At 35.2% G+C, this 101,478-nt stretch overlaps 3 protein-coding genes across 10 annotated transcripts; 1 reads left to right on the forward strand and 2 right to left on the reverse strand.

The window, feature by feature from the left end:
• Positions 1 to 29,696: 29,696 nt before the first annotated feature.
• LOC147401382 (E3 ubiquitin-protein ligase At3g02290-like) lies at positions 29,697 to 39,526 on the forward strand. 2 transcript variants are annotated; one of them, XM_086442668.1, is made up of 5 exons: positions 29,697 to 29,853; positions 30,573 to 30,985; positions 31,956 to 32,382; positions 32,627 to 32,736; positions 38,209 to 39,526. In XM_086442668.1, exons 2-5 carry the CDS (start codon positions 30,866 to 30,868, stop codon positions 38,233 to 38,235), a joined length of 684 nt encoding a protein of 227 aa, XP_086298794.1. In that variant the 5' UTR covers positions 29,697 to 29,853; positions 30,573 to 30,865; the 3' UTR covers positions 38,236 to 39,526. The 2 variants fall into 2 exon arrangements, with proteins under 2 accessions (XP_086298794.1, XP_086298795.1); XM_086442669.1 differs by lacking the exon at positions 29,697 to 29,853 and adding an exon at positions 29,901 to 29,959.
• On the reverse strand, positions 39,215 to 43,613 carry LOC147401383 (Thioredoxin superfamily protein). Its single transcript, XM_086442667.1, has 8 exons — positions 43,458 to 43,613; positions 42,268 to 42,424; positions 42,064 to 42,183; positions 41,923 to 41,966; positions 41,598 to 41,723; positions 39,756 to 39,840; positions 39,612 to 39,668; positions 39,215 to 39,525 (listed from the first exon to the last, which is right to left on the reverse strand). The coding sequence occupies exons 1-8, from the start codon at positions 43,493 to 43,495 to the stop codon at positions 39,439 to 39,441; spliced, it is 714 nt and encodes a 237-aa protein (XP_086298793.1). The 5' UTR covers positions 43,496 to 43,613; the 3' UTR covers positions 39,215 to 39,438.
• A 3,555-nt stretch (positions 43,614 to 47,168) lies between these two features.
• LOC147401384 (agamous-like MADS-box protein AP1) lies at positions 47,169 to 93,061 on the reverse strand. Of its 7 annotated transcripts, XM_086442676.1 has the most exons (9): positions 91,084 to 91,946; positions 90,860 to 90,942; positions 88,068 to 88,289; positions 52,289 to 52,367; positions 51,856 to 52,089; positions 51,085 to 51,126; positions 50,047 to 50,088; positions 48,474 to 48,586; positions 47,169 to 47,473 (listed from the first exon to the last, which is right to left on the reverse strand). In XM_086442676.1, exons 4-9 carry the CDS (start codon positions 52,364 to 52,366, stop codon positions 47,371 to 47,373), a joined length of 612 nt encoding a protein of 203 aa, XP_086298802.1. In that variant the 5' UTR covers position 52,367; positions 88,068 to 88,289; positions 90,860 to 90,942; positions 91,084 to 91,946; the 3' UTR covers positions 47,169 to 47,370. The 7 variants fall into 7 exon arrangements, with proteins under 7 accessions (XP_086298802.1, XP_086298797.1, XP_086298803.1 ...); XM_086442671.1 differs by lacking the exons at positions 88,068 to 88,289; positions 90,860 to 90,942; positions 91,084 to 91,946 and adding an exon at positions 92,814 to 93,058 and having other exon boundaries at positions 51,856 to 51,955; positions 52,025 to 52,089; XM_086442677.1 differs by lacking the exon at positions 88,068 to 88,289.
• Positions 93,062 to 101,478: the final 8,417 nt, after the last annotated feature.

Consider the following 101,478-nt stretch of genomic DNA (forward strand, 5'->3'; position numbering starts at 1 on the left):
TAACCCACTTCATTTCATTTTGTCAATTTCAATTTTACCTTTGCATGTATTTGTTGAAATATTGAGGACAATATAATGTTTAAGTTTGGGGGTGTATGGGTTGGATTTCCACTTATTATTTTCTTCTTTTATACAAAAAAAATTGAAAAATATTTGGTTGGCAACTTTGTTGTATTTTTCTCAAAGTCTTAGCTTGTATCTTTTAAGCACTTAGTGAAAATATTTAATCAGTCTTTCATTGGAAGCTATGATCTGGAGTCCCCATTTATGTTTCTCTTAGGCAAAAATTAGAGCAAAGTTATCTTTTGGTTTATAGTCACTTCTAATAAGGTTACCAAGAGTCTAGATTGTATTAAAAGAGCTTGTTACCTTCTTTCTACCTAGAGTTTAAGGAAAAACTAGGTTTGATGAACTTTGACTTCCTTGTTCAATTGGTTGGTTGATTAGAAGAAAAACAGAACTGGATTGTATACACCTTGTACAGCAACCATTGAATTAGACTGGGTACCTTGAAAAGGGCTGCCTACTTTTCTTAGAAAAATAGTGAAGAAGTAATATAAAAAAAAAAAAAAAAAAAAAAAAAAGAAAAAGTCAAAGATCCAAAAGTTTATGTAAAGTTTTAGTAGGGTGAAAGCCATCAAGTGTAAAAATGTGAGTATACTGGAATATCACAGATAAAGCCCCTTAGAGGTATTAAAGTGAATATCCACACTTCTCACTACCCCAGACAGGATGCTAAGTTTAGAATTAAACCCTAAGTTACTCCAGTTATTCTTGAGTAGTTAGAAGGTTGAAACTCATTTTGGGAAATCGAATCTCTTAAATTTCTAAGTTAGAATCACTATCGCTCAAAGGTCAATTTAAGTCTAAGTTTTGTCGTAGAGAAATAAGGGTTGGGACTCTATACCAAGCAGTACTTCTAATTGATTGACAAAAAAAAAAAAAAGACTTGTGCTTTTCAATATAAGTTTTGATTTTGACTATTTTTACTTCAAAGTTGTTTTCAAATTTTGTGGGTATATTTTCTGCAAACCCTCACGAGTCAAACTCGTCCACTAGGGGTAACCTAGCGGTTCAAGGGCTTGCTGCATTCGCTAAATGCAGTCGAGGTGCCTGCGAAAGTGGCAGTTTTATTTTCTAGGGACTAGAAAAAGGTAAGTTTGGGGGTGTGATGAGTGTCTCCAAACACTCAATTATACGCACATTTTCGGATATTTATCTTGATTTTTGTACCTATTTCTCTATATTAAGATAATAATCATGATAAGCCTCAAACCACCACGTTGCATGTTAATTAGGCTTAATTATATATAAATAAATTCATTTACTAGATAAATCTAATTACGTGTGTTTCTTGTGCAGAAAATCAACAATTTGGAATCAAAATCTCAAGGCAAAAGCATTTGGGCCCACTTTGGAATGCCCTAACACTTTGGAATGCCCTAATCCTTAACTCATATTCTCCTCTTTTGTCTTTTTGTGCAAAGAAAAGTGGAGGCTACTTTTAGACTCTTCTACACACATTTTTCTCTATAAATAGAGCCTTCATTTCTAGAGAAAGGGTCCCATCTTGGTTCTCTTATCCAAGACTCCTTTAATCTAAGGCTCTTTGCCTATTCTCTTATTTTTTGTATTTTCATTTTCTAGTTATTTTCTTTTGGTTAACTAGTCTTGTAAGAAGTAGAAGAAGAAGAAGTTGTAATTTTCTCCATGAAATGAAGAAAAGTTCTTTCATCTCTTATCTTCCCTCTCTTGCAATGACATTAGGCTAAGTTCCCCTCCATTGGAGAGTGGAAAAGCCTAGAGCAAGTTCTTGTGTTATTTCTAATTTTATGCCTTTCTTTTATTTAAAATGCTTATGAATTCTCTTTAAGTTTCTTGCACATTTTATTCTTAATATAGATACTTTATGCTTAGATTAGATCAAGATAAAGTATGCTTAAATTAGATAATTTGTAGTAAGAAGTTCTCAAGAAATTCTACTTTGTTTTTGTTCCTTTATTTCATTTTAATTGCAAAACTTTCCGATCTAAGGAGCTAACACCAAGCCCTTATGATTGAGTTATAAAAAGGCTAGAGACTAGAAATTGCTCATTAACATGTTTTAGGTAGATCCACCTCCAATGGTGTTTTAATTCATAAGTTTACTTGCTTTTAATTTCATTTACTTTAGTTTATTTTCTAGCAATTTTACATCTTCTTATAAGTTCAAAAATACAAAGAAAAACAGTTTTAATTCCTTTTAGTTAATTTGAATTTTATCTTCTTAGCTTAGCTCTATTCCTCCTTTCTCTTGGGTTCGATCCCCTACTTGCCCCACAAGTAAGGTAAAACTAAGATTATTATTAACTCCGGTGAGAAGAACAACGATAGTCTCATCAGAATTTTGGCGCCGCTGCCGGGGAAAGGTAAAGGTAGTAGTGGTAAGTTTTGATTTAAAATTTATTTTTTTTTCATTTTTTTTTATTTTATTTTTTTTTTTCTTTTGGTTTCTTTCTATAAGTTCAAGTGTTCTTGAGATTTTAAGAGAGAAGAAAGAAGAAAAAAAAACATTGAAAAAAAAAAAAAGTCATTCTCGTTTTCTTTTTCACCCTTGACAGCAGAACTTAAACTGACTGTAACTTTCTACTCCGATCTCCGATTATCTATTAGTGTATATCGATTTGGGGTAGAACGAAATTTTCTATAAAATGTGACAAAGTCAGCAAGATAGCGGTAAGTCAGATTCTGTTTTTGAGTCCATTTACTATCATTTCTGCTAACATTTCTGTTTTGCTTCTTGTAGGTGAACATTTTTTTTTTTCTTCTTTTCTTTCAATTTCCTTTAATCTTTAGTTAGGTTTATTTTTCTGTTTTAGAAACTCTTGTATAGGATTTCTTGTAATTTTTATTAATTATCCAAGAAGGCTTGGATTGTAATAGACTAAGGAAGGACGACGGGTGGACAATACCGTCACGGCTCCTTAGGTTCGCACACCAAAATTGGAGTTGGTGGCCTAAGTCGACTCAAACCGTCTTCACCCCGTCTAGCACGGGAGGTAATCCCGAAACACCCACGCCTCTCTTTGCTAGTGGGTTACTCCTTGCCTTTGTATGTTATTTTTCCAATTTGCACACACTTGGAATAGTTAATTAGGTAGTAAAGAGCACCCCTCTCCTAGGGATGGCATGATAAGATAAGGATTGGAAGTCATTACCAATTCCTTGCTCTAATTAGGATAATCAATTCACTAGTCATCCAATCAAATTAATTAAAATCAATTAGACTTGACTATAGGGCCCACGAGCTCAATAGGAGAAATTCCGCTTCAAGTTGTGCCAATTGCGCTTCTTGGTCATTTTTGTATCTAGTAAGATCTTGCCCTTTGAGGGGATAGACTCAGTCTATTCAAGAAAGGAAGGTATTTAAGCGTGCTCTTGCTTATGCATTATGCGCCTCCTCCGATCTGGAGATCCGAATGATTCAAACTTGACTTCATAGAACCGAGTTGGAAGGCTAGTTGCGCTATTTCTACCCAGTTAGGAGCTGTCTAGCTTTAGGCAACCTATCTAGGTCCAGTCTTTTCTTTTCGTGATTGTTTGATCGACTGTGTGATTTGTATGCTTGGTAGACGTTCACAAAATAACGTGTTAGAACCATTTGATCCTGAGATCGAACGTACCATCAGTAGGATACGCAAGACACCATCAGTAGTTATGATGGGTGATCGAGAGCGAACTCTCAATGAGCTCTTCGCTCCAGCTTCCGCATCTCCTCCCACATGCATTGTTTTACCATTGAACAATGCACCTCAGTTTGAAATTAGGGCTGCCACCATCAATATGCTCCCTAAGTTCCACGGTTTAGAGCGTGAACAACCTTACACCCATCTTAATCGATTCTTGACTATATGTCAAACTTTTAGAAATCAGAATCTAGATGAGGAGAGTATCAAGCTTATTCTGTTCCCGTTATCCTTGGAAGACCACGCAGCTGCGTGGTTGAACTCCCTAACACCCAATTCCATATCTACCTGGGATGTTCTATCCAAAAATTTATGGCCAAATTCTACCCCGTGGCCAAAACTGAGAAAATGAAGGACTCTATTAGAAATTTTAGAGCCCGTCCTGATGATGAATTTTCCCAAACTTGGGAAAGATTCAATGATTTATTGGTCAAATGCCCACACCATGGCATTGACAAAGCACAGTTGGTGCAAAGTTTTTATAGAGGATTAACAATGAATCAACGTACCTTAGTCGAGTCAATGCATAAGGGTCAGTTCATGAACCAGACTCCCAACCAAGCGTACGATTTCCTCGTAGAGTTAGCTGAGAGTGCTCAAAATTGGAGTACTAACCAAGAAGAATTTGATAGAGACGATCCGGTTAGGAAGACAGGCATGTATGAGATGAAGGCAGACCCTGATCTCAAAAATGTCATGTGTAGTCTAGTGAGTGGGATGAATAATCTCACGAAGAAGTTAGATGCCTTTACCATCTCAGCATCCAAACCTCACCTAGACCCTCGTACAATTTCGCAAGTGACTGTCGAACCGAGTTCTTTGTGTGTCATATGCGACGGCAACGACCATTTGGTCGATGTTGTCCCACCTTGCCTCAAATCAAAGCTGAACAAGCAAATGCGATTAATGGCTATAGTGCTTTTAGGAAGCCAACTCCAAACTCTTTTAGCCAAACGTATCACCCAGATAATAGGTTTCCATCCTAATTTCTCATACAGACAGAACGAACCTATTCAATCTAGTGGTCCGTCAGGTTACAATAGGAGTTTTCCTAGGCAATCTGGTTCTTCCACAAACCAAGCTATTGTTCCTCAAGTCCCTTATCAACCCCAACAATCTACCGATTGCAGAGCCATCATACCAGATCCCATGACCAATTACCAGCAGCCTGCCCAACAACAGTCGTCTTTAGAATCTATGATTGCCGAGTTGATGAGGCAGCAACAGCAGTTCATCCAAACTCAACAGCAAACCCATCAAAATCAAACTCAGATTAACCAGGTCACTGCGCAATCCATAGCTAAGATGGAAGTTCAGTTGGGGCAGTTAGCTCTTTCCTTGAGTGGGAGAGAGAAAGGTCAATTTCCTAGTCAGACTATCCCTAACCCTAGAGGTCAACCTTTGATTCCAAACGGATCAAAAGGTCAATACGAAGTAGGAAGCCATTCTGGAGCTCCACAAGACTCAGTCCAGGCTATCCACACCTTGCGTTCGGGAAAGAAGGTGGACAACAAGGTCCAACCTATTGACACGGGAGAAAAGGTCTTAGAAAAGGACAAAGTTCAAAAAGAAGCCATAGAGTCTCCAACAGAGAAGAAGAAAGATTTGGAAAATCCTCCTATCATTTTGCCAATTCCAAAAGCTCCATTTCCCCATCGCCTTAGAGATTCTAAAAAAGGTAAGCAGTTTGAGGGTGTCTTAGAAGTCTTCCAAAATGTGCATATCAATATCCCATTCCTAGATGCCATTAAGCAGATACCTTCTTATGCGAAATTCTTAAAGGATTTGACCACAGCTAAAAGGAAAACACCATTTCCTCGGGAAGCTATTATGGCAGCCCAAGCTTCGTCACTCATCCAACAAACGATTGCACCAAAATTTAAGGATCCTGGATGTCCGACAATTTCTATTCATATTGGAAATCAAGTGGTCGAAAAATGTCTCTTAGACTTAGGGGCCAGTGTGAACCTTTTACCATATTCGGTTTATAAACAATTAGGTTTGGGGGTTTTGAAACCCACAGATATCACGTTGAGTCTAGCCGATAGGTCCATAAAAATTCCAAAGGGTATAGTTGAGGACGTGATAGTTAAAGTCAAAGATTTCTATTTTCCTGTTGACTTTGTTGTCTTAGACACAGAGCCAGTCATCAATTCGAACAGTCATATTCCTATCATCTTAGGACGTCCATTCTTAGCCACGTCTGACGCAGTCATTCGTTGTAGAAACGGAATTATGACTTTAGCATTTGGGGATATGAAAGTGAAACTGAACGTCTTCCACAATTTCCAAGGAATTGATGTAGATGATGGTATGGAGGAAGTGAACATGATAGATACGCTAGTCAATCAAACGTATCAAGAATTAGGGTACTCTGATCCCCTAACGAAATGTTTGGCTCACTTTGGCCTTGACTTGGACGTAGAAGAGTCTATAAGCGAAGTCAATGCTTTGCTTGAATCCGTTCCACTCTTAGATTCTGTGCGGTGGCACGCAAAAGCTGAAAGTCTTCCTGTGCGCACATCCAATCTTGTTCCTTCTCATGTCGAGCCTCCAAAATTGGAACTCAAGTCTCTTCCAGAGACCTTGAGATATGCATTTCTTGGCAAGAATCAAACCTTGCCTGTGATCATTTCCTCTCACCTCAATGAAGTCCAAGAGGGAAAGTTGTTAGGAGTATTAAGGGAACATCAAGAAGCTATTGGTTGGAGCATAGCTGACATCAAGGGAATTAGTCCATCTGTGGTGATGCACCACATTCGTTTAGAGGATTTTGCTAAACCTTCCTTAGAACCTCAGAGACGACTAAATCCTGTCATGAAAGACGTGGTTCGGATGGAAGTGATGAAATTGCTAGATGCGGGTATTATCTATCCTATCTCTGACAGTCGTTGGGTGAGTCCTATACAAGTAGTTCCTAAGAAATCTGGTATCACTGTGGTAGTGAACCAAGACAACGAATTAATCCCCACTCGAGTCCAAAATGGATGGAGAGTGTGTATCGATTATAGGAAACTCAACTCGATGACTCCTAAGGATCATTTCCCTTACCTTTCATTGATCAAATGTTAGAGCGTCTAGCAGGACATTCTTACTATTGCTTCTTAGATGGTTATTCCGGGTACAACCAGATACCTGTTGCTCCAATCGATCAAGAGAAAACAACGTTCACCTGTCCCTTTGGAACTTTCGCGTATCGTCGTATGCCTTTTGGATTATGCAATGCACCCGCTACTTTTCAACGGTGCATGATGAGTATATTTTCCGACATGCTAGAAAGATATCTCGAAGTGTTCATGGACGATTTTTCAATTTTCGGACCAAGTTTTGAGGAATGTCTCCATCACTTGACTTTGGTCCTTCAACGTTGCAAAGAGGTCAATCTAGTCCTCAATTGGGAAAAATGCCATTTCATGGTAACATCGGGGATTGTGCTAGGGCACATTGTTTCTGCTAAAGGGATTGAGGTAGATAAGGCGAAGGTAAGTCAAATCGAAAAATTACCACCTCCTAAAACGGTTAAAGAAATTAGGTCATTCCTAGGCCATGCGGGTTTCTATCATAAATTCATTAAAGATTTCGAGAAAATCTCGAAGTCTTTATGTGAGCTATTGGGAAAGGATGTTCCTTTCGACTTTTCAGAGTCATGTCTCTCTGTGTTCAACAAGCTCAAATCCGAGTTAACCTCGGCACCTATTATTCAACCTCCAAACTGGAGCATTCCATTCGAAGTTATGTGAGACGCTTCGGATTATGCAATAGGCACTGTTTTGGGTCAGCCAATCGGAAAACAACCTCATGTTATCCAATATGCTAGTAAAAACTTTAACGATGCTCAGCTTAACTACTCTACAACAGAGAAGGAAATGCTAGCAGTGGTCTATGCCGTTGAAAAATTCCGCCCCTACCTATAGGATCTAAAGTGTGATCTACACAGACCACGCAGCATTGAAGTACCTTCTATCAAAGAAAGATGCTAAAGCAAGGTTAATCCGTTGGATTCTACTTCTACAAGAGTTTGATCTCGAGATCCGAGATAAAAAAGGGGCAGAAAATGTCGTAGCTGATCACTTGTCTAGGATAGTTAACAAGCCATCCGAGGAATCCTTACCCATCTCTGAATCCTTTCCCGATGAGCAACTTATGCAAATCTCTCAAGCCAATGCTCCATGGTATGCGGAAATTGTCAACTACCTAGTTACAGGTCAATTCCCAATCGAAATGACTAGCCAAGAAAAACTTCGTCTTTTATTGAAAATAAAATGGTATTTCTGGGATGAGCCATACTTATTTAAGTATTGTCCCGATCAAATCACTAGACGTTGTATTCCAACCTGTGAGCAAGTCAATATCCTAGAATTTTGTCATAATCATACCTGCGGAGGGCACTTCAGTGATAAAAAGACCGCTATGAAAATCTTACAATGCGGTTTTTTCTGGCCTAGTATTTTTCATGATGCCCTCGAGTTTAGCAAATCTTGTGATAGATGTCAGAGATTAGGAAAAATCTCCAAGAGAAATGAAATGCCTCAAAATCCTATACTGATCATCGAAATTTTTGACATGTGGGGTATAGACTTCATAGGACCATTTCCTATCTCCCAGGATTACCAATACATCCTAGTTGCCGTTGACTATGTGTCAAAATGGGTCGAAGCTGTAACATGTAGAACTAATGATCACAAGATTGTAATACAATTCATCAAGGAGACGATTTTTTCAAGATTCGGTACTCCGCGAGCTATCATAAGTGATGGTGGCTTGCATTTTTGCAACAAGATTTTTGCTGCATTGATGAAGAAATACCTCATAACGTATAAGGTTGCCACACCTTACCACCCACAAATAAGTGGGCAAGTGGAGATTTCTAACAGGGAAATAAATATTATCTTAAAAAAAACAGTCAATCCTTCAAGGAAAGATTGGTTTTTGAGATTGAGTGATTCACTCTGGGCCTATATGACTGCATTCAAGACACCCATAGGGATGTCTCCCTACCGGTTAGTTTTTGGCAAGGCCTGCCATCTCCCTGTAGAACTAGAACATCGTGCATATTGGGCGATCAAACGCCTCAACTTTGATTTTGATAAAGCCGGTGAGAAGCGAAAGTTACAACTAGACGAGTTAGAAGAGATTAGAAATGACTCGTATGATTGTGCCAAAAGGTACAAAGAGCGTACCAAATTCTTTCACGATAGGCACATTCTTAGGAGGAATTTCATTCCTAATCAAAAAGTTTTGTTGTATGATAATAGACTCCACCTTTTTCCTGGAAAACTTAAGTCTCGATGGACTGGCCCATATATTATCCAAACAGTTTACCCCCATGGTGCTGTTGAAGTCCTTAATCCTAAGGACGGATCCACTTTCAAAGTGAATGGCCAACGTCTCAAACCGTTTCTCGAGTATGTTCCGCAGGAGGAAGTTCTTTTTCTCGATGATCCCGTCTATCAAAATTAACTATGTTTTCGTCTAGCTAAAGACGTTAAACTTAGCGCTTCTGGGAGGCAATCCATGCACTTCAAGGGACATTGTGTTAAATATCAACAGGACTATAAGGTCTTTCTCAGGTGCTATCTAACCCACTTCATTTCATTTTGTCAATTTCAATTTTACCTTTGCATGTATATGTTGAAATATTGAGGACAATATAATGTTTAAGTTTGGGGGTGTATGGGTTGGATTTCCACTTATTATTTTCTTCTTTTATACAAAAAAAATTGAAAAATATTTGGTTGGCAACTTTGTTGTATTTTTCTCAAAGTCTTAGCTTGTATCTTTTAAGCACTTAGTGAAAATATTTAATCAGTCTTTCATTGGAAGCTATGATCTGGAGTCCCCATTTATGTTTCTCTTAGGCAAAAATTAGAGCAAAGTTATCTTTTGGTTTATAGTCACTTCTAATAAGGTTACCAAGAGTCTAGATTGTATTAAAAGAGCTTGTTACCTTCTTTCTACCTAGAGTTTAAGGAAAAACTAGGTTTGATGAACTTTGACTTCCTTGTTCAATTGGTTGGTTGATTAGAAGAAAAACAGAACTGGATTGTATACACCTTGTACAGCAACCATTGAATTAGACTGGGTACCTTGAAAAGGGCTGCCTACTTTTCTTAGAAAAATAGTGAAGAAGTAAATAAAAAAAAAAAAAAAGAGAAAAAGTCAAAGATCCAAAAGTTTATGTAAAGTTTTAGTAGGGTGAAAGCCATCAAGTGTAAAAATGTGAGTATACTGGAATATCACAGATAAAGCCCCTTAGAGGTATTAAAGTGAATATCCACACTTCTCACTACCCCAGACAGGATGCTAAGTTTAGAATTAAACCCTAAGTTACTCCAGTTATTCTTGAGTAGTTAGAAGGTTGAAACTCATTTTGGGAAATCGAATCTCTTAAATTTCTGAGTTAGAATCACTATCGCTTAAAGGTCAATTTAAGTCTAAGTTTTGTCGTAGAGAAATAAGGGTTGGGACTCTATACCAAGCAGTACTTCTAATTGATTGACAAAAAAAAAAAAAAAGACTTGTGCTTTTCAATATAAGTTTTGATTTTGACTATTTTTACTTCAAAGTTGTCTTCAAATTTTGTGGGTATATTTTCTGCAAACCCTCACGAGTCAAACTCGTCCACTAGGGGTAACCTAGCGGTTCAAGGGCTTGCTGCATTCGCTAAATGCAGTCGAGGTGCCTGCGAAAGTGGCAGTTTTATTTTCTAGGGACTAGAAAAAGGTAAGTTTGGGGGTGTGATGAGTGTCTCCAAACACTCAATTATACGCACATTTTCCGGATATTTATCTTGATTTTTGTACCTATTTCTCTATATTAAGATAATAATCATGATAAGCCTCAAACCACCACGTTGCATGTTAATTAGGCTTAATTATATATAAATAAATTCATTTACTAGATAAATCTAATTACGTGTGTTTCTTGTGCAGAAAATCAACAATTTGGAATCAAAATCTCAAGGCAAAAGCATTTGGGCCCACTTTGGAATGCCCTAACACTTTGGAATGCCCTAATCCTTTGGAATGCCCTAATCCTTAACTCATATTCTCCTCTTTTGTCTTTTTGTGCAAAGAAAAGTGGAGGCTACTTTTAGACTCTTCTACACACATTTTTCTCTATAAATAGAGCCTTCATTTCTAGAGAAAGGGTCCCATCTTGGTTCTCTTATCCAAGACTCCTTTAATCTAAGGCTCTTTGCCTATTCTCTTATTTTTTGTATTTTCATTTTCTAGTTATTTTCTTTTGGTTAACTAGTCTTGTAAGAAGTAGAAGAAGAAGAAGTTGTAATTTTCTCCATGAAATGAAGAAAAGTTCTTTCATCTCTTATCTTCCCTCTCTTGCAATGACATTAGGCTAAGTTCCCCTCCATTGGAGAGTGGAAAAGCCTAGAGCAAGTTCTTGTGTTATTTCTAATTTTATGCCTTTCTTTTATTTAAAATGCTTATGAATTCTCTTTAAGTTTCTTGCACATTTTATTCTTAATATAGATACTTTATGCTTAGATTAGATCAAGATAAAGTATGCTTAAATTAGATAATTTGTAGTAAGAAGTTCTCAAGAAATTCTACTTTGTTTTTGTTCCTTTATTTCATTTTAATTGCAAAACTTTCCGATCTAAGGAGCTAACACCAAGCCCTTATGATTGAGTTATAAAAAGGCTAGAGACTAGAAATTGCTCATTAACATGTTTTAGGTAGATCCACCTCCAATGGTATTTTAATTCATAAGTTTACTTGCTTTTAATTTCATTTACTTTAGTTTATTTTCTAGCAATTTTACATCTTCTTATAAGTTCAAAAATACAAAGAAAAACAGTTTTAATTCCTTTTAGTTAATTTGAATTTTATCTTCTTAGTTTAGCTCTATTCCTCCTTTCTCTTGGGTTCGATACTCTACTTGCCCCACAAGTAAGGTAAAACTAAGATTATTATTAACTCCGGTGAGAAGAACAACGATAGTCTCATCAGTGGGCGTAGTCGCTGGAAGTTCTGAAGCCACACCCTCGGATCTGTCTGAGTCTAGGGTGGGGAAGTCCTCGTGGCTCTCAGCGGCACCACCGGTGGTCGTGGCTCTTGAGGTGGAATAGGGTCAGCTTCCTGTGAAGAAGCCTGGCGCTCCCTCAACTCAGCCACTTCCTCGACTAGTTTAGCCTGCGACTCAAGCATTTCCTCCCTAAACATGTTCTGGGACTCAGCTAGCTGGCCCATAAACGACATTAGCTGTGCTATCGGATCGGGGGTCGGATCCGATGCCTGTCCCATCTCTACTGTAGTTCGGCCTCTCCCTCGGCCTCTACCTATGCCCCATCCGCTCATTTCGCTTCTGTTTATCAATAGCAAGGCATTTATCAACATCAGGCTAAACTCATTTTTATGAAAGAATTAATGAACATCTTGAATAGGAATTTAGCAATGAACACCACTTTTATTACTAGCGGAACGAACCTAGAATCCTATCTTAGTCTTACTAGGCTCTATGGACTCTAGACACGGAAGAGCTTGAAGTCCCAATACGGAACTACTAATGGGCTCTGATACCATCTGTAGCGTCCCGCCAAACGCTAACACAAATCCCAATACTGCCTCGAGGCACTAGGTGGCGCCTCAAAATTTCGGCATGGTCTCCTCTGTTTATGTTAGCGTTTCACGGAACTCAAACCTGATAAACAATACCAAACAATCCTGTATAAAGCAACGAATCCACAATGACTAATGAACGAAAGACAATAGATTTTATGAACAACAAAATAAGCAAGATCAGAGTTGCGCAAAAAGGTATAAAGTTATACAGGATTACAAAGTCTATCCTCACTCTAACATAGACCTAGCACTCGGTCCCAAAATACTATGTACACTTCCTAGGATGAACAGACTCCTAGTAGAAGTAGTCGTGTTGCTCAGCGGGCAACAGACTCTGGTCGTCGATCTGACCGACCAGGCGTTCCTCGGCTAATAGCTCAGCACCCGCTGCGCCAACTGAAGGCTCTGCAACTAAAAAAAAATGGAAAGAAAGGGTGAGTAACAATGGTTACCCAGTAGGTCCACAAACAATTCCTACTAATAACATCACCTAACGTGATCGAATAATCATACTGCGTTATTTCAAAACATGCAAGTTTTATAATAGAAACTACGATTTAACTGGTACATATAGCCAGGGATGAGCAACTAAACAATTTAAGAGTAACACATAGCATCAATCATCCATACTCATTATACAAATTTCATTTTATGCAAATACAGTTGACAACATTTAAAATGATAAACATGCTTTTCAATTTATAGTTCAAAGTATAACAGTAGATACATAATACAAGTGGTGGAGTAATGGAATTTGAGCGTTGGGATTCACGACTGGATCGCTCCCAGTCGGGACATGATGTTACAACATAAATCTGGCTTTTAGTTCCTGATTTTGTGGCCGGTCGCTGCACTTACCACATGGGTGACCATTTATCCCGCTCAGGCTGGCCGTTTGACGTGATCGTAAGCAATGGGTCTCTTTTCGATGTGTCAGAACGTTCGACTACTACTAGATTGTTAGTGATCACTGACCAATCATCTTCGTCTATGCCTATCAGACGTGCATGTGATTCCTAAATGACACTCCACTCGTATACGACCACCTTTATAATACACGTTCACTGGTAAAGATAAGTAAGGAATGAACCCGGATTCCAGTTGTGATTCCACTCTCATACGCGTCTCATACCACGTATGAGTTTGGTGGTCCCTACCGTACATCCCAGGATAGTGCACCCCTCCGGATGATGTGACACACTATCCCTTCAGGCATTCACAAACCCTTTAACAGCTCACAAAATAGTTACGCATATATATAGTTTTTCATTTAAAACAAAAGAGAAATTAACAGAACAGGGTTGAGAATGGATATCCAGTTCCTACCATGCAACTGTGGCCACCCGGCCTAAAATAAACAACAGTACTCAGCGCACGCGCTAACATAATCAGAAATAAACATGCAACCCTTTCATTAATAACCTGGATATCCTTTCACCAACCTACACACAACATACAATGTAAAATGTAGACATCACCCCTCGGGTGTGATTCTGACATTTTACCGTTCATTCCCTTTTCCCATTCTCTCGACATTCTCACTTTTCATCTTTTCACATCGACCATCCATTTTCAATATTTCAAAGTCATTCTTTTGGTCTTTCCATTAAAAACCATCAAAGTTTATAAAAATAATGTCCCAGCGATGCTCAGGACCAAGGCTGTTAAAAAAATAGAGAAAGCTGGTGAAAATTTGGCTAAGTGTCAGAAACTCAATTTTCCAAAGTTTTCGAAATTGAAAACGGGTTTTTCGAAATGAAAGTCTCGATCATGAGATTCGACACCATATAGTTTTTGTAATCTAATTCAAAGAAACGCGAAAGTTATTTCATTTTGAAAACTTGCCGAAAACGTCGAAAATTACGTTTTGTTCTTTAAACCAAAATTCGGATTTTGATCCTTTGAGATTTGGATCTTAAAACCATTCTCATTGTTCCGAAATGGGGGGTAAAACCTTAATTTCATTAAAGAACTTAAAGTAAATGGAAAATATTTTTAATGAAATAAAGGGTGAGAAATAGTGTATAAGGTGTGAGGAGGTCAAGCCAAGAGTCAGAACACTGTTCTGATCAAAACTGTGTCTATCGGTGGCTGTCGGTGGCAGAATCAATATGCTGTCGGTGGAACCGACAGAATACACATCGGCAGGTGTCGGTGGGACCGACGGTCCTGCCGACAGAACAAAGTTTTCGACGGTTTCTTGATTTCATCGGTGGCAGAAGCAACATTCTGTCGGTGGAACCGACAGAATGCCTTCGGTAGGTGCCGGTGGCACCGACCTTTCCTACCTACAGCCTGAACCTTACTCGAACCTTCGAGTTTTTGATCCATGTTTCGGATTCTTCTTCTGTTATTCGAATCATTCAACCCACCCACGATTTTGTTATCAAAATTCGATAAAACATAAATAAAACACCTACTTCTACCATGAATTTGGAATCAAACACCAATTTCTACGATTTAAATGCAAACATTAATTTTTTTTTCAAAACCCTAAATGCACATTGAGAAATCTAGAGTTACCAATAGGAATTGAAAGTCCCCTACTTGTTTGTGGACGCCGAAAGCAATGAACTCGTATAAGGATCAAAGTTGGTGGTGAAGAAGTTGGTGTTGGGTTGAGTTTGATGCAAAGTGAGCTAGGGTTTGCAATCCCCTTTGACGACGGCACTCCTTTGCTTCTACAATGAATGGGGGCCTAACTCTTACTCGATGGAACCCTCGATGAGGATGTGTTAGGATTCACTCGAACCACACGGCTGGGTTTTGATGGAGGATGGGGAAAACAAATGAGAATGGGTTAACAAGGAGGGTGAGGTTGTAGCTATCGTTGTAGCCGACAACTTTGTCTTCTTCGTTGAAGTTCAACGGTCATTCATTCTTAACGGATCTTGAGGAGAAGAGAGGAGAACCCTAGGTTTTTGGGAAAATCTGAGCTTTGGATGCTTTGGAGAAGAAAGAAAGTGATTTAAAAGAAAATAAATTTTCTTTTATAACAAGGGCGAGGGCATACTTGTAATTTCCTTATTATTTCTAGTTTCGACCGTAACTTGACTATCCAGACTCGAAAAATGACAAACGAGTATTCCATTTTGAATAATTTTTCGCTACGAATCTAATGGAAATGTCGAATTTTCCTGATTTTCCCTCTAACGAAAATTTTTCTGTATGGGTCCCACTCGATGCGAAATTCGAGGATTTGTTAACTTTTTCACCCGAACTTGATTTCAAACTTGCTTATAGGCTAAGGTATATATTTCGATCGTTTTGAAATTAATGGCGAAGTTGATCTTCAATAAAAATGAACATAGCATAATCCGGGTACTTGACTCTAAGTTTCCTTCTAACATATTCTTCAAATAAATACTATTTGATTTCCTCGAGATACGAGTTAAAAATATAGGTGTTACACAAGCCCAATTTAATTAAAATCTGACTAGACTCGACCAAAGGTCCCATTGAATTTAATAGGTAAAGCTAGCTAGAGTTGCACCACTTACACTTCTTGATTGAAGTCAGTGCATAATTGTAATCCTACCCCATATACCCTACCGTACTAGAGGGATAGACTACGTCTATTCTAGATGAAGAGGTGATTTAAGAAAGCATTTGCTTAGCATCGTTCACCACCACTCATTTAGGGATTAAACTAGTTGATTTTGATTTCAAAAAATTGAGTTGGAGGCTCAAGTTATCCATTTGAAACAGTTAGGAGTTGTTTAGTCTAATAGGAACCTATAAAACACGTGTGAATTCCTCCCTACTTTCTGTGTTAGTCCATATTGTATATTAAAGTAAATACAAAACCTTAAGTAGATTTACATCATCATGGAGTTCAGGAGAGAATCGTGGATCTAGTACGTTCGATGTAATAATTATGGTCATTCTATCGAGTATTGTTCAAGTCTGCCCATGGTTCGTAATTCTCAAAATTCTTATTGGATACTGACACCTAGTTCATTCAACCAACCATAGTAGACAATTGATTTCTCTCAGATACCATACCTAGTCATAACAAGTTCACTTAGGTAACTATGGGGATTTTTATATGCATAATACCTCGATGATGAATCCAACCATAATTTCCCAACAATCTTATGATTCTCAACTACTCTTCAATTATATAGCTACAAAGTCTGAGTCATTATCCACTCACTCATATTTGTCTTCTCCTCGATCTTCGTCATTAGAGTCTATGATGACTGAGTTCTTAATTCAACAACAACAGTTCTTAAATCAACAACAATAATTCAGCCAACAACTACAATAGTTCATTGATCGATTCATAATCAATCAATAGAGAAATGATCAACTGATCTCGAAAATTTCACCATTCTTTCAAAATAACCTTAGTGACCAGTTCCATTCTTTTGAAGATTTCAATGATTGTCCATCAATAATTGATAATCTCGTCTCAATGGAAGTTCGAACACAAACCAATGAGGTTATAGTTCCAATAGAAACAATGATAAAAGTCCAACTAGGTCTATTTAATGTGCCCTTAGAAGAAAGAAAGAATGATCAAATTTTAAATAAGATAGTCCCCGAGGGTCAAGTTGTGTTTCAAATTCTCAATGAACAAGTTTATTATACAAATTTGATTAAGGAAATTGATCCACCGTCATAGGAAACTATTGTTTAGGAAGAATTAATGATGAACTCTAATTTATTAGTCACACCAATTCCAACCATTATTGATCCAACCTAGTATCTCATCCAACTTATCATTTTGCAAGATTGTAAAGACCCTCCCTATCTTATAACTTCCATTCTCTTTGGGAATATGATGGATGAAAACTATTTCGAAAAGGTGATGGCACTCAAAACTGAGGACAAACGAGGAATGTTGATCATTTAAAAAAAATCATTTTCGTGTCCTAACAATGATCAAAATATGTCTGCCTATCATTTGGGGTGAAAAGTCAATCATCGTATCCGTCAAATTAGATGTTAGGAAAATTCCTAGAAATTAGACCTTTTAATAGGTCTGGTTGTAAACGTTAAACTTAGCGTTGCTTGGGAGGCAACCCATGTATTTTTATTTTTGAATAGTGTAGTTACGATTTTTTTTAATTTTAGAGTTCCACGTAAGACCTTAGTCTCCTTTCTTTCTCTCAAGTTGAACTCACCAAAAAGTAGTATAAGGGTTGAAAACTTCAAAAGATTTTCCAAGGAAAAAAAATTATTTTCCTGAAAAATTCTATTTAAAAATCGATAAACCCTAATTTCTTTCTCATTCTTTTTTTCAAGCCAACTCTTAATCAAACTAATCAATCAACGCTACTAGGACTGCAGACTGGTCAAGAATTGTTGATTGAGTAGTAGAGATAGATAATGGCCTACATTGAGAAAAGAAAACACGTGCAAATGCACGGGCTGCCGAGAGTTTATTTTCAAATTAGGATATCTTTCTTAGATTATGATTTTTTTTTTTCTTAAATTAGAATGTTTTTAATTTTTTATTTAGGTTATTTTTCTATTTTAGGTAGGATTTTTTTTATGGAAAAATTGCTTCGAAAATTATCATTATTATAACTCACTCTTTTCATATTAGCTGTAACAAGACTTTGCACATTAATGTCCAATCCGTTTCAGGTGTGATTTAACATTTTTGTATTTCCTTATTACTTGCATATTGAGTACAATATGTTATTTAAGTTTGGGGGTATTAGGTTAGCTCACAATTGCATTGCATTTCATTGCTAGTTTAATTTCAGCTCACAATTGCATTATATTTCATTGCTAGTTTAGTTTAGTTTCATGTTTTTAGAAAAAATTTGAAAAAATCAAAAATATTTAACACTTGCAAAATATTTTCTTCAAACTCTTTCTATGTACTGTTTACATATGAATTTCAAATTTCAGGCTCATGTCCTAATTTTTTGTCATAAGTTCTTTTTAGTTATTCCTCATCAAGAAAATCAAAAGAATACTTTGAAAATTCACGACACTTCTGATTGAGTAAAAATAAGATTTTATGAAACATGTGCTGACCCTCTTCTCTCTCTAGAGTGTTAGGGGACACCAAATCTAGTGAACTATGACTTCTTTGTCTTTTGTTGACAGGTTAGAAGAAAAATAAAATTGGAGTTAGTATGACTTGAATAATAACCATTGGATTAGATTGGGTACCTTGAAAAATGCTATCTATTTCTTGTAAAAAGAACACACAAAAAATGGTGATACGTGCAAAAGTCGAAAAATAAAATAAAATAATGGTGAAATGTGAAAAGTTGATAAAAGAAAAGACAGAAATATGTGAAAAATATCAAATCAAAGTAAAAATGCTTGAGCTGAAAAAGTGCAAAAAGAAAATAGTCCAATGAAACCAAATAGTTTAATAGGGTGAAAGTTATCAATGGTAAACATGTGAGTAAGTTAGAATATCACAGATAAATCCCCTTAGAGGTATTAAAGTGGACATTCATACCTCTCACAATCTCAGATAAGATGCTTAGTTTCAAGTTAGAACTAAGGAAGAACCAACTATTCTTAATAATTAGGAGGTGAAATCTTATTCCTAAAAAGATATTATTTTTAAAAAGAAAAATCAGAAAAATTGCACAAGCACTCAAGTTACTCTTGAAATTTTCTAAACTAAGGAGTGGAAATTAGAATTTTGTTTAAACATATGGAGCTTTGACTAATTTGTGAAATATCATTATGTTTACCTTACATCTATTGAGTTTGATTTTTATATTTTTGTAAAGTGTTTGAATTTTGTAGGTATATTCACTACAAATCCTCACAAGTCAAACTCGTTCACTAGGGGTAACCTAGGGATATAAGGGCTTGCTGCATCCGTTAAATGCAATCGTGTAACCTACGAAAGTGATTTGTACTTTAGTTTTATTTTATTTTTTTGCTCGGGACTAGCAAAATCTAGGTTTAGGGGTGTGATCAGGATCTAGAAAGTCGTTTCTAGAGCCCTAATTATATAGAATTTATCAGTAAATTATACATTAAACCTTCTAATTGCATATAATTCATTATTAGTCTACAATAATTCTTGTTTTCAATTTAGTTATGTAATTCGGAACTAATTATTGTTATTTACGTGTAACATGAATTATTTACAAAGTTTTAAGGCGAATCAAGAAAATCCGAAGTTACCACTGTGATGTAGGATCCAAAATAAAATCGTAAACTAAAATTCAAGTCCATTGAACAAAATTATACCGCAATGTCATCGTCAACGGTGACGTCACGGTCAATGAAGAAAGTCAAGCCTCAAAATTCGTACTGAAGCTGGCGGCTGATAAACATTCGTATTAAAATAGGGCTTTGGTATTTTTGTAATCACAGAATATTTTTGAAACCCTAATTATCCAAGAAAACCTAATCTGGTCTTTTTATAAATAGGAGACCAGACTGAAGAGCATCCTATCCGCAAGATTATCTCCTCCTAGAGGGATCTCCCATCTCTCATCTCCTTGGAGATCAATTTCTCTTTTTTCTATTCTTTTAGTTTTAGATTTTTATTTTCTGTTTCTTAGTTTTACAAAAATTGTAAGGAGACTCTGTCAGTTTCAAATCAAAAAGCATTAAAGATATTTATTTATTTTATTATTTTCTCTTTTACATGATATCTATTTTATTTTACTTTATTATTCTTGCGATGACTGTTGCCTTAAGGAAATCAGAGTAAGACTTTGTTAGTGTTTTGATTGTTCTCATAATTACTTTATAGTTTTATTGTGATAGTGTTAGATTTTTATTATTAGATTAACCATTGAATGTTTCTCAAAGTTTTGATGGTTTCTTTCTTTGATAAGTTCAAGAAGAATCATGCTTTACAGATAATACTTAATGTTTATCTAATCATCTCGGCCTAATTTATTATATGCTTTTAATCTCGTTTCTATTATAACTGTTTGATTTTTCGATCTACGAATATTAGTTTTATTTAGTGGATCGAGATAAATAGATAACCAGAATTCACTGATAAAGCTTACGAAAGTGGATCCAATTGATCTACACTTCTTTGTCATATTCTTAAGATTTTATTTTAGTAGTTTATTTTAGATAAATATCTCTTTAAACTTATTTTTAATCAGTTACGTAAACTCGAATTGGATTGAAAGTAAAAATATTTTGGATTAATATTGTCTTTGTGGTTCGACTCTTACTTGTCTTTGTTCTTATTTTATCATAATCTACAGCTTGAACACTTGGTTAGTTGACTGCTCCCTGATCCTTGATCATAATGCATGCTTCAATTTTTTCTGAATTATTCTTGAAAATTTATGATATTTCCTGTTACACCAAATTAAATGCAATTAATTCTAAAATACATTATTTAATGGAAATCTATGAGAAATATGGACCAACAATTCATTATGTTTAATAAAAGGATTTAGTATGCAATTTATTCATAAATTCCATGCAATAAGGGCTCTAGAGCCTTTAATGTGTTTTTGGAGCACATGTAAGATTTGGTATGGTTTAACAAAAGATCCTTACTTCTTCAATTTACAATTGAATATAACGCAGCAACGCTACATCTTTTCACCAAGAACTACAAATCGTACAATAATAAGCAATTCATTCTTCGTGGATGAAGGAGATACTAGAGAGATTCCAATAAAGAACATTCGAGGGAAACCCATTGTTGTTGTTGCTTCTTGTAATGGGTTATGTTAGACTAAACCCTATGATCCGAAGTATAAATCAAACAAGAACACAAGAATCTCACACGACACAAAATATACGTGGTTCGGTCAAAGAATCGACCTACGTCCACGGGCGAAAACGGCAATTTCACTATATTATCCAAAGAAGAACACGGTTACAATTTCTCTCTGTCTCTCGTATGTTTCTTTCTCCCTTTAGGGTTTCGTCTCTTACCCTTTATATACTTAGGGTTACAAAGAGGTTAAACGGGTCGTTAACGGATCTCAAAAGATCCGGGTTGAATCCATGACAACCCTCCACATACAATAATAGAAGACATAACCAACAGGTTACTATGCATGGTTTCATCTAGCAAGTTCAACATGAATTTCATATATAATCCGATTACTAGAGAATCCTTGAAATTACCTAGATCAAAAATTAAGCATAATAATAAGCATTGTGATATTGGTTTTGGGTTTGATCCCAAGAACAAGAAGTATAAAGTGGTACGATTTTGTAATCTTCTTGTTGATCCTACTTCTAAATACAACACTATGGGTGAGATCATTATGTTGGCCGAAAACTCATGGAGAGCATTAGACGTCCCTTACGGAGTACGTTTTGATTATGGAACCAAGCTTTTCAACGATGGGTTAGGGCCAGTTTTCTTGAATGGGGCCTTCCATTGGATCGTAAATAGAAATACTCAAAGCTCTAGCCATGATCACATCCTTGCATTGGAAGAGACATTTCAAACTTTGAGGTTCCCTCCCTATATCCAAATACCTAATAAACGGTATCCAATTAATCATCTTGTGAACCTAGGGGGATCTGTGGCCGTAGTTGAGTACTATGACCAATGGCAAATGCATATATCGAAATTGTTGGCTGGCAAGGCCAAGAGTTATTGGTTAGGTCGATACAAATATAACATGATTGGTAGGCCTTCATTTATGAAAAATTTTGCTGCAGACTTTAAGCTTGGTTGTATGGTAAACAATGATTGTTTCGTGTTGGTGCGTGATCATCATTATATGGATGAACCAAGATGGCATGTCATTCACTATTTTCCAGCAAAGAATAGGTACTCCATCGATTTTTAGTCTAGGATTCCGAGGTTCTTCAATGTAATTTCTTTCCAACCAAGCCTTGTCTCCATCAGTGCTGCCATTAATAGCAGGATGATGCAATAAGGAAATTAATTAGATAGTGTGTTTTGTATGGGGATACTTGTTTTGATTATTTTTCCTTTTAGTTGAGTACTTGTTCGATCTCATCATTGGATAAACATATAATTTCTAGTCCATGAAGTAAATCCTTACTTTCATGACAGTCTGAATGTACTTTCAATATATATGGATTGTAGCTTTGCTGGCATTTGTCATCATGCGAATTCGTAAAGAAATAAAGTTGTGTTTATGGAAGAAAATTGAAGAGGGAAGAGATGAAAAAGAGGGGGATGATCACCTTTTCTTTGTTGAGGGGTCAACCTCCTCAAGGTATTGTATTTTGTATTTTACAAAGCTATTGTATTTTGTATTTTACAAAAAAATGGCAAATTCACAAAAGAATCGATAATGGAATTTACATTGATTTCAGATAACAGCAGAAAAATCCACCATAAACCTCAAATCTTGTGGCGATCGTTTTGTGAACCTAGCTAAATTTATAGCATGTAGATGATGTTGTAGAATTACATAATAGGGATGATGTGGCCTTGCCATATATGTTGTATCAAGTGGGTTTTGTTTAGTTCCTCACATGCGTGGGCGTGCCAATGGATGCATGGGAGCACATTGATACATTTTAACCCTCTCAAGTTAGACATCTTGGAATTGAGGATGAGTGACTTCTCAATGTAGAAATTCAAAACAAACTATGGATTATATTTTGAAATATTTTCAGGCTGAAAATAGGATATTTAGTGTATTGGGTATTTTGATAATTTTTTTAAAGGGGAAGATTTTTTATAAAATATTTGTTTAATTTGATCAAAACTCACTATTTTCTTGTTGAGGATTGGTAGAGGCATGGAATTGGCTTTAGGAGTACCAATTAACAAGAGCTCAAAGAAGCATTATTCATTATTGATAATAAATTATAATAAAGTGGCAAGTTTACAAGTCAGGCAAGTACAAAATAGGGTGCTTAGAGTTTGTGGTCTCTTGTTAATTGGGTGCCGACCCTAAGTAATTGAAACGACTTACTACTTACTAAAGTTAGAAATCTTCTACAACTTCAATTGAATGGTTATCTGCAAAGGATGGGTAGTTTAATACCTCTTTTCTATAGTTTCGTGGAGAGTTAATGCTCTTTCACAATCTTCTCAGAGTCTTGTAGAGTTTTATGAAAGTTAATGCCTGTTCAATGCACCATTTATTAGGATCTCCTTGTCATGTACACTCGCCAAACACTTAGAGGTTTAGTGGGAAGTTCGTGCCCAATTAGTGGCTTCTCATGCTCATGATATTTGCCGATAACTAATGTTTTTTCACCATATGCTCATGGAAACAATAAAGAGTACTCTTTCAACGACAGAGCAATCGCGATACTAATTAAAAGTAACATAAGGACACCAAATCCTTCATAAAAGACGCGTTTGTGATTTTGGTAATATATAGAATCAAATAGTGAGTCAATTACTACTAATGAGGATGATGACATCAACAAAAATCTATAAAATACAAATACAAATGGATGGATGAAAAACAAACATGGAGGTGTCTTCCTTACAGCATCAAAAGCCTAGATGAAGGACACCATTAAATATGTCAAATTAACCAAACCCGCCATGGACTTTGTTTCAGATCATAATTAAATATTTTTACACAGTATACATAAAATGAAGCCTATAGGAATCCTCATAAACAAGAGGTTGATCCATGGATATTTCACATAAAAAGGTACACTAAAGAAATATATTTTTGACATTTATCATCTAAGTGATCCACCTGTTAAAAAATGAGAGAAAAAGAACCAAACATGTGGTCCTCAATTTGAAACTTGGCTAAAGTTGTTGTCAAAGTCCACACCATTCAATTGCATGTTGCCTTTTGCCACAAGGCAAGCATTCACTACATGAAAACTGGAAAATTTTACAGAAAAAATTGACGGGCCAAGGCCCACGAATTTTAGAAACTGAATTTTGATGGTCTAGGATGGTTGAAATTCTTGATGTTCCTAGATTTGACAGCTTAGACTGTCGAATTTCTCTCATCCTTCATTAATTTGACAGATTTGGCCCGTCGAAAAAAAAATTGACAATGAAAAATTCGACGCCAATTCAACCTTTTAGTTGGGCCGTCAAATTTGGGCTTTTTCACATTGTGATTATAGTGTTAAACTGCCTATATGACAACAACTTAATTTGAAAAATCCAGTTAATGCCCACAACATTCATGTCATCAATGTGAGGAATGGGTGCTTGTGTGGCTGATACAAACGGCAACCCACCAATGTGGTATTTTAGTTGTTGATTTAAAAATATGATCCAAATTGCATCAAAATAACAAAGAATTAATATTTTGTGGGAACATGGAAACAAGGATGCCAAGTATCATAGACAAGATAACAGGTGTTGGATTGAATTAGTATAGGGATGAGTGTTCCAGCATTAAATGGCATTGTTTAAAGTAGTGAATCAGTGGTGATGTTCCTACTAAGGAGTATATATGAAAAAAGTCTACGATTAGTAATGATGAGCAAATATGTGCCATCTAATTAAAGTAGGCATAGTGGAAGAAATTAGCTCTTCTATGGTTGAATCTGATCCAATGTTCTATGTTGATGAAGGAGATCATGATCCAACTTGTTCCTCGGGGATTGAGCAAGGATGCATGTGTGGGGAAGTGGTATTCATGCATGATATGATTCACCATTGCGAATGTATGACGTTGAGATACACTTATCATGTGCAACAGCATTGAATAGTGCTCTGATATCATATATAAACAAATTAATAAAGAAAAAGAACAAGGAGGAAGAAGTTTGAAGATAACACAAATGGAGAAGAGAGGACATCCTTGGCTAGGTTGAGGGTTCAGAACTTCAACCTCTTCAAGGTATTATATATATATATGTATGTTGCATCATAATTATTTGTAAACTTTATTTTTTTAACAAAAAGTAACAAAATTCTAAAAGAATTAATTGTGAAAAATTTACTCTTTTCTATTCTCTAATTTTAAACTTCTCATAGATTATAACTCCATAGTTACTCTATAGAGAACATTTTCTTCTTAATTATTATAAATTCTAGTCAATTTCCCATCTAGGAGAATTTTTTCCATCCACCAATATATTATGTTTTTATTGTAAGAATCTAGCTAGATTTATAGCATGTAGAAATGATGTGGCAAGAAGACTTAATAAGATGATGTATATACGGTACTGAAATACATTTGTGTACATGTGAGAAAATTTTAGTCTTCAATATGAAAATAGATTTGACCATTAAATGGTTTTAATCTAATTTGAAAGCCATAAAAAAAATTGCGTTTATAATTATATTGCCTAAAGAAAGATTTGAAGGAAACCTTGGAACACGAAGGACTATAGTTTTGGTTCATGAAGAAACAGTAACAACTGAACTATAGCAGTGAATCATTCAAGCAGCGATAACTATGCTTCATTCATGTATTTGGATCCATGATCCACCACATCATTGCCACCAAAGCCTTATCCAAAAACTTTGGGGTTGGTTGGACAGACAATCTCCATGTGCTATTCAACAACATGGAAAGATCGCACAATGGGAATATAATATCTTGGTGGAGGCAATAATTTTCTTATTTTAGAAAGTGGATTTAATTTCCAAAACACATTCATTCACTATGTGAAAAAAAGGAGTAAATTCGACGTCAAGGTCTGAGATGCAACAACACCAATCACAAGAACCATTGAGAGAGTGAGAGCTGCACTATCCCGGCCCAATCCTTACACAATGACCAAAGTGATGGGATAAAACTGGAACAACTAAGTGGGAGGGGGGCGGCAACTCCTTATATATAAAGTTAGACCCTAGAGATCCTTCCCATCATGGAAACTCACTCACCTAATGAGAAGCCACAACCCATATTAATAATTTCATCATAAATATATAAACTATAGTGGTGTCGTAGATAGAATTGTTGTGCTTTGCATTTGTGGCCAATGATGTATTCACAATTATAACATAATCCCTTTTCGCCCAGTCCACTCATTTCAGTTATAGTAAGTCGCTTAGCTGTGTATGACCATTAGGGTATGGGCGAATGGGAAGGTGAAAAATGAGAGACAATTTGACTTATGTGTGCCTTGTGAGGGATAATTTTTTCTCATAGAAGCCAGAAGGGTGTTGATCTCAACTAGTGTGATGGGCCGTCAGCTTTTGACATCTAAAAGAATTTCATCCTTTAGTCCACTATTAAAACAACTGACCAAATGGTTATAAGAGATTCCCAATGAATGTATGTTTGAACATGGTTCGATAATCAGGGAGCGATATGGTCTGTCCAAGTTTGGTGAGATCGTAACCAAAGTAATTTTCAAAAATGTGGACCGAAGCAGGATAGGAGGGCTTATCTAATAGTCGCCCAAGGCATGACCTCAAAGATCTTCTGAGACCATTGGTAGCATTGCATAGCTTCATTTTCAAGGTGAAAAAAAGTCATATAGACATGTTGATCAAGATGAACATCATAAAACTAGAGGAAAAGGGGGGAGGGGGAAGATAAATTCATTTTCATTTTCCTAGGCAAAGAGAAAACATGCAACAAACATCCATTTTATAGAGAACATCTATTGCCAAACCAACTTTTACTAATAGGACACCAGTCTATATGTAAATAAACTTTCAATTGGATTGTGTGTGTTGTAAGTAAAAGTTGGTGTCCGAATAGAATTTTTCTTGTTATATCATTTGCGAAACGAACTTGAGGCCAACTCCTAGATTAAGGACATGCCCAAGGTGGCCTGAAATCCTTTGCATGGGTCCAAAACGTACACAGTCTGAATTCAAGAGAAAGCCCAAGATCGTTAAATGAGGCCCATGTCTAGACCACAACAAGATCTTAGACCCATTTCCTTGGTAATGAGCCCGAACCATGATTTAGAGCTCGTTTGGAAAATAATTTTCTTTTGCTCTTTAAAAAGTTAAGATTTTTCCTTTTTTAAAATGAATCCAAACAAGATTTTTAACTTTTAAAATTAAAAAAAATTACTCTTTTATGTGTATCCAAACGGACTCTTAATCTCCACTCTAGAATGCTCGATCAAAGTAAATAAATCCTAGTTTGTTTCTTTTTAACACCAAATCTTGAGGAAATGGGGTGAAAATTGGCAACTCACAGAAGTTAATTACTAGATTTGTACGTGCTTGGAATGCCTAACTTCATAAAGTTTAACCCTAACTCTCCGTAACTATCATTTTTTAAGGAGTTAAATTCTCTTCATGTGAGGTGAGGTGTTATAATAACTTCTTATTAAGCGAGAGTTGATAACTCACTTTATACTCCGATATAGGATAATAAATCATGATGATTATTATAGTCATCCCACCATATTAGGATGTATTGATAAAAATCCAAATTTCATTTCTACCAAAAAATTGTTATTTGCCAAATAATAAATTGATAAATCATACTAGTGGCCTCTATATGGGTATGCACCTCTCGATCTAGATGGGTCATGAAGCCTACCGAAGAATCTACACTATCTAGTCTGTGTACATTCGATATTTTGACGAAGTATTGGATTTGCAATTTCATGGTGAACTCTTAGAAGTTGAACTTCAAAAACCCAACTCTCAAAAGTACAAACTATGAACCAAACTGACCCTTAGTTCTATTATTTGATTTTTAGTTATAATCTAATTCTGGAATTTGATGTACATTTGGTTTTAATAATAAAAGTGATTCTTCCATAATCAAAAATATAATTAGATAAAATCATAAAGAAAGCATGATTCTTTTCTTGGATTTCTGAAAATGCGTTTCTTGTGTTCTTGCACTAAAGTGAAAATTTTGTGTTTAGGTATATATAATATTGAGAAAATTACTTGATGAGTCCTAATGGAGGGATTTCTTTAAAAGCACCCCCTAATTTTTCCAGCGTAACTTGATAGTCAATTTATAATAAATTTTTTCATTTCTTCATACCCCCTCACCCCCTTTCACTTAGTCGATGATTCAAATTATCAAGATTAAAAATTCAAATCATTGAGATTAACCTTTCTTCCAATCATCGTAATTAACTTTCATAACTGTCAATATCAATGATTGTAAGTCATTGATCTTGACATTTGAACATGAGTCATCGAAATCAATGATACAAATTGTCAAGATTGACAATTCCCATGGTTGATCTTGATGATTTGAGTTTTCCATTTTATTGAGGTGAGGTGGCATTAAGAAAGAAAGATTTTATTAACTGGGTTGCAAAGATACCACCCAAAACTCAAGGTGCGTTTAGTAAAATGGCCTTACCACTGGGTCTATTAAGTAATTTTTCCTATAATATTTCTTATCACAATTAGATAGTAGTATCCTTTTCAACAAGAACAAGAACTAGTGTAGCCAACACAAAATTCTTAAATCTAGAAATCAATTTCCATAATTCTAATTCTAATATTCCCAAATTAGAATCTAACAATTTAAATCAAATTACCTTTAATATTAATAATGGGGGAAAAGAATCATACGTTAGGAATCGGACGGGACGGGATGATGTGATCGTCCATTTCTTAAGCTAATCAATCCTTCATTTTCCATATCTGGGCACGTATCTAGGTTCATTAGGTATCCCTGTAGACAAGGACAGATCCCTTATCTGGGCTTTTGCCTATAGACCATGGTCTTGTCCAAGGACTAGTCTCGGGGCATGTGCAACACCTGAACATCACATGCACCTTGCCCTCGCGGGTGGCCCTGATAAGTGAGAATGTGCCCTCGTGGGTGGCTTTGAGGAATTATTGCTCATACTAGGTATCGAACACAACTTACGAAATTTCACCACTTATTAGTTTGAAATTACGATTGAGCCATCCCCTTGGCGTTGAAAAAGTAACATAATTATATTCCTCTTAATTATGATCTCCATGTATTGAACTTGGAGTCAAATGCAAACCATTACTAGCCTTATCATAAAAGAAAGCATTACAAAGAGTAGTGAGCCTCAAGAATAGTGACATCCAATTTCAAAAGAAAAAGAAACATGACCCACCTCCCCAATCTCCCAACGTTCATTGTCCATCAAATTGACTCGTTCAAAGTACATGATGAGTCGATCCATATTTTTTAAGATATTAACTGAGTTAATTAAGAGCTGGGTCAACTGGGGTTATTGATCTGTATAAGACACTTATTTTTTTTTTCTAGTGATTTTTAAATGTTTATTATTATTAAAAAAAAAAAAAAAGATTTTGTGACTGAGCATCAACTAAACAACTTTATAAATTATGATCATTTAAATATATATGTTTTGATTTTCTGAGACATGAAACTCGGACGATTCAACTCGGTATTCGAGGACGAGACGTGATACCTGGTTTCAAAAACGTTTATCGATCCAGAAAATCTCGCTTGTTAAAATAGATTAGATTTTTCTTACCTCAAAGAATCTTAAGGATTCCCACGAAACTCTTAGGATTCCCACGAAACTCTAGAGAATCTTTTATAGAAAACTTTTGTTTATTCCTCTTATCTCAACCGTTCGTTTGATGGAGAGAGTCAAACAACATCTGTGGCAAGAGTTTTTCTAAATATTTTATTTGAAAAGTTGAGTTGTTCATAAATACGAATTATAATTTCTACCCACCAAGAGAGAGAGAGAGAGAGAGACGCTTTAATTTCGGGCTTTATTTAGCTTTTCTCGGCGAAAAATCCAATGCCGAAGAAAGATCGAAAGTCTCATAATCGACAATTTTCAGTTTCAATTGATCTCTCTCTAGAGAGGTACATCTCTTTCTTTCTCTTTCTCTTTCTCTGTATTTTTATTTTTTATTTTGATGCTTTCTTTGCTGGTAGAAATTCTTGATAATCTTTGAACCTGAAAATCTGGGTCTGTTTCATTTTATCCATTTAAGGGTTTTTCTTTTCTGGATTTTTTTTTTTAAAATTAAATCTATTTTGTTCTTAGATAAAAAAAAATATTTTGTGAATTTCCTTTTATTAATCTATATATTTCATTGTATGTAAAAAAACTGTGTTTATGTTATTCCTTAGATTTCAATTTGTTTGTTGGTGTATTTTTCTCTGATTTTAGAGAAAAAGCCATTCTAAAATTAAATTCTTCTCTGAAAATTTGCATAATGGTTTTTTCCGACGTTGGGTATCTTTCTTTCTTCTTCCTTTTTTTCCCTAAAGGTTGTTATCTTTATTTTATGGGTTTTTGATAGTTCATGTTTTTTTTTCATTGTTCATGATATTGCAGAAGTTCTGTTTTCTTTTAAAATATAATTTTTTGAAGAATAAAAAGTGTATAATCCCGTTTTTGGTAGTATTTAATGTTCACATTATTTTTTTTGGATCTATTGTGGAACATAATTGAGTATTTTTAATCACTTGTTACAATTAAGTTAGCTCATGGAGCTCTATTGCTCTTAAATTTATATTGAGGAAGACTCAATCTTCTACTTCTGATATTCTTTTGGAAAATTTCTCTTATTTGACAGGTCAGGGTAGATTCTGAATTTTCTTCTCCCCTTGTGACTACAAACAATTGCTGTTTCCGGAGAGGATTATATTAATATTTGTTAAGGAGAGAGGGTACTGGTTTGCGCAGAAATTGTAATTTCTGCGAGCTAAGCGTCCTCTCTCACATCATATGTTTACTTCTCCTTTGTCTTCTTGTTGCCAAAAGGAAGCTTTTGTCAATGGGTATGCTTTATATCTATAGTATTTTTGTGATTGAGATTGGAGTGTTAAGTTCGAGGCTTTAAGTTAAACAAGAAATCGAAGCTGCATTATGGGTGCTGTTTGTTGCTGTTTCCGTGTTGAGGGTTTTGAAGAATATGCGAATCCAAATAATTCTATTTATAGAAACTGCATCGGTCTCAGATGCTTCATTCAGAATTGCATAAATGTGGTATGTTTTTCAAAGTTTTTCAGTTCCCTCTATGCTTAAATGGTGTCTACCAAGAATTTTAGTAACATATTCTTATATCGTGGTTCGGTATATATGCTCTTTACTGATATTTTATTTACTGAATTCCAATGCACTGTTTGGGAGCCATCCGAATTTATTGTCAAGCTTTTATTTTGTATTATAATTCAGTGATAAAAACACAAATGAATTATAGCTAATGAGGCCATGGCATTTACACATCCCTCATCATTTTATTTCCTCTTAACTATCTTGGGTATATAGAACGTCTATATTCAACTTAAGTATCCATGTATCAGTGACAAATTGGTAGGATTGTCCAGTTGGCTATCCTAGTTGGTTTTATAGGGAAGTTTCAGATTGCTCACTTTTGAATTCATGGTTTTCATCGAAGAGAGCCTCACTAGATGATATGGTGTGGGAGGAGAGAAAGGGAGAGGGTTATGTGTGCAGAAAAGGGTTACGAAGGGTAACATAGGTTTTGCTAGGGTTTTGGCATTTTGTTAGTGCAAAGGTTTGGAGCTTACTGCATTTAGCGTTTTGATTAGCTTAACATTTCCTTTATATTTCTTTTTAAATTATAAAGGATATTAGACCAAGAATGATGGAGAGCCCATTGTGGGGACATTTTCGTTGGCTGAATACTTGACCTATAAACACTGTAAGCCTGGGTTTGAATCACTTATCCCATTGAAATAGATAAATTGCATACCCTCTTGAAGTACGCAATCTCAGATTCTTATAAATTTGAATATAAGGAACCTGATTAGTGATATGCTACATTTTAGGATCTTTCTCCAACTCTTGATATGTATTAAATATTAGTTTGAAGATTTTTAAGTTTGTTTTATGGGAGGGAAACTTAATTTATGCATTTGGAAATATGATATTTCGATTTCAGTTATTCAAAATCATCTCCTGAAGTTCTGTTTTTATTTCCATTCTCTCTTAGTATACATTATTATTTCAAAGAAGTGAAGTGCGTGCCATCACTTCACCTGATCAAGGGAATGCATCTTCGACATCTGCAGCATCTCATGACAATACTCTATCTGACATGTACCGCTCTCCTCCAAGGCCTTTGCCCTACGATGCCGATCCAAGATGTTTTCGTTTACAACGGGAAGGGCTTGTCTCAAGACGTGAGAAGGGCTCAAGTCATTCGCATGAGGAATCTGAACCACTTAGAAGAAGAGATACTGATGAGGATGTCGAATCTTTAGATGCTGGAGACAAATGGATTGGATCTGACAGAGGTGGATCAAAAGAATGCCTTTCTGGGTCCTCAGTGAAACAATCATTGGCAAAGGTTGCAAGTGGAGTTGGGTATTTTTATTCATCATCAGAAGATGAAGATGTATGCCCAACTTGTCTCGAAGGTATGATTTTTGTATCTTCTTGCTTATTTCTATGTTGTATAGCCATGTGGAACACATGGGTATGTCTACTCAGCTAAAAAATATTGGTTAGTAATTCTGGAATTTATTGAACTTGGATGGTACTTAAAGGGTTATGATGCTGGTATGGTATCGTGTCTCTGACACTCTTATAGCTGAGAATCAGGTTCTAGAAGTAAAAACTTTTCAAATCATATTGAATCATTACTTTTGTTTTTTCTTGCAGAATATACTCCAGAAAATCCCAAAATTATGACACAGTGCTCTCACCATTTCCACCTTGGGTGTATATATGAGTGGAAGGAAAGAAGTGAAAGCTGTCCAGTTTGTGGCAAGGTAACTTCTCATTTCTGCATAACTGTTCCATATTATTCCTCATACAAACTTGGCCTAGTTTTTTCGTGCTGTAAAGCATATATGTATAACCATCAAGATACAAGTCCAGCGCATAAAGGCTGGCTTGGTATAGGTAGGTTTGTGTTAGCTTGAGCTAAATCGAGTATGGTGATTCAGAAGAACAAAAAATTGCAATGACTCCACTGAGTTGTACCATATCACAGGCATCCTCTTTGGGGTTGGTGAGGTAAAAGTGGACAATAATAAAGTTGGAGGGGCATTATTAAAAAATCTTTGGAGTGAAAGGGTTAAAAGAGGAAAAATAATTATGTTGGAGAGATATTATTAAGAAAGGGGGAGAAGAGGAAAGAGAGTGAGGTTGGAGGGGTAATATCCTTTGTCTCAATCTTTATACCCACTAAATAGCAGCTACAATTGTGTGGGGTAGGCACGGGTATCCTCTTTGGGGTTAAAGAGGAAAGATAGTAAAGTTAGAGGGGTATTATTGAAAAAGAGGGGGCGGGAGGAGAGGAAAGACAATAAAATTGAAGGGGGGAGAAGTGGAAAGGCAATAAAGTGGGGTTATGTGAACCCCACTCCTTTCTCTCAATGTTTATACCCCACAAAAACTGTAGACCGCTGTGTTTTATTATATTGATATAATGGATGACATCACTTTATCTGGTTATAGTCAGATACATATGTAGTATTATGTTGTTCATATACTAGCTTGTATATGGAGGCTTTTAGAAGTCTAACTTGAGATAAATGTGAATTTAGGTCTGCACAGTTCAAAATGAAAAAGGGAAGGAATATTTTTTGTGCAGAGTACACTTGATATGACTAAATGGGTGTTGAGAAGGGGCTGATTATTGTTTGAGTAATCGGTTACTTCTTGAATGCTGTTGTCCTTTATCATTGTAGGAAAAGATGGTGTAACCATCTAATTTACAAGAACATTCAAGTATTTGACTTGATTTTCATACAATTTGAATGTTTTATAAATCAGTATCTTGTTTTGGGAGGGAACCCTAGAATTCCACAACTAAACCTAGATGTAGAAAGGAATGGAAATGAGTTCTTTAGTTGTGTTAGACCCTTGATGAAGCGAAAAAAATAGCTCTTGAATGTTGGGTTCTATGGTTCTTTAAGTTGCACTACATCAGGAAATGATCTTCACTTCTTTTATGATGTAAAAAATGATAGGTCTTTTAATCATGACACATTTTCCTAATTGGATGTCATTTGGGCACATAACAAGTAAGGTACACCAAAATTTGGTATACTTGATTAGAAGGTGAAGGAGAGTTTTGACCTAAATCTCCAACTTAGCAAGTTGGCACCTTCTGGTATAGTTGATATGCAAAATAGCATGTATTAGTAAAATCATGATTCAAAATTCCGTGCTGTTTTGGAATGCTGGGTTCAACATTCGGTTTTGGGTGAAGTCGGAATGAAACATTGATCCCAAAACATTGAATTTTTTGAGAATGTCTTAGAATGTTTTGGTCAAGACTGTTTCGGTTTTTCTCCCAACCCCTATTGGCTGATCCGTTTCTGACCATGCATAAAGGGGGGCAGTGCTCCTCACCTTGACAATGTCGTTGTAGAAGGTGGAAGATCATCTTAAATTTCTTGATGATCACAAGGAATTATTAGATCTGCCTTTCAAAAAGGTGGGGAAGAAACAATCTTTCTCTACAATTCTCTTCTAAAGTTGGCAAACACTCTCTTGCATCATAAGTAGCCTTTTTATCAACCCCTAAACTATAGCCTATGCTGCCTATCTTGGCCATCAATCTTATTGAATTATTCAATTCTTCAATTATTACAAAAGTATTGCTACCATTTTATTACTATTTACCCAATAATACAATTATACATCTAAATTATAGCCCAAATTCCTAAGGTTCTTGTCTTCTACTTAATGGTCTTGTTTCTGCTTAATCTTGCATAGGTCCAATCTTCTTTATTTCCAAATTTTGGAACCTTTAAGTCATGTCTTAACATATTTTCACTTTATCTTGCTTATTTAAAAACTTTGATCTCTATCCCATGGTAATTAATGCAACTTTGCACATTTGCCTTGTTCGTTTAAGTTGGTATTATGTATTTCTCTTCCATTCAACTAATTTTTTCATAGTATCCAAAATCTTGTTCAACAACTTAGTTAACCAACTAAATCCAGTTTCTTCCATGCACTTTCTGTTGAGACACCATATTTTCCTAAAGTCCTTACCATCTTCACTAAGCCCAAGTTTTTTTCCTTCTATAATCTTAATCCTATAAGATGTAAAAAGTATATTATGGTTCTTCTAGGATTAGCATTTTTTTATAGTGCTAGGCTCCATATGTGATCTTTATTGAATAAATTTTGAAAATAGTCTCTTCATCCTCAATCTCTGTCTTTGACCAAGACTCCCTATTTTTGACTTTTGATACTCTAACTTGATCTAGGTATCTATTTTTTTTTCTCATTTTTTAAAATCTTTAACACCATCTCTTTTACCTAAACTATCGTGTAAAACTGTTAGAAATTACATGCCTCATGTTTGGCCTTGCTACTTTATTTTTGCTTCCTTTTTACCACTTCTATATTTTTCAAATTATCCATCCTTTGTAGGTTGTCACCAAGTTTGTAGATAATACCATACATGTTAAAGTTTGAGACATAGGGAATATGGATCCCGTGGAATCAATTAAGTCAAATTGGACCATCGATATGGCTAATCAAGGGATTTATAATATAAAAAAATCTGATTAATCAAGGGATTTTAAAAATGGTGGGACTAATCCAAAATATTTTGGGATTAGGCTTTGTGTAGAAGCTCACTTTCAGTACATTTCTCAATAGTTTTTAAACTGTTAATTAAAAACCTTTCATTAAGAAAAGGACATCAAGAAATAATATCTTTATGATGAAAGAAGTATTTGAAAGAGTGTGATCTCGTACATGGACATGTATGTGCAGTTGCGCCTCTTTTTATTTTTTGTATTAGCAAGTGGGTTAGTGGTCGAAGGCGGGTTTTCAAACCCAGGTCGTGTTATCAACATTCACAAACCTTACGAACTTAGCAAGCTGGCATTTGTTTGTGCCTCTTTGAAATGGCTTTTGGTCATGTAAGACCTATTGGATATTTATATTCATGGCATTCTCCTTTTGGCATAAATCACATAGGCATGAAAAGAAATGAATGAAATTATAGGTTTTTGCTCGTGTGGCATCTCTCCAAGAGATGAGTATAGAGATTTTCAAGTCTCTTTATTTTCAGAATGCAAGCTACAAAAGACAAAACTAGGAATAGCAAAGGTTTTAATGATCGTTTTTATAGAAAAGGGGTGTTTTACAAGCAACTAGCACTTGTTCTCAACCAATCATTGTAACTCTCAACTTTCGTCATGGAAAACCACCCAAGTTTACCTTTCCTTTTGTCAGAATTCAACTTTATCCAAAGGTCTTTAAGTTGTTTTAGAGTTTCTATCTCTATTTCAAGAGTACTGCTATTTCCAAATCTCAAGAGTATCCCAAGAAAAATGCCGTGTGACAAACTCTGATTGAGGGCTAATGAGAGCCGAGAGGAATACTTTCTTTGTATTTGTGATTGTGACATGCTGATTCCTGGTTGATCACCTTTTAGGACCAAGTAGTTCCTTAAGATTGATGCATGTCGCTTCCCAATTAATCCTTTTAAAATAAACTTTTGGGAAACTATGCGTTGACACCTGCATGAGGTCTTGTTTATCAAAGCTAGGAGTGGCTTGTGTCACCCTCTCATTGGTCCCAATATTTGGGCGTACTCCACCTCATGGAGGGAATTTTGAAGGGTGCTTCACTGGCTGACATCATCATACGGGCTGGTGAGCCCATGTGATGACATAAACCTAAGGATTACTTGGGTTCCTCTTCTTTCTTTGGTTTACCAATGTCCCATTTTATTTTGAGTCCCATGCAATTTGGTCTTCCAATAGTAACCATGAGTTTGTTCTCTATTAGCTTTCTCAATTTCACGACTCCACCAATGATTTTTATTTGTTGTTTGTTCACTGTTTTTTATTCTCTGCTTTTAGCATTTTTATGTTTTTGGTCTTTTGTGAGTTTTTCATTTTAGAATCCACAAGAACTTCTTTGTCATGATTTTGTTACAACAGGTCATGTCATCTCACGCCATAGTAGTTTCTACCTTTAAAAGGAAAATTTTATAAGACAGCAATAAGAGCAGCTAGAATTTATGGAACTGAATTTTGGGCAGTCAAGAATCATCATGTTAGTAAATTAGCGTAGCATAGATAATGTTGAGATGGATGAGTGGAAAAACAAGGATAGATAAAATTAGAAATGAGAACATTTGGAAAATGTAGGAGAGTAGCTCCAATAGGAGATAAACTAAGAGAAAGTCGAGTGAGATGGTTGGGGATAGTGAAAGCAGCTATGAACTCTTTCAATAACAGAAGGTATGACTCTAGATAAAGTGGAATAGAGGACCATGACTCGTTTTCTCCTTTTATATTTCACCACCCAAATTTAGGGCACTTCGTTATTTCAATCATTCTTTTCCACCTCTTAGCACAAACATCCATAAACTCCCCTCAAATAACATTACAGTCTTCGCATTTTGAGTCATTCCTATTTGGAATAAAAAAGTGAATCTGGTTTTTACTCAATCCACTCTTAAAAATCTCTATACGTTTAAATACGTGAATTGAATTGTTTAATTTTTAGTTGTACTCTTCTACTATATTACATGAGGATGAGAGTGCTTGGGGTACGCTTATTGTTATAGCACCATGAATTAGTGGCAATAAGCAGTAAATGTTTGTTGGATCTCCCACTATTGGGTCTCTAATTTAACATCTGATGTTGGTTTTCAGCATTTGTAAGAAACCTCACTTTGTTTCAAAGTCTTACCATATGTACAGCTTCGCTGCATTTCATTCTCATCATAGATAAAAATTCAAAGGGTGGACAAAGTATAAAATCTTCAACGGCACCATATGATTGCAAATAAATTTCTTTACTCGGTTCTTTGCAATACAGCTCGAGTGAGTCCTTGTGATCTTAGAACAACCGGACTTAGGGTTTATTTTGATAGTGTGGATTAAGCGATGGATGCTACAAGTATAGGTTCAGTTTGGCTTTGATGACACATGCACATTTGGCTTTTATGTGTCATATGTTGCTAGTTATTGGGGTCATTTGAATCTAGAACAATTCAGGTGAGTCGCACTGATTTGGGATCTATACCTTGGATATGAGCTTTCATTCATGGTAATCTAGCAAGAATTTCACTCTTATGTTCCTTGAATTGCAAGGTTACTCACTGCCTTTTCTCTTGAACAAGTTACACTTGAACGATTTATTACAATCTAATGAAAGAAAGATATTTTGCAATTTTTGACTATTTTCTGATTTAACTATCCATTAATTGAATGTGCTTAATTCTGAAGTTGCTCTCATTTGGTTGGCTTTTCAAGGTTTTGGTATTCGATGAAACGAATTGATCTCACTGTAGAGCGTCTTCACTTCATCGACGTTGCTGAAAAACCAACAGGAAAATAAATAAAAAGGAAGCAAAAAAAAAAAAAAAAAAAAACTGTACAGTTATTTTTGTATATCCCAGGAAAAGAAATCTTCATCAATTAGGCAGATGTGAAGGGGAAGTTGTGCACACATTGCAGGAAATATTGTTTGTTCGACAGATCTGTGTCGAATATTTTTGGCTTGTTTGGGTATGGTTTCTTTATATTAAATTTATTTACAAAAAATGAAAGATATGTGGAAGGATTGAAGAAACACCCAAAAACAGTCCAGAGGGTATCTGCTTATTTTCCTACATTTTTTTTTTTTTTTTACACTTTCAGATTTCAGAATTTCTGAAAAACCCATTACAATCTACATCAGCAATGCTCTGCAAGAACTGGGTCTTTTTGACTTAAGTGTTGGGGATTTCATGAGAATCATTCTATAAAGAAATGGCTGTGTCACTGCAGTATCACTTTGGGAGTTTTATTACCTTTGAAAGTTGAAAATGAAGCATCTTCAGAAATATCACTTTATACCAAATTATAAGTTGATTTGATCTTTGCGGGAGCAAGTATTGGTTGTGGCTTTGCCACATTGTGAACGCAATTTGGATGTGGTTCTTTCAGTCGAGCACAGCAACTTGAATTTACATACTTTATCTTGTCTATAACCATCTATCCTTCCTAAATATTTCCAAAAGCAATGTCAAACCCATTTCATCATCTCAACTCACCCAACTCTCTTTCAATAATCAAGGTTGAATTCTACTTTCACTTTAAAGAGTCATGCAATTAAGTTCACCAAAAAATTTATCTTGATGGGAAGCCAGAAAATTCAAAGTTAGAAAAAGAACTTTTGAAACCCTTTGGAAGGAAAAACCTCGTGGAATTGGAATTATTGAATCATAAAAAATAAAAAATAAATGAAAGACTTCAAAATGCTGCTACCAAGCCAAAAAAAAGAAAAAAATGAACCTTAATCCCATCAATTATTGTTATTGGTATATTTCTATTTGAAGGGAGAAAAAAGCTCCTTATTAGTAGTGATTTACGCACATAAATCAATTTATTGACCAAGACCCACAGAAACTTTCAACATATCCGAAGACAAAATACATAGTAAAATACCTAGAAATATGTCACACAACAGTACATAATAAGTACTAGAACAAGTATTAGGGGTTAGTTATTGTCATTTGCAGCCACTTGAAAAGCTCTCTGGAAGACCTCAGGTGGTTGGCCACCACTCAGCTTGTGTTTTCCATTTATCTGTCAAAAGAAAATCCTCTCGGTAAAGGAACCAATATGGGTAACTTAACCGATATTTTTTTTTTACTTGATAAATATAATCCTACCACGAAATACGGGACTCCTGTAATGTGTGCCGAGTACTTCCCACATTCCTCATAAACCTTCAGACGATCAATCACCAACAACAAATTCAGTTTGAATAAGCAAACCAAACAGAAAATGAAAAGATGTATAAGCTGGAGAAATACCTCATCGACTCCCTTATTAGTGTCTTCAAGAAACTCTGCTGCTCCCTCTAGTCCAACCTTTTGAGCTGCTTCTATAAGGAATTTCCTGCATCCAAACTCCAAATATTTAGACGGCTAACATCTAGATTATAGAGCACTGCATCTGAAACTTGGTTATAAAATGTAAAAGTTGAAGAGAGAGAGAGAGAGAGATGTCAAGCATTGCCAAATGATGTCAAGGCATTCTTGTCTAAATGTCGGGGAAACTTAGATGTGGCATCTAAGGAACAATCTATGGATCATTTCATGATTTAGGCTGGTGAGCTCTTTGTTGAAATAAAAAATGGGATTTAAATTAGAATGTGGATTGCTCTATGCCATGTAGATCAATATGTTGTGTTTTAGACAGCAGATGCCCTCACTCCATTGAAAACGAGGATGTCAATGGGTTATGCCCTCACTCCATCGAAGACGAGGATGTAAATGGGTTATGAAGAATATGTCTCCAGGATACAACCTAACACAGTTTGCCCATAGCAGTATTTTCTCTTTAGATTTGCAGTAACAATGAAGTAATATATCATACAAAGTTTTCTAACACACAATGACAAGAAACATGAATTAAGAAAGATTAATAGACTGGAACAAAAAAGATAAAAGAGTTTTTTTTTTATAACATCATAACTTTAATAGCCATTAGGGGCTCTCAAGAGAGATTTGGTATGGGAAATGAGAAGTAATGGAGCTTTATTTATAGAATCCATTCACCTCAAATAACCAAGTCTAGAACTCCATGTGAAAAGCTATGCATCAATGAGAATACATCCCAGAAAAAAAGGAAAAACTTTCCACATCAACAATTGAAAATAATGTAATCAATATGGAAACTTCTTTCCACATGACCAGTCCATGCGACAAGTAAGGCAACCAAACTACTTTCTCTTTTATACATTAGCACACTAGATTTCACTAATAATGAAGAAACATATCATACAAAGTTTTCTAATACCCAATGACTCTTAATCACAAATTAAGAAAGATAGATAGACTGGTACGAAAGAGATAAAAGTTTTTTTTTTTCTTACTCTAATTCAATGGAGATACCGTTAAAGAGGATTTTTTTTATGCATTATTCAGGCTTCAAAGCCATTGGGAGGTGCCCTTTGGGGTCTTAACCCAGCCATTTCAAACATCGTCACTCTTTAGTTGCCTATCTTTTGTACATACATTTAATAGCCATTAGGGACTCTCAAGAGAGATTTGGTATGAGAAATGAGAAGTGATGGAACTTTATATATAGAATTCATTCACCTCAAATAACCAAGCCTAGAACTCCATGTGAAAAGCTATGAATTGATGAGAAAACGTCACAGAAAAAAGGAAAAGCTTTCCACATCATCAATCCAATTTAAAATAAAGCAATCAATATGAAAACTTATTTCCACATCATTATATAATATCATTTGATACATCATACAATACTAGAAAACAGTATTCTACATGTTCATCATTATATAATATCATATGATACTAATTTAATTTGAAACAACATATATCTTACACACATCTTACACTGGGAGCAGGACACAACCTCAACAGTATGACACAAAGCCATGTCCACTTGAACGATGTGCTCAACCGTGTCACGCCCTTGTACAAGACATTAGGTGTTGGACACAACAGCATAGAGAACACAGTGTTCTTCAAAAAAGACATTATCTCATACTAGTGATCTTAGCACTTGCATGAAGCTTAACGGTATGTACAATATTATGTCACAACATTCTAAGCGTAGAGATTAATACAACAAAATTAAATAACGAGCCTACAACTACTACTACCAGATATAAAAAGTGTACTCACCGATCTCCTATGTACTTGCCCTGTGTGAAATAACCAAGACCCAACTCCTCCACAAGAGCGTGCTGCTTATCGAGTCCCTGCTGCCCGGCAAATGTTATGAGCCTATGACTGTCCAAAGTATTTCCCCTGCATATTAATGCATTTGGTTAGAAATATCTCGGCAAAAGCCTCATAGCCCTATGTAGTGGCTGGGCTTAGATCCATAGCGCAGTTGGTTGACAGATTCCAAAACAATTTTGAGGTCGTGGGTATAAGTCCAGCTTACCCAGCAAGAAAAAAAAAAACCTATATAGTGGCTAGTACTTCAACTATGAGCCAGACTTACGTGAGACCGGACATGTCATACTGAAGCCCATGACCCCGAAATACCTGCAAAATTAAAAAGCCTTCATATATGTTTCTTTAAATGAGTCAGATCAATAAAGACGATACTATCCATAAGAAATTTAAGGAATGAGAGGAAAACCTCTGTCATCCGAGCTTCAATTTGTTTAGATTGAGATCCAAACTTTTCCTTGTAATATTCTTTCTTAATAACACCCTCTTTTGGGGCAGAAGGATTGAGGAAATAGGGGTGCCATCTAACCTGCAAAAGTAGACCAACTGTGAAGTGAACACAGAAGAAGGAAATATGAGTGACAAAGGAAAAGTAACAAAGAGAAACGGAGACCTCAAAATCAAATTGATCCTTTGATGTAGTCATAGCTTTATCTAGATTTCTTTTTCCTATAAAACACCAAGGACATACGGTGTCTGAACTGATATCAATTTGTATAAGCTTCTTCCCCATGTTGTTACTAACTGATTGAGCCATTAACTTTGGGTATCTGCAATTTTTGGGAGAAATCATCACTATAGATTAGCCAGTGCATTACCCCAATAAATTAAATGGTCTTTCTTCTTCAAAATTTATGTACAATCAATGAGATGAAGTGCTTTGGTGCAAGTAAAAGGCTCTAACAAGGTCAGAGGAAGACCAACATTGACATGGATTGAGGTAAAATGAAAAATATCAAACTCATGACTATTGAGGATACTTCTAAATTGACTTGAATAGAAAAAATAGGATTCATGTTGCTGACCCAATATCCGGGATAACGTATAGATGATCAATTCATCAGGATCATCATTGTCATGAAAGCCTTATCCCAAAAATCAGGGGTTCGGCTAAATGAATCATACTCCTCCACTCAGTGGTCAGCTCTATATAAAGTCATTTAGATTTTTCTTTCTTTTTTCGATAAATAAAACCAATTTACTGATGGGAGGACAAGATGGCCTCACAAGGGAACAATACAAGGACTAACGTTTTCTTTTACAAATCAAATCCCACCTAAAGAGAAGGTCCTCAAAGAAGACACCTCTAAACTCTCCAAAAAAAAACATACACCAATAGAACAAAAAACCCAAAATACATATCTAATTTAATCTTTGATTTTGCCTGTTAAATAAAAATTACATAAATTTAACAAATCCTCTAGATGGGAATATTATACAACTCAGTTTTTTAGCAATCAAAATCCCAATTCAAACAATCAAAAGCTCACCCAATATCAGATTCCGCAAAATTCATCGACCCTTTCTCCAAAATCAAATTTTTTTTAATGATTGAAAGGATATAACCACATATTAAACCAACAAGGGCATGTCTGTTTCTTGAATTTCTGCATTAAGCAACATTTTCTAAAATGGGTTTCTTTAATCTTATTGATCTCATATCAAATACAATCAAAACTTGAGAAAATTTCACAATTGGATACTAAAAACCTTAGAAATTCAAAGAAAATTGGAATTAAAAATGAAAAAAATAATAAATAAACAAGCAAAATTAAGATTTGGGTGAGAAATGAGAAGAGGTACCTCGGAACAGCGACGTTGCTGAGAGACAGAAAACGCATTAACAACTGACGGACACGAAGACCATTTCAGTAGCTATATATAAATCTTTCGAAAATCACATTGAAATCTCTAGGAAATCTCTTCCCATCTCAACCGTTCGTTTGACCCTAGAATAGCTGTATCTTCCAATCAATTCGTAACACGTGACATTTGATGCTAGAATACGAGAATTTCAGACTTTCAGATGTGAAAAAGCATCTACGGTTATGTGTGCGCCACCACATCATTTTTGTCCACCTTTGTGTCTCTGTTTGTGTCATTCCAGCATTTTTCAAAAGTAATCTATTGAACGGGTGCAGAAGTCAATTAACGTGTGATGCAGAAGTCAACGTTTAACCTACCCCATCAACCACGGCAGAAGATCTCGACCGTTGATTAGTTCCAACTTTTATGTACAACCCACCAATCCCTTTGAAATCGAGCGGTTGTTTACACTTTACATATGGATTGGTATGTCATAAGTAAAATTTGGTGTGCTACTAGTAGCTCTCTAAAGAAAAGGTGATTTAAACATGCCACTCCATGTTTTTTCAAACAGGTGACATGCCACCTTAACCACGGTCTAGCGTGGAAGGCTAACTTAAAATGACTTAAATGCACTCACCTTCAATCTTTATGGTAAATTATTTTTAACCCTTCAAAGTCACCTTCAATCCAGGTTGAAGATGATTGATTTTGAATTTAAAAAATAAGAAATTTTTTTTATTATTAATATTTAAAAATGAAGCCAAAGGGCATTTAGATCATTTTTTTTTTCTTTAATCCCTTAGAGAAGATTGAGTTCAAAGGGCATGTCATTAGTTTGAAAACTTGAATATCATAAATATTCAAGAAAACCTCTAATCAGCTTCTCATCTCGAAAATCAACCACGCAACAGCTCCTCTTTTAACTTTGTTACCAATTTGAATAAAACCATAGAAGGAAGATTAAATGAAAAGAGAAAGAAGAAGAAAGAAAAGAAAATCTAGAGGAAATCAAAGGACCTTCTAAAAATAACAACTGATCGTACCCTTATAATTTCCCAAATTAGATAAAAGAACATGCAACCATATAATTCAAAACATGTGTGTATTCCAAGAAATATTTTCACTTGTACCCTCGAACATAAATATATGCCACCATTATAATTGATTATCTCTTCCAATTTTTTTTAAGTTTGTTTTTTGTTTAACAAATACTCTTCCAAATTATCTTATATATAATGTCCATTTTCATAGATTTGTTATTTTCCCTAGAAAAAGATGTACTATGCTTCATTTACAAATATATGCTTTGTGTCTTTCATTCATGAAGCGAACTATGAAAATATTAGAGTTTTTCTTCGAATAAGACCCCTCAATATACAAAGCAAAATAGAAAGAAAAATGGTGATGAAGATAAAAGGGCATTTTGCCAAATTGTGTATCTCATTAAGACCTTCCCAAATGGTTTCTTATATACATGAAAATCATGAGTATTTCTTGATCTTCATAAAATATTGATTTTAAGTATGATACTAAACATATGTACATGTGTGTGCATGATGGTCCATTTTTTATATTTCTTGTTGTCCACGCTTTACGCTCAGGCACTTTATCATGAAATATGTTTATTTATTTAATATGGAACTTGATGATACAATATGAAAACACTTGCTAATAGGAATGATTACATAAATCTAACCTAACTCGATTTTTTCCCGATTGTTTTTTCAATGTTTCTCGATTTTACAAAAATTTTCCCTTTTCAACTTATTCCTGAATCCCAACTTGGTGATTGTGTGCATGTGTGTGTGTGTGTGTGTGTGCGCGCGCGTTATATTTAGACATTACTTCCCGTTTTGGGGAATATTTGATTTGAGATGACTTCGTATTTTCAAACTGATGATAATGTCCCTTTGACCTCAGTTTTCACTATATGACTAATGAAAAACTATCCCATCATCAACTTCTAATCCGGAAACCCTTTATTTTTCATCTTAAAACTAGTTATATCTAAGTTTTCCTTGACCCTCAACCCTAAGCTTCAATTATGGTATCTAACATATTCATACCGAACAATTTTTCACAAAGTGATGACTAAACATATAACTTGTACAAATCTTTCAATTTTTCAATTTGAACCAATCCATTCATTTGTAGAGTTGTCACAAACATTTCTAGAACATCTCTAATAGACGGATAAATAGTCAATTTTGAAAGAATTTATTGTCAACAACCCTCAAGAACAAGATAAGATTTTTATAATAGATTTTGGTGTACAATTTGGGTAAAAAAATCAAGGGTTTTTTACAATGGGTAATGGTGAGATTGGAAACAATTGAGATGAGGTTGAAGATGTATAAATTAATTTGTTAAGAAATTTCAAGTTAAAGGTTGAAGGTGTATTAGTTTAGGTCATACGAGAAGACCAAGGGGCATATCATCGGTTTGAAAACATAGGAGTATCTCAAATATTCATCAAAACCTCGAGGGGTGCATTAAAATTACCCCCAAAAATATACATCAATCCCAAAAAAAATTACTTGATTTAAAAGAAGATAAATTGGTAGACTATGGAGTAGTATGGTTTTTTACATCCAAATGGTTGTGTACATTGAGTCTAACGCATGGTTTTTAAACTCGGTATCGCGTCTCGTCTCGTTTAGCTTCGATACCGAGTCATCTCGGACGAGTTTTCCGATACGTTTGAGACATCTCGTGAGATAACTCAAAATATTACATTGTGAGACATAAAACTCAGTCAAAAAATGACTATGAGTTGGTCTCGTTCAGCTCTGATACCGAGTTAACTCAGGCAATACGTCTCGGTCTCAGACGAGTTTAAAAACCATGGTCTAACGTTCAAGTCAACAATGTATATATATATATATTAAAATTAATAAAATTAGTGCTGTAATGTTACCACACTATTATGTTTTGAATAAACACCGTAAGTGATTTTATTGTTAAAAAAGAAAAAAAAATATGATAAAATCACTTATGATATATATTTATATCATAATGGAATTGTAATATCATTTCCCTAAAATTATTTATCTTTTTGTTTTCCTAATAAATGTTATCTACACTCAAATAACTCAATCAAGTTATTGACTCAACTCAGTGCTTTTTCAAGCTGATTTGGCTGAAAATTTGATGAGTTGTTGAATGATTTACCAAGTTAAAGTAGCAAATTGGATCCATCGAGTTCATGGGTCAGGTCATATCGAAGTCAAGTTAACTTAACCAAGTTTTGAGTCGACCTTCGAAACTGTGATATTGATAGGTGTTAAACTAACTGAATTGCATAGTTGAGCAAGTCAACTATCTTGTTTGAATTTTGGATATTGCAGCACTTTGTAAATGAGAAAATCACTCTCATGAGTTGTCACTAAAGAATATCTCTCACATATGGTTTTCATGAGTTGCAAGAGAGAATCTCTCCCACTCAGAGTTGTAATTTAGATTATAAATTAAAGGAAATCAATCCAAAATAATTGAGGGAAATTCATCAAAAATTATATCCTTATTTCATTATATATTGCATCAGAGCCATACCCTTTCCCTTCTTGAAACTCATGTCTCCTCATAAAAAAGTATGGGAGAGATTCTCTCATGAGAGTGATTTATTTTCTCACATTTACAAAGGTAAGACAATATTCAAAATTCAAACATAATAGTTCACCTGATCAACATAGGTAATTGGGTGAGTTTAACAATAGGGTCCAAATCCCTCCACTCATCTGCTTTATCAAAAATTAATTCCTCCTCAGTTCACACTCAGAAGAGGAATATTTTGAAACACATATTCTACATTAATACAACCTGAATTGACCTTGCTTAATTAGGTTGGTGAGTATCTTAATAATGTAAAAGATATTTCATTTACAACTTATATCGTCTCCTCCCTATATTAGTTGACATGGCCAAGCATCCAAGGTGGCAAGACTGTGTTGGGTTGAGTATGAGATTGCACTCGTTCCTCCTCTTCGCCTGATCTAGCCTGATAAGGGCCACTGTATCACAAGTACCCCAAAAAAAAAAAAACCTAGCTTAGTACTCCTAATACCTTGAGAGATCTCTCTCACAAGTCACAGCACAGCTGATTTTATATAATGCGCAATTCATTAAAGGGCCATCAACTCATGTTTTGCTTACTATCTCTGAACTGGGACCAACCCAAGTAGTAGGGCTGTCAATAGATCGGATTGGTAGTAAATTGAATCTGATCCGATAAGGAATTTATTAGTCCTGGACCCTATCGATTTGTTATTTTAAGATCCTGACCTGATATAATATAACATGTATGCGTTGTTCTTGTAACAATCTGAAATATCAATATTTTTTGCTTTGGTCATGATAATTCAACTCAATACAATTGGATGATGAAGGGTCAGGTTCCAGTAACTCATAAAAAAAAAACATATGATCCCTACGTGCGGACAGGAAATCCAATGGTTGGGATTTACGCTCAGGATATAAGTACACTCAGAGCACACATAAATCCTGATCATTGGATCTTGGAATCATGTATCTTTACATGAGTAACTGGCATCAAACCCATCATAAAATATAGGATATCTAAATAAATATATCATCTATATAGATTTAAACATGGGTAAGTACATGGCATGGTTTTAAAATTCGTCTTGACGTCTCGTCCATGAAAGAGACAGAGTTGTCTCGGATGAGTTTTCCCATTCAATAATGAGAAAACTGAACCATGGTTTTAAATCTCGTCCGATACATTTGACTTGTCTATCCATCTCGTTGGAGGACGATACCGAGACGTATCGGACGAGATTTAAAACAATGATACATGGTTGATCCATAACCAATCAGATAAGGTACAAAATTGGATCCTTATCAAAATCAGCCTTCTTGATCTGTACCTAGATTAATTGGAACAGATCAAGTTTCAGGTCTGAACTGATCCATTAACCCCAAATTGTTTATGCGAAACAAAGAGTATCAGAGGCTGGACCCCATTTAGAGAGAGAGAGAGGAGATGGGTACCCAATGTTTAGGGACACAAGTGTCTGTGATTGTAAGAAGGCTGGTGAGTTTTGGCCTTGATTTGGCTGCTCCCAATTCACCTGCTGGGTCAGGGTCTTCTCTTTCTCCTTGATCTATTTCAAATATTATTGTAAATAAGAATCAGGATCAAGTAAAAGGCAAGGTGCCATGTAGACACAGTATGTTGTTATAAGAATGGGACACCGCTGGATTGCAACTCAATAAGAATCAAGATCAAGTAAGGTGTCATGTTCCCATTCTATAGGAACAATGAATGTCTATGTGACACATTTTGGTAGCCGTTTAGAACACATCGTGCTCCTAACCAAGTCATTTTCCACATGGCATGCAGCCCAATGTGTTTGGTCTGCAACCAAAAGGTGTCAATAGACACCGTATGTTATAGTAATGGGACACTGCTCACTATGCATTGCTTGCTATAAAAAATATGTAAAACAATCACCCCACTTGCAATTTAATTTTTTCAGCATGAAAAATGCAAAAGAGTTGAAGATTGAAAGTGTTCTAAGTGTATGTTTTCCTCCACTCTCAGGTGAGTCAAACCCCAATTATGCTCCGTGACCCTCTTATATTTATAGTTCTCCCCATCTCCATCAGATCGATCTTTTGGAGTAGTTGACAGTTTAACATGGTATCAGAGTGCTTAGTATAGGTCATCTTTCCACTCTTGTGAGTTGAGGGGGAGTGTTGAGTGTATATTTTCCTCCACTCTCGAGTGAGTCATACCCCAATTAAGCCCCGTGACCCTCTTATATTCATAGCTCTCCCCTTCTCCATCAGATCGATCTTTTGGAGTAGTTTGTTGGGTAATAGAAAGCTAACCCATTTTTTCTTTTTGCATGGGATTTTTCTAATCTTAAACGAGGTTTACGGACTAAGATAATAGATATTTTCTAGAGATCAATAATAATTTCCAAGAGATTAATAGACTTTCTGACAATAGATTTTTTTTTTCTTCTTTCTTTTTTTTTTTTGGGGGGGGGGGGGGGTGGTGGGATTTCTAGTACTCTCCCTCCTCAATCATTGGTTTGATAGGAAGCCTCAAAGTTCCAAATTGCTAAGAGCATCTCTAATGACAATGCTATATTTGTCTCTAAATGTCTTATTTTTTTTAAACAGTAAAGTGAAAAAATGCTATATTTAGTATGGAACTATATAATGCTTTGTCCATAAAAAGAAATATCATTACTATGCTTTGGATGGCAATTTGGTAAAAAAATAAATCAAAATACACTTTATCTAACCCAAAACACATTTTCCCATATTTTGAAATATTCTAAATTCAATGCCCATTTTTGCATATGATACGTTATTTTTAAATTTCAAACAACTTTTAGCACATACATTTGCATTGGAGCATGGTTTTTTTGGTGGTCATGCCAAAATTTGGCATTTCTACATTCAAATAGCATGCCATTGGAGATGCTCTAAGTTTGCTAAAAACTGTGAGTACTGATATTACAACCTAGGTTGAAAATGTGCCTTCACCTACTAACCCGCTTGTTGATCGAAAAACAAAAACAAAAAAACGAAAAAAAAAAAAAAACATCACCTTCTTCCCTAGCTGGTTATTCTGCTCCTGCAATGCTGTCTCCTGTCACATACCCAACAATATCAAATGATGTGGAACTAAAAACAGATGAGTGATGATATTGGCTCTTCCCAGACACCAAGGAAGTGTTGCCACAAGATCCAGACGGCTGATGGTCCTCAAGATTCATACCTCACACATCTTGAGGACTACCCGACGGGCTGGACCTTGGGACAGCACATCTTTACAGTATCTTCCCTTGGCAATCACCATCACTTCTTTTGAAATGTGGGGTACTCAGAATCTCTAATTTTGTGGTTGATGCTTTCTAACATATGAGAAGCAGAGGAAGGATGTTAGATGAGGTCCTAACTTGCATTTCAAATTAAACATAGCTCACAATTTGGTTAACCAATATTATGATCACAAAACTTCTGTTGTCATAAATAGACACTGAAATGTTTATAGAAGATCAAAGAAGGTGACATGAAATGACACACAAAATCATTAACTGATTTGTCAATTTGAACAATGATCATTTGCTTCAAATGAGGTCGTAACACCGGAACATCAGACCTTATTTATGATATTTTGATAATTTATCTTTCTAATCCTGCCAAAAGCAAAAAAGCTGGAGGTTCTAACAATTGATCAATGGTAATTGGATAACTGATCAAGAGTCTTTTACAACCAAGCACCACACGAAAAAAATGACTGTTACACGATTGAAGGTGACACCATAAGACCTAAAATCACAGATTTTGATGGTTGCTTTCTCTCAGCTGTTGATACCTCAACTTTTCACTTAATTTCAACTTCTAGAGTTGTCATTTTCTTTATGTCAACACCCCCCCTTCCCCCCAACCCAAACAAGAAATCCTCACCTTCCATTATTTCCCCCTTTTTGAGCTCTTTCAATTTGTATAATTCAGACCTAGAGCTCATTTAAATAATGTTTTTCTGTTCCAGAAATACTAATATGGTCTTGTGATTAACTTTCTTTTTTTTTTATAGTAAAATTGTGACCAGGTGACGTATGCAGACTCAGAGAGATCTTACCTTTTTCTGGAGCTCACAAATAGATTCATACATGAGCTGGTTCTGCATGAAAACATATTTCTTCCATTAAAACATCAATTAATTAAGGGTAAATTACCATTTCGTGATCTGAATATGACAAAATTCCAATTCTGAATAACTGTTCTTTTTAATTCCCAAACGTGAACAACGAGATCACAGGTTTTTCAAGTGACAGCCGCGCAGGTTTAAAGTGAATCTTGCTAAAAGAAATTTCTGCCAAAGTGACAATCTCACTAATTCTTTGTTTGGTTTGAGAAAAGTGGAGAGAAGAGAAACTCAGTTTCTCTCCACCATATTTGGATTGACATGAGAGAAATTGGGCAACTTTGGACTTTTAAAATGACTTAAAAGAGATCTAGGGGCAGAGTTAACATTATAAAATATTTTAAAAGGGTTCATTTCCAATTCTTTTCTCTTCTCTCCTTACTTAACAATTCAAACAAAAGAAATGGAGAGAAACTCAATTATTTTCTCTTCTCTCCATTTCTCTCAATCCCAAACACAGCGTTAAAGTAGCAAACCTAAGAGATTGTCACTTGAAACTTGTGAGATTGTCACCTTAAACCTGCAAGATCATCACTCGAACAACATGTGATCTCGCTGTTCACGTTTTGGAAATTAAATTGAATAGTGAGCCAGAATCGGAATTTCATCAAAAGTTGATCACGTTTTGGGAAATTTCTCATTAATTAAGAATACAAAATATCCAATAAACTCTTCTTCCAAAAATATAACGCAATGTAAATTTACCTTTCTTAATCTTATCTGCTTCAGAGAAGCATCAAGCTGTTGCTCTAAATTTTGTATCTCTTTGATACTCATGGAATCAAGGTCTTCTCCCATAAAACGCCTGCAAACACCAAAAACAAAATTTTCTTTATCCCCGATCCAATCAATTGTGTTGTTCTTACTCCAATACCTTTGGGTTTTCTGTAAAACATCAAGCCTAGCCTTAAGTCTTCTAGATTCCAGAGGCAAGCTTCCCTACACAGTATCCATTTAAGGGTTAAAGAACTCCAGAGTTATTGAAGTTGTAGTAAACTACTTCACAGTACACACTTCAGGAAAAGATAAAAAAATTTCTTTAGTTGTGAACATGGTTCATACTTTGCAGGTTGTTAGGAATATTAGTTTTCTCGGCGTAACAGATAATTTTTTTTTGAAGAGTGGGGCCATGGTATACCTGTGATTGAGGATCAATCGTAACAATCTCCTCTGCTGCTAAAGAACACCTCTCGTATCGCTCAAGGATTCTTTCCATCCTGTTGCCAAAAGAAATCAAAGTATACTTTATACTGTTAATTTCACTATACTATAATCAAACTTCTAAGTTTTATAACTGAATAATTTCATAGCAAATGGGTATGATATCACATGAAACACAAAAGCAACTCCCCCACCACCCCACCCCAATACTTGGAAAATAGAGAAAAAGATTATTTTTTTCTTGACTAATTGAAGGAGACCTACCGAAGGAGCAACACAATGAAGGGAGGACAAATAAAGAAAGTAAGCTTTTTAATTTTACTGGATTTGGATTGATCCTTCTTTGCCAACAAATAATATCATGGTTTCGTTGTTGTTGTGTGTGGACAATCTCTGACCTCGTGCTCATCGCTTAATCAAGAAAAATAGTTGACATTCCACCAGAAATAAATGTGTTCTATCCCTAACTTGTAGGAATCTTCTACACAGAATAACGCGGCCAAAAAATAGTTGACATTCCTAGTGGAGCTGGTAACTATGGATATCAACACTGGGTTCCCAAAACTTCTGCATATCATCAACTCATCATTTGGAAAAAAAATAGGTTTTGAATCTGAAAATTATTAAATATAGCACCAACAAAAGATGAAACTCGAGGACGCTATTTAGGGTTGGCCTGAGAAATATTTTATTTTATAGAGATCTTTCTCCCAAGTTGTATTAAAGCCTTTTAAGATCTGTCTTGGTGTTAGGTTATTTTTGTTGGAGAACTGAATTGGGTAGTTTGTCGATTTTCGTTTTGCTTGCCATTTTGTACTTGAGAGTTTGGACATGAAACATGTTTTAATATGACAAATTGATCTAAATTCGTAACAAAGTCCTTCTAGATAATTCCTATGCATAATAACAACGCTATATTTTGATAATAAGTAGAGATTGATTATGAGGAAATTTGTGAATGTCAGAGAAAAAAGAAAAAGAAAAAACATATTTGTACTCTCATGAAATAGAACCTTGTCAACCAATTGTAGTCAAAAAAATGATGTAGTATTTAAAAATCAAGAACAAAATGGGAAAAGGGCTCCCCAAATGTCAATATGCATTAATTTAGAGGGTTGTTAGTTGTTACAATGTTTGTCATTTGGTGATAAAGTAATCACCAAATTTTGATGCTGATTAGATGGATTAAACCTCCCATCAGATCTTTGAAACTTAATTTTGAGGGTTCAAGCTTGGGAAATTCAAGATCTGGTTGTATAATTCGAGATTCAGATGGTACTCTAATTAAAGCAGGTGCAAAATTTATTGGGTTGTCTACCAACACTAAGGCTGAGTTTTTTGCTCTTTTAGATGACCTTTATGTCCTTCCCTTACAAGGGGTACTACACCTAAAAATCAAGTCTGACTCAAAGCTTGTGGTTGAATCTTTAAAAGGTGCTGCCATCCCTTGGGAATTAGAACATATTCTCTTCAAAGTTCTCTCTAGATTGAAGGACGTTCGATGGGACATCAATCACATATTCCATGAAGGGAATTCGGTGGCGGACAGTCTCGCGAAATTTGCATCTCAATCTTGCAGTTCTTCTTTGTTTGATTCAGTTGATAGTTTAACTCTACTTGCTAAATCTTCTTTCTAGGGAGATCTAATGGGTCTCCTTTGTATAAGAGTTGTTTAGGCCTAACGGCCCTATTCTTTTTCTCTTTTTAATATATTATTCGCTTGCTTAGCCACAAAAAAAAAAAAAAAAGATTTTCCCAATTGACAACTAAGAAAAATATGTGGAGAAAGACAGAATACAAAAATCTGGAACTCCACTTCTCAAATAGTGTAGAAACACACTAACCCAAGACTCACAACCAAGAAGAAGAAGAATAAAAATTAGAAGGATGATAAGGGAAAATATTAAGTTAATTCAAAAAGAAATTTTACAAGTTGTAAATGAGACCTCCACTTGCCCAAGATATGGAATTTGAAGTATTGATGGTTTCCTAATCACTTTCTCTCTTTTCAAGGGTATTTCTTGGACTTGATGGTGAATTGGACTCCCTACGTGTATATATAGGTGGTGGAGGAAGTTTCTAGCATGAGAGAATGCTTGTTCAAGAAGTTTCTAGAGGATTTAACATGGAAAACGAAAATGCATTGGGACTTCAGGTTAGCTTGTTTTTTGCTAAATGAATAAATATATTGAGAGGAGGAAAGAACAAGGACAAGTCCCTTAATTTACAACACAAACATCAGGTAGACCCAACTGGTCACCCCAGTAGCATTGTTGCAAGACTTTTGAGGCTAAATTGAGCCAATGCATTTGCAGTTGAGTTTTTTCTCACCAAGCATGATGAGCACACCATGTTAGCTTCGAAAGAGCAGATTTAATCTTAGTCATCCACGAATCAAGATGCCACTGGTAGGGGTTCCCTTTTAGGGAGTTTATTAAAAGGAGAGAGTCTGATTCAAATATTAGAACTTTAGCATTTGCGAGGTTGAAACTTTCTAAAGAGGCAAGGAGAGCTCGAAATTTCACAAAGTTGTTGGAACCTATCTCAAAACAGAAACAGGCTGCTCTAACAAACTTACCTTCAAAATCCCTAATGATGGCACCTCCACTAGATAAGTCTGGATTATTTTTTGCTGCCCTATCAATATTCAATTTTAATCAATTTATTGGTGGCTTCAACTAACAAAGGGAAATAAATATGCAATGAACCGCTGGTTGGGGAGGTATTTGAAGCTCGAATAATACAGTATTCATTAAAGTTGACAGACTCTTCTTGAAACTCAATTGCTGTAATAGCTCAATCACCCACTTCACAGTAGATTGAATAACCAAATTGAGAGAAGGATGACCACTATGAAAAATCATATGGTTTCTATGGAGCCAAACAATCCATAATAAGATCTAAGGAATTAGGAAACAAACAGTTGTGCATTGGGGAGCCAGAGACTTGCACCAGTGACATAGAGAAGGAATAGAATAGACTCGAGGAACATTTAAAATCTGACTGAAGTAGGGCCAAGCTTGCTTTGCAAAATCACAACCAAAGTATAGGTGCTCAATAGATTCCTCTTCTTTAAGGTAAAGAGGGCACTAAGAAGCTAGGTTGAGACCTTTTTTCTTGTAGACCATATCCACAAGGCAAGCACCATGAAGAAATTTCCACCCAAAAGTCTTAAGTTTTATAGGAATTAGAGATTTTCATAGAATCTCCCATTTGCTATCATAAAACCCTCTTAGACGATTCGAGTCCCAAGCACTCCTTGCTGAAAATAAGCCTGAGGTGATAGGCATCCAAACTAACTTATCTGATAAGCTAGCATCAAGAGGGTTACAAAGGATTTCCTCTACGAGATTGTTGTCAACAAAGAACAACCTAAGATTTCCTTCAATCCAATTCCCATTATTCCACACATGACCAATCTTGATGTTCTTATTTCATTAGGAAATTTGTGGTTAAAGGGCCAAAACCAGACCAATTGCTAAGCAAAACCAAAGCGTCCTTCCATGAGCACACCAAGGATTTGGAATTTAATATCGTATGATGCATTTATTTTCGAATACTCGACCATATTTTAGAACATCTTCCACCAATAACACATAACCTTAGAATATTTTAGAACCTTAGTGTACTTATTTTTCAAAAATTCCATCCAGAGCTCTTTACCATCTAAAATTCTCTAGCACAACGTAGTCATACCTACCTTGTGAACATCCTCCAAAGATCTAACACCTAGACAACCTTCCACTTTTGGTTTAAAATTTTTTTTCCACCCAACTCAGTGTAGCTTTCTTACCTCATATGTATCTCCCCAAAAAATCTAGAGAAATTAGATTGCAGTTGAGAAGTCACTGATTTTGGTAAAGGGAGAATAGATAGCAAATAAATGGGGATAGAAGATAACACGTGCACAAGAAGAGTAAGTCTCCCTCCTTCCCAAAGAAATTGAGATTTCCAACCTAATATTTTTTTAAAGAATTTAAATACCAATTCGCTGCACATATCTCTTGAGAATTTTCCAGAAAAGAGAGGAACCCCTAGGTAATTTGAGGGTAAGGAACCTTGGGGGAAGCCCATGATTTCCTAAATCTGGCTAATTCTTCGACCCTTTATAGACCTAGAGATAAAAACTAAAAATAAAAAAACTTGTTTTTCTCAATGCATCTATCTAATCTCCCCCAAATCTAAAATCCAGAAGAGGGAGAATAGGCATCTGTCCGATCTCCCCCAGATACGATCCTTACCACATGTATTGTTACACAATGTAAATCAATTTATTAGGAAGCCAACATCGGTCAAACCCACATTGTCTATTAAGTTGTTGAAATCTTCCATCGAATCAATCAAAGGGGATCTACCTCTTTTTTTTTCATCCAAACGGGTAATAACATTAAAGTCACCTGTCACCACCAGAGGATTTGAAGGATTAAGGCCAGATTTTAACTCATTCCAAAGATCCTTACACTCATGGACTAGGCAAGAAGCTCGCACAATACAAATTGCCACATCTCCATTATGTAGTTTTGATTTTTGGAGTATAAACTGGTGATAGATCTGAATTAGGAAAGTTTTAACAGGATTCTCGAACCACCAGATCATCATGATTCTAAAGAATCATCACACCCCTATTCTTAGCTCTACATTTGCTCTCTAGATGTATTAATTTGGAGCAATGGGAGCAAAACGAGGGGAATGAGTCATAAGTGACTGGTTGCCAGTAGCTTGAATGTCACAGCCATATTTTTTCGAAGCGAGATCATACTACGCAAGGGGTACTAATCCACAAGCAAACCTGTAAAAAAATAAATCTTTAACTGTTTTAGCTATATGAGTGACGTCGGCATTTAACTCTGAAATATTCTTAAGGAATTTCACGTCTTTTGGGCCAAACGAGACAATGTCCCGAGTCCACTGCATTAACAATGGAAAGGGTTCTTTTTCATGCCCGATATTTGAAAAAATACTATTGAATATGATGTGATCAACCCCATCACCCTTGATGGTAACAATTCCTTTTTCAATAGCATGGACAGAGTTGTCCGTGGTGATAATAACACCATTTTCGTTGGAATTTTGGAAGATTGGGAAGTTAGACTCGTCACCGGTGAGATGATGCCCACAACCAAAATCAATAATCTAATCGTTCTCAAAATTAATGGATGTCAAAACATAAATTGAAGTGATATTTGCTATGAAGCATTTTCCCCACTCCTCACTTTTAGGTTCATCTTCCTTCTCGCCTACATTTCCTTTCAATTTTACACAATAACTCTACCTTATATGCCCAAGTTTACCACACCGATAACATTTGACACCTTTCCAATTTCCATCTTTCTTACTGAACGATTCTCCATCATTATGCTTAGAAGAAGCATCATTAGATTTTCCATTAGTTTTGGAACTTCTACCTGTATCCTTGCCCTTATTATAATTCTTTTTGTTGCTTGAAAATAAAGCATTTTCATTATTCATCAAAATTGAGCATCCAGTCATTTGATGAGCCAAAGACTCTTGAGAAGTAAAAAGGTTCTCGATCTCCACCAAGGATGGTTGTATAATGGCACACCTTTGAACAAGAATTTAAGAGAGGAATTGTCAAGCTTCATAATGAGAGCTTGGCAGATATTTATAATAACTAATGTGTGAATGGACATATATACCCTTACATAGAAATAAATAGAAAACTCATAATAAACTACTTCCAATACTCCCCTTTAAGCTGGGGAAAATATATCAACTAAGCCTAACTTGACAAGATGAGATTTCATGAAAGAAGAATCAACAAACTTCATAAGCTTGTTAACAAGCTGATCTAAAGAAGACACAAAGATTGTCTGAAGAACACCAGATCGAATTTTCTCTTTGAGAAAGTGAACATCAACCGCTATATGATTGGTTATTTCTTGAAGAACTAAGTCAAATGCAAGTATAATAGCACTTGTCACAAAACAAAGTGGAAGAACCACAGATAGGAAATCCCAACTCCGTTAGTAGAGATCGAAGCCAAATAATACTTAACTTCAGCAGAAAAATGAGATACCACACTTTGTTTATTACTTTTCCACGAGATCAGATTACCACTATGGAAAGTACAAAAATAAAAAATGATCTCTCTTATCTGTAAGAGAACCAGCATAATCAGCATCAATGAAACTAGACAAATGAGATTGAGCACTGGACGAGTAGAATAGCCTAAGATCGGGATGCGACTTCAAATAGTAAAGAATACGATAAACAACATCAAGATAAGAAGTGCGCGAAGCATACATGAATTGACTGACCACACTAACCGTAAAGGTCGAATCAGATCTAGTATTAGTCAGATAAACCAGACGGCCCATGAATCTCTAATAAAAAGAAGGATTAAATAATAGATCATCAAATTTGACATGAAGACTATGATTCTGATCTATAGGAGATGAAACAAGATGACAACCAAGTATACCAGTGTCCTAAAGAAAATTCAATGTCTATTTCACTAAGATAACAAAATACCATGGTAAGAGTGGGTCATTTCTATCCTCAAGAAATACTTGAGGGGACCCAAGTGCTTAATCTCAAAAGCACAACCCAATAACATCTTTACCCTATCAATCCACTGTCCATCTCAAATTAGGATAATATTATCCATATAAACCAGAACAATTGTGTAACGGTCATTCGATCCTCGATGAACAAAATAAATATGATCTAAGTGACTTCTAAAAAATTTCATAGATAAAATAATCTCAGAAAAATGCTAAAAACTCGCAAAGACTGCTTCAGGCCATACAAAAATTTGAAATGGTGACATACTTTCCCAGAATACTCTCCTTAAAGACGAAATCCAAGAGAGGGTCCATATAGATAACTTCAATCAGATCATCATTTATAAAGTCATTCTTCACATCTAATTAGTGAATAAGCTATGAGCAACATACAGTTAAAAAGATAAGAATGCGAACAGTAGAAAGTTTAGCTACAGGAACAAATGTAGCACCAAAATCTTTTCCTAAAGTCTGCATAAATCTCTTAATAATTAGGAAGGCCTTGTATCGATCAACAATGTCATCCACTAGATACTTGACAGTAAAAACCCATTCATAATTAACAATCCACTCCCCAAAGGGAAAGGGAACAAACTTTCAGGTATGATTCTTCTACAAAGCATCCATCTCAGTAATTATGGATACAGTCCACTGAGAATCTCGTAAAGTCTCTTAAACAGATTAGGAAACTTTAATAGAAGCAATGGCGGTAAAGTAGGCCTAATAAGAAGGAGAGTCCTTGATAGAAAATAAACTGAATAATAGGATGATCAGTAACACATCCCCGCTTACCTTTACAAAGTACAATAAGTAAGTGAGAGTCAAAACAGATGGGATAAGAGTAGGGATAGGAAATAATATACCCGAGTCCAAGGAGGAGGTTAGCAAGGTAGGAGAAGGGTGAGGATGACGAGTAAACCTTAATTGTTGGCAAAGTTGGAGAGAAAAATCGAAAAAAACAGTACTATAGGAAAATGAGCATAAGAAGAGTCATCAAAGAAGATGTCGCACGAAAGTAGGGAATATTTTCAAAGAAAGTGGCATCAATAGAATGTATAACACGATGAAAAATATGATCATAACATCGATACCCCTTTGACATGGATGAGTAGCCCAAGAAAACACATCGAATGACTTTGTCATCTAATTTTATACGATTAAGGGTGCAATCCTGAACAAAGTAAGTGCACACTAAAAAGTCTAGATGTAATTGGAAAGAGAGTACTATCAGAGTGAAGAACATGAAGAGGTACCTGTACCCCTAAAGTGCTACTCGAAACACGGTTAAGAAGAAAAATCGCAGTAAAGACCGCTATGTTCCAATATAACTTAGGAACATGCTTGCCTCAAAGAAAGTAGCGGATAATGTTCATAAGGTGACGGTTCTTACGTTCTGCCACCCTGTTCTGCTCAAGAGTGTAAGGACAGGTCAACTGATAAAACATATCATGCTCATGAAGGTAAGAATAAATCCCATCAGAAATATATTCACCTCCATTATCAGACCGAAGAACTTCAATAGTGATGTTAACTTCAATAGTGATGTTGTATTGGTCTGAATCATTTTAAGAAAGTTAACAAAAATAAAAAGCATATCAAAGTGAGATCGCATCAAATAGACCCAAGTACAATGAGAATAGTCAACAATAAATGTAACATAATACTGATGACCAGTAAATGCAGTAACAAGAGGAGTCCTCCATATATTAAAATAAACTAAATCAAATATAGTATTAAACTGATGCATACGAGGGATATATGAAGTACGAGTATGTTTGGAGAGCTCACATACAAAATAGTGAAACTTATGCCCACTACAAGATTTTTTTAAAGTATAAAATAAAGAGCATAGGTGTAAAAAATTAGCATGTCCTAAGCGAGCATGTCACAAATCAAATGATTGAGAATAAAAAGTATGACTGCTAGAAGAGAATAGCATAGAGGCCAAAGCAAATAGTATTTGGAGATCCAAATAGGTACAACCCATCCCTCTCATACCTTTTACCAAAAATCTTCCTAGAAATTAGGTCTTGAAAAGTACAATGAGTAGGAAAAAAAAGTTATTGAGCAATTTATAGATTTGGTAAGACTACTCATAGAAAAAAAATTAAGAGATAGATGAGGAAAATGGAGTACAAAGTTAAGAGAAATACCATATGATAAGGGGATGGTTCCCTTGTTGTGAATAGGTATAAGGGACCTCTCAGCAAAACGAACATCCTTATGAGTATCAAGAAAATAAATGAAGTGACTCACCGATTATGTGATAAGAGACACCAAAATCAATTACCCATGTTAGGGGAATTGGACCAGACTGGGTGACATGAAATGCAAAAGATATATCTGAGACCATAATCGAAGATGAGTAAATACGAATCTGACCACGAACATAAGTGACAATTTGGGTCTGAAACTGCTGTAAATAATAATGTCGGGAGAGACAGTGTGAAATAAGTGAAGAATCCACAGTGACAGTATGGAGACTAGAATGCCCCAATGAAAAAGTAGCAATACAACTCAACAAATAAGGATAGAATAGAAAGCATCGAACCTTCTCATTGTTTGTTTTCTCACAAAGATTGCAAATATAACTACTCCCTCGACCACGACTACCGCACCCTCGGCCACGAGTAGTAACAATACCCAAAAGCCATCCAGATTTGTCTCTACTTCCCAGATAAAGTCTCACAAACTAAGACCAAGACTGATACGATCTCATAACTCTCAATGACAAATGGATAAAAAGAAGACCAATAATCAAGTGTAAAAAGACTAATTTAATGAGAAAGTATGTATGATCAAATTAACATACACTTAGGGTGCGAGAACCCAAACTTGAAACTTTGCCTTGTCGCAACACCTAGCAACACTTCAATTGCTTTCGCAAGACAGAAACACCGCCCAAACAATAGTTAGAAATACTAAGAAGCCTTGTCGCTACTCCCAACAACACCCAAATTGCTATTGATGGGAAGAAAACCTTCAAATAGAGTCTGTCGCAGAGCTAGCGTAACACTTCCCAACAACATCCTCATTGTTGTTGTAGGATATCCCATAGCCTCAAATTATTGTCAAGTTTCTACTATGTCCACAGTTGATGTCGTAAACCTGCACACTACCCACACAACACAATTGCTACTATTACAAACCTCCACAGAGCTATTTGTTATTGTCACAAGCCTTTATAACGTCCACAATTGTTGTCTTAGACATTCATACAACCCACACAGCACAACTGTTATTGTTGCAAACCTCCACAGGGTTGTTTGCTGTTATCGCAAGTCACCACAGTGGCTGATGGGTCTCTAATTACTGTCACAAGCCTCTACAGAACCCATAACTACTATTGTAGACCTTCACACAACCCACACATCACAACTACTGCTATTGCAAGATTCCATTGTTGCTATTTCAAGCCACCACAATGGTTAATGGGTCTCCAATTGCTGTTGTAGGCCTCCATACAGTCCAACAGCACAGTCGCAACGCCTAGTCCACTATCATAGGGCAGCACCAAGGAAAAAAAATACATATCGCAGGTACCCAACAATACTCCAAAGATGAATCGAATAGAATAAACTAAACATAGGGCATAAATCAAATAAAAAAAACCAATACAAGGCAAAAATCCTATTGTAAGACAAAAAAATACAGAGCAGAAAATTATCGTAATATGTGAAAAATAGATAAAATCCCTATCACAACATGCGATAACGGAAATAAGAAAAAAAAGAAACTCCAAAGGGGAGACCTTCTAACGAAGCTGCTGCTAGGTTATTAAATCTCAAGGTCTAGAGATGATGAAGGGAGAAAAAAGAAGAGAAAAGAAAATAGGGGACTTCAAGATCTCTAAGAATCAAAGAGGAAATCCAAGGGAAGTCGATTGGTCCACTTTGGCTTTGATACCACGAAGAATTTAAGAAAGGAATTGTCAAACTTCACAATGAGGGCTTGACAAATATTTATAATAGCTAATGTATGAATGGACATAAATGCCCTTACAAAGAAATAAATAGAAAACTCATAATAAACTACTTCCAATAGAATAGATGTACATTAAGGGATATAGTCCCTTTTTAACCCATGAATGATGTGGCGTTTCATTCATGCCTCTGAGATAGGTTTTTCTAAATCAAAAATGAAATTTTTAAACAAAGAACTTTAATATTCAAGAATAATTGTGAAATAGAGAGATCACTTTGGCTAGTATAAGCCAAGTCATTTTCAACAATTGTAATCAAGTCATGCCCTTTTTATTAAATAACCCACCAAGACTAGTCCAAATTTCATGAGTGGATTCACAGCCCATGATGTGATCAAATAAGCCATGACATATACAACACATCAAAATCAATTTTGCCTTTGCATTAGTTTTTCGTCATTACTTCAAATTGTCAATATTTTCTATAGTATCTTGAGGAGCCATTGAATTATCTCCACCAACGACCACCCATAAGTCTTCACAAAGAAGATAAAACTCCATACATAACCTCCATAGCTTATAGTTGGATTGAGTAAGCAACTCAATACCAAAGCCATTGAACTTTCCACGCATATTTATCTTCAAGAGCAATTGATCTTCTTCACCAAGAGAGCAAAAACGATATCAACACCACCCTTATGGCTCTAATACCATGGGGAGAAAAAAAGAATCCAAAATCTGGAACTCTACTTCTCAAATAGTGTAAAAACACACGAACCCAAGGCTCACAACCAAGAAGAACAATTAAAAGGATAATAAAGGAAAATATTAATTTAATTCAAAAGATAATTTTCAAAGTTGGAAATGAGACCTCCACTTGCACAAGATCTAGAATTTCGAGTGTTGATGGTTTCCTAGTCACTCTCTCTCTCTCTTCTCATTCTTGGACTAGATGGTGAATGGGACTCCCTACATGTTGAAGATTAATGCACTTTCTAGAGTATTCTTGGTTCTAGAGTATTTTTGGTTTGTGTAGAAGTATGTCAAGCTTTTAATAAAATGTGTAGTTTAATGAAGGTTCTAGATAATTCTTATTTTGTGTCGTGTCATGTATCTAGAAAATGTAATTGTTATAGTGGTGTTAGAGTTCCAAGAGTCAAGTATCTAAGTTAAGGTGAGTACACATGTTTTTAGAAAATGGATGTTATATATGGATGCATTTAAGTCATATTGAAGAGTGTCTCTAGAGTCCATATAAAGGATTGTATGCTCATAGTTTTGGTAGAACGAAAAATAAAATAAAAATTCAATAGAAATTCAATTCCATTATCTTCTTTATACCTAGAGCTCTGCACAAACATCTCAATTACCATATTTTCCCAACAAAAATTGGTATCAAAGCATACCAGGAAAGACAAAAAAAGTTTGGAGTCTAAAAAATATCAAGCCATGGCAACTAAAAATAATAGAGGCCTAAGTATCTCTCAACCAACTATGCCAATCTTTGGAAGAGAAAATTATGATTATTGGAGCATCAAGATGAAGACACTCTTTCAATCCCAAGACATTTGAAATTTGGAGGAAAATGGGTTTGCTGAGCCCACATATATTTCTTTCTTAAGTAACACCCAAAAGGAGCAACTCAAAGAAAACAAGAAGAAAGATGCCAAAGCTCTTTTTTTTCTTCAACAATTTGTTTCAGAAATCATCTTTCCAAGAATTATGGGAGCTACAAAAGCCAAAGAAGCTTGGTATCTTCTAAACAATGAGTTTCAACGTAATGAGCAATTGTAGATAATGAAACTTCAATCACTTCGCAGGCAGTTAGAAAATCTCCATATCAAAAATTCTGAAAGCTTAAAAAAAATTTGTACAATTGTGAGTGTGGTGAATCAAATTTAGATCATATGGAGAAAATATATCAGATCAAAAAATAGTTGAAAAAATGCTCATGAAACTTCCTGCTAAACATGTCTCTATTGTTGTTGTTATAAAAGACTCTTGAAGTTCATGAACAAAGGTTGAATCATCACGCTGATAAATTTATTGATCATGTTTTTCAGTCAATGCTAACTATTGGCTCCAAAGGTTCTTCTGAGAAAAATGCAAGCATGTGATAAAAGAAAAGGGAAATAAAAAATGAAAGCAAATCAGAAGAAGCTAGAGGCTCAAGAAATTTCAGAGGACGAGGAAGAGGATAAAATTTCAAGCAATACAAAAGCAATCTTGGGAAGGTGGTGACACTAAAACTTCTCAAAATTTCTGTAATGTTTGCAAAATGCCGAGACATTTTGCAAAAGATTGCTAGCATCATGGAAAATCACAATTTCACAATTGCAAAAAGATTGACACTACAAGAATTCTCAAGCAAATTTTATTTTATGCATGCCATGTAGCTAATGAAAAGAATTATGATGTTTGGTATTTGGATAGTGGCTATAACAATCACATGAAAGGTGATGAGAAAATCTTTATTGATATGGGTACAACCTTGCTGTCAGAAGTGTGCTTTGGAAATGGAATTGTAATTCAAGTAAAAAGCGAAGGTACGATTGTTGTTAACACCAAACAAAGAACTAAGTGTATTCATGATGTTTTACTAGTTCCAAAATTAACTCATAATTTACTGAGTATTGGCCAATTAGCATAAAAAGGATATTATGTTCGTTTTAAAGATGATTCTCGTACTATCTTTGATGATAAAATAAAATAAAAGAATCAAGTTTGTCCAAAGTTAAAATGGAAAAGAACATAAATTTTTCTCTTAATTTCTGTTATGAAAAATAGAATGTTTTAAAAGTTGATGTTGATGAAACTTGGCTATGGAATAAGAAATTTGGGCATTTGAACTTCGACGGCTAAAATTGCTCTATCAATTGAACATGGTAAAAGGGTTACCATCAATGAAAGGTAATACTCAAAATTTGTGAAGGGTTTGTCTTTCAAAAACAACATCATATTTCTTTTCTTATAGGAAATGCATGAGAGCCAAATTTCCATTGAAGTTGATGCACACTGATACTTGTGGGTCAATGCAAACGCCGTCTCTTGATCAAAATAGGTACTTCATAACTTTATTGATGATTAAACAAGAATGACTTGAGTTTATTTCATGAAACAAAAATCAAAAATTGTATGGCTAATCAAGAAGTTCAAAGCACTTGTTAAAAAATAAAGTGGATATGATATCAAGATTTTGTGAAGTGATAGTGGAGGTGAATATACCTCAAAAGAATATGAATAGTATCTTGAAAATGAAGGCATTGATCAACAATTGACAATCTCATATAGCACATGACAAAATGGAGTCGTCGAGCGCAATAATAAAAGAATTTATGGAGAATGCAACATTTATGTTAAATGAAGAAGGGGTGCCTAAAACGTTTTTGGTAGAAGCAGTGAATATAGGCATTTATTAGCTCAATAAGCGTCCTAAAAAATTTGTCCAAAATAGGATTCTTTTGAAGCATGGAGCGGTAAAAAACCATCAGAAAGTCATTTTAAAATTTTGTGTTGCATTTGCTATCCTCACATTCCTTCTAAAAAGAGGTAGAAATTGGATGCAAACGTGTTAGGTGTATTTTTGTGGGATATAGTTCAAAATCAAAAGGTTTTTGCTTGTACAATCTTTAAGACAAGAAAATTGATGATTAACAAAGATGTTATTTTTTATGAGAATGCAAGTTGGAATTGGGATAAACAAGAGGTACAAAGAATTTCCATCAAGCTACAGGCATAGTCACCAAAGTCATTGAATTTTTCAAAAAATTGTGTTTAAATCACGATTTTAAAGACTGGCAATTAAATCACGATTTTTTGAAAAAAATTACAATTTAAATGAAAGTCATGATTTAATCATGGTTTAAATGTGACTTTATCCCGACTTTTTGAAAAAGCCACTATTTAAAAAAAAAATTGATATATATATATATATATATTGTTGAACAAGCTATTTTAAAAGGTTTTTTCGAAGACCATTTATTCTTAAGTTTAAAGTAGGATTTGATGATATAAATGATAACGTCACTTAGTAGAAAAAAAAAAAATTATTGTCTTAACACTATTTTGATTTTTTCCCGAATTTCTCTCAAATTTTTCATTTTTTTAGACTTTTTCCTGAACCCCTACTTGGTGACTATGGCTACAATAAGAGGATTCAACACCAATGACTGAATATCAAGACCATACCAATTCACCTGTGTCACCAAGAACTCTATCATCATCAAGTTCATCTGATGATTCTTTCCTAAGGAAAATGCAAATTTTAAGTGATCTACCAACAATGCAATTTTTGTGTTGTTAAATTGCATTGTTGAGCCAAATAATTTTGAAGAAGCCATCAAGGAAGAAACATGGGTGAAAGTAGTGGAAGAAGAAATTACAGAATTCAAAAAAATAACACATGAAAGCTGGTAGATCGTCCTGAAGATAAGAGACATTATTGGTGTCAAATGGATATATCAATGCAAAATGAACCTAAATGGTTCTCTAGAAAGGCAAAAGGCTCGACTTGTGGCTAAAGGCTACTCACAACAGCCAGGTTTTTATTTTCATGCAATCTTTGCTCCTATTGCTCAATTAGATACAATCAGAATTCTAATTGCTTTGTCAACACAAGAGAAATGAAAAATTCAACAATTTGATGTCAAATCTACTTTCCTCAATAGATTCTTGGATGAAGAAATTTATGTTGAACAGCCATAAGGATTTATTGCTAAAGGCAAGAAGAAAAGTTGTATAAACTCAAAAAAGCTCTTATAGGCTAAAACAAACACCTAGAGCATGGTACAGCCAGATAGATACATATTTTGCTAGAAATGGCTTTCAAAGAAGTGCTAGTGAGCCTACACTCTATGTGAAAAACCAAGGTATGTCCATCCTGTTGTGGCACTATATGTGGATGATGTTATTTTTACTGGAAATGATGAAAGAATGCTGCAAAAATTTAAGGACATGATAAAAACATATGAAACGAATGACATGAATTTATTATAGAAGATGTAAAGTTACAGGTGTATGTTTATCTGATAGAACAATTCAAACTGCATTTGATTTTTTGAATGTAATTCTGTTTAGTTTTCCTTAAAACTAGGCCAGCTTGACTCTTCCTAAGATATAGGAGTTAGTTGTTATTTTGTTATATTCATTGTATTATTTAAACAACTCATTCTAATGAAAAAACATTCAGTTCCTCAAATATTGATTCCTTTATGGTATCAGAGCAGCTCCTCTTTCTCTCCTATTAATTTTTTTCTCTCTCTTTCCTCTTCACATACCGTGATGACTACTCCAGATGGCACACCCACTTTCCCCAACACTAATGAATCCCAACTACTCACAATCAACACAGCTGCTCAAGCTCCTCTCAAACTTACCTCTTCCAACTATCTCTCATGGAAAATCCAATTTGAAACACTCTTCATTAGTTATGATCTTCTTGGGTACATTGATGGATACAAACCATGTCCACCCAAAACTCTAACTACAAACAATGTTGCCACACCAAATCCTGCCTACAACTTAGGGGTTCGCCAAGATCAATTGATCCTCAATGCTCTCATTGGTTCTCTATCACCTACAATTATTTCATTTATTGCTCGTGCCAATACCTCTCGTGAAGCATGGACTATTATAGCAAATACATATGCCAAACCATCTCGTGGTTGCATTAAACAAGCCTAGAACCTTCTCAAAAATCCCACCAAAGGTACTATGACTGTCACTGATTTTCTTCACTCCGTTAAAGCCCGTGCCGATGAACTGGCTATACTAGGCACTCCAATAGAAGAAGAAGACCTTACAAATAAGATCTTGGATGGACTAGGTGATGACTACAAAGAGCTTGTTCATGTTATTCAAGCTCGTGACACCTTCATAACCTTCGATGAACTCCATGAGAAACTCTTATCCTTTGAAGCCTCTCTCTCAACCAACTCAAAATCTGAGGTACATCTTCCAATCACTGCTAATCCTACAAATGGGACAAATACTATCAACACCAATTGGCGGCCACACAAGACCTACAACAATTGGCATCCTAATCACTCCTTCCCTTCAAGTAACACAGGCTGGCGCCCACATCCAACCAACTCTGGTCGCTCACCTATGGTCACCAATTCAAGTGCTCCAACTCGCACCAATCAACCTCCACCCCGTTCATATCAGGGATTTTGCCAAATCTGTGGCATTTAAGGTCACACAGCCAAGCGCTGCCCATCTTTTCAACTTGTACCTATCCAACCATTTACTACAAGTGCAACATCACCAACTAACTCAGCTACACCATGGCAGCCACGGGCTCACTATACTGCAAATGCTACCACCAATAGTCCATCATGGTTGCTAGATAGTGGCGCCTCTCATCATGTTACTACAGACTTAAGCAATCTGTCTCTTTATGCACCATACACTGGCTCAGAAGATGTTATGATTGGCGATGGTACAGGTCTATCCATATTTCACACCGGTTCCACTTCTCTTCCAACATTAACCACCACTTTTACCTTGAATGATGTTCTTTGTGTACCAACTATGAAAAAGAACTTAATTTCTATTTCTCAATTTTGTACCATTAATAATGTCTCTGTTGAATTTTTACCCTCTTCTTTTCATGTGAAGGATCTTCGTACGGGGGTAATTCTTTTGACAGGCAACACACAACCTAGATCTTCTCCAATTCTAGCATTCTCTCATGTCAAAACTACATCATCAAATTGGCATCATCGTTTAGGCCATCCAGCTTTTCCCATTTTCAAACACATTATTTCTAGTTATCAATTAGATTTCTCTTCACCTTTGCCAAAGGAATTCTCATGTAATGCCTGTCTTAGTAATAAAAGTCATAAGCTACCTTTCTCAATTTCTTCTCTTAACTCAACACAACCTCTTGAAATAATTTTTTCTGATGTGTAGACTTCTCCTATTGTATCACAAGATGGTTTCAAATATTATGTCATTTTTGTTGATCATTTCACAAAATACATATGGTTTTACCCCCTCAAAAAAAATCTGAAGTCCAAGAAGTTTTTAAACGTTACAAAGCTATTGTGGAAAAATTATTTCTCTCACAAAATTATCACTCTCTATTCTGATAATGGGGGTGAATATATGGGACTCAAAGATTATCTTTCTCTCCATGGCATCTCCCACTTAACCACTCCATCACATACACTTGAACACAATGGCTACTCTAAAAGAAGACACCGCCATATTGTTGAAACTAGCCTCACCTTACTTTCTCATGCTTCTCTTCCAACCACCTTCTGGCCTCATGCCTTTGCTACTGCTGTCTACCTAATTAATAGACTACCAACCACTACACTAAATTTGTCCTCTCTTTATGAATTAATTTTTCACAAACGTCCAAATTACTTTAAACTAAAAGCTTTCGGATGTTTGTGTTACCCTTGGCTTCGCCCATATACCTCTCACAAACTCAATCCACGATCTAAACCATGTGTGTTTCTTGGGTACTCTTTATCTCAAAGCGCTTATCTCTGCTTTGAACCATCTACCTCAAAAATCTATGTTTCTCATCATGTTCAATTTGTTGAATCAATTTTCCATACACCTCCCTACACAACAGTCTCCCACGTCCCACTTCAACTACCATAACCACTTGGATTCCTCCTGTCATCATTGATTCTATTCCCACATCAACCCAACGGGCAACCAACACTCCATCTGCAGCAAGCACTCAAGAATTGCCTATGTTCGAGGCCACTCCACAACCAATTGAACCATCACCACAACAAGTTGCACCTGAATGTCAACCACCTCCTAATCCTTCCCATCAACCCACCAAACCACACATCACAATCCCACCCCCCAAGCAACATCGCATGACTACCCAAGCCAAGAACAACATCACCAAACCAATTCAGAAGCTCAACCTTCATACCCACAAAACCACTTCCCAAAGTACTACACCTACATCCATTTCACAAGCTCTCCAAGACCATAATTGGAGTCAAGCTATGTCTGAGGAGTATGATGCACTTGTTCGTAATGGAACTTGGGAACTAATTCCTCCTAATGGCATTTCTAATCTGGTTGGTTGCAAATGGATTTACCGCATTAAACAACATTCTGATGGTTCTATTGACAAGGTTCAAAGCTCGCCTTGTAGCCCAAGGCTTTCATCAAAGACCGGGTGTGGACTACCATGAAACCTTCAGTCCAGTTGTTAAGCCCACCATAGTGAGACTTGTGCTAGTATTGCAGTTAGTAATGGCTGGTGTCTTCGCCAATTGGATGTCAACAATGCCTTTCTCCAAGGCAAGCTCTCTGAAAATGTTTTTATGGCTCAACCATCAGGTTTTGTGGACTCTGATCATTCCTCATATGACTATAAACTCCATAAAGCCATCTATGGTCTAAAGCAAGCTCCTCGGGCTTGGTACCACGAATTGCGTCAATTTTTTATAGAGTCTAGATTCAAGAATTCACACTCAGATACCTCTCTCTTTGTTCTTCACAGTAGCCATCATATCTTGTATCTTCTTGTGTATGTTGATGACATTATCTTAACTGGTAACAATGATGCTTTTGTGTTTACAGTTTGTTGAATATCTTGCTCTCCGTTTCTCTCTCAAAGATCTTGGTTCATTTTCTTATTTTCTTGGAGTTGAAGTTGTCCCACATAGTCTTGGCATCTTGCTTTCACAAAGAAGATACATTCAGGACTTACTTAAACGGACCAATATGGAAGATGCAAAACCTGTTCTTACTCCCTTACCAACTAATTCAGTAGCAATCTCCTTAAACGCGGGCACACCTCTCTCAGATCCCACTCCATATCGTGCAACAGTTGGTAGCCTGCAATACCTCTCTTTAACTCGACCAGACATCTCTTTTGCAGTCAATAGAATGGCCCAGTTTATGCACAAGCCAACCAACGAGCATTGGGTTCTTGTTAAGCATATTTTACGCTATTTGTGTGGGACACTAGACAAGGGGCTACTTCTCTATCGTGATTCCCCTTTAACTCTTCATGGCTACTCTGATTCTCTTCGTAGTTCTCATATGCAGATTGGGCTGGTAATAAAGACGATTATTCTTCAACTAGCGCCTATCTAATTTACCTTGGGCAGAACCTTGTATCTTGGAGCTCGAAGAAGCAACAAACTGTTGCTCGCTCCTCCACAGAAGCAGAATATCACTCTGTTGCTGCCTCCGCTGCTGAACTTCGTTGGGTTTCTCTCCTTTCAGAACTTGGTATTGGCTTAACGAATTCTCCAGTTGTTTATTGTGATAATGTTGGTGCCACACAGTTAAGTTCCAATCCTGTCTTCCATTCTTGCATGAAACATGTCATTGTTGATTATCATTTTATCAGAGATCAGGTCCAAACTGGTTTACTTCGAGTAGCTCATGTTTCTTCTGCTGACCAACTCACCGATCTTCTCACTAAGCCATTTCCTATTTCTTAGTATCTACTATTACGAGACAAGATTGGTCTCTCTAATCGTTGCTTATCTTGAGGGGGCATATAGAAGATGTAAAGTTACAGGTGTATGTTTATTTGATAGAACAATTCAAACTGCATTTGATTTTTTGAATGTAATTATGTTTAGTCTTCCTTAAAACTAGGCCAGCTTGACTCTTCCTGAGATATAGGAGTTAGTTGTTATTTTTTTATGTTCATTGTATTATTTAAACAACTCATTCTAATGAAAAAGCATTCACTTCCTCAAATATTGATTCCTTTGTTTATTGCATTATATTCTCGAAATTGAAGTGGATCAAAGGAGCGATGAAATTTTTATTTCACAAAAAAAACGTGTTGAAAATTTTCTTAAAAAATTCAAGATGTTGGGTTGCAAATCTGTTAGTACTCCATTGGTTACAAATAAGAAGCTGAAGATGGAAGATGGTTCGCAAAAGATTGATGGGAAAATGTACAGAAGTTTGGTTGGAAGCTTATTGTATATAACTATGATAAGGCCAAGCATCATGTTTGGTGAAAGTTTGATTCCAAGGTTCACACAAAATCCAAGTCAATGTCACTTTGGCACAACTAAAAGAATTTTGAGATACTTGCAAGGAACGATCGATTATGGAATTTGGTATAGCTCATCTGAAGAACCACAATTGTCGGATTCACAGCTAGTGATTGGGCAAGATCAATTGATGATATGAAAGTACTTCTGGGTATGTATTTTCACTTGGATCGGATGTTTTCTCATGGGCATTAAAGAAACAGAAGACGATGGCACAATCATCAACAGAAGTAGAATCTGTAGCAGCAGCAAGTTCTACAACTCAAGATATTTGGTTAAGGTGAATTCTTGAAGATTTGGGTCAACATCAAACAAGGGTAAAGCACATTGCCATCAAGCATCAATTCATCCTTGATGCGGTAACAAGTTGTGAGATAAATTTAAAATTTTGCAAGTCAAATGAACAGGTTGCAAACATCTTCACGAAGGCATGACCAAAGGAAAAAAAAAATTCTATTTCATAGAGATACTTGGAGTCGAGCCAAAAGCACATTAAGGGGCAGTGTTGAAGATTAATGCACTTTCTAGAGTATTCTTGGTTTGTGTAGATGTAGAACTCTTTCGAAAATGAGTAGTTGTAATGAAGGTTCTAGATAATTCTTATTTTTTATAGTGTCAAGTATCTAGAAAATGTAATTGTAGTAGTGGTGTTAGAGTTCCACAAGTCAAGTGTCTAGGTTAAGGCGAGTATACATGTTTCTAAAAAATGGGTTGTTATGGATGCATTTTAGGGTGTGTTTGAAAAAGAAGAGTTAGTCATGAGAGTTGTAATCCTGACGATTCAACTTTCTAAAGTTCAACTTGTGAAAGTTTTGATAGAAGGTTAAAAATAATGTAGGTGTTTGGTTCATACATAAGCAAAAGAATATAAAAAGGAAAAGGAAAACTCTTTACTTACTTAGTAAGATTTCAACTCTTGATAAGGGCCTTTAAACTCAAATGGATTACAAAATTGGCAATCCAATACCACAGTCTTCTAGATTTCATGAAGAAACCCATATCCAATTAACAAATTAAAAACAAAAAACAAAATTGTGTTTGATCCAAGGTTTTGAAAATGGACAGCCACCAAATCCCAATCTTAAAATTAAAATTCAACAATGAAAAATAAGTTTTCTTTTTAATTTTGTTTCAAAGTTGTGTCCTCTACATCCTTGTGGCATCGGATCATGGTTTTGGATGCCACAAGATGAGCTCAATGACTCTTAGTAAGATGAATCCTTACTAACTTAGTAAGGCTAACCTTACTCAAACAAAAAAATGTGCTTTGTGTGGTCCTTCTGTCGTTGGTTCCAATTTCCAAGCACCATTGATGGACAAGAAGGGAAGCACAAGGTTAAGGAGGAACACAATTAACACTAGAGATTTCTCTCTCCCTCTTAGGTGTTTGGATTGCAAGATAGAAAATCAACAATGGACAAATAGGACTCAATCATTCTGATGGAGGTCTCCCTACTGTGATTCCAAATCTAACGGTGTTTTTGGAAATCTCCTCTCAATCAATGGAAAAATCTTGGTTCTAATCCTAATTGATCTTTCATTCCCTCCTTAAACCCATAACCACCATCCTGATAACTTCAAATTTCTCTATTTTTGTATTTGCAAATAATGTCTCAGATCTTATATCTATTTGGTATACAAAAGCCATGGATTCACGTCTTGTTGTGTCTCAGGGGAAGAGGAAGAAGACAAAGAGATTACCCTTTTTCAAAGACTTGCTAACGATGAGAGTCGTCAACTTTTATCGCTTAAGATGAAAGTTGAAAAGCCCCTTTTTTAGAGAGTTAGAGAGCTGGTAGGGGCAAGTATCATGACTAATGCATTCCAAACACCCAATCTCACTCAACTCACGTGAGTTTCCAACTTTCACAATCAACAAGTGCTTTTAAAACACGCCAAGGGGTCTTGTTGAAGAGTGTGTCTCTAGAATCTATATAAAGGGTTGTATGCTCATAATTTTCGTACAGCAAAAAATCAGAAAAATTAAATAGAAATTCAATTCCATTCTCTTTCTCTTATTTAGAGCTCTGCTCAAGCAACTCTATTATCATCTTTTCCCAACACAAGTATATATAGGTAGTGGAGGAAGTTTCTAGCATGAAAGAATACTTGTTCAAGAAGTTTCAAGAGGGTTCAATACAGAAAACAAAAATGCATTGGGACTTACGGTTAGTTGCATGGGTAAATGGAGATAATTTATGGTAATGTGGTTCTTCCATGAAGGTGGAGATTTTTCATATGGGAAATGCAATAATTGTTACATGCGAAATGCAAAGGTGATGGGGTAAAGGAGAGAGTGAAAGAGAGAAAGTGAAATGTGGCAACCACACATGTGAAGTGGGACCCATAAAAAATTGCATTTCTCACTACATCTGTCAAAATAAAATAAGAAAATTAATTAAGATTTATAGAAAATTCACTTCAAAATTTAATAAAATAGACTCATGTTGACTAGAAGATTTAACAAAACTATATCTCCTTCATTTAGTTGCTCTATGACTTTATTGAAGGAGCGCATCAATCTAAGAAAGCTTGCAAGAAGAGAGGTGAATAGAAAAGAAACCACCTTTATTGTGATCAAGAGTATATAACCTGACTATTACGCCTGGTGGACGATGCTTTCCTTGGCTTTCTTAAATAAACGAACCAATAGGTGAGAATTCAAAACACAGTCACCTCTTCAGTGAATAGACTAATAGGAAGCTTCTTTATTCTTTTTCTTTTCCTGTTTTTTTTTTTTTTTTTTTTTTTTTTTTGGGAGGGGGTTTGGGGGTGGGGGGGGGGGGGGGGGGGGGTGGTACTTTGATGATGATGATTTGGTTATGGTTTACTCAAGGAAGAAACGGCATCCCAATGTATCACAATATTGTGATAAGTTGATCATAATCCATACTATGATAAGCCAAATCAGTCCCCACTAGGTAATAAAGATTTGGTGGTTCCCCTTCCAACAGTTTCTACTCAATAGTTGATGTTCATTACATGTCATGGTAACCACTCTTTTATCTTTTTTATTGGAAAAACAAGCTCGAGTCCAAAAATACATGGATTAACAGAAAGTGCCGCAAAACATTGATAAATCACTATGGAAGAGGGTCACAAAGTAAAACCCAAGGACAAGTTCTCTTTATGAAGAGGTGAATGATGCCACACCACTAAATCATGAGAACATATAATTGGTGGTCGATCTTAGGGTAGTTTTTCTGAAGAAAAAAAATAAAAAAGACACTCACGGGAGTTAGTTTTCTAATTTTGAAATGACACTAAATCAAGTTCCTAGGATTAAGAAAAAACAAATCACTTGTCCCGAGACGTTCCCTTGACTAACCACCACAATATCATTGTACAACCAATTAAAAGATGGAAAACATTGAATCTTGATTAATTAAGTTGTTCAAAAACTTAGAAGATGCTAGATAGATGAAGAAATAATGTCGTATCAACATATAAGAATTTTATGGAGTTGCACCGAGTGGAGTGTAAAACTTTGTAGTAAAAAATGAAATTATGGAAAAAAGAGAGTAGAAACACACAAAAAAACCAAAGATGTCAGATAACCAAATTGATTTTAGAGTTGGTCTAAACTGACTCAAAAGAAACTCAGCTGATGTGGCAGTGTGCACAGATGACAGAACCATAGATTTTTTCCCGAAGATACAAGGAAAAAACTCAATGGTTTTGTGCACACTGCTATTAGCAACAAACCACAACTCAGTCAATGGAGCAATAAGGAAACACAACTCAATCAACCACAACTCAGTCAATGGAGCAATAAGGAAGCACAAGATTCTTGGAGGAAAAAGGGGGAAGACTCTCACAATATTACCGAAAAGGAAGCACAAGATTCGTGGAGAAAAAAGAGGGAAGACTCTCACAATATTGCCAAAATCGATGGAGAGATGTTGAGGGGTATTGGAGCTCTAATGGCAATAAGTTTAAACCAAAATGATGATCCAGCAAGTCCTAAAAATCAGGAAAAATCATATCAATATGAAGATTTATCAGTTTCAGCTAATATGGAAAATACTATCCAAAGACCAAATCAAAATAGCAGAATTTTTGGTGAATAATGCTAATTACAAATCTGAGGATCTTTTGTAGCAGATTTTATGGGATTACTTCATTGTATTACTTGTTTAAATACTCCTCCTGTAATGCCTAATGTGATATGGCAAATTAATTGAATAAGAGACTTATCAATTTAAGCTTTCTTCTTCCTCCTCTGGTTTTTATCTTTTTTTCTCATGGTATCAGAGCAGTAGTCAACCTTAGGCAACAAACCACAGCTCTTTCTTCCGCTCATCATGGCTACACTATCTCTCAATGTTGGCAACTTCATCACTCTAAGACTCACTCCAAATAACTACCCCTTGTGGCGTGAGCAAGCATTAGCTCTTGCTGAAAGCCAAGAATTAGTGGGACATCTCACAAATGAAGATCCAGCACCAAACAAATATGTCATACCAGACCCAAGTAACTCCTCAAATACAGACAACACAAATCCTCAATTAACTGATGCGTTCATCACTTGGTGAAAGTCTGATCGTCTTCTTCGAGGGTGGATCATTGGGACACTCTCTGAGGAAGCTCTCGGCCTCGTCGTTGGTCTTGATACAGCATATGCTGTTTGGGATGCTCTCAAAAATGCGTATGCCCAAGAATCACAAGAACGTGAATTCACTTTGCGCCAACAACTTACCTATCTTCGAAAAGAAGACCACACAACAATCACAGAACACATTCGAACCTTTAAAGGTCTCTGTGATAATTTAGCAGCAATTGGAAAGCCGATTCCAGACCAAGAAAAGGTATTCTGTCTTCTCACCAATCTTGGCCCACAATATGAAACGTTCACAACAACCATGTTAAAACCTCCACGACCATCCTATTCTGAGTTGGTTTCTCAACTCCAAAATTATGATCAAAGGCGAAATTGGTTTTCCAATCACACCGATGTTCAGGCATCAACACTCACGCATCAAGTAGCATTTTATGGTCAACAACAGCAACGTTCTCAATCAAATAACTCAAGACATCATGGACCAACACAAAAATTTACGTCAACTGGACGTGGATTCCAAGCACAGCAAAGCAAGGATTCAAGTCAAGCCTACAATTCTTTTCCTGCAAGTACACAACGCCGACCTCCACCAACAGGTGAACGTCGCATGACACCTTCCGAAAGGGAGAAATATCGTGATCAGCAATGTCAATACTGTGGAATAATGGGCCATATTGCGAAGATATGCTGGTGGGTACCAAAAAAATCAACTCCTCAAGATGAAATTCCACAAGCACTTGCAGCATTGACACTAGACAATACCATAATAGACACGGAATGGACTACTGACACCGGAGCTTCCAATCACATGACAGGTAAGTCAGGTATGTTAACTAACATTCGCCATTACTTTGGTTCTGATTCAGTGTTAATAGGAGATGGATCCTCCATGCCAATTCTTGCAATTGGAGACTCTTATATAAAACAAAAAAAATCAACCTTACCTCTAAATGATGTGTTATTAGTTCCTAATTTAAAAAAGAATTTGTTATCTGTAAGTCAGCTAACCACTCAGTTTCCTGTTAATTGTGAATTTTCTAATGTGGATTTTTGTGTTAAGGAACGGGAAACAGGACAAGCGATGATGACAGGAAAACGCAAGGGTGATCTCTATGTCCTACCCACTTCACCAGAACTTTATTTCTCTAATCGCTTCAAGTCTGGCACAGTAGAAATTTGGCATCAACGTCTCGGCCACCCTCAATCTTCAGCTCTACAAATGTTAAAAAATAAAGGGTTAATTGATGTTGTAGGGACAACAAAATCACAACATCTTTGTGATAGTTGTCAACTAGGAAAGCTTAGTCGTTTACCTTTTTCTTGTTCGGAACATTCGAGTACAAGTATTTTTGAGAAAATCCATTGCGATTTGTGGGGACCTGCTCCTAATCTTTCTATTGCAAAATTCAAATATTATGCTTGTTTGGTTGATGATTTTTCAAAGTATACATGGATTATTCCTCTACGGCAAAAATCTGATTTTTTCAATGCTTATCTAACCTTTGAAAAATATGTTGCTAGACAATTTAACAAGCAAATAAGAATCTTTCATTCCGATGGAGGAGGTGAGTTTGTTAATTTCAAACTATCAACTCACTTTCTTTCCACAGGTATTGTTCACCAAATATCAGCTCCATATACTCCCGAGCAAACTGGTATGGTTGAAAGACGACATAGAACTATAAGAGAATTAGGTATGACTATGTTGTTTCATTGTGGTGCTCCTTTATTTTTATGGGTAGAAGCCTTTTCCACAGCAGTTTATCTCATGAATCGACTACCCTCATCAACTCTCAATTTTGAAACACCATATTTTGCATTGCATGGAAAACATCCGATTTATTCATCACTTCGCGCCTTTGGATCTAAGTGTTTTCCCTACACTTGGGACACAAGGCGTCACAAATTTGATCCTAAAACGCTTCTTTGCATCTTTGTAGGCTATAGTGAAAAACATAAGGCTTATAAATGTTTTCATCCATCAAGCAAAAATTTTTTTATTTCCCGACATGTTGTCTTTGATGAACAAGTTTTTCCTTATAAGCCTACAAATAACTCTTGTATGACAACGGCCAAGCCATTGGCTATAAATATTTTTGACACTTGGTTACCACATACTGATATTCCTCTTTCTATAGGGACACATTCAACCTCCTCCAAAGCTCCATGTTTAAGTCCCTTACCACAACTTCAAGACACAACAACAATCTCACAAGATACCATGTCACCCGAACCTTCACCACAACCCCTCCTCAATGTAGTACCTCAAACTACCACAGAAATTTTTGAAAATAATCTTCTCAGAATTGATGACAGCATTGGCACATTTGAAAATCCACCACCACATGAGACACACACACCTGAAACCTTGGAAATACCACAAAGCATAACCCCACAACCAGCAATCACATTGACCGGATCAACAAATCCAACACCAACCTCTTCAGGAAACATACATCCCATGGGCACTAGATCAAAACTAGGTGTGGTAAAACCCAACCCTAAGTATGCCTTAACCACAATCACTTCTGCCAATGTACCACGTGAGCCACAAAATATCAAAATAGCCTTAGCTCACCCTGGTTGGAAAGCAGCAATGAATGAAGAACTTGCTGCTCTTCATCAAAACCAAACATGGAAACTCGTTCCTCGCACATCTAACATGAATGTCATTGGTTCAAAATGGGTATTCAAGACAAAACTCAAGCCTGATGGGACGTTAGATCGACTCAAAGCGTGTTTGATTGCAAAAGGATATCATCAAGTTGATGGAGTAGACTATACTGAAACTTTTTCTCCTGTGATCAAACTAGGAACAATTAGAATGATTATAACTATCGCTCTTGTTAAGCGGTGGTCTATTCGACAACTAGATGTAAAAAATGCCTTTTTGCATGGCCTAATTTCTGAAAATCTTTATATGCAGCAACCACCAGGAATGAAAGATCCGGAACATCCAGCATATGTTTGTAAACTACAAAAGGCACTTTATGGGTTAAAACAAGCACCACGTGCTTGGTTTGATCGATTTAGTGCTTTTCTTCTTAAATTTGGATTCTTTTGTAGTTTAGCCGATCCTTCATTATTTGTTTTTCACTCTGAATTTGGTTCACTAATCTTACTACTTTATGTGGATGACATATTGCTTACAGGATCTACTCCAGAACTTGTTGAAAATTTCATTATGTTATTAAGCAATGAGTTTGCAATGTAAGATTTGGGGCCAATTCATCACTTTCTTGGAATGGAAATCACGACAACAAATAGGGGGCTTCATCTATCTCAGTCCCACTACGCACTTACCATACTTGAACGCTCCAATATGGTAGACTGCAAACCAATGAGTACACCTCTTGAAGCTAAAACCAAAACTTCTTCCAATGACATTCTCTTGGAAAACGCAAGTTACTATCGAGGTCTTGTTGGAGCATTACAATATCTTACACTCACTTGCCCAGATATTTCATTTAGTGTTAATTATGTATCTCAATTCATGCATACTCCAACAATGACACATTTAAAAATGGTTCGACGTATCCTACAATATGTCAAAGGAACAATTGAAGTGGGATTACATTTTTCTTCACATAGTACACTTGATCTTTCTGCTTTTTCAGATGCAGATTGGGCAGGGTGTCCTACTACACGACGATCAACCATAGGCTATTGTACGTTCCTTGGAGGGAACCTCATCTCGTGGTGTGCAAAAAAACAACATACCATTTCGCGATCAAGCACGGAAGCAGAGTACCGCGCCATGGCTAACACAGCAGCCGAACTCACTTGGATGACATTCATTCTCAAAGATCTTCGAATTGCAATAACATCTCCTCCCATACTCTACTGTGATAACCTCAGTGCTCTTTATATGACAGTTAATCCTGTATTCCATGCCCGAAGCAAACACATAGAGTTGGATTATCATTTTGTGCGCGAACGCGTTGCACGTGGACTGCTTATCACTCAACATATCTCCACTGATAACCAAGTTGCTGACCTCTTCACAAAGCCAATGTCAAAAGCAGCCCTTCAATATTTCCGCAATAAACTTTGCCTCCAACACCGGCAAAGTTTGAGAGAGGGTATTAGCAACAAACCACAACTCAGTCAATGGAGCAATAAGGAAACACAACTCAATCAATCACAACTCAGTCAATGGAGCAATAAGGAAGCACAAGATTCTTGGAGGAAAAAGGGGGAAGACTCTCACAATATTACCGAAAAGGAAGCACAAGATTCGTGGAGAAAAAAGAGGGAAGACTCTCACAATATTGCCAAAATCGATGGAGAGATGTTGAGGGGTATTGGAGCTCTAATGGCAATAAGTTTAAACCAAAATGATGATCCAGCAAGTCCTAAAAATCAGGAAAAATCATATCAATATGAAGATTTATCAGTTTCAGCTAATATGGAAAATCCTATCCAAAGACCAAATCAAAATAGCAGAATTTTTGGTGAATAATGCCAATTACAAATCTGAGGATCTTTTGTAGCAGATTTTATGGGATTATTTCATTGTATTACTTGTTTAAATACTCCTCCTGTAATGCCTAATGTGATATGGCAAATTAATTGAATAAGAGACTTATCAATTTAAGCTTTCTTCTTCCTCCTCTGGTTTTTATCTTTTTTTCTCAACTGCCACGTCATTTGAATGTCTTTTTAGTCAGTTCAACATTTTTCTAGATTTTATATGAAAGAGGTCAACTATAGAGATAAAGTACCATGAGACCAGGGATCACCACATGAATTTTATGACTAGGAGAAAACAAACGATAAAGTATCTTGAGAATTAATTTGGTAGTATTAGGAAACTAAAAAGTCTTGAGTAGATGCACGAGGGAGTTATGACTACAAGAGAATAAATTAAAAGGATATAAATAAATTAACTCTCAATATAAATTTAGAATGCCAGATAGCTACTTGGGATTCAATTAAGTAATCCTCGCATAGTTTCATTTGAGAGAGCTTGGTTCTTGTTGAGTAATCTAGACCATTTTTTATTAAGTAATTTGGTGGATTGGACCTACATGTATTGTTTAGGAAATTATAAGATGGTCTCTATAATTTCTTAGAAGCCTTTTATTTAAGTGAGATAGGTTAGTTTTTTAATCTCATCTCTTTCCCTACATTTGTTCTCTCACCTCATCATCCCTTTCGTCTTTTTCATTCATCCAAGAGTTCTATCTAGCACCCCTAAACTGACAACTTGGTATGAAAAGGGAAAGAATCCTTTTAAAAAAAAGTGAATAAATGTTGATGAACAATAGCCGATGACGTTTTTTTGTGTGGATATCTTGATTTTTAAGGATTTATCAAATCTAAACAAATAAATAAAGAAGGATGGTTGCAATCTTCCATTATATATATATATATCAATAAGTTTCACAATTGTTTGGACTTCCCAAACTACTGTAAGTGGTTTTGCCGCCCATCCTCCCCCCCCCCCCCCGCCCCTTCTCGCCCCATCCATTTTTTGGGTGATAAACCATTGATTTATTGAGATTTGTGGTCATGCGGTCGCATTGAATAAACAACATTCACTATGAAGGACCAGTCTGAATACTCCTCAGCAGTATGGTGTGTTAGACAAAAGAATCATTACTTGAAATTACTCAGATATTCTAACAAGTAAGGAGGTTCCAAATTGTTTTTGAGATAAGGCAGTGCTTACAACCTCTTCTGAAGGTGATGTTCTCATTGCCTTACACAAAGAAAAACTTGTGTGTATTGTTCATCCTTCCTACTACTCAGTTTTATCTTTTGTGTTTTTTATTTTCTTAACTTCAATAGAGGAAATATCTAATCCAAAGTGCCATGAGGCCATGGAGGATAAATTGGAAGTACTAGTAAATAATGGCACATAGGAATTGACTCATATCTCAAATAGAAAGAACAATGAATTATAAATGGGTTTTCAGATTAAAATACCAGACAAATGGATCAATGGAATGATAAAAAGAGAGATTAATTGCAAAAGGATAAAAAGATGATAAGATCAAATCCTTATGATGCCCACGTTAAAGAGGGAAAGGCTTCCACTTGTGTTAAGTGTTAACCGACGAATTAAATTAATATTCTGTTTTTTAATGAGTTTACTCCTTATATAAATAGAGAGTCATAAAACAACTTACTAATTCTACTCCTATATAAAATAACGAATCAGTTAATTAAATTCCTACGATGGAATCCTTATTATTTGGGGACACCTATAGAAAAAGAAAGCTTAAACCTAGATAATAAATAAAATGTAACAATGCCCCCCCTCTAAGATCGACCATTTTCCCATGGAAGAAAGTGACTTCAATTGCAGGATATACATCATTAACATTACCAAGACTGTCCACTATATGCAATCCTTCAAACAAAAATATTTGCATCTTATCACAATAATAACACAACCCCTTGTCTAGTCAAACTTCCATCTTGTCAGTTGAAATTTAGAGTTCACATCAAACTCGGGATAATTTCTCTTCTTATTTTCAAGCCAACCATCAACTTGGTTGGAAAGGCGTTCCAACTCCTCTTGCTAATTTGTACAAATCCAAAACCTTTTCATAGCTTTGCAAACAAGCCATCAAGATTCTCATAATCAATTGATCCAAAATGAATCAACATTTCGTCACTCTTCCCCATGTGAGATATGGGTTGGAACGATTATACCATTGAAACCAAGTTAACAATGCTCCCTCCATGAAGAACAAGGCATTGAGAGCCTTTTTTTCATTCTCAACTGTTTGATAGAAGCAAAAAAATTGTTTTGTTTTGTACATTTACTCTAAGGGATCATAACACTCGAATTGTGGAAAATCGAATTGAGCAAAACTTGGCTGAATCTTCCCATTGTTTTCCCATCTAAATTGACCATGAGAGATTCCTCAATTCTTGTGCCATCCTCATTGTTAATGGGAGAAAGTTGTAGGCTTGGATGCTGTAAAGTTTGTACAATCAAATCAAGCAAGTAGTTCATCTGATCCATGGCCTCCTCCAATTTGTCCAAAAGATTTGATTTCTTTATGTTCTTTGGCACATCCCAAGAAAGATTGCTTTGATATCAACTTATAAGGTTCCAGCCCACATTTAAAGAGGGAAAGGGCTTCCTCTTCTGTTAACACACGAATTAAATCAATATTCTTCTTATTTTAATGAGTTTATTCCTTATATAAATAGTCCTAAAACAACTTACTAATTCTACTCCTATTAAAATATCTAATTAGTGATTACTTTCATATAATGAAAACCCATTGATTTGGGGGTACCAATAGAAATAAAAAGCATAAACCTAGATGGAAATAGAAACGTAACAACAGACATACAAGATTGTTATTTGGAAACATTTGTACCAATCGCCACGATGAATTCTATACTCCATTTTCTCTTTGTGGTAGGAAGGTCCTCTTAGCCCTTACACAAGAAACCATGATGACTTAAAAGAGGAAGTATACATGGTTCCACCACTGGACTTCAAACTTTTAATTAATGAAGGGAAAGTATGCAGGTTGAAGAATTTAGTTTATAGTCTCAAGCAATCTCCTTGAGCATAGTTCAAAAGATTCAACTAGGTAATAAAGAGGACTGGTTACTCTCAAAGACATGTTGACCATACCGTATTCAAGAAGAGATAGGGATAGTTGATCACAATCTTGATTTTTTTTTCAGAAGACATAGTGGTAATTGGTGATAACTCTCAAGAGATTCAAAAGAAGAAGAAATTTCTCACAAAGAAATTCAAGATCAAGAACCTAGGAAATCTGAAGTATTTTTTGGGTATAAAAATTGCTCGATGCAGAAAAGATATATTCATATCTTGCAGGAAATACACTTTGGATTTATTGAAAGATATTAAGATAGGATGTTGGCTAATAAACACTCCCATTGATCCTAACCATAAGTTAGTCGAAGTAAGTGGGAGTTGCTTGACTACTTCACTTATCTCTTACTAGACCTGATATAGCTTATTTTGTTAGTGAAACTTGTTAGTTTATGAAGGCTCTTTGAGCTCCTCATCTAACGACAATTAAAAGAATCTAGAGATACCTGAAGGCTGTCCATGAGAAAGGTTCGTTATTTGCAAATCATGGTCATTTTCTAATAGAGGTGTGTACCACAGATGCTGATTGGACTAGTAGTATTGATGACATAAGATTAACTACAGCCTATAGCATTGTTGTGGGAGAAAACTTAGTCCCGTAGTGGAATAAGAAACTGATAGTGATAATAAAATCAAGTGTCAAACCTGAATACAAAACACTGGTGCATCATGCAGTTGAGTTTGGAACCACTTGTTTCATGATCTAGGACTTACAATCAAGACTCCTATGAAACTATTTTACACTCAATAGGTAGTTATAAGAATAGTCACCAAGTTGGAATACAAGCACAAAACAAGGGAAATTTTAGAAAAATATTATGAAAGAAATGAGGAAAATAAAATATATAATACATTCAACATTTATATTAGGTTTTCAATATATTTTCAGCAAAATAATACACTACTGAATATTTATGTATGATAACATGTTTCCACACATAATTTCTATATTTGATGATGCTAAAAGAAAATCTAAACATCAACATAACTTTTGAGCAAAATCACACATTATTGAAAAGAATGAAAATCCATAACATGAAGATATATAATCAAATCCCACATTAAACAACATTTATGAACTAAATTACAAACAACCATAAAGCCACAAAATAAAATAAAAAAGATTTGGTTCTACATTACATTCATGAGCAAGTTGCTTCGAAAGACTTGGTTCTACCATTTGCAGTTGAGGAAAATCAATTAGGAAACATTCTTACAAAAGGAGTCCTTAAGAAAAAATTAGAATTTATTATTAACAAGCTTGGCAGGATAAATATCAATGATCGGCTTGAAGGGAAGTACTAAGTAATCTTGGCTATTTTTTGTGAAGTTGTTTGGCGGATTGGACATATCTGTATTTTTAGGAAGTTATAAAGGTGTATCTATAATTTGTTAGAAGTTTAATATATATGTGAGATTAGCTTGTTTCTCATACTCAGTCTCTTTCGCTCATGTTTGTCTCTTCTCTTCAACCTCTATTTTTTTTCATTCTTCCAAGGATTATATCGAACAAAGCCTAACAAACAATTGTTCTATTAACATAAAGAATGTGGATTGTGGTGGAAAAGGGAATTAGAACAAACTTGAGCATATAGAAATCATAGACTTAGACATAATTGAATGGACGAATATAATTTGTTCATCTAACCCCAAATCTTAGCAATAAGGCTTTGATGATGAAATTTATTCTTTTAACTATATTGATATTGAGGAAGGCATTTCCCATATAATAGTTACGTTAAAATTGTAATACTAGAGTAATCGCACTAATCAAATTAAGAGGTAAGTTTATAAGACAAAACTGAAATTGACCATGTTTTATGGAGCTAGTATTGCTCAATCAAAATTATGTTTACAGATTGGGATTAGTAGGTATGACGATGCTGAGTAGAAAAACTAGGATACAAAATTAGAAATGAATGCATTGATAAAATGTAGGATTAGCCCAACAGGTGATAAGTTAAGGAAAAATTATGCAACTTTAACATATGATGGAAGTTGTGAAAACATGATCTCACAAGAGATGGAAGACAAGATGAAGCTAAATATTTAGAAGAGACTGATGACCTATGAGTTTGCATGGTTCAAGAAAGGAAATGTGGTGAATATTTTTTCGATCCATAAATGTGGTGAATATTCACAAGCATTGTTTACTTTCGTTGTCCATTAGCAAATCTTATCATACGGAATGTGATGTGGTGTATTCAGAGTGATAGACAAAGCCCAAGAAACTTTTTAACTGGTTAAAGAAAAGATGTAGAGGTATTAGTATTGGCTCTTCCTAACTTTGAGGAAGTCTTTGTCAATGAGGCATACTAATTTCATTGTGCATGATGATTTCTTATTTTATGGTTGCCGCCTATGCATTCCTAATTGCTCTACTTGAAGCAATTATAATTGAATATATGGTGGCAGTTTTGGTGGATACTCAGCCTGGACAAGACATTGAACTTAGCTGAAGAAAGTTTTATTAGCCTAAAATGTGCAGGAAAGTCAACATGTGGAAAAATGAAGATTTTTTTTTTCAGCCAAACGAAGATCACAAAATATAGATCTTTATACATCATTGTCGATTCTCAAAATGCCTCGAGAGGATATTTCTTTGGACTTTGTTTTGGATCTTTCAATAACAAAGAGGGATGCAGGTTCTATACTAGTTGTGGTCGATTGATTTTCAAAGTGGCACATTCCCTTTCTTTGAAGCCCTTGAATGCATCCCATGTGGTCAAGTTTTAATTCGAGAGATAGTCAAGCAGCATGGAAATTCTATAGCCATTACATTTGATTGAAATTTGTAAGTTTATCAATCATTTTTGGAGTACATTGTGGTGAAAGATGGGAACTCATCTATTATTTAGTAGTTCTCATCATCCATAAACAGATGGCCAAACAGAGATCATTAATAGGCCGCTTGGAAATTATCAAGAAGTTTGATTGGAGAGAACTAATGTCAACGGGACTTGCATGCACTAGTTATGAATAAATTAACAAGAAGTATAATTAAGCAGCCAAAAAGCATCCAAAGCATGATGAGTTCAAACGAGTCTGTGTAAGGAACAATTTCCAAGAGGCAAACCATGCAAGCTCTGCAACCAAGCTAATGGACCATTCCAATTGTTAAAGTGACTTGCAAATAATGCCTATCAAATCGATCTACCTGGTCGTGGGAATTTCAACCACCTTCAATGTAGTTGATTTGCAACCTTCCTATGAAGATTCAAGTGGTGATGGTCAAGGAATTTCAACCACCTTCAATGTAGTTGATTTGTAACCTTCCTATGGAAATTCAAGTGGTGATGATCTTGACTTGAAGTCGAGTCTTTTCCAAGCTGGGGAGTTTAATGGAGGACCATCCATGGTACCATGCAATGACGTTACACTGGACAAAAAGTCATGTATAGTCAAGACAAAGCAAAAAAGGACAGTCAAGACACCATTATATTTCCAAGATGACTAAGTTGGATTTCTTAAGTATTTATACTGTTTTCTATGAAATAATTGGGTTTATTGATTTTTGCTTTAATTTCCTACGGCCCTTAGTTTGTTTTGGCACTTGTTTAGTTTTGGAAACTTATTTTAGTTACCTAGAAAATAAATGAAGAATATCCAATGGTGGCACTTGAACCACAGACAACAATTTATGGATGAGTTGGGTAATTTTTTATATATAAATATTCAAGTAATTAACCAAATGTATGATGAAAATTTTGATATTTCGATTTAAACTGAGAAATTATTTTTACATATATAAATTAAAAGATATCATTAAAGCTGGTTGAAGTAACTAGCAAAAGAACAAAGCCAGTACATAGACAATATCAAACAAAACATGTTACACCCTAGAGAGATACCATACACCCTATCCCATTGGACTAGGATATCCTCCAAGAAGAATTGTTTGAAAATCTTACACCAAAAAATTAACAAACCTAAGACCAACATTATGATCCCATGCATCGATTGTTCGTTTCCTTCAAAGGTCCTTGAGTTCCTCTCTTTAATATTTACAAATAACCCAAGCAATGGGAAACGGGGTTAAACTCCAAATCAACTTCTTGCATCTTTGAAAGGTCGACCCCAACTATAATCATTCCTCAAACACAGATTTAACTGAAAAGGACAAACAACATTCCACACCAAACAAAGCCATGAAATGCCACATCATAGTGGATGATTACATGGTTGATAGTCTTCTTTTGTCTTAAACATGCTACAAAAATTGGACCGTAAAAGTCTTTTTATCTCAGTTAGTCTAAGGTAAGAATCCACCCCAGAACTGTTACCCAAATAAAGAAAACTAACTTGGACAACACCCTAAGACCCCACACAGCCACATGGGGGATGGAAGTATCTCCAACCACGCAGGTCTACAAAGAATATGCTGACAGAAAATAAACTTTTGTTATTAATAGCCTAGACTCTCCCATCCTCACTATCCACAACACGGGGAATGCTATCAATGCACTCCAATAACTCGCTGAGCGCCACCTAGAGCCAAGATCCCAACCTAGAACCCCTTGATCTCGAATACAACAAGAAATCAAGAAATGCCTCTTTCTTGAAATTGCAAATAGAGTTGGGAACTTATCTTTCAAAGGGAAATCCATGCACCAGTGTCCTCCCAAAATCTGACTTTATCTCCTCTCCCCTCCCTATCTTGAAGGTTACTCACTTCCTTAAATGCAAAAGAACTTTAAGAATACATTTCCAAACTCCACATCCATAGGGGTTCTTGGCCTCTCCACCTTCCCACCCAAATGCATCCTCTCCAAACTTGGCTGCTACCACCTTACACCACAACCCTTCTCTTTCCACCCCAAACCTCAACATCCACTTACCCAACAAGGCCCCATTCACAATACCAATTTCCTAAATCCAAAACATGCACACTCTCTTCTAATTGACCAAATGAAGTTTATTTTTCCCATCCTTATCATGCTGCATACTCCCTAAAGAGCTTATCCAACCACAATTCGACACTCCTAGGAATTGAAAAATAAGGATAGGAAGAACCATACAACAACCTCTTAATTAACGTACATTTCCTCCCTTTGATAGATAGCGAGCATGCCAAGAACCCAACCTCCTAAGTCACCTTCCCAAGCACCAGATCCCAAATCAATTTACTCTTTTGAGTAAAGCTTTGATGGTTATCAAAAAAAAAGTAGAGTTTTGATCTTTCTTTCCACTCTCTTCTAATCTCTTTGTATGATATCTTGCGTCTAATTTTCCCATCCCCATCTATGGGTGTGGAAGACGACATAAATCAATCATTTTTTTTTTAAATGCGGCGTATCCCACAAGGGATGTGGACTAATCCAATCAGTTTCATGCCCCGACCCATGGAAGTTTCCCAACATGTTACAGAGTAAATCATGAGGCCACCCACTTTCGAATACACAACCAAAAGGAGCAATTGTTACTAGTTTTATCACTCAGCCACTCCCTAGGGTTAAATCAATCACTTTTGCCAAAAAATTTATAAGATGAGTAGCAAAGTGAATGCTTGCCTAACATAAGTGATAGACAATACGTCTAGACGAGTGGAAGAACCTCAAATTAGTTGGACCCCTATTAGGCCATGATGTATTTAGGATAAGTTGAAATCTGACAGATGTTAATCTAAAGATGAACAAATGATCAACTGTATTCTAATAGACCAGTAACTATCAAGGACACTCTCTTTGATCATGGCCTATTGAGCTCTAAACAAGGCTCAACTTGAGCTTGGGTTTTTTCTCAGTTATAGAAGCATAATTAAATTGAAGGATACTTTCCTCTCATTTTTGTATTAATTAGTTCCATCTCTCTGGGATTTTTTCTAAGAAATTGGCTCTTGAGAGAGGGATATAGAACTTGGAACAACTTAAAACCCACAAAAAATAATTTTGCTGAGCCAAATTACTTACTGATTGGGGTAAATAAGATGCATGGAATCAAACCCATTACCTATGTGCCTTCTTCTTGCCTGCTTCTCTTTTATTGATCTTTTTCTCAGCCACGAGACCAAATTCCTAGCTTCCATTCTAGTTCTGCTTTATCAATGTGACAATAGATAGTGTCAATGGTGACAAAGTGAACTTATGAATCTTCTTGGACGATGGTGTGAATATGATAAAGGGATATTTAGAAGTGGAACCAAAAAACAAAAAACAAAAGTTAAAGATGCTTGCCTTGAGAGTTGAGAGTATCAGATGATGTTGCCAAAGGTAAAATAAGAAGAGAGGCTCAGCACATAAAGTGGATCTCCTATCATTCTTGTAATTTCTGGGGCAGGAGTTGCAACTGATGAATGAATGGGGATAAAGATCCCCAATGTAAAGTAAAAGATAGGTTGATCATTCTTCTCTACTTACATTATACTTGGGGAGGGGGGTGAAAACTACGCTCGAGACGTGATTAGTGGTTTGAAGATGATTGGTGAGGATCTGAAAAATTAGGGACTTTTGAGAGACCCTTTTTTAGTTGAAGTTTAAATTTAAAACATAAAATAAAAAAATAAGAGAGATTATTTGATCAGGTTTTTTTTTGCTATGTTGAGCTGATGAACTTGATTGAGCGTAAGTTTCAATGCAACATGTGCATATTAAGATACAACACGATGTGGGAGTCCAATATAATACAAAAGATATTTAGTAGAACCAACTTTAATTATTTATTTTATAATTTCTTGGGATCAGTTGGCACGTGAAAAACACGAAAACTGAGCTGGTCTAAACTATTGATTCATTCTCTAAAGAGTATAAATTAGGGTCAGTGTTTTTAACCTAAGGACTAAAATAGTAATCATTTGTATTCTTCACTTTCCTATATAAGCTTTGACTAGACTTCTCACAGATGTTTAGTACGTAGAAATCTATGAAGGATCCTCATTAATTACACATATGTTTTAATGTTTGTCACTGGAGAGTTACTCGGATATATAGAATGAGAGAGAGTCTATACTAACGTAAGCATGTCGTCCTCGAATCTTAACCTACGCCTCCTGGAAAATGAGCATAAATCGATTTGATCATTGAGGGTACGAGAAGAGATTCTACTCTAACTTACGCATGTCGTCCTCCATGTTAACCTACGCATCCTTGGAAATGACGGTACGTTTATGATTCAATGTCTGAGACGAGCGTCTGTGTGTGATAAAAGGGAGACTCTACTCTAACGTACGCATGTTGTCCTCCAAGCTTAACATGTGTATCCTCGCAAATGACAGTTGTGAGAGATTTAATCTGTCTCCACGAATCACGATAGAGTTGCACAAACTCACTAACAAACAGGAGAGAAATCGAAAAAATACAATAACCAAGCGGGAACTGAGATGTGCGGACCCCAAGTTTTTAGGATTATTAGTCAAAATCGGTGAACTAAATAATAATAATAAAATTGAGAAAAAAAGTCAAAAATTTTTTTTTTTTTTTTTTTTTGCATGAAATTCCTAAATAGAGTAATCCATTAAACGTTCATTTATGATTTGACCAAATAAAAATTTAGAAATTAAACCTTTTTTAACCATTGATCTCTAAAAAATTTACTATAACTAGGAAAAATTATTATTTTTTACATGATAAGATCTATGAAACAATCAAAATTAATAATTATTAATAAAAAGAAAATGATGATTTTCAAGTAGATCTAAACAAATTTGATTACGAGAGACAAATAAAGATGAAAATTCGGAAGAATTTGGAAAAGATTGAACCTTGAATCAGTTGAGAAGTCGTACAATTTTACTATAATTATAAATAAATAAATAAAAATTAAATTTTGTTACATGATAAGATCTACTAGTAACTTTTATTAAAAAAAAACCCGAAAGAAATTGATAATTTATAAGAGATCTTGACGGATTTGATTACGAGAGACAATAAATAAAGATGAAAATTGATGAATTTGAAGAAGATTGAACCTGGATTCAGTAGAGAACTCATACAATCTCCCTTTATCGGAGAAGACGACACAAGCAACCTCAACATCGCAGAGAACTGAGATCTCATAAGCTTTCTTCAGCAATCCTGATCTCCTTTTCGAGAACGTCACTTGTCGATTGATCTTGTTTTCGATCCGCTTCAATTGAACCCTACCTCTCCCCATTCTCTCTCTACCCACCCCCCCAACACACACACACACACACACACAAACAAAATCCAAATGAAATTAATTAATTTAAAAAAAATAAAATAAAATTCAAACCCTGAGAGGCTAAAACTAGTTTTTTTGAAACCGAAGAAGAAGAAAGCATCAACTGTGATTCTTTAATTCAGGTTTTTTTTTTTTTGTTTGTCAAATTCTCTCGAAAGGTTATTCTATATGAGGGATTTGTTTATATACGAGGGAACCAAAACTGCTTCGAAAGAAGAAAAGTGGTTTCTGTTGATAAACAGTGGTTTTATCATAAAACAAAGGTGCTTTGGTTAAAGGTGTTGTGAGTTATGACTAATGAGTGGTGTATTAGCTGCACAGTTGTTGATTAGAGAAAAAACTTTGAAGCATCAATCTCACTTCAAAATTTTGATAAAACCCTCTCCTTTGCATTACACGTGGAATTGCCAAATTAATTATTTTAAAAATTTACAAAAATGTAGGGGCGTGAAATTAATATAAAATATTATGTTTCTTATAACGAGGAGGAGGGTGGGTTCCCCCAAAATTTTGAAAGTCGAACTCTTTAATTAGCGACAGATAATTGAAAAAATCGTACATTTGCGTCCAGCGAAGATGTGTGAACATTTGTACCGTTTCTGACCTCTTTCGGTCGCATTGTTTTATTAATTTGGTTTCATACGATTTTTTCTTCTTTTCTTTTAAAATACTCATAGTTGGTCAATTTGTTATGGCTAATTTTTAGCCCAAATATTTGTACAACACCAACACCAACACCAATATACGTTTAAGATTGAGGGAAATTATATGATGTTTGATGAACCTAAAAGTCAGTTTGAGGTTAGTATTTTTTGTTTTTTCAATCTGGTAAAACTTTTTTTTATTGGTAAGTTGGGGGTGTTATCGAGTCCCACCCTAATATTAAATTAGATTATCTTGCATGGTTGCAAGATACATGATCAAATAAAATTCTTGCCAATCTCTTAAAACTTAAAACCTTTGTCTTCTAATTTGCTTGTAAGGGTAGTTTGAGTATTATTTGAGAAGGTGATTATCAGACATCAATGTAATCCAATAATTTTTTTACTATATTTTTTTCAGTATGATTCCCAAATGATTGGAATCTTTTCTTACTCATTTTATTAGTAGTTCAATTTTAACTCTTCATAAGAGAAAATTCTTGAAGATGATCTAAACATGCCCTTGAAGTCTTATTCAAGGTTGGAAGTGGATGCAAAAGATCATCATTCTTGATAGGAGTATTGGTTATAATTTCATTGAGTTTGACTCCAAATTTTTAGTAGGCCTTGATGTAATAATTAATTATGATTTCATTATGATTAAACATTTCTAGCATCAACTTTGTAATTTCCGTCATTTCATAAAAGAGTAAAGTATAGATTCATGAATTAAGTTTTTGGAGAATGAAACCTAACGAATTTTGAGCTAGATATTTTAGTTGTCCAACTTAACCACCCAAAAAAAAAAAAGGAATGGCATTTATTTTTGGAAATTTTATTGTCACACCATAAAATTTTAAGAGAGGCACCTTTAAAACTCGAAAAATTGGTTGGACACTCGTCTTATCCTCTAACGATTCTGATGACTCGAATGAGGAGGAGGAGAAGGATAATAGAGAGAGAGAAAGAGAAATTTATCGATGTTATACTTGAATTTTCTAGTGTGTCGATCCACTGGAGACAACAATGCAGTTGCTGAAAAGGGTTACATTGATAGAGTTTCAATGGTGACAAACTAAACTTATGAATCATCTTGGACGATATAGGGATAATTAGAAGTAGAAGCAAAAAAGAAAAATGTTAAAGATGCTCTCCTTGAGGGTATTGGATGATGTGGCCAAAGGAAAAAAATAAGAAAAGAGGCTCAGCAAATAAAGTGGATTTCTTGTAATTCTTGTAATTTCTAGTGATTTTGTTTAGGGTAGAAGTTGTAGCTAATGAATGAATGGAGATAAAGAACCCTAATGTACAATAAAAGACAAGTAGATCTACTAAGCATCCTTCTCTAATTACATTACTTGGGGTAAAAATAGCTGGAGATGTGTCATTTGATTGGATGTTTGAAGATGACTGGTAAGTGTAAAGGTGGAATCAAATGTTACCTTGATCGACTCTGCTCTACTGAACTAAAGTAGCTCATAAGTTCTTTCTGTAAGCACCGGTGTAGTACCTGTCAATAATTCTCCAACACTTAAATTAAAGTTACAGAGAAAAATAATTTTATTCCCCTTCTTTTTCTCACAGCCCAAAAATCTTCTTTCCTCCATTACTTCCTCTATTTATGGGTTCTTCCTTCAAATCAGGATTTCTCTGTTAATCGAAATTCGATTACAGTGAATCCCATGATTATAAGGATTGTACACAAAATTTGAATCTCTAAGATTGAGTTTAAGATTGAGTTTAAGATTCTTTGGAGAACTCTTCTGAGATCTCCAGACTTGACATACGTACTTTAAGATTATGCAAATATTTGGATTAGGCCTGCCCTACTATGTAGGTCAGGTATGTTCTTATGTTGTCCTGCCTTATTGGTTAAACTAGGCGCTACTAACTTAGTCTACCCCACTGCTGGGCAATATTGGATTTACTAACTTGCTCCAAGTACCACTTACCCGGCTAGGACAAGTATATGGTCTGGATAACATAACAATATTACCCTCTATAATAAGGATCTAAAAAATTAGGGGATTCTGAGACCCTTTTTAAGATAAAGTTTTAAAACACATAAAAACAAAGAAGAGAGAGTTTATTTGATCAGGTTTGCCTTGTTGAGCTGATGAACTTAATAGAACATAAGTTTCAACGTAACACGATATGGAAATCCGTGACACTAGAAAAGATTGGTATTTATCTCAGAGATATTTCATGTCCTCGAGATACATGGCTCATCATTTTAATGGTTAGGATTTCATATTCTATATGAGTCACTGGATTCCATCCCTTTTCTATATTAATTGCTAGTAAATCCCAACTATCAACCAAAGATCCAAGTTGATAAATTTTCTTGGACCTAATTGAACTAACACAAGTTTTGATCTATTTAATTTTGAACAAAAGAAGAAATTGTTATTAGATCGGGGAAAACCTAAATTAATAAAATTAGGCTAATGATTGAGAATAAGAACAAATTCCAATACAATTTAACCTAGAATAAGAACAATCAAAAAATTAAAATCAATTGAATTTATTACTAAGCAACGTCACGTGGGTTGAAATCAAACAATCAACAAGATTAAATAACAAAAATGTATAAGTTAAATTAAACATTATAAATTAGGATAATTTTTTTTTCTAACCTCGGGACTAAAATAGTAATCATTTGTACTCTTCACTTTCCTAAATAAGTTTTGACAAGATATCGCATGGAAGTTTAATACGTGGTAATCTATTGGTCTAAGCCTAGATGGGTTTATGGAAAAGCTTGTTGGGTCGGGATTTTGGTGCAGCCTAATGATATTTAAATTACAAAAAAAAAACAAATCAAATAAATATATTTAAATTATTTACTGAAGCATATGATCCATTATTAGCCTAAGAAATTAAAGAAAATGTAAAGAACAATTAAATAATAAATAATATAAATTTTTATATTTGTAATGTAATACAATATATTAGGAGTGAGGAACTGTATCATAATAAGTTCAACATAGTTGGCATCTCAAATTGAACTTTCTAACTTCAATTGTTTTGTGAGTTCCTCTGCCTTGAACCATGGGCGGAACTACATGGCGACTCTCCCCGACCATTTCATCAAATAATAGTACCCTGTCCACTCTGGAATTTGTCTAAGATGGAATTAGGCTCGGATATCTAGGAGCCCAAGTTTGATTTTTAAAATCATTATTATATATATACACTCAAAGGTGGATATGCAAGGACTTAGTTGTAATTTAAAATATTAATCTAAAGGGTATTTTTAAGATTACATAGTAAAAAGTTTAGTTAGTAATTTTGAAAACGAACCAACATGATTGGACGTGTGATTTCATTTTTTAATTTATCAAAATCACTCTGATTTTATTAAATTTAAATGTGAAAGTAGTCTTTGTGAGATTCAAAGTGTGGAATCATTTCTATTTTACCTCCTTTGTAAAGATACATTTAGAAAAACACTTTCTTCCGTAAGATTTCAAATCTAAGATTACAACATTGGCAATCCAACACCACAACCCTCTAGATTTTATAATTCATGGAAAAACTCATATCCAAAGAATAAATTCAAAAAAATAATTTTTTGGAGGGTTTAATCTAAGGTCTTGTAATTGCATGGCTATTGAACATCCAAACTAAAGTTAAAATTTAACGATAAAAAATTAGTTTATCTTCAAAAAAATATTTAAAGTTCATAAAATTGTGTCCTCTACATCCCCATGGGTTATAAAATATGTTTGAGTACTGTATAATCTAACCTTAATTCTTCTTATACGGTAAGAATATGTAACATGACTTCTATTATAAAGAAATATATAGGTCATTATTTATAATTTTTCTAATATTATTTTTGTACATTTAGTTCGACGTCCACAAGTGAACTTTTCTGAGTCCACCTCTACCTTGAACCAATTTTCATTATATACAACATTCCATGCGAAATGGTTGTTCAATTTAATTATGTATTTAACTATTTTCAATTTATTTCATGCCTTTCTTCCTCTAGGTTTTGTCTACGAGATTGGTGATAAATGATTTACATGCCCTTGTCTTCAACCTCTAGGCTAAAGTCATTGCTTTTCTCTAAGAAATTTGATATCTTCAAGTTGTTAACTTCTAAGGTAATCTACTTTTAACCTATACTTTCTGATCTTCAATCCGTATCATATTCTATGTCTTGCAAAAAAAAACTTTGATTTTTGAGATATTTTACAAAAAAGTGATCAACTTTTGACGAATTTATGATTTGGCTTACTATTCATATTAATTACCAAAACACGAATGATGACGAATTTGGAGGTTTTTAAAGCAACTATTTTGCAAGTTTGAAGTGACAATTTCCCTTTAAACTTGCAAAATTGTCACTTTAAACCTTGTGAAATAGTCACTTCATTCTAAAAAAAAATTCATATAAGGAAAACGTAATTATTCACGTTTTGGTAATTAAAATGAAAAGTAACCAAAATCATACATAACTCATTTTCAGCTCATGAAATAGTAATTCACCCTGGATTTTTTCGATCAAATAATCAATCATTCTACATCCCTAAAAATCCTATTTGGTACTTAAGATTTAAAGGTTGAAAGAAATAGACTCTCAAGAAGAGGTGTTTACCCTAGAAACCCATTATATTCAAGTTGTTGACCACTTGAAAAAATTACGTCTGGAAGCTAAGGGCTTGTGTGGATTGACTTTTCTAAGTGTTTCTAACTCTTACAAGGACTCAAAATCACTTTAACGATGTTAGGATAAATAACTCCTATAACGAACTATTTTACTTTAGAGTCGTTTTCGTGTTTTTTCACGAAATATCGATGGTGCTACTTATCTAAATTACTCTTGCGTATAGCCACAAAACACCATCAAAATGACAGGATTGGGACAAGTATGCCCCTCATAAATTTTGAAAATTACAAGCCTATTCTTAAAAAGGCAATTGGAATAATATTATATTACAATCCATTGATGTGGTGATAGCTTTTTGGTGTAGCATTTGGGACAAGTATGCCCTTCATAAATTTTAAAAATTACAAGCACACCCTCAAAAATACAATTAAAATAATATTATATTACTATCCATTGATATCGTGGTAGCCTTTTGATATAATATTTGGGACAAGTATGCCCCTCATAAATTTTAAAAATTACAAGCATATCCTTAAAAATGCAATTGAATAATATTATATTACTATCCATTGATGTGGTGGTAGCCTTTTAGTGTAGCATTTGGATTTGGATTTCTAGCTCTCCCAATTGTTCACTCAATGATTTATCCATGACGGTTTCAACCATGGTTGAAAGTTCTTTTTTGTAAGATTGATGTGAACAATTACATGTAAATTTACTATCTATTGATGTGGTAAACACTTCTTCATATTTATAGTGGTTGTATATATTTTCTCACAATATCTTCCCCCTTTTTTTTATATAATTGTTGGGTGTTTATATAAGTTCTTATGGATAAAAACAGTAACTACTTTTATTTCTTTTGGAATATAATTTATTGAGTTATAATGTTAAAAATAATAACTGATATTTATAAGGGCATTTTGATCATTTTAATAGAATCCAGAATAGTTTCTAAACACAAAACTCTATAAAAAGTACTTCTAACAGTACTTTTCAGAACCTATATCCAAACACACAACAGTTATCCATATACTTTAAAAAGTACTTGTTGGAATATTTATGTTCTAAGTACTTTTGACTCCTTTATTCCACACAGGCCCTAAGATATTAGAAATGATCTTATATAAAAAATTGCAAAGGCTAATAGGTTTAAAATCAGAAAAAAGTAATGAGTACCTTAACTTTAGGAATTAGAGCTATGGCTGTTGCATTAACCGATCTGGGGATGAAAGTTTCTGTGGAAAAACTAATAATTGCAACTTTAAGGCTTTATTTGATGATCTCCCATGCCTTGATGTAGAAAATCCTAGAAAATCCATTTGGGCCTACTATACCATGAAGATCCATGCTTTAAATAGAGGACCAAATTTAGATTTTGATCCCAGTTGACAATAGAAGAAATACCTTGTAATAACTCAGGGCAAGAGGCTTGGCAAGGACATTAAATCTCTAAATGTTAGAATAACTTCCTCACCAATCTCTTTGGGATCTTCAAGCACCGTATCATCACCTCTTATAATTTTCTCGATAGCAATGCGATTCGATCTCACCTTAGTTGACATTGGGAAAAATCAAGTATTTTTGTTTCCATTTTCTGAGTCATTGAACTCTAGATTTTTGCATCCATAACGATTCTTCATGTTTAGTCCAATTGTTGTAAAATAGCTTAATTATTTGGCAACTCTTGTACGACTCCTGGCTCCATCCTTCATTATCCAGGAAAAGTACTTGTGCGTATTTATAGAATTTTTTGATCTTCAATTTCACACTCCATATGGCCTTTTATCTTATTTTGACGACTTAATATGTGTGCTTTAATGCCTACTTATTATTTCCTACAAGATCAATGAAAATTTCTTAAATATTATTTTCATTTCCATCATTTTCAAAATTGTATTCATTTCACATTGATCAAAATATTTTCATTTTTAGACTAATTGAAATAGACACAAAAATCAAAATTTAATGCCATGGAAGCATTCAAATGTCCAAGTTTTACTGAAATTGGACATCATTCATCCCTAAAAAGGGTGATCAAATTCTTAATGTAGTCATAAATAATCACAAATCTTTGAAGTATAGACTATTGATAGTGTCCATACTAGTCATTGCTTTATTGATATGAATGAATGATTTTAAACTTCGATCACCCCCTTTATATATGTAATTCAGTCATAAGATTACTTTTCAAGTTGTACAGTTGATGGTTGACAGTTGACATATGATGAGTAGGTTTTATACCTACGAATTAACCACTTTTAAATATAATATTTTGTTAATTTTAGAGTCTTTTAGTTGTTTTTATTTAAGTTTAGTTAATTTTATACTTTTTATGTGTTTATATGTTTTTATTTGATTTTTATGCTTATTTTACAGATTAGGAACAATATGGAACATTGGGATAGGTGCATACGTATAGGAGAAATTCTGACTCCAAATTGGTTCACTCTCGGAAAAAGGAAGCTAAGCATACAAGCTAAAAAGTCTTCAAGCCGCAGCTTGATAGAAAACGAGGCCACGACAGGAATTCAAGAATGGCATAACAGAAATATAGAAATACAAGCCGCGGCATGATATATTAGGAGGCCATGGCTTGCTTACGTTTTCAGCTTTACACGTTAATTTGTGGTGACCGAATTAGAGACGGATTTTGGGACTCTTAAACCCTAATGACTCCATATCTATAAATAGGAAAGTTTAACCCTTATTTGGGCAGATAAGTTTTGGGATTTTTCTTGGAGGCACAAGATCGAAAAAGAGGACGAGAGCTGGAGATTCGACTTTTAAATTTTATCTTTCTAAACTTTATCTCTTCTCTTGATATTTGTAATCTCTAAGAATGGCTGAATACTTTTGTGATTTTGTTTTTTTTTCAAGGATGAACTAATTTCTATTCTAGGGTTATAATGGAACCCATTCATGATATTTGATTAGTTTTATTTCTTTCTTCTCTGATTCCACATGTGATTGTTTATTCTATCCTATGTTTAATGCGATTTAATTAACTGGCCATTGATTGAATTGATTCGGTGAACCTTAATAATATCGACAGAGTTATTTTGTGTTAATGACCTAGATAGAGTAACATATGCTAATTTGAGATAGACATATACGCAAGTTGCATGTGCATCCATTATGAGAGCTTATTCTTAATGAATTCTTCTTGATTT

This window comes from Akebia trifoliata, chromosome 5, assembly GCF_017979445.1.
Source record: "Akebia trifoliata isolate Shusen 1 chromosome 5, ASM1797944v1, whole genome shotgun sequence".
Classification (NCBI taxonomy): Eukaryota; Viridiplantae; Streptophyta; class Magnoliopsida; order Ranunculales; family Lardizabalaceae; genus Akebia; species Akebia trifoliata.

Bases quoted from the DNA above. Each gene is read 5' to 3' on its own strand.
- LOC147401382 (XM_086442668.1), top strand. From the start codon at position 30,866: ATGGGTGCTGTTTGTTGCTGTTTCCGTGTTGAGGGTTTTGAAGAATAT. The intron at 30,986-31,955 runs GTATGTTTTTCA...ATTCTCTCTTAG, and splicing joins TTCAGAATTGCATAAATGTG to TATACATTATTATTTCAAAG. The intron at 32,737-38,208 runs GTAACTTCTCAT...TGGCTTTTCAAG, and splicing joins GCTGTCCAGTTTGTGGCAAG to GTTTTGGTATTCGATGAAAC.
- LOC147401384 (XM_086442670.1), bottom strand. From the start codon at position 92,998: ATGGGGAGAGGTAGGGTTCAATTGAAGCGGATCGAAAACAAGATCAAT. The intron at 52,368-92,813 runs GTTCAATCTTCT...TTTTGGCAACAG, and splicing joins GAGTTCTCTACTGAATCCAG to GATGGAAAGAATCCTTGAGC. The intron at 51,127-51,855 runs GTAAATTTACAT...GTTTTCATGCAG, and splicing joins AGCAGATAAGATTAAGAAAG to AACCAGCTCATGTATGAATC.
- LOC147401383 (XM_086442667.1), bottom strand. From the start codon at position 43,495: ATGCGTTTTCTGTCTCTCAGCAACGTCGCTGTTCCGAG. The intron at 41,967-42,063 runs GTTTTCCTCTCA...TTAATTTTGCAG, and splicing joins TTGAAGCTCGGATGACAGAG to GTATTTCGGGGTCATGGGCT. The intron at 39,669-39,755 runs GTATTTCTCCAG...GATCGTCTGAAG, and splicing joins CTAATAAGGGAGTCGATGAG to GTTTATGAGGAATGTGGGAA.